A 144179-nucleotide genomic window follows, 5' to 3' on the forward strand; every position below is an offset into this window, starting at 1 on the left:
TTGAATTCCTATTTTTAAATATATTGGTTAATCTCAGTTTCAGGTAAGTCTACAAATTCAAATTCAGCCCCCCTCCCCAAAAAAATATATATAGTACAGGTTAAAAACACAAAATGCTGGCAGAACTCAGCAGGCCAGACAGCATCTATGGGAGGAGGTAGTGACGATGTTTCAGGCCGAAACCCTTCATCAGGAGTGATTGATTTATTTATTTCCAGCATCATAAAGTCATTGCAAAAATGATCAGTTCTTTCAGAAAATCAAATTCAGATCCTTTGAATGGGCAGTAAAATTATACATCCGACTGTATTAAATGCTTTCCATCTTGAAGCATTTTGTTCCCGTGCTGATTATTCGATCTTGGGTGGCTCACCATCTTGTTTCTTGGCTTGTTGGATGAAACAGTTGGATATCCACGGAAAGTCAATTCACGCTGCTTACCCCAAAAAGATGACCTGTATACAATAGGAGTACAATCCATAACTTTCTATACACATTCTATTTTCTATTTCAAAATAACTCAATATCACACTGTCATTTCCAAATATTTCTCAGCTACAACACTACTGAACATATTTCACACACAAATTTATACACTCATATCAGTAAAAGTTTTAACTCACCAAATCCCTTGGTATGAGTTAACAGAACTAATTCCCGGTTATGCCGTAGAGACCTTGGACACTCGTCTCTGCCGATATCATCTTGCTAAAGCAAGTGATCATTATAGCAACAACACACACAAAATGCTGGTGGAACACAGCAGGCCAGGCAGCATCTATAGGGAGAACCGCTGTCGACGTTTCGGGCCGAGACCCTTCATTAGGACTAACCGAAAGGAAAGATAGTAAGAGATTTGAAAGTAGTGGGGGGAGGGGGAAATGCGAAATGATAGGAGAAGACCGGAGGGGGTGGGATGAAGCTAAGAGCTGGAAAGGTGATTGGAAAAAGGGATACAGAGCTAGAGAAAGGAAAGGATCATGGGGCGGGAGGCCTTGGGAGAAAGAAAGGGGGAGGGGAGCACCAGAGGGAGATGGAGAACAGGCAGAGTGATGGGCAGAGAGAGAAAGAAAAAAAAGGAGGGGGGAATAAAACAAAGCCTGTCAAATTAGGTCTCCAGAATGCATAAAATAATTGAAACACAGCCTCCCCACTGTTAGTTCAATTCTGCTCACAATGAGCCATTGCATTCTATTCTGTCAGTACAATCACAGTAAAACTCCTGTAATCTGAAACTTTGATTGTGTCAGATCAGTAGACTTTCAAGACAATTAATTGTTCTATTAATGCTTCAACATATATTTGATTTAATTTTTCCAGTGAAGCTGTTAGGTTTATAGGAAACAAAGTAAACAAGGTGCCACGGAGTTTAACGGAAACATGGAGAACAGAGCAACTTGTTTCAAGGGAGCACAGTCCACTGATCCAACTGAGTGGAAAGAGAAAGGGAATATGGGAGTTATGACCCAAACAAGTGGGGAGGGAATATGCTACCCAAAATTGCTCAGGGTTCAGATCAGTTTTGTTGGATAGAGAAGGGTGATGGTGGAGGAGAACTGGTTGGTTCTTTTATTGAGAAAGGAGGCAAAGCATCGTGGAAACTTCTCCACTTGCTGAATGCTTCTTTCTGACTGACCTTTGCTCTGTGGGTGATAGGCAGAGGATAAACTCATTGAGGTGAATTGTTAGCCCCGGTCTGACCCAGTGTCCTGAGGAAAACCATGGAGGTGTGTTACATGTTGGAGAAACAGGTCCACCATTTCATGATTGGAAATTTGGGGAGGGTAATGTGGTGGGGTTCCTTGGAGAACTGATCCACTACTATCATGATCACTATTGCCCCATTGAAAGGTAGCAAACTCATAATAAAATCCATCATAATGTGGGACCATGGGCATTGAGGGACTGGCAGTGGCTGCAGGAGCCCAGAGGCCTGCTGTTTTAAGGAATTGGATTGGGCACATTCAGAGTAGGCAGAAATGAATTGACGTACATACATTCACAATCATGGTGGGCCACCAGAAAAGCTTTTGCAGAAAATGCAGTTTCTTGTGCGTCTAGATGTCCGAAGAGGGGTAGGAGTGGGCCCACTGGAGTGCCTCGAAGACCATGGCCACCATCACGTACAAGCAGTTGTAAGATGTGTCACCCAGTGCAGGCTCACACTGTGGGCATATGGAACTGGTTCTCAAGATCCCAAGCGATCGGAGTGAGGATCTGCGAGGATGGAATGAAGGCTGAGGGTCGATCTCCATTTCCGCTGGGTCATAGTGTTGTGACAGGGTATCTGCCTTGGTGTTCCTGGGAATGGTGCAGTAGGAGATGGTGAAGTTGAGTTGCTCAAAGAAGAGGGACCAGCAGGCCTTACATGGGTTGAGTTAGTGGGTCTGTTGTCTGGATATGAGGTTCTGGCGATCAGTCCTGATCACGAAGGGCTCGGTGTTTCCCATCAGCCAATGTCTCCATTCCTCAAAGGCCAATTTAATGATAAGTAACTACCTGTTTTTCCCACTTCAAATCGACATTGTGTAGAGTTGAACTCTCGCAAGAAGGCGGCACAAGTGTGTACCTTCCTGTCTGGTCCTCACTTGGAGACAATGGCTCTGGCAACCCAGTCAGATGCATCCACTCCACCATAAAATGTCTGTTGGTGGAGAACGAGAGTGGCAGTGATGCGTCGCTTGAGCTCCTCAAAAGTGTGATCTGTAGCAGCAGACCAGGTTGGTGACTGGTGAGAGGGGCAGTGATGTGGCTGATGAAATGGCAGTAGAATTTGGAGAAGCCCAAGAAGTGCTGTTGCTGTTTGAGGGAGCATGGCCGGGGTCATTCAATGACGATGCACATTTTCTCTGGATCCATGGTGATGCCTTTGAGTGAAAGGATGTAACCCAGGAAGGAAACAACTGTGGGGTGGAACTGGCAATTCTCTAACTTGCAGTAGAGTTGCTTTTCAAGGAGATGCTGAAGGACTGAACAGACATAACTAAGGTGATCTTTGGGGCCTTTGGAGAAGATAAAGATGTTCTGGGGACAGACAAATGCATATCTGTGTAGCTTGTCTCAGAGGATCTTATTAAAGAAGGCTTATAAAATGGCTGGACAGTTGGAAAAATTGAAAGGCATCTTTCCCTTTTGCTGAAATTGCTGCACAAGTTGTGGCATTCCTGTGGGAGTTTGGTCAGGTCGATGTTTTCCTCCGTCTCCATGGATTTACCTGGTGAAGTCACCAAGTATTCATAGTGGCTAGTGGGTGTTATGAATGCTGTCTTCCACTCATCCCCTAGCAGATGAGTATCAGATTATATGCACTCTGTAGCTCCTGTTTGGTGAAGATCTGGCCCCACTGAGGGTAGCAGTTCTTAATGATAGTTTGGTTGAGTCCACAGGTAGTCAATGCAGGGGTGAACACCCCAATTTTTTTTTTGACAAAGAAGAATCCTGCACTGGCTGGGACTGGGATAATTGAATGAAGCCCTGCTGTAGTGCTTCAGCGAATAGTCATCCATGGTTTGTGTCAGAGTAGGGGAGAGAAAGAACAGACAGTTTGGAGAGAGGCGTGACTGATGAAGGGTCTCAGCCTGAAACATTCACTATTTATTCCTCTCCCTATGTGCTGCCTGATTTGCTGATTTCCTCCAGCGTTCGGTGTGATTTGCTCACAGTTTTAAAAAGCAGTGCTTCTTGGTCTATTGAAGGTCAAGTCCAAGACTTTTGTGTTGTAAGTTAATTAAGGATTATGTCCTCTATGTGAATCTTGGCACACTCATGGTTGAAGTACAGGTATTATACATCTCCAAGTTGGCATTGATGAACCACAAATTTTAAGAAGCTACTCAAACTAATCTTCAAGTAGAATTGTAAATGTGAATAATCATTTATTTTACACTGCAGGTCAAACAAAAACTTGAAAGACCTCTCCATGAATTTTAAACCTATTTTCCATCATAAGAGGGAGTGCAGGTTTAATCATTGATTTGATATTTCAAGGGAACCACATGCAATATATAGTAAAAAGACAGACAATGCTCCACTCAGCTGGCAAACAACTCAATTTTTGGTACAAATTTCTCATCTAATAATTGATTTGCATTGTGCTGAGTGATCAGTTTACATCTCAGCAGGAACTAAAGCTGATCTGTGATCATTTCATGCCGATCGGAAAATTGCACTAAATATTTATATTTGCAATTGATCACTGAATGGCTTTTGTTCGTTCTGAATGCTTTAGAAACGTTTATCATTGACAGGAAATAAATAACGCTGCCTGCAAGCTTCAATGATTCCAATTCAGATTTATTAATCACATGTACATCAAAACACACTGGTGCCAAATGATTACATCTGCCAAAGCAACCATACTGGTCAGTGACTGTACACATGGAGTCTGGGGAAGGTGGAAGGGGAGGATAGACTAAGCAGAACAAGACATGATGAGAGGCAGCCTCTCTTCAAGGTGAGCTAGGATTGTCTGAGCTGGAGGTAATGTGTGAAAAATGCATTGAATTCCTCCAGCAGTTTATTTTGCTCCAGATTGCCAAATCGGCAGTCCTTTTTGAAATGTATGCTTAAATAAACAAGTGACTTTGAACTGTATACAAGAATCAAAGAATGCTGCATCAGTGAAGGAGGTTTATTACGCACATAGGTGAGGTCCCATAAGTGTTGCCTCTTACCCTTTCCCTGAGGTCTTAAATATATCATTCATTAGCAATGCATTTGGTAAAGCATTGTTGAATCTGCCCCAACCAGACCTTCAGTTAGATAATAATAATCTGTGAAGCATCTTTCTTCTTGTTATATTTGTTCCCATTGCTTACTGGCCAAAATCTGTGTCCAATAGTTTGTCAACACTTCCACAGGTTTGAAACAGCCTCCTTTTTATTTTATTTCCTTAAAAAATTTAAACACTGTCAGATGTAAAGTTAACTTGTCCTATCCGAAGGTGTATATATCTGACCCCCCCCCCCCCCGAACTCTTTCATGGTATGGCCCCTTCATCCTGACTGGGATATTCTTGCTGATGTGCTGATCACTCAAAATGACACAGGGGTCCTTTTAAGGGTTAAATTGTCCAACATTATAGTCTAGAGTTTGCTAGTGCCCTGATTCTTAACTATTTTCTTGAGCAACATTCAGACAAAGCAGCAGAGAGAACAGAAAAGGAATCTTAGGCTTTTTACTTATGAAGTTTACTACAAAATTTTATGCAAACATTAGATGACCAAGAGGGAAGAATGTATAAGTAATTAACAAGTATGAACAAAAATTAATTCAGACAACAATAAAGAGGTTAGTTGGGAAAAGGTAAAGTAGAAGATCCAGCAGACAGCACTAAGGCTTGGAGCAAAAAGAAGCACACAAATTGTGGCGGTAGTGCTGCCGGTAATGCAGGGTTCGATCCTGGTGAGAGCTCAGTGGAGTTGACCCATCCTCCCTGTGATGAGGTGCCGCAGCGTCTTTTCACTGGCCATTAGCTTAATGGTCCCTGTAAATAATCCCTAGTTTGTAGGGGTAGTCAGAGAATGGGTATGGGTGAAAGAATAAATTCAGAGGAATTAGCGGGGGATAGGAGTTTTCTGACAGCCAGCATAGATTGGTGAGACAACTAGCCTCCTACAATGTTATGGAGAAATATGAAATATAACACAGATGTTTCTTGTTTAGGACAACTCCCATTGATATCACTGTAGGAATAAATAGCAGAGTACCAGGGAACATTTTAGAAATTAAATGGAAATCTACTCTGAAAATTTAAAACTGAAGGACAACTAGGATACAGGGCAACATTGTTAGCATGAACGGCCTGTTTCCATGTCATTTGGCTCTATAACCACAAGGGGTTCTGTAGATGCTGGAAATCCAGAGCAATAAACACAAAAGCTGGAGGAACTCAGCAGTTGAAGACAACATTTTATGGACAAAAGTAAAAATAAAATGTTTTGAGCTGAGATCTTTAATCAGGATTGGAAAGGAAGGGGGAAGAAACCAGAATAAGGTGGTAGGGAAAGGAGTAAAGACGATAGGTGAGACCAGGTGAGGGGCTGGAGGTAATAGCTGCAAGAGACAAAGGGCTGAAGAAGAAGGAATCATAGGAGAGGACGGTCGACCATCAGATAAAGAGGAGGAGGAGGAAGGGTACCAGAGGGAAGTGATGGTCTGGTAAGGAAAAGTGAATGGGTAAGCGGTCTCATTATGGCAGTAGAGGAGACTGTGAACCGACATGTAAGAATGGGAATGGGAAATGGAATTGAAATGGTTGGCCATTGGGAAATCGACTGAAGCGGTTCCCCAAACTAAGTCGGGTCTTACTGATGTGGAGGAGGCCACACTAGAAGCACCAGATAAAGTAGTCAACTCTGACAGAATCACTGCTGGTGTGGTCCCTCCTGGATGGTGAGGTAGGAGGTGTAGTGGCAGGTGTCTATCACTCCAGGAGCTGCAGACTGTGTGGGACGTTTGCAGAACCAGGCTTGTTCCTGTATCTTTCTCCTCTGTGTTGTTCCAAGTACGGACCCCAGTCAGGAGCCGATGTGCAAGCAGCAGAAATTTTCTGTGAAGGAGATTTAAAGATGATATCATTTTTGTTCAGTTTTTAATTTAATCTTTAACTTTCAACTAAAAGAAAAATAGCTGCAGACCTAATTAGATTGCCATTCATTCAGTGTGACCTGCTGAGCTCAGCCCAAAGCCCTGCATTTAGCAACATGTAACACAAGGAAATATAATCATTGTTTGACTGCCTGACTAACCTCCTTCGCTTTCCACCAATACTGTCTAACCTGCTGACTGCAGCATTTTTCTGTTTTCTCACTGATTGCTCTGTTTGTTCCGACAAGAAAGGTTTGGGAGTGGGTGGTGTGAGTACCTAAGAAGGGGTGAAATCTCACTTGGGGAATTAAATGCGATTTGTCAACAAAAGCGAAGTAAATGTTCCAAGGTGTTATAAAGAGTTACAGAGAGTTGGCAAGTTAATGGAGAGTCACTTTAGAAAACAGATCTCTAAGGGTTTATTTAGTAGGAGAGCTAGAGCCCTACAGGAAAATTATCCAAAGTGTGTAGTTCAACACCAACACTTCAAAGGGTCTCCGCAGAGGAGGTTGTTTCCCACTTAAAACCTGCACTCTATATTGGTCAACAACATTGATTCAAGTTCTGCTGAGCTATTCTTCAAGTTTTCTTCACTATTTATAATAGAATTAGAGTAGATCCCTGTAGGATATTATAGAATGGTGTGTGTGTGTGTGTGTGTGTGTGTGTGTGTGTGTGTGTGTGTGTGTGTGTGTGTGTGTGTGTGTGTGTGTGTGTGTGTGTGTGTGTGTGTGTGTGTGTGTGTGTGTGTGTGTGTGTGTGTGTGTGTGTGTGTGTGTGTGTATGATACAATCACTTGACGCAGAAAGCGATCCTGAAACCTACACATTGAACATCAAATACCCATTTACACTGATCTGGAGTGATCCTGTCAACTTCTATAAATCCCATCACTCACCAGCACCCCAGGGGAAATTTACACTGGCACTCAGTCTGCCTGGGAGGAACCCAGAAGACCCAGAGCAATCCCGTGCAGTCACAGAAGGACTGTGCAAACTCCACACAGACAATGTTAGATGTCTGGAATGAACCTGAGCTCCTGGAGCTCAGAGGTTTCAGGGTCTTCCAGCTGCTCTACAATGCTCTTATTGTGCGTGGGAGTATTTATCGGTTTGTGAACAGGGTTTAACCTCATGTGAGCACATACAAGTTCATGCCAGCCTACTGAGGTGTGTGCAGGTGCACACGTTCATGTTACTTAAGTATGTGCAAGTCTGTATCTTTGTGTTGGTGTTTAATTATATACATGCACTCACATATGAGTGGTACATTAAGGTCATAGGACATTCAGCCCATTGAGTTTCCTCTGCCATTCCATCATGACTTATTTATTATCCCTCTCAATCACATTGTCCCGTCTTCTTCCTGTAACATTTGACACCTGACTAATCAAGAAACTACCAAACTCTGCTTTAAATATACCCGATGACTTGGACTCCACAGCCATCTATGACAATTAATTCCATGGATTCACTACCATCTGGCTAAAGAAATTCCTCATCACTGTTCTAAATGGACATCCTTTTATTCTGGACGTAGACTCATATATTCCTATTCCTGCACTATAAAAAAACATCCTCTCCACATCCACTCTGTCTAGCCCTTTCAATATTCAACAGGTTTCAATGAGATTCCCCTGTCATTCTTCTAAACGCCAGTGAGTACAAGCCCAGAGCCATCAAATGTTCCTCATATGTTAGCTCTTTCATTTCTGGAATCATTCTCATCAGCTTCCTCTGGACCCTCTACAACACCAGAAGGGGCATTAGATAAGGGTCTCAAAACTGCTCACAATATTTCAAGTGCAGTCTGACCAATGACTTATAAAGCCTCAGCATCACATCCTTGCTCTTATCGATGAATGCTAACATTGTGTTTACCTTCCCTACATTGACTCAACGTGCATGTCAACCTTCAGGGAATCCTGCACAAGGACTCTCAAGTCCCTTTGCACTTCTGATTTTTGAATTGCTTCCCCATTTAGAAAATTATGCCTTTGTTTCTTCTATCAATGTGCATGACCATACACTTCCCTACACTATATTCCATCTGCCACTTCTTTGCCCTTTCTCCTAATCTGTATAAATCATTCTGCAGACTTGTTGCTTCTTCAACACTATTTTTCCCTCCAACTATCCTTGTATCATTTGCAAACTTGACAACAAAGCCATCGGTTTCACCATTCAACTCATTGACATATAAAGTGCAAAGAAGTAGTCACAACACCGACCCCTGTGGAACTCCATTAGTCACTGGCAGCCAACCAGAAGTGATCCCCTTTATTCCCATTCTTTGCCTCCTGCCAGTTAGATGATCTTCTAACCATGCTAGTATCTTTCCTGCATGCTATGGGCTCTTATCTTGTCAAGCAGCCCCAAGTGTACCTTTTTGTCACAGGCCATCTGAAAATTGAAGCAAATAACATCCACTGACTCTCCTTTCTCCACCCTGCATGTTTTTTCCTCGAAGAATTCCAAAATATTTGTCAGTCAAGATTTCCCTTTAATGAAACCATGCTGACTTTGACCTAATTTATCATCTGCCTCTAAGTACCGTGAAGCATTGTCCTTAATATTATTCTTAGTTTTATTCTATAAATATATGAAAACAAACTTCTGGTATATAAAACTTTCTCTTTTATATTATTAGCTAGCTTAACTTCATATTTCATCTTTTCTGTCCTTATGATTTTTTAAATTGCCTACTGTTGGCTTTTAGAAGCTTCCCACAGATTTTTACTATATTATGTGCCCTCCATTTTGCTTTTATGGTTGACTTCTCTTGTCAGCCACAGTCACCTCATCTTCCCTTTAAAATACTTCTTCATCTTTGGAATGTATATATCCTCGGCCTTCCGAATTGCTCTTGGAAAATCTAGCCAGTGCTGTTCTGCCATCATCTCAGTTAGTCCTCTTTCCAATCAACTTTAGCCAGCTCCTCTCTCATGCCTCTGTCTGTAATTCCATTTACTCCACTGTAATACTGATACATCTGTCAGTAGCTTCTCCCTCTCAAACTGCAGGGTGAATCCTATTATATTATGATCGCCTTCCTAGGGGTTCCTTTACCTTAAGCTCCCTAATCAAATCTGGTTCATTGCACAACACCCAATCCAGAATTGCCTTTCTCCTAGTGGGTTCAACTACAATCTGCTCTAAATAGCCATCTCATAGGCAATTTACAAATTTCCTGTCTTCGGATCTAGCACCAACCTGATTTTCTCAACTTATTGAAAATAAGTACCTACTTATTGAAATCACCCATTACTATCACAATATTGCCCTTCTGCATGCCTTTTCTGTCTCCTGTTGTAATTTGTATCCCACATCCTGGCTAATATTCAAAAGCCTGTATGTAATTCTCTTCAGGGTCTTTGCAGTTTCTTAACTCTACCCACATGGATTCAACATCTTCTGATCTAACGTTACCTCGTTCTAAGGATTTCAATTCATTTTTTTTAACCTACAGTGCCATCTCATCCCCTCTGCCTACCTGCCTGCCCTTTGATACAATGTGTATCCTTGGATATTAAGCTCCCAATTATGATCTTCTTTCAGCCAACATTCAGTGATGTCCATAATGTCATACCTGCCAATCTCTAACTGTGCTACAAGGTCATCTACCTTATTCCATAAACTGTGTGCATTCAAATGTAACAAGTTCTATCCTGTATTCATCAGCCACTTTGATTTGTGTCCCTCATGTTACACTTCAGCTCATCCTATTGGCTGCAATTTTGCCCAATCATCCTCTTATCCTTCTTCACAGTCTACTACACACTGCAACTCCTTGTATACCAGCTGCCCCATCCTCACCCCTATCACTCCATTTCCCATCCCCCTGCTGAATTAGCTTAAGCACTTGCAGCAGCTCTAGCAAACCTGCCCACTGGGATATTGGCCCTCCTCAGGTTCAAATGTAGCCTTCCCTTTTCTAACAGGTCATACCTTCCCCAATGAGCCAGAAATCTGAAACACTGCCACCTGCACCAATTCTGCAGCACACCCTTGTAACCTTGGTTAATTAAACCCTAAGATGTAATGTTAGAAAGCTTCACCTGTGGAGGGATGAAAACAAGATGAAAAAGAGAACTTGGAAAATAAAGCAATGCAAAACTGAAGCGTGGCTGACTTGGGCACAGGAGAACGAGAGAAACGCAGCAAACTATTAGAAACTAAAGATATAAATTGCTGAAAGTGGAATTAGTAGTTAGTATCTCTACCCTGTATCGGCAGAGACAAGGGTCCAAGATCTATACCATGTAACCAGGAATTAGTTCTGTTAAATCATAACAAGGGATTTGATGAGTTAAAGTTTTTACCGTTCCGAGTGTATGACTTTTGTGTGAAATATGTTCAGTAGTGTTGTAGCTGCGAAATGTTTGGACATGACAATGTGATACTGAGTTATTTTGAAATAGAAAATAGAATGTATATAAAAGCTTGTGGATTGTAATCCTGTTGTATGTAGGTCAGGTTTTTTTTGTATAAGTGTGTGAATCGACTTTTCGTGGATGACTGACTATTTCATCCAACGAACCAAGAAACAAAATGGTGAGCCACCCAAGATCGAACAACCAGCACAGGAACAAAATGTTTCAAGATGTAGAGGATTTTAATACGATTGAATATATCAGTTTAATTTCATTCAAATGATCTGAGCTTGATTTTCAGAAAGAGCTGATTATTTTTGTAAAGACTTTGATAAGTTATTGAACGAGATTTACTTTGTTTAAAAGTTGTGATGTTGGAGAATTGTGAAAGGAGTTAAGCTGTGGTTGAAATTGAACTTGTAGGCATACTGACAGAAACTGAAGTTAAACATAATATTTAAGAATAGGAATTCAATTAGCTTTCTAACTAACTAAGGATAAATAAAAGGAAAGGTTAGTTTGTAAACCTTTCAATAGGGAATAATACTAGATCTAATTAGAGAAATTGGAGTAACTAAGGTTATTCTAATGAATATCACTGATTCTAACTAAACAGGAATTTGTTTTTTGTTTGATATATGAGATTTGGAACTTAAACAGAATGTTGGAATCTTGAATTGTTCTAACTCATGTAAATATTTTATATATATTGTTTTTTATAAACAAAACTTACCTCCGGAAGTGTGTGTTTTCTATTCACTGCCTCCTTCCAATACCTAGAGCTTTTGGTAGCCCCTAGCACCTAAAGTAGTACTATGTCATTTGATTTTCTCATAAAGGGTGTGATGACCAGTCACACGAGGTAAAACACAGGTGTTACACATTCATCTGCCAAATCATCCTATTCTCACCCACACTGGTGCGTGGTACAGGAAGCAGTCCAGAGATTACTACCCTAGACGTTGTGTTTTTCAGCTTTCTGCCTAGCTTCCTATTTTTTTCTTATCAGGACCTCCTACTATGTTCTTGATACCAATATGTACCATGACTTCTGGCTGTTCACTCACCCCAGTCTGCAAAATCCCAGACTCTGGTACCTGGGAGGCAAAATACCATCTGAGTTTCTTTTTCCCATCCAGAGAATCTCCTCTAACACTGGGATCTGCTATCAGTACTGCACTCCTCTTCTACCCCCTTCCCTTATGAACTACAGGAGCAGACTCAATGCCAGAGACCCAGTTGGTGCAACTTCCCGCTGGTAGGTCATTCCCCCCCATGTATGTGTATGTCTTTGTGAAGATGCCTGATGAACAGAGAAAATCATGAGTCCTGCCCCTTCCTCTATCAAAGACATCAAGGTGTTTTCTTACCTTCCACAAAGTACTGCCTTCTGTTTGGGCAATCCTCTTGATGGCAATGATGGGGATCCACATAATACAGAAGATTATCATGCACCAGCCGAGTGTCACTGCCCAGGCAGGATACTCAACTGCACCATATTTTGGTGGGGTAAATGTTGCCAGAGACCAGAATACGATTGCCTGTACAAAAACAGATTAGAAATAGGAGACAGAGCAACCATAACCTGATTATTCTCTGTTGCAGTCATATAAGACTTACCATCATCATGCATGGCGAGACTAAAGACCAGGATATTCTCCACCACAGCCAGAAAAGTCCATGCTTCTCCCCAATCATCATCTCAATGTCTTTGATGAATCTGTTTACCCCTGTGGACAACAGAAAAGCCCAGACACTCAGTCGCTTATTTTGTCTGTTATCAGGTTCATCTTAAACTACCCGTACATAGCACTGACAATTTGAGCAAATCACACTCTGACTCCAATGTGACTTTCAGGAAAGAATTTGCTAAAAGATTAAGAGCTGCAGATATTATAAATCTGAAGTATAAAAAGTAATACTGGGAAGGCTCAGCAGGTCAAACTGTACTTGTGAATGGCAGAATAGTGTTCATATTCAGCTCAAAGACCCTTCATGAGAATTGCTTTAAAGGCTCCTAAAGACCAGGAACTCTATTAGGATAAGCTTACATATCAGATCATTTTGAGATGTATATTTTTCATATTAAGCCAGGTAGACTATGGAAGTGTTTCAATCATTCTGAGCTGAAGAATTGACCCCAGAAACATCTTGGAAAGACAAGCAGAAGTAACCTTGTTTTTCTATCAATCTCTAGCTGAGAGAAATCAAATCAAGTTGTAAGCCACAGTTCATATTGGGGTCAGGTTCTGCAGCGAGTGGTAGAGACAGCTGAACAACCACTGAACTCAGTAACCAAACAAAATGAAGGGGATTTCAAAGGTGAAGAACTTAGGTTGCTCCATGGAATCAAAATGGTAGACTGTACTTACCATATATGCTGTTAACACTGATAAAATTCTGAATATCAGTGTACAGCCAACCTTTTTGATGCCACAGGGCACTCTCCATTCTTCACTCATGAAATCCCCTTAATATTCAAATGAAGGAAATCTCATGGGTGAAGACTGTATATTGCCCTGAGGAATGGAAAGGGTAGATGCTTCTTACCGTATATCCAGCTTAAACTGATAAGTTCCAGACTGGCAACGAGAAGAACTCCCCATCCAGCACAAAAATGATCAATTAAGTTCATCCAGTAAATTCCAGCCTGAAACAAAATGAAATATTTGAGAGGTTGCTGCATTTACACCTGAGATAATGAACCGCAAATTTTATCCATCATTAAACAGATAAACATGAACTGGACTGCCTTAAATTATAAAATAAACTATAGAATAGGATGAGTGTAAAATAATGGCTGATCGTTGGTGTAGATTCAATGGGCCAAAGGGTTTGTTTTGCAGATTGAATGATTTTATGACTCTATTGTGTAGCTAGGTTTCTAGTCTGCCATAACTACAGTAAAACTCCCTCATTGTGTACAAAACCTGATAGTTTTGTATCTTCTTACTTGAGTGCCATTTTTTATGTTCCCTTTAAACTTCCCCATCCTGGGGAAAATCTATCACTTTCCACCTTATCTATGCCTCTCATAATTTTTAAACATTTCTGTAAGGTAGCTCCTCATTATCCCATGCTACAGGAAATAAAGGCCTAACCCGGCCAGCCTCTCCCTATAACTCATACTTTTTATCCTGGCAATTTCCCAGGACTACTGAAACTGTTGTTGAACAACTGTATACAATGATTCTTTATTATACTATGATATAGGTTCTGAAGAAATGGGACTGAAAGTTTGGAGACACAAGAGCGCAGATGCTGGAAACCTGGAGCAACACACAAAGGTTCCTCAGGAAGTCGGCCGGTCAGGCAGCACCTATGGAGAGGAATGGACAGCTGCCACCCCTCAAGAGGCCCATCACCTGGACTGGAATGCAAGAAGGGCAATAGCCACTATTAAAGGGTGGAAGAGGGGGGAAGAGCACAAACTGGTGCGTGATACATGGATCTGAGTGAGGTAGAGGTGACAGGCAGTTGAGGGACGAGTGGAATGGGAACATTGTCAAAACTGGGAGGTGCTAGGTGGAAGCAACAAAGGGCAGAAGATGTTGGAACCTGGTAGGAGAGGGTAGTGGAGCATGGAGCAAAGGGAGGGAGACACGGAGGAGAACCACTTGGGGGTTGGGGCATTTGGAGAGAGTGGAAGAGGGGAAGGAGGGAGGGTAAAGCTGAGAGAGAAAATTTAGCTGAAATCTTAATCACTTACTTAAGTGTGCATATAGACTTGATACCGTTGGTAAAGAAATATGGAAGAAATGTGCTATTGATACTAAGTTTAGTGAGGACTAGCTTATAAGCTATGTTGAAGCGATATGTCCGAAGATCAGAAAAATGTGGTTGGGAACTAAAAAGACAGCTTGGACACTAGCAAACTGTAATGGAGGTGTGAAGGCACGAGCGTGTTGAGTTGCAAGTCCACATCAATACATTGAAATGTGAATTTAGAAAAAAATTAGAAAAAATGCATAACTTGCTAAAAGATAATAAAACAGCAGAAAAACAGATCACTGCATTAACGACAAAGTTTGTCCGTAGTCAAGAGCTCTGTTCAGAGTTGCAAAGTGAAATGAGATGAATCTGTGTGGCATCGGGAAGACCTTTGGTGAGTGGTGTTAATGGTGATGTCAAGCATGTTGAAAGGCAGCCAATGCTGACTAGTCTCCAGAAACAGCGCCACCTTGGGAACTCCAAGGAACTTCAGTGATGATGACAGTCATGAGGTAATTGGTCTGGCAGCCATGGCAAGACTTGCCCCAGTAAAAACTGAGCAAAAACATGCAAGACTGATGGCAGAGGGTATGAAATGAAAAGGGAGATTTGTCATCAACCACCATATCCGGAAAACATTGATAAATGGTTCAGATGAGTTCCCATATCCTAAAATGGGAAGCTTAAGGACTTAGGCTGAACTTTAACAAATTAAGAATATATACAAATTGCATCTATGTAATGACATTCAAATGTTAGCTACCATGCTAACAACTCAGCAAATAAACCAATTAACACAGTGAGATGAAGATAGTATAGAAGAAGATAAACAGGATTTACCAGCTGATTAGGAGCAATTAAGGCATGATTGGGAGGACAAGCCCCAAAGCAGATTGATTGGAAGAAAGTGGTTGATAGCAAACACAAGCCTTCAGAGGATGTCTCTGAATATGAAGACCACTATAAGACAGTTTGGCTCAGTCACTCGGGAGTCCCAGGAATAAACGAAGATAATATCGAAGATACTATATATGGCCCTCTCAAGTTGACTTTCATGGATGGTTTGAAATCAGATGTTACCAAAATTGTGAAGCTAACAAAAGCAAATGGGAGTGAAAGTACTGTTCCCTCCAGTGAACTGGTGCAAGATGCCAAACAAGTGGAATGGGATATTGACATCCAAATAAGGTTGGGTCAACGGTCTCCACCTGCTAGCCAACAGAACAAGCAGAACTGGATATGCAGATTATGTGGTAGAAGAGGACATTGGGCTAGATGTTGTTGGCATAAGAAATCAGTTTCACCACAAGGTCAACAACATGTTTGACAGCAAGCTCTAACTCCACTCACAAGGGAAAGACAACGTTGATTGAATGGCACAACTTCAGGCGACTGTTGAAGATGAAATGGAGATGTGGTCAAAGTTGCTAAAGTGTTTAGGCCCAGTCTTGTAGCCTTCATCTGCAGTGGTAGAGGAAACATCTGATAGTATATATATATATATATATATATATATAATATATATATATATACTGTTGTCAGTGGACATGGAAGACTATTGTTAATCATACCTGTGCAAGGACAGTAACATGCAAAGATGAGGCAAATTATTGTAAAAAATTGCCTTTGTTGAACACTGATCCAGTTCTGTACACTGATGGCTTCTCAACCAATTTTGAATTTGAATGGCTGATTGGGCCATTGTTGCAGAAAATAAAGTGATAGACTCAGATGGCTCCTGATGACTCTGCACTACAGATAGAGCTGAAAGCTTTAAATGAAGCCTGTAAGCTCGCAGAAGGAAAACCACTTAATATCTACACGGATTCTCAATAAGTGTATGGGACATTGGAAAAAAAGTTGAATTTCCCCATGGGGATGAATAAAGTATCTATCTATCTATCTATCTATACATCTGGAGTCATTCACAACTTTGGAAATTTATGCAAATAAAAAGAATTTCTGACAGCTGTGGGAATGCCAATCAAAAATGGCGAACTAGTACAAGAACTTATGAAGTCATGCAACTACCATCAGAAGTTGTAGTACTAAAATACAAAGGTCACTCTAAACTTACCACAATGGAAAGTCATAGAAATGCATTTGCAGACAAAACTGTAAAAAGGGCAGTAAAAGAAGGAATAAATAACATGGAAGAAATGGAGGAAAACCTAATAACTGCAACCAAGTTAAACACTACGTCACAGATGAACGTACAAAATAGTCAAGAAGTGCAAGTTCAGTGCTCAAATGAAGAAAAGTGATACTGGATGGAAAATGGAGGGGTATTAAACAATAATCGAGTGTGGAGTTATGGCTCCCTTTATTTTCACTCTTTGCCTCCTGCCAATCAATCACTACTTTATCCAAGCTAGAATCTTTCCTGTAATATCCTGGGCTCATACCTTGTTATCAGCCTCATGTGAGGCAACTTGTCAAAGAAAATCCAAGTAAACATCAGCTGATTCTGCTTTGTCTATCCTGCTTGTTATTACTTTAAAGAATTCCAACAGATTTGTCAGGCAAAATTTTCCCTTGAGGACACCATACTGACCATGGTATATTTCATTATGTGCCTCCAAGTACCCTGAGACCTCATCCTTTATGAATCACTACAAACACTAAATGCTGGAATGGTTCCTGAAGACTGAAAAATTGCAAATGTCACTCCACTCTTCAAGAAGGGAGAGAGGCAGAAGAAAGGAAACCGTAGGCCAGTTAGTCTGACCTCACTGGTTGGGAAGAAATTGGAGTAGAATATTAAAGATGAGGCCTCAGGGTACTTGGAGGCACATGACAACAATAGGCCATAGTCAGCATGGTTTCCTCAAGGGAAAGTCTTTCCTGACAAGTTGGTGTTGGGACAGATTCTTTTTTTATTATATGTCAATGATTTTGACGATGGAATTGATGGCTTTGTTGCAAAGCTTGCAGACGCTATGAAGATAGGTGGAGTGGCAGGTAGTTTTGCGGAAGTAGAATGGCTAAACAAGAAATTAGACAGATTACGAGAAGGCGCAAAGAAATGGCAGAAGGAATAGAGTGTCGGAAAGTATATGGCCATGCACTTTGGTAGAAGACATGAAAGGGTTGACTTTTTTCAAAATGGAGAGAAAACACAAAAAAGCTGAGATGCAGAAGGCCTTGGGAATCCTTGTGCAGGATTCCTTAAAGTTTAATTTGCAGGCTGAGTCTGTGGTAAGGAAGGCAAATGCAATGTTAGTATTCCTTTCACGAGGACTAGTATATAAAAACAAGAACGTAATGTTGAGACTTTATAAAGCACTGGTGAGGCCTCACTTTGAGTATTGTGAGGAGTTTTTAGCCCCTTATCTTAGAAATGATATGTTGAAACTGGACAGGGTTCAAAGGAGGTTCATAAAATATGATTCCAGGATTGAATGACTTGTCATGTAAAGAACGTTTGATGGTTCTGGGCCTGTATTTGCTGGAATTTAGAAGAATGAGGGGTGACCTCATTGAATCTTTTTGAATGGTGAAAGGCCTTGATAGAATGAATGTACAGAAGGTGTTTCCTATGATGGGAAAATCTAAGACTAGAAGACACAGAGTCAGAATGGAAGGACATTCTTTTAGAACATAATGAGGAGGAATTTCTTTAGTGGTGTATCTGTGGAATTCTTTGCCACAGGCAGCTGTGGAGGCCAAATATTTATGAATATAAATATGAATCTGAATATTTAAGGCAGAGGGTGATAGATTCTTGATTGGTCAGGGCATGAAGGGATACAGGGAAAAGGGAGGAGATTGGAGCTGAGAGGAAAATTGGATCAGCCATGATGAAATGGCAGAGCAGACTTGATGCTCCTATATCTTTTAGTCTTAATAATCGAATCAACATCTTCTCAACCACTGAAGTCACACTAACTGCTAATACAGGAGTTTCCTTTCTCCTGCCTCTCCCTTCTTGAAGAGTGGAGTGACATTTGTAATTTTCCTGTCTTCTGGAACCATTCCAGAATCTAGTGATTCTTGAAAGATCATTACTAATGTCTCCAAAACCTCTACAGTCACCTCTTTCAGATCCCTGGGGTTTACACCTTCTGGTCCAGGTGATTTGTCTCCAAACCTTTCAGTTTCCCAAGAACCTTCTCTAACTTCACACACTTGATGACCTCTGACACCAGGAACTTCCACCAAACTGCTAGTGTCTTCCACAATGAAGACTGATGCAAAATACTTATTCAGTTGGTCTGACATTTCCTTGTCCCCCATTACTTGCTCTCCAGCATTATTTTCCAATGGCTTCAACATGAGCTGCTCTAAAAAGCCATCTCGCAGACCCTTTAGAAATTCCCCCTTCTGGAATTCCCTCTTCTGATTTTCCTAATCTACCTGCATATTGAATGAAATCCCTCATGACTATTCACACGACTACCATAGACTGTTAGCCCTAGCAAGCTGCTTCCTTACCTGGCACAGCAGATACACTGGAGTGCAAAAGATGGTCAACAGATTCTCCCAATGTTGGTGGAATCCAAAGTTCAGGATGCAAGCTTGACAAACATTTGTGAGATGTATGATATGCCAGTAAACAAACATTGGATTGATGGAGAAGCTACCTCAACTAAGTACTTCTGCCCCACCTGGTTCAGTTTTACATCTACATTACTTTACTAAAGTGCCAACAATATTCAGATGTGTTTGTAATAGTGGGCAAATTTTCAAGATGGCTGGAAGCTGTCCTGTAAGAAAGGCCACTGCCACACACAGGCAAAACTCTGATGAAGGTCTATATTCCCAGATGGAGATTGTCATGTCAAATTCACTTTGACCAAGGGACACATTTCACTAGAAATGTTTGTCAAGAATTATGCTGGTTGATGAACATTGTATGGTCTTTTCATTGCCCACATCATCCAGAGTCATCAGGACAAGTTGAAAGAATGAAAGGCATTATCAAACAACGACTGTCTAAGTATCATAAGGAAGGTGTACTATGGCCTGCTGTTCTCTATTTGGCAACCCCAAACAAGAAAACAAAATTGAGCCCATTTGAAGTGGTGATGGGGTGACTGATATCATTACCAGGATCTGAGAGAGGCTGATATACATGTTCTGTCAGATAGTTTAGTTCATTATTGTACAAAACTAACACAAGCTGCTCAGTTTGCTTCTCAATAGGTTTCAGTCCATCAAAAAGAGGATGCACATTGATTCCTGGCAAGTGGATCCTGGTGAAGAAACCGCATAAGGAACCCCTTGGAGCTCATGGGAAGGTCCATACCAAGTACTGTTAATTATCAATTCAGGGTGAAGCTAAAAGTAAGTGGATTCACAGCAGCCACTGCCGGTGAGCTAAAGTGAACCAAATTAAGGCAAGTACCGTGGGAAGACTTCAAGTATGAATATAATTATTGGACATTTTTATTAGACATTATTATCATAATCTACAAATTTTGTACTTGCTTAAAAGTGGTTACTCAGAATTTTCAGATGTAATTCTGCCAGGGTCCCTTGTAGAATCAAAAGGGGAGACTGTTGGAAAACACTGCTGCTTTCAAATGATACTTTATACAAGATTGGTACTTTTTAAACAAAGTCATGTATTTTACACACTGGCAAAAAGTGGTATAGTAACTAAGCTCAAACACGAGGAAATCTGCAGATGCTGGAAATTCAAACAACACACACAAAATGCTGGTGGAACACAGCACGCCAGGCAGCATCTATAAGGAGAAGCACCGGCGACGTTTCGGGCCGAGACCCTTCGTCAGTAACTAAGCTAATGGCTTATCTCATTCCCCATTTTTCATAGCTACGTATTCCCCATTTTTCAATGCACTGTACTGGACTTCCTGCTTTGGCATTCTAATGTAAAGTATTTCCAAATCAGAATGGGATGTAATTTAGAGAAAAATGTGAACTAGGATAAAACAACTGTCCATTCTTTATTTTTTAATCATTTGAAATACATGACACATTTATTTATTGAGTGGAGTAGTCCCTTCTGGCCCTTTGAGCCAAGCTGCCCCAGCAAACCCTAACTTAATCACGGTACAATTTGCAATGACCTATTAACCTTCCCAGGGAAAACACATACATTCCACGGGGTGGACGTATAGATGCCTAACAGATGGTACTGGAATTGAACTCTGAACTCTGATGCCCCGAGCTGTAATAATGTCACAGTACCGGCTACACTACCGTGGCGTCCAAACAGTGAAATGCATTGTTTTGCTTCAATGACTAACACAGTCCAAATCTGTGTTGGATGCAACCTGCAAGTGTCTGGTGCAACATAGCATGTCCACAACTTACTAACCCTTATCAATCCTTACACTTTTTTCCAATGTGTGAGGAGACCTATGTGGTCATAGGGTTAACACAACAACTTCTCATGAACAGTGGTAGGAATAGAACCCCGATCTTACAGCTGGCACTGTAATGCATTAAGCTAATCACTACAATACTGTGTCACCCTATATGAATTGATAGGTTTAACTATAGCACATGAAAACACTAAAGTGCACCATACCTGTGTTACGCAAGTCAGGCTGAGGAAATAAAATGACAGGCAAACAGTAGCTGTGAGAAGTAGACGCCTTGGTCGCAGAAGCTGAGGGAACTGGTCCAGGAGAGTTGTTACTACTGCTTCTAATAAAATAAGTGTTAAACAAGATGAGTATTTAATTAATAACATATAGAATTCCTCAGAGAAATACAGCACTGGGTGATCTAACTCCCTGCAGAGCAGAAGAGATGTGGGCAGTTCCTTCCATCCAAATTCTTCTTTGAAACATTGCAGAGACTTGCAACATTTTGCAAGCTAATAATTGAAGCATGCACTCATGGTAGAAGCATGGCATGTCTCTAATGAAGCTGGTTGATCATGTTGATGCTTCTTTTCTCACTCTTTTCCCTGAGTAACCATTGGCAATAAGCTCCCTGACAGGTTAATGCTGTTGGAAAGGGGAGGTGAACAAAACAAGAGTCTGTTCAGTCCCAGACACCAGGGTCAATGACGTAGCGAGATCTTCTCTCCTTGAGGGCTTTAACAGGAAGGTGGAGAGAGGAATAAGGGCAGGGGATACAGTTGCCTTTGCATCCAGTGGAAGATTCCAGCAGGGAGGTATGTTACAATGAGTAACCTCACTGCAGGAGGTGGGAGACAAAGCCTGCCTTCAGTTTGGTGGATTGGAGCCATTAAAAGGCTGGCTGGATGGTGTTCCTGCACAGAAGACATTGAAGGTGTGAAGATGCTTCATTAGCCTTGGAGTGGACTGGTACAGAATGGACAACATTTGTGACATTTTAAATTTCTTGAGTCACTGAACAAAAGAAATCCATCAGACCAAATTTATGACCAATTCTAGAATTAATGCATTGCTTCTGGCCATTCAGTATTCTCTACAGCATGGATTTCCTGTATTGGAAGTCACATTCCACCCTTCCTTTGCCTTCAGACTGGGAACACAGCTAAAATATAGCTTCAGAATGAGAGAGGCAAAATGAGCCTGTCCCAAATACTGTTTAAACTTAACTTTGTGAAATTCTTAAAAATGTGAGAGAATAATACTACTGTAGGGTAATGTAATTGGTTTAAGAGGCTGGTCTGATATGATGGCCATAGTTACATGTAACACTGTCACTGGGGCTTGTACACCAATTTGGCTTGTTAGCTAACTCTGCTAACAGCCACGTGACTCAGCAGTGAAAAGGCTGTCTTTCATAAGCAATACACGTCTAGGGTCAGTATAATTTGGGGTTCAACCAAATAGGAATTTTGGGATGCTCCAATTAAAGGAATCAATTTGAGTGAATGTTGTGTAAATACTGCCCATACACTGTTATTGGTAGCCAAGAAATGATAGATTGTACACCCAGATAAAATTATAAAGAAAGTATATTTACCAATTTTCAACTTTATCAAACAGTTAACAGGAAATGAAAAAGAAGTTGAGATCCAGCAAGGTGTGCAGCAGGATGCTGGGGATCTTTTACCTGTCCGTCATAACAATTGCAGTCTCCTTTGCTACTTCATTTAGGGGCAGCAGTATCCGTGCTGGTGATACAAAAAGACTAAACAAACTCATAAAAAATGCTGGATCTGTCCTCAGCTACAATCTGGTCTCTTGAGTTAGTGGTGGAGAGGAGGCCGCTAAACAAACTGTTATCTATTATGGAAAATCTGGCACATCCTCTCTATGACCTACTGAATAAGCAGTGGAGCACCCCTTCGAAGAGACTCACTCAGCACCCTTATCGCAAGGATTGTTACAGAATATCTTTCCTATCGAATGCAAAAGTGTATACAACAGTTCATCTCTGTGAGACAGGAGAACCCAGACCATAGTACAATAATCTCTGTTTTATTATTTTGTACATTATTATTGCACATTGGTAAATTATTATTGTGTATATTATTATTCTGTACTTGACTATTAAGTCTGCACACTGCTAAGTGAGCTTTTAAATGTTGCTGAGTAACGGGAGAATTTCCCACTTGGGATCAATAAAGTACTTAGTATTATTATTATTATTATTAAAAGAAAGATAAAAGGGACCATTAAGTTAAACTAAATGTGCACATAAACATCGGAGCTCATTTCTGTGGTAGCTGGCAGCAGCTTTACTGATGGCACAGAATTCTCTTCACCAATCACAGGTAGAACTTTCCTTCTTGGAATCCTCTAACTTGCGAAACACTCCTTGCATTAGGGTCTCCCCTTCAGATGGGGTCCTCCAGGCATCTTCCCTGGAGCTCTTCTCTCCACACCTCCCACTAAAAGACCCCAAACCAGATTACTGTCCTTCAGAAAACACTTCCTGCCCAGCTCTGCAGAATATTCCATGCCATCCCACTCTTGATTGGCTGACACAACATTCCTAATTTGGACAGCATGGTTCTTTATCTTTAGCTGAAGCCAAAATACTCTTACCAGCAGGACACACTGCTTTTACAGAAAACTGCTAAAATAAAATGACTTTGGAACTTATTAGACCATTATTTGTAACAGTATTCAAATGAAGTTTGTAATTTCAGGACCTCCAATTGCCTTAACATCAGAGACAGGAATGCCCTCCCACCCTCTGTCCTTTTTTGGCACCTCATGCAAATGCTGGGACGAGACATCTCCATCAGTCTTACAGCTCCATGGCCGATATTTCAGGCTGAAATCATAAGCAGATAATGCAGCCAACCAGTGATGACCTGTGGCATCCATCTTCACTGAGATCAGGATATAAGTTAGTGGATTGTTGTCAGTCCTCACCTCGAACTTGGCACTATATAGATAGTCACGTAATGTATTCACTACAGTCCATTTCAACACCAGAAACTCCAAATTGTGAGTAGGATGCTTTTGTTTGGATGGTGACAGACTCCAGCTGACAAAAGCAACATGTCTAAACCTATTAGCTTGGTCCTGATATACAGCAATACCTAAACTCTCACAGATGGCATCTATATGCTGTACATATGGCATCTGGGGGTTTGAAAAGATGCTTTAGTCAGCAATTGAAAGGCCTCTTCACATTTTGCATTTAATCTTTTCCTGAAAGGTTTCTAAGGGCTAAGGTAAACTTTGCCTTCTCCTTTTGTTCTCTTCCCTTTCTTCCCCAAGGGAGGGTATCCACACAGAAACTGATCAAAGGAAGGCACACTCTGATATGGTCCTTCCCAAATCTCCGGTCGTACCCACAGAATCTAGGGAATGAATGTAGGGCACTCACATCCTTTGCCTTGACCATGTGGTCACCTTCACTATTTTGGATGGATCCATAACTATTTCCTATGTGCCCGATGTAGCTGACTGACATCTTACAGAACTGGCACTTGTCCAGTGACAGTTTTAACCCTTCAGCTTTCAGGTGGTCTAACACCGTCAGTAGCCTCATCTCATGCTCCTCCAGTGTGGACCCGAACACTATGAGGTCATCCAAGCACACCAGTACCTCAAGCAGGTTCATGTCCCCAACAGTCTTCTCCATGACATGTTGGAAAGTGGCCAGTGTTCCTGATTTGCCCTGGGGCATTCTTTCAAACTGAAGGAACCCAAGTGGACATATGAATGCCATCTTCTCTTTATCAGCTTCCATCCTGTATCTGATAATACCCACTCCTTAGATTCAACACACTGAACCATTTTGATCCACTCAGAGAGGCTACAGCTTGCTTGATCCATGGAGCAGTATATTGGTCCGGAACTGGACGTCTGTTCAGTGTCCAATAGTCAACACACATTTGTACCTTCCCATTCTTCTTCCTCACCACCTCAGTGGGACTATGGGACACCTCAACTCTAATCAAGCTTCCTTCAGATTCAGCAGATACTTCTGGCATCTTCTACCTCAGCTGGTGCTAACCGTCGAGACCTTTCTCTGAAAGGTGTTTCCTCTGTTACTTGGTTGGTGTGGTGAGTACTCTTGGAGCAACCCACATCAAACTTGTCAGTAGAAAAAACATTTTTGAACTTCAACATCTCCTTTAGTCTCCTTTTCCATCTCTCAGGTACTGGGGAGTCACTAAAGCTGAATGACTTTGCTGTTAACTTTCCCAATCCGGGAGACTGTCTCTCTCCCAGTTTTCTCACCAGAAAACTAGACATTAGCCTCACAGGAAAAAGATGTGCCATCGGCAACCCACATTTGAGCCTGACCTCTCTCTCTCTGAAGCGTTCCTGACAATCACTGTCATCCTGCTTACGTGTACAGCTGAAAGTGTCTGCCGTTCAGTTCTCACTAACACTCCAGCAGCTGATTTGCTGACATCATGCCTAATTTGGATAATGTGGCTCTTTGTCTTTAGCCAAAGCCAAAACACTCTTACCAACAGGAAACACTGCTTTTACAGAAAACTGCTAAAATAAATACCTCATAGCATAGCAATAGAAATGTTAACCTGGGTACTACATACATAAAGGGTTTTTAGCACACTTTGTGTTCAGTTTCTGGTGATCAACATATGAGTTGCTATGGCTTTTCTGAAACATAAAATGCCTCCGCCTCCGCCGTTGTATTTGTGAAAACCTACACTACCTCTGCTTATGATTCCTTGCTTTAACTCTGGGGTCTTAGCACATATGCAGGAAAAGACTACAATTTGTACAGGACTTCAGTTAAAATATTGCCTGTATCATCTCTGAAAGGAACTTGGATACAATGACAGGGTCCGGATAAGTTCATAAAAATTATGGCAACAGTCATAGGTTATAATTGCAAGAAAGCCATAAGAAATTCAAGGATGAAATAGAGGGAACAGATTTTGAAAACTCAAATTTGTACTTTAAAGATGGTCACTTCACGTGGTATTTGATGGAAGTGCGGGCAAATGATCTCCCACAGAATACCATAGATCTCAGTGATGGTAGTCCTAGTTATTTTGAGACGGTAAGTGTACAGTTCAGTATGAGTAAATGCTGAAGTTCAGAAACCCTAATGGCAGTGGGAGAGATTGAAGGAAAGACAGTGACTCTTACCTACTGCAACACATTGACTGCTGAGTCCCAGAGTAATCAACATGAAGAAAAACAAACTGGACCATAGCGGAGCCACTGGCAGCTGAGCAAGAGCCTCTGGGTACACGATAAAAGCCAAACCAAAACCTAAATACAATGAGTAAAAGAATAATGTAATTTATTTAAAGCAAATTAATTATTTTCCAGATTGCAAAAAAAAAATCCATTTTTCTCAGTTTGGAGATTTTCTGATTCTTGTTCATTGGGATGCTAGAGGAATGAGGATATTTTTATTAAAGGGTCCTGTTTTGATCACAATTAAATCTGCAGTGACGTCGCCAAGTAAGTGCCCCCTACTTTGTGCCAATTGTTGTCACTGGGACCAGGATGTAGACCGAACAAACTCTTTCCACATACACTCTACAGTCAGTGGAGACAGCAGTGTGAGAAATGGGACTATTGTTCGTCTGTCTGCATTACAATAACTAATTAATTGAAAAAAACCCAGGAAATTACTAATCACTCCACTGACAGTGCAATGAGACGAGTTTGCTACTTTCACAACTTTACCTTTCAGACACTTTCAGCGATAATTTCAATTTATTATTCTTCAAAGGAGAAAATGGAAGGTAGGTGTTTCTCTGTAAATTTTGAAGTGTTGCATATGCCTCACCTACTGATGAAGCAAATGAAACACGTCAGATCCATAGTGACCTTCATCAATGACAATCAATGGGTCCAACATAACATTGAACCACAGAAAAGAAATAAAAAGTAAACGATCGGGGCTCCCTTAATGATTGCAGAATCAACCCTTTCTTCTTCCAGTTCCATTCACCATTCCCTGTACAAGGCAACAAATGTTCCTTTGAAAAAGTTGCACAGTCTTTAATTTTGTCTTCCTATTATTATCTTTTACACCACCAATCCATTCCATTTTTCCATTTCTTCCCAGATCTCCCTTCCCATCATCTCTCTTCACTCCCATAGCCATCAATATTCTCCTGATTTCATTCTCGATCAACATTGTACTTCTCCTTTCTACATCCTTGACTATTTTGGCCTCACCCTTTTAACTCTTTACTGCATTTCCTGATACCTTGCCCTCAACTCTAGCCCCTCTCAAAATCCTTTCCCTTCTAACTGTCCGTCAATCATCCCCCAGACCTTTAGTCCACCACTGGGTCTAAATAACTAGACCCAGCTGTTCCATGAAAGCTGAGAATGCAGATCTAGAGATCTTAGCACATAATTTAAAAACACTGTAATGTTAGATAATAACTCATAGCACAGGTACCTGATTGAGAAACTTCTGAAACAGGCTTGTCTTCTATGTGAGCCATGTGTCCAAGGATGGAGAAAATGACAAATCCAGCAAACACACTTGTGGCACAGTTAATGAGGCAGACTGTGACAGTGTCTCTGTAACAGTTGTTGTGGAATTTGTTGTAGGATGACAAGGTTATTAAACTGCCCCAGCCAATTGCAAGAGAATAGAATATTTGTGTTGCAGCATCTTTCCAGACCTGGTGATTGTAAAGAGCAATTATTTAGCTCAGGGTTAAATTGGAGGTATAAATGACATTGAAGAGTTTGTCTAAGGTTACAATAGGATATTGATTTGGAAAGTGGGCAAAGGAATAGCAGATGGAATTTAACTCATTCAAGTGTGAAGTGATGACTTTTGGGAAGTTAAACCAGAACAGGATAGCACAGTAAATATCAAAACTCTGGGAAGTCATTTTCAAAATGGAGCCTGTCATGTGCAGGTACATATTTCACTGAAAGTAGCAACAGAGGTAGAAAGGGTGGAGAAGAAGACTTATTAATGTTTAACTTCATTAGTTGGTCCACGGAGTATAAGAATTGAGGCATCATATTACCATATAAAGACATTGGTGAGGATATCATATGCAGGTGTGTTCGCCACTCAATAGGAAAGATGTGATTCAGCTAGAGAGAGGGTGGAATTGATTCACAAACATGTTGTATGATTTGGGTACTTGAGTTATAAGGAGGTTCTGTAACATTATTATATCCGAGAGATGGGAATAGGGATGAGCTCCCTCTGCTTATTAAATGCTCCCAATGGTGTGCACTTCAAGTAACCTCTGACAACCAAGGCCAGCTCCTGGTCGTCACATCTGGCTTACCTGCGAAGCCCGGTCGAACTGGGCTTCGGTCATGGGGAAGGCTTCAGGAGTAAACTCCAAGAGTTCACTGTGGATGTACGTGCTGCTGGGGGATAGTCATTGAAACAGACTACCACACTCTTCTGGTATGATTGAAGCAGGTGGGTACCACACACTGCTGGAGTGAGAGGTTGAGGATATCTGTAAATAAACCAGCCAGGTGGTCAGCACAGGACTTTAGTACTCGGCCAGGTACTCCGTCCTGATCAGATGGTCTCCTTGGATTCACTCTCTTGAAGGTAGCCGCATGTCATCTTCAGATACTGAGACCAAAGGATCATTGGTTCCTTGTTTCCTCTCTGTTCTAGTGATCAAAGAGAGCACAGAAGGCATTGAGCTCATCTGGATGTGAAGCTTTGCTGTCTACCTGTCACAAGATTTAATTTTGTAGGAGGTTATGGCATTCAGACCCTGCCACAGCTGTCGAGCATCTCTTGTTGATTCCAATCTAGTTAGGAACCTCCACTTGGCCCATGAGTGATTGCACAAATCACTCTCTCACCTAGATGGGGTCAGTTGTGCTGTGAGGATTACATTCCTTGACTTCTCTAGTGCCTTTAACACCATCCAGCCCAAGATCTTAAAGCACAAACTAACGGAGATGGGAGTAGACTCTCACATGGTGGATTGGATAGTGGACTACTTGACAGATAGACCTCAGTATGTGCGGTTGGGAGACTGTAGGTCTGACACAGTGGTCAGCAGCACAGGAGCGCCACAGGGAACCGTACTCTCTCCGGTCCTGTTCACCCTGTACACATCTGACTTCCAATATAACTCGGAGTCCTGCCATGTGCAGAAGTTCGCTGATGACACGGCCATAGTGGGGTGTGTCAGGAATGGACAGGAGGAGGAGTATAGGAAACTGATACAGGACTTTGTGATATGGTGCAACTCAAACTACCTGCGTCTCAATGTCACCAAGACCAAGGAGATGGTGGTGGACTTTAGGAGATCTAGGCCTCATATGGAGCCAGTGATCATTAATGGAGAATGTGTGGAGCAGGTTAAGACCTACAAGTATCTGGGAGTACAGTTGGACGAGAAGCTAGACTGGACTGCCAACACAGATGCCTTGTGCAGGAAGGCACAGAGTCGACTGTACTTCCTTAGAAGGTTGGCGTCATTCAATGTCTGCAGTGAGATGCTGATGATGTTCTATAGGTCAGTTGTTGAGAGCGCCCTCTTCTTTGTGGTGGCGTGTTGGGGAGGAAGCATTAAGAAGAAGGACGCCTCACGTCTTAATAAGCTGATAAGGAAGGCGGGCTCTGTCGTGGGCAAAGTACTGGAGAGTTTAACATCGGTAGCTGAGCGAAGGGCGCTGAGTAGGCTACGGTCAATTATGGAAAACCCTGAACATCCTCTACATAGCACCATCCAGAGACAGAGAAGCAGTTTCAGCGACAGGTTACTGTCGATGCAATGCTCCTCAGACAGGATGAAGAGGTCAATACTCCCCAATGCCATTAGGCTTTACAATTCAACTGCCAGGACTTAAGAACTTTTTTTTAAAGCTATTATTAATGCTTTTTGAGTTAGTGATTTAGATGCATATCATATTATTACTGAGTTAAGTATTGTATGTAATGAGTTTTTGCTACAACAAGTGTATGGGACATTGGAAAAAATGTTGAATTTCCCCATGGGGATGAATAAAGTATCTATCTATCTATCTATCTATCTTCTGGAGATCATACCTGCATCTCTTGTACGATTCTTGATCTCCAGACTTAAGTGGCTCTGATCTGGCTCTCAGCAAACTCCAGATTTCATTGTTCATCCGGGGCTTTTGTTTGGGGAAAACCTTGAATGATTTTGTGGGACAAACTCATCCACAACTGTTTTAAATAGTCTGTTACAACCCTGGTGTAGTCATTCAGATCCTCAGCTGAGTTCTTGAACGTGGCCCAGTCCACTGACTCAAGGCAATCTTGTAACCGTTCTTCAGCCTCCCACATCCATCTCTTAGTTATCTTCATTTCTGAAGCCTTGTTCTTCAGGCTTTGTCTGAATCCAGGTAGTAGGAGTACAGCCAAATGATCCAATTTGCCACAATGCAGCTTGGGAAGGAACGATAGGCATTCCTTATTATGGTGTATCAGTGGCCTAGTGTGTTGTGACCTCTGGTGGACCAGGTAACATGCTGGTGATAATTCGGCAGGGCTTTCTTCAAACAAGCCTGGCTAAAGTTGCTGACTAAAATTTGAAATGTGTCAGGATGTGCCATTTCTCACCTGCAGACAACAACATGCAGTTTCGCGAGTGCTTGCTTATAATTGGCTACTGCTGGTATATAAACTGTGGTCAGGGTCATGGATGTGAACTCCCAAGGCAAGTAGAATGGTCCATGTTTGTTGTCATGACAATATTCAGCCTGCAATATGCTAATTTATCAGCACCATTGACTCAGTCAATGACAATGGTGGTGTCAGCAAACTTGAATATGACATTAGAGCTGCGCTTAGCCACATAATAATAGGTATAAAGCAAGTAGAGCCGAGGGCGACATACACAGCCTTGTGGTGCACCTGTGCTGATGGAGATCATGGAGGAAATGTTGTTTCCAATCTGAACTGACTGGGGTCTGCAAGTGAGGAAATCAAGGATCTAATTGCATAAGGAAGTATTGAGGCCAAGGTCTAGAAGCGTCCAGATGTCCCAGGGTTGAGTAAAGAAGCAATAAGTTGGCATATTGTATTACCTCGAAGATGCATTGAGGACATGTTTGAATCATGTCTTTCATCTACCTAGTATCTTCTTCACACAACATAGTTTGAATCAGAGTGACTGTTTCATGAGTCTGATATCCAGTATGTGAACAGGGTGGTCTGCTGGTGTAGCTAAGTGCAGCCTGGGTTTCAGGACTTGGGATGTTGTTCTGGGAGAAGATAGTAATACTGGCTTGCTGATCCTTCCAGTGAATGTTGAAGATTTTTCAGAGTCAATTGAGTTGCCTGCTGTAGGAAGTTCATTTGGAAAGAAAACCTGGAAGACTCTCAATTGTGAGCACAGTGGACTGCATCCATGCCTCCGCACTTGATCAGCTAAAACTGAGAAGGCCATATCACAAACCAGCTAAGCCTTGAGTGTTGATAGTATCCTTGCTAAGACTCCAAAACTCAGTTACAAATCCATAGTAGAAGAGAAAGATATTCCAGAGGACCACAAAGACGTTGTAATCGTGACAACTCAGAGAGCCAGGGTATCGTCTGTGCTCAAGGTGCATTTGAGTTGTGATCTGGCCTTCTCACCTTTAGTTAGTCAAGACTGGTGGCCAGGATATGCATTGGATCCTCCTCCAAGTTGGCAAGGACCTGTTCCCTAAATCTTATCTAGAGACATAGTGGGCTTGATTTTCACCATGAGAACTCAAAGAAAATGCAGGGAGCAGCACCAGCTACTTGGCCTTCTCCGACTTCAATTCAGCCTTTTTGACTTCATCAATCAGGAAATTAATCTTCAGCAACATGCTATACTACTCATGACCATACTCTTCTTCTCATCGTTATCAATATAGGGCCTCAGGAGGTACTATGTATCCAGTCTTCCCCCTCAGCCCTTCATGTTGAAACCCTACTCCACAGAAACAAATGAAGAGGGGGAGGAGAAGGAAGAAAACAATGAATTACAATGACATATATCAGGTGTTGGTGACCTGGGCAGGCAGAGCTGTCAAGGCATTATGCATGACCATAGCTCTGTTACAGAAATACTAGACCTATATCCAGGCACTTTGCTGGGAGAAGAGCTTGAAATGTGAACACTTCCTGAAAACATCTGAAGGGCCTAAACCCCTCCATTATAAACAACTCACTCAGTAGGGTCAGAGCAGAAGCACCGTTGTCAGAGGGGTGATGTTAAGGACAGGCAGTGAACTCACAACTGATTGCTTTTGTAGCTACCTCTTGTTCTGCAGACACTCTCCCAATTGTAATGCGGCAGACAGCTAGAGTGCCAGGTTGAATGAATAGTTCTTTATAACAGTACTGCTGCAGTGAATGGAGCTCAGCAAAAACACGAGTGGCCAGTGATGTGTCTTTAAGTCAGTTTCAGCTTGCATCACGGCAAGTGAATAGTGCATGATGGGTGTTATCACTCAGTGCAAAATCTATATGCCAAATGCCTGCTTTGTGTGTCAACGTGCTTGACAAGCAACCAGATGAGCTTTCTTAATCTACACAATTCTCAAAGAGGGACCTGATATACAAAATCATCAGTACAAGTACACAGTGTGTAAACCACAAAAACTAACTTCAAGATGAATGTGTTCAAATTCTGTTTGGCAGAGGTTAAGTGTACTCTGCCTAAGTTGATTAAATTCTCAAAGGCAAGAACAATTTACTCTACTGAATGAATGCGAAACAAAGGGGCAACATCTTAAAACAGGTTTATCTTTCAGAAGCAAGGGTTCTAGGAGCATTTTTACACAGTCTAAATCATTTCTTTTGCAGACTGTGGATGCTAAAGGTGATTGGACAAGCATGTGAGAAGGGAATAGAGGGAGGACCACCTTAATCAACATAGATGAGAGAAGTTGGAAGTATTCTTCAGTGACCATGAATATTAGCATAGTCTGGTAGGTTAAGTGACCTGTCACTGGGCCCTGTATTTAATATTGTACTCATAGATCATACAGACAGAAGGAGGTCCTCCAGCTCACCATATCTGCTGTTACCATCGAGTACCTATCAACTTATCCCATTCCTAGCACTTAGCCTAGAACTTTCTATGCCATGGTGTTTCAAATGCTCATCTAAATGATTCCTAAATAGTGTGTGAAAGTACCTATCTCCAGCACCCAGTCATACAGCAAGTTCCAGATTCCAACCATCCTTCAGCTGCAAAAATCTTCCTCATATTCCTTCTAAAACTTCATTCGCTTAGCTCAACCTTTGCCCCTAGTTACAGGGATTTTAGCTAAGAGGAAATGTTTTTCACCATTAGCCCTATCTATGCTCCTCATGATTTTATATGTCTCAGTCAAGACTTCTCGGCCTTCTTTGAAACAACAACAACATCTATTCAGTTTCTCGTCATAGTTGAAACATGTCATTCCAGGCAACATACCGGTGGATCTCCTCCAGTCTTCAGTGCAATCACATTTTCCCTATAGTTTAGTGGCCAAATCAACATATTGTACTTGAGCCATGGCCTTACTGAGTGGGAGACAGGATGGAATGTGATGGAAATGTACTCAAAATTCAATGCAATGATAATTCTCTCTTTTATACAATTGTGTCACGGTCACTCACTCTGTCCTATGACCCAGTTCATGAAGCTATTCTGTGTGCATTCTTAACCACTTTATCTACCTATGCTTCTGCCTTTGGGGTTAGTTTGATATGCACGTCAGGATCCCTCTGAACTTTGGTTCTTGCTTGGACCCACCGCTCACCGTGAATATTGTTAGTCTTCCCAAACCTCAAACTTTTCTGGATTAGATTCCATCTGTCATAACTTTTCTCAGCATTTAAAGGACAATGTAACACTGATGAAATTTTCAATGCTTAATTTGTTGTAGGATATTTTGAAGAAACTGGTAAAACATGTGAACAGTGAATTATCATTGTATTGAATTTTGAGAACATTTCCATCACATTCCATCCTGTCTCCCACTCAGCATGCTGCCTTATTCAATTCTACTGTTCCCTACCAAAAGACACAAAATGCTGGAGGAACTCAGCAGGCCAGGCAGCATCTATGGAAAAGAGTACAGTTGATGTTTTGAGCCAAAGTTCTTTGGCAGGACTACTACTGTTCCCTATCCCATTTGATTGTATGTCATATCATCAATCCCATCCTCTCCAATTTAATCCATTTTTATTGGTTAACTTATAGATAGCAAAAACTATACAATATGATAAAGAGCTTGTGATAGAGACAGTTATATACAACAGCTGATTCCATTTGCCTGCATTTGTTCCATATCTCCCTGAGACTTCCCTGTCCATATATGGTCCAAATGTCTTCTAAACTTTGTGATTATACCCATCTTCACCAATTCCACTGGCAATTCATTCTATATGCCCAGCACCTTTTGTGTGGAAAACATGCCCTTCAGGAAATGGACAAAATGGATCAGGCACATTGACCTCCAATTCCTACCCATACAAAAAAAACAAACAAAACAGATCAGGTGTATTGACCCCCAACTCCCTCCTCCCGCACAAAAAAACACACAAAAATGGGTAAGGGACATCGACCCCCAGATCCCTCCTTCTGCACAAAAAAAAACTCAATAAAATAGATCAGACACATTGAGTCCCAAATCCCAGATCCTGTACAAAAAAAATGAACAAAAAGGGTCAGGTACCTTGATCCCAAATCCCTCCTCCTGCACAAAAAACAACATAACAAAATGGATCAGGTACATCAACCCCCAAATCTCTCCTTCCACACAAAAACAAAGGAAAAAAACGGATCAGGAACATTGACCCCCAAATCCCTTCTCCCGCACAAAAAAATTGAGAAGATTGAGCAAAAAAACACAAAATATATAACTATAGGACTGAAAAATAAAGCCTATAATAGTGCAGTGTGCATCCAAAACACAGACAAAACCTGGGCAACACTGTCTGGGCTCAGCGGCAAGCTCTCCCCTCCGTTCAGAGCAACTATCATCCGGCGCTCACCCTCCGTACTCACTTTGATGCTTCAATCTCACCTGCTAAACTCCCCTAACCTGGTTGAATCTTGTACTTTGAAAAAGACTGTGACTACCCAGATCTTTCACTAATCATTCAGTTGCATTTTTTCAGGCTCTGAACAAAATTTGCAAGGATTAAAAATCATTCATGTAATAATTCTCACCCAAAATGAGCAAACTAACTTAATAATGCCAGATAGAGGAAAAAAAACATGGAACAGTGTGTCTAAAGTATTCAGCCAAAAGAAAGTCGGTTTACCTCAGCATCTGCCAGCTTTGAGAAGTCTGATTGGCTTCCAATGTAGAATTCAATCCCTTTCTGGGCTCCCTCCAGGGTCAGTCCTCGGATCAGGAGTACGGTCAGAACCACGTATGGGAATGTTGCAGTGAAATAAACTACCTGAGTGTGCAGAGGGGAGGTTAGCTTTTCCTGATTAAACATCTGCAATGTTTAATTCAGTAACATAACAAATACAAAAATATTGCAATCATCTGAGAAACAAATTATATCAAATGTAATTAGCATAATTCTAAAATATTCAGAGCAGCAAAACATCTAAACAAGAGAAGAGTGTTTTGAATGAATAACACATCATAGATTTCTCATTATGTTGCCATTTCAGGGGTGGATACTGAAACACATAGTTAGTCCCTTTGCAATTGTTCCAATGTGACCTTTCACTAATTCCATACACACACTTTTGTTTCCTGTACTCAATAACTTTAGTTCATAAAAATATATCAATTTAAATCTAAAATTAACAATTAATGTAATATTAATATTTGCCTGTTGAGAGCTCCAAATTCCAATCAGCTTTTATAGGGAGCATTTTCCATCTTCACTCTAAATGACCTGACTCTAATTTTTTGACAAAGGTATATTTTAGTTTCGAAAGTTTAGGATTATCACTCTGTGATGATAAGGGAACAGTGATATATTTGAGGTCAGACTTGTGTGCACAAGGGATCTGTTCTTGTGTACCTGGTAAATGACACAGATTGGGACATGCTGACAAGAAAGTCTTGATAAAATGTTTTCCACTGGAGTGTATTGCACCTGGATACATCTATATTGAGTATGTGAAACTCAAACAATGGTGTGTAAAGCAATGCAATGCTTTTCCCCAGGTAGTGATGAGCTTTTACACTATTTCGGATCTGCATTCATTACAGCAGATGGAGAATTTTGACCTCATACCAAGGTTATCCTTGTAGAATATGAAAAATCTTTGGAGCTTCAATCATTAGCTGCAGAAAACCCAACCTCTGATCTGTTTTCATTTTCTAAATCTTAATGCTCTGCCTACTGACTATCTTCAGTACGTGTTCAGAAGACGTTAATGCTCAACATCCATGGAGTCTCTACATTATCTTAAAAATTCAACTTTTTCTCTGCAGTACTCAGTCCACCATTTCCCTTCTTCCTCAACTTTCAATCCCATCTACAGTCTCTTTCAATTTATAATTACGATCCTTTGGTGTCAATTTCCTTTGCTTTGTTTGTATTATCCCTCCTTGCACTTTCAACTTTTTTTGTCATTTTCCTCTCTCATAATCATCTTGATTGGTGTTTTTTAATACTTTTACTTTCACTTTGTCCTTTACTCCCCAAGTCACTCAAGATCTTTTTCAAGGCACACACAGACTCCCTTCCTTGAAGATATGGACATTAAAATATTCTCTTTGAAAATGCCTCTAATGTATTCTGTTGAGTGGGGTCAGTCTCCATCATGATAGTTGTAGCTGATTAAGATTTTAATCACTATTTTGCACATCTGCCTATCAGACACAACAAACTAGATCACATTATGATCACTATTCACACAATAGGCAACAAGCTGAATCTGAAGCAGATAGTTTAATTCTTTATGGTCATAGCACACACTATTGCATGAAACTCTCCAGAACACACTCCAGGACATTCACTATCTTGTCTGAGCTGTTTATCCCAAAATGGATTTGTGCTTCTAAATTTCCTCCCTGCTCCTTCTACCAAGTCCTCTCTTATCATTACACTGACCACTGGTGATCCCAACGGCTGTGTGCTCAGCCTGCTGCTCTTCACACTGTGACGCATGATGAGTCACAGAATTTAGCTCGGACTGTATTACCGAGTTTGAGGATGTCACTACAGTAGTTGGGCTCATCAACAACTGTGATGAGTCAGAGTACAGAGAAACTAGTGGACTGGTGTGAGAACGACAACCTAAGTCTGAATGAGGAGAAGACCAAGGAAATGACTGGACTTTTGAAAGGTGCAGATGAACTGCCTTCCCCTGCACATACATGACTCCTCTGTAGGGAGTTAAGTGCGCCAAGTTCCTGGGAGTTCACATCACGGATGACCTCACCTGGTTCCTCAATGTCACCTCACTGAATAAGAAGAATCAGCAGTGCCTCCATTTCCTGAGGAGATTGAGGCAAGTGAGTGCCCTGGTCCCCCTCACCATATTAACTGAATTTTACAGGAGCACCATTGAGAGCATCCTGACACGTCGCATCTCCATCTGGTGTGGGAGCAGTAGAGCATCAGACTGGAAATCCCTACAAAGGTCTATAAGAGTGGCCGAGAGGATCACAGGGATCTCCCCACCATCCATCAAGGACATTTATCAGGAGTGCTGCATACACGGGACCCTTGGTATTATTACGGATCCAACCCATCCATCCAGCATCCTCTTTGACTTTCTACCATCAGGCAGGAGAATCCAATGCATAAAGACGAGAACTGTCAGGATGGGAAACAGCTTCTTCCCTCAAGCCACTAGGCTTCTGAACTCCCTGCCACATTGCACTTGAAGTATCATTGGATAATTTGTACTGCATCTTAACAATATTTAATTTGTACACATTACATTGTTCATCTATCATTTGTAGATTTAATTCTTACTTACCTTGGTTATTGTGTGTTATATGTGTGTTACATGTATTACTGTGCTTTACACCCTGATCCGGAGAAATGTCTCGTTTGGTGGCATACACATATATAGTTAAATGACAATAAACTTTACTTGACTTGACCTCAACATTTATGTATTCTGCCTGGTTGTAACAGCTACATACATAACACACGCCACAGTTTTAAATTCTTCTTTGTAATTCTAATTCCTGCTTAACACTTGGTCAGGTTAATATATGACCTTAGACCCACCAAGGTGGTTAACTCTAACTGCTTCCACATTTCACAAGGCAGTTGGAGATGCTCAATAAATGTCAGCTTTGCCACTGGAATCCATATTCTATCAATGCATATGGGTTGAACGAGCTAGGGCTTTTCTCTTTGGAGTAAAGGAGGCTGCACTGGTGAGGATCCAGAGGAAGTTCATAAAAATGATCCCAGGAATAAATTGCTTAACATATGAGAGTATTTGATGTCTGTAGGACTGCAGTCAGTGGAGTTCAGAAGGGAACCATTCAATAGCTTTGTAGTAGTGGGGTGGATGCTATCCTTGAACCTGTTGGTAGGTGCTTTCAAGATTTTGTATTTTCTGCCCAATAGGAAAGGGCAGATAAACATGTACAAACAAGCTGGATGAACACAACAGGTCGGGCAGCAGTCAACATTTCAGGCCAAGATCATTATGATGGCTGAATTCCCAAGGCAGGAAGAAATATACACTCTAAGGTGAATCTATGCATTCTGTTGAGGCCATTTCACTGGGTGGATTTAAGGCAGAGTTTTCTAGGTTCCTGATTGGTAAGGACGTTAAAGGTTAAGGAGACAAGGTGAGAGAATAGGTTTAAAAATTGAATGGTGGAGCAGACTCAATGGACTAAATGACATAATTCTGTTCCTGAATCTTATGGCTACTGCATGATGACTGTTTGAGTGACGAAAGGTGCCAATATATTGCTTGGGAAGCAGTGCAATAAAACATTGTTTTATTTGCAGGAATGCAAACATAATCCACAAAATAGAAAACAAGTGAGTGATGGATCAAAGTTGGTGGTTTGCTTTTCAAGAATAGAAACATGAAACATTGGGATTTTAAACTATTACCAAGGGATGAGTTCTTTAAATCAAAAGCCTGGAAAAGAAGCAGCTCTTGATCAAAAGAGACAGTAAAACACAAAAGCTGTAAATGCACTGTAGAAAGTTTAACTAAATCCACAAGAAATTAAATGTGAAAAGAATTGATAAGAATTAGGAGTTGAACCAAATATGAATATTTTAATTTAAGACAAGGTTCACGACACGTGCTGGTGATATTAAACCTGATTCTCAATCGAGACAGATTACATGATCGTTGAATGGAAATAATAGGAATAGTTTGTTTAAATTTTCTCAGACATTTTATGAATCTGCAGCAGTTGTTTGATTTTAGGGATTGAATTAATGCAAAGAATGCAGATGTTAAGATCAGGGCTATTGAAAACAATTTGTTATTCAGCTTGGCTTGAGCTTCTGAGCATTGGCTGGCCAGGTGGTCTATCCACAAATAACAGGCAAGAAATGCAGTTTAAAAGAGAAAGCAAATACAATGTACTGAACCCAAAATGTTAATCCTCTCATTCCCTCCAGAGGTGATACCTGATCTGCGGATTATTTTCAACATATTCTGGTTTATTTCTGATTTCTATCAGAGAATAATAAGTCTAATATTTGTCAGGTTATTACACTAATTGCTTATTTACTCTTCCTCACCAATGTTCTGTTGAATTAGACTGAGATATTTCTTTGTTCTATTTATTAAATTTTGTACTTATGGACTCCAGATTCTCCATGCTCGAAATGTGATGGGCAGCATTCCCTCTCCTGTTCCAGATACTGAAAGCTTTACTTGTTGGGTTACATCAGTTGCTGCATATCCTTATTCTCCAAAAAAGCCACAATACAGGTCGATAAGGTTATGAGAGGTGCAGATAGGGTGACCAGAGAGTATCTGTTTCCCAGGGTTGAAATGTCTAATACCAGAGGGCATGCATTGAAGGTGAGAAGGGGTAGGTTCAAAGGGGATGTGAGGGGTAAGTATTTTTCTCAGAGTGGTGATGCCTGGAATGTGCTGCCTGGTATGGTGGTAGAGGCAAATACATTGGTGGCTTTTAAGAGATGTTTAGATAGGCACATGAATGTGAGGAAGATGGGAGGATATGGACTTTGTGTAGGTAGGAGGGATTAGTATTTTGGTGTTTACTTTTTAGCTGTTTGGTACAGCATCGTGGGCCAAAGTGTGTGTTCCTGTGCTGTACTGTTTTATGTCCCATGTTGCAAACAACCACTTTGGGAACCCTGATCAGTTATTCTACCAGTGCCTTGCAGTGAGTGGCTCTAATCCTAAAGATTTAGAAGCCTGGGGAATTAATGCTACTCTTTCACTTACGGAAAGGATCATCAGAGTACTCATACATTGCACAGTCCTGAGCAAACAACTGTTGACACACAGATACAGGACATCAATCCATTTAAAAGCATGCTTGCAAATTCCAGTTTAATGCTTGGGGAAATCTACAGAAGTTGTGAGTTGTTTAGCTCCATTTGTCAGCAACCATTTCACCTTTCCTGAAGATTTGATTCCTTTAGAAAGTGCTCCACAAACGATAAGCCAGGCCAGAAGGAGACAAAGGGCTAAGAACCAGACTATCTGCCCCGTCTCATCCACTGAACTTGATCGCCGTAAAACAAATTTTCTAAATAAAATGACAACAAGGTACATCCTGTGTCAGGATAGTTTCCACAATACACAGTTAGCATTAGATACAATGCACAGAAGTATTTACTTATGTATATAAATTTGAACAACACTTCAGCTGAACACAATGGTACTCAGCCCTATGGTCATGAAATTCAGTTATACAGTTCTACTTACTTTAAATAAAATTTTAAACTTAACTGCCATATTTCTGTTTCATAGAGGGTATAAACTTCTCAAAAATATTTAAAAATTGTTGTTGGACTTTGGATCATCATGGTCTGAATCAGAGGAGAATGTTTTCTCAATTCTGCCACCCTCCTTCCATTACCTGACTCAAATCCAAATTTCTGATACCTATGTTGGGGTTAATTAGTGCTTCTCTCCAAACACATACAGGACCATATATTGGTGTAAGTTTCAAGCAGGCTAATCTTTGGCTCAGTTTCAAGCTGCCCTCTCTAACATATCCTGCTGACTGCACCTGCCTTCAAAGTTGAGGCTCTTGTTCCTGAATGTCTCCGGGGAAGCAATTCAGCATGTTCTGTGAAGAACATTCCATTAAATCATCAGACTATTAGTGAAATAACTGCTTAGACTTATTTTCATTGTCTTGATGATTGGAGCAATATGATGATCGTGAGCCAGCCCACTGCCCATCAGCAAAGTCGATCCCTCTTTCTGCCCCTGGGAACTGTAAGCTGCTGCCCTCTATATAGGAAGACAGGCACCAGCCATCAGTGATCCCACCACACGGGGATTCTACCGGCACAATGGGGTGCCTGAATGGCAAAGGACATCACATTGCATAAGACTCCAAGCCTTCCCAGGGCTTCTGGGAAATAAATCAGTTTTGTTATCTAAAATGCTGGGCAAATCAGCAAATTTTCAGATGACACCAACATTGTTGTCATGTAGTAGACAGCAGGGAAGACTATCATGGCTTGCAGCAGAATCTGGACCAGCTAGAAAATTGGCAGATGGAATTTAATGCAGACAAGTGTGACGTATTGCACTTTGGGAGGACAAACCAAGGAAGGACTTGCACAGTGAGCAGTAGGGTACTGAAGAGTGCTGTAGAACAGAAGGATTTGGGAATAAAGATCTGTAATCCCTTGAAAGTGGAATTAGAAAGTAGATAAGTTTGCGAAGAGAGCTTTGGCATATTGGCCTTCTGAATTCAAATTACTGTACAGGAGTTGGATCTATGAGTGTTGACATTCAATGAATGAAGACGTTGTTGAGGCCTTATTTGGAGTATTGTGTGCATTTCTAGTTATCTATCTAGAGGAAGAATATCAATAAAGTGTTCAGAAAGAATTTACAAGAATGTTGCCGGGTCTTAAAGACCTGAGATATAGGGAAAGAGGGAATAGGTTAGGACGTTTTTCCCTGGAGTGCAGGAGAATGAGGGGAGATATGATAGAGGCTTACACAATCACGAGAGCACTCATACATTAGCTATAGAGTAAATGCAATCAGGGCTTTTGCCACTGATGTTGGGTGAGACTGGAACTAGAAGTCACAGGCAAAGGGTGAAAGGTGAAATGTTTAAGGGGATCATGAGGGGTAACTTCTACACAGAGGGCATGGACAGTGTGGAATGAGCTGCCAGTGGATTGATGGATGCGGGTGTGATTTTAACATTTAAGAGGAATTTCAGTAAGTACACGGATAGGAGGGGTATGAAGAACGATTGTCTGGGTGCAGGTCGATGGGACTAGGCAGAATAGTAGTTCGCCATAGACTACGTGGGCCAAAAGCTTGTTTGTGTGCCATAGAGATCCGTGGCCATGACTCTGTGTTATTAAACATGGTAACTATCACCTGAGAGTTTCAGACTATTCATGGTCCAACCCACAGATTCAGAAATGAACTGTATTCAGTTCACAGCTGCCTCATAGTTCTGCTGTCCCAGATCTAATTGTGACCTCTGGTGATGTCCATGTCGAGTTTCCTCTTTCTCCCTATAAACACGTGGATTCTCCAGGTTCGTCCCACATTCTGCAACGTGCAGTTTGCTGGGTAACAGGCCTCTATAAATTGCCACTGATGTGTAGGTGAGAGGAATATCTACTTTTGGGGGGAGTTGTTGTGAATCTGGGGACACTAGAACAGGACATGTATAAATGGGTACCGAATGATCAGGCTGTGACTGAACAAAGGAACTGTTGCACATACCAATAATTATCAAGATATACAGTATGTTTCAAATTTTCAGTGATGGATTTCTCTCCTGAAGATATAAAGATGTGAAACAATACACAAAAATTTGAGTTAACTATAGTGCTGGAAACCAGGAGACCCAGGAGAAACTGAGATGCTGGAAATCTGAAGCAACACTCAGAAATTTCTGGAGGAATTCAGCAGGTCGGGTAGCATCTATGGAAGGAAATGAACAGCACACATTTTGGGCCAAAATCTTTCATCAGGACTCTGTTATTATTATAAGAATCCTGCTGTTCTGTTATTCAACCACAGATATATGATGCAACAGAGTCTAAATCAAACAGCCATTCTTTAAACAGGAAATCCCTTAACACATCTTTGCAAGAAAAAGCTACAGGTATAAATGTGAAAGGTCTTGGCAGCGAGTTACTTACTCCCAGTACTGTTCACTTGGGCCCTGGTGAGGAACGTTGATTTCGGATCCATTGGAGCAAGTTTTGTTGTTTCTCTGCAGCCACGTTGTGTTAACGATTTCAGAATATCCATTGTCCAGAGTGAGATTGCAGAGCGGATCTAGACAATGTAGAGTGCGACATTTTGTTGAGAACCATTTATATGATTTGCAGACAGGTAATCAGGAATACTCGGAGTCCCTTACATGGGTTAGGTTGCTGACTGGTCGGAACATTAATGTACAGTCTGCAAAGACTGCTCATACATCATACCACACTGGGGGTTGCTATGCCAGTAATGACAGATCTTCCTAAACTAATGCATTAACCAAAAATCATAAAATGACTCACTAAACCCAAGAGGAGCAATTGGTGCATTCTTGTGATGCTCTGAACATTGCTCATCTTCCTTCATAGAATCTCTTTATTACTTGGCAACAAAGACAGGCAGATTTTTTTTACACACGTTGTGTGTTCTGCATACAATTGTTTCCGAATAATTGCTCTTCTTTGTGGTGAAACAACTCTGGATCTGCAAAGATCCACACCATTCTCGGTGTTAAACATGTTCCTTTTTCCTGTATTAAGAACATAAGAAATAGGTGCAGGAGTGGACCATCTGGCTTGGTGAGCCTGCTCTGCCATTCAATAAGAACATGGCTGATCTAAGGATATTCACTTTCTCTTTATAATAAGTGCTTACATGCTCGGGAGAGGGTAAAATCACATCTCATCATGGCAATGAGACTGGAGCACGTTCCATGTACCTCACGGTGTGCTCATTCTCTCAGGTCTTGCTGTCCCACATAGAGGTACCCATGAGCATCCACATTGTGTCCCTTGTAGTTCAAAGCTTGAAAGGTTCATTTATTATTAAAGTATACAACTCTGAAATCCTTCTTCTCCAGATAGCCACGAAACCAAATCAGAAAAGAATGGCAGCACAATCATCAACCCCCAAATCCCCCTTCTCCGCACACAAAAAGTGAGAAAGATCGGGCGAAAAACACAGAATATGAAAAAACTATAAGACTGGAAAAAAAGTCTATAGTCTGAGACTAAATGCAAAATTCTGAAAATCTGAGCAACATTCTCTGAGCACAGCTACAGCCTCTTCCCTCTCCATAGCACAGTGATCCCCCAATGACCAAAAGGCAGTCTCCTCTCTCCGATAGCAAAGTGATCCCCCATAGATTAAAAGGCAGTTTCTGCGGTCCGATTGCAGAGTGATCCCCCAATGACCAAAAGACATTCTCCTCTCTCCGATTGCAGAGTGATCACCCAGTGATCAAAAGGCAGTCTCCCTTCTCTGATAGCAGACTGATCCCACCAGTGATCCAAAGGCAGTCTCCCTTCTCTGATAGCAGACTGATCCCACCAGTGATCCAAAGGCAGTCTCCCTTCTCTGATAGCAGACTGATCCCCCAGTGATCAAAAGGCAGTGTCCCTTCTCTGATAGCAGACTGATCCCCCAGTGATCAAAAGGCAGTCTCCCTTCTCTGATAGCAGACTGATCCCACCAGTGATCAAAAGGCAGTCTCCCTTCTCTGATCGCAGAGTGATCCCCCAGTGATCAAAAGGCAGTCTCCCCTCTCCGGCAGCAGAGTGATCCCCCAGTGATCAAAAGGCAGTCTCCCCTCTCTGGCAGCAGAGTGATCCCCCAGTGATCAAAAGGCAGTCTCCCTTCTCTGATCGCAGAGTGATCCCCCAGTGATCAAAAGGCAGTGTCCCTTCTCTGATAGCAGACTGATCCCACCAGTGATCCAAAGGCAGTCTCCCTTCTCTGATAGCAGACTGATCCCACCAGTGATCCAAAGGCAGTCTCCCTTCTCTGATCGCAGAGTGATCCCCCAGTGATCAAAAGGCAGTGTCCCTTCTCTGATAGCAGAGTGATCCCCCAGTGATCCAAAGGCAGTCTCCCTTCTCTGATCGCAGAGTGATCCCCCAGTGATCCAAAGGCAGTCTCCCTTCTCTGATAGCAGAGTGATCCCCCAGTGATCAAAAGGCAGTGTCCCTTCTCTGATAGCAGAGTGATCCCCCAGTGATCCAAAGGCAGTGTCTCTTCTCTGATAGCAGAGTGATCCCCCAGTGATCAAAAGGCAGTGTCCCTTCTCTGATAGCAGAGTGATCCCCCAGTGATCAAAAGGCAGTGTCTCTTCTCTGATAGCAGAGTGATCCCCCAGTGATCAAAAGGCAGTGTCCCTTCTCTGATCGCAGAGTGATCCCCCAGTGATCAAAAGGCAGTGTCCCTTCTCTGATAGCAGACTGATCCCCCAGTGATCCAAAGGCAGTCTCCTCTCCGGCAGCAGGTTGGTCGCACCAGCGATTAAAAGGCAGGCAGCCTGCGCTCACTTTCTGCATTCACCTCAATGTTGCAATCTCCCTTGTCACTTTAATCAGCGAACAATGGAAGCTTTAATCATCGAAATGAAGCTGAACATCAGCTCACGCCCTGCCCTGCAGCCTTCTTGCCACAAGGTTCACACATGCTGCCTCTGCCTCGCGCAATCTCTTGGAGACCGCAGAGTGCTGAAACACGCAAGTGATCACCGAACTGTAAATCACAGGCTCCAACAGTTCCATGATCGCACTCAAGATGAAAAACAAGTGTAAAAGACATGAAAGGAGTGAAATACGCAGTTTACTGATCTATCCAGAAGATGTCAACCGAAGGAGCATTGTACACAGGCGCTAGCCTGTACAGAAGTCAAGATCATTGTTGTCTGTGCCAATGTTAATGCCCATTACTGTACTCAAAGAGTATTTGGATTCAGCAAAACTTTAGCAGTCTATGGTCCTGACAACTGTAGTTTCAGTGATGCCTGTCTTTATGGAATGTCCTCACTCATACACAAAAATTAAGCTCTCTGCCCTGTCTGGTCTTTACTTTGGAAACAGGCAGTAGTGTAAGATCAGTCACATATCTCTATTCTCCATACAGTCACAAAAATATGCCCAAGACGAAACATCTCAGGACAGAAGCAACGGCTTCTCTGGATCACTGAGAGTACATCTCTGCTAACTCAGCAGAAACTGCTGAAAGCACACTCTTGTTTTATGTTTATTCCATGTCTTGTGATTCAGCAACTTGTGTAGTGCTGCTTAAAGCTAACAGGAAGCATCCATGATCCTCAACAGGGTAAGTTCATTATATCCTTATAACCTATTTATGGATATGTCATCAACTGTAGTCCTGCTTCTCAGACACTTCCTATTATTCACAAGTAATTTACTTCGCCTCGACCCATTGTCGCCAAAGCTCTGTTGAGCCAAAGCCTTCCTACTCTGTCTCCCTCCACTCCAGTGCCTGCTCTATAAAGCTGTCTTCTTTTTAAACTCTTCCTGCCTGTCTAACTCGCTGATGTCCAGGCACTTGCGCAGTTGTATGGAGACAGATTCTGGAATGGTGCAATAATAACAGGGTTGTCGCGGTGGGAGTTGCAGTAGGTTTGTAAGAGGAGAGGCTGTACTTGATCTGTTATTGCAAAATGAACCTGGTCAGGTGTCTGGTCTCTTAGTGGGACAACACTTTGAAGATAGTGATCACAATTGTTAGGGATGAGATTACGGAGTACCTGGAGGCACATGACAAGATAGGCCAAATCCAGCATGATTTCCTGAAAGGAAAATCCTACCTGACAAACCTACTGCAACTCTTTGAGGAAATTACAAGCAAGGTATTCTGATTCAGATTCAGATTCAGTTTATTGTCATTTATAAACCACAAATACAATGCAGTTAAAAAATGAGACAACGTTCTCCGGAATGATATCACGGAAAAGCACAAAACAGACCACACAAGAAAAACCACATTGCATTTGGTAATCCCCAATCCAGAGTCCGGAGAGGCTGCTGCGTATCGATATCGCGCTACCGTCTTAGCACGTTCCCCAGAAAGGAACTACAAACCCATCAGACAAACCTAAAGCTACAAGACATACACAAAACCGCATAGTTACATATAGTTATAGTTAGCATATAGTTTCAACAGTGCAGACAATACCATAATTGATAAAAGACTAACTGACAAAGACCACATAATTATAACACATAGTTTCAACAGTGCAAAGCAATACCGTAATCTGATAAAGAGCAGTCCATGGCACGGTTTAAAAGAAAGTCTCAAAGTCCCGACAGCCCATCATCTCACGCAGACGGTAGAAGGAAGAAAAACTCTTCCTGCCATGAACGTCCAGTGCTGCAGCTTGTCGATACAGCACTCTGGGAGCTCCGACCACAGCCAACTCCGAGTCTGTCCGAAAACTTCGAGCCTCCAACCAGCCCTGCGACACTGAGCACCGAGCACCATCTCTGCCGAGCGCTTCGACCCCGGCACCGGCCACTAAGCAACAGGCAAAGCCGAGGATTCGGGGCCTTCCTCCCGGAGATTTTTCCGATTGCACAGTAGCAGCGGCAGCGAAACAGGCATTTCAAAAGTTTCACCAGATGTTCCTTCATGCTTCACATGTCCATATCCATCAAATCTGGATTGTACACGGCATCCTACTTGACAGATTACAGATATTCATTCCAAAGTGGCCACTGCACGCTGCGTCGTGCCGCCATCTTGCAACAGATGATGTTACATCAAAGGTAGACAAAGGAGATACAGTAGACATGGCGTATTTGGATTTTCAGAAGGCCTTTGACAAGGTGCTGCACATGAGGCTGCTTAGCAAGATAAGAACCCATGGAATTACAGAGAAATTACTAGCATGGGTGGAGCATTGGCTGGTTGGCAAAAAACAGAGAGTGGGAATAAAGGGAACCTATTCTTGCTGTCTGCCGGTTACCAGTGGAGTTCCACAGGGGTCATTGTTGAGACCACTGCTTTTTATGATGTATGTCAATGATTTGGTCTATTGTATTAATGGATTTGTGGCTAAATTTGCCAATGATGCAAAGATAGGTGGAGTAGAGGGTAGTGTTGTTGAAACAGAGAGCCTGCAGAGAGACTTGGATAGCTTAGGAGAATGGGCAAGGAAGTGGTAAATGAAATACAATGTTGGAAAGTGTATGGTCATGCACTTTGGTGGAATAAATAAATGGGCAGACTATTATTTAGATGGGGAGAGAATTCAAAATGCAGAGATGCAAATGGACTTGGGAGTCCTTGTGCAAAATAACCTAAAGGTTAACCTCTTGCTATACTTGTCCCTTCACCTCATCTCTTACCATCATTCAGGGCCCCAAACAGTCCTTCCAGGTGAGGCAACACTTCACTTGTGAGTCTGTTGGGGTCATCTATTGCATCCGGTGCTCCTGGTGCAGCCTCCTCTACATCGGCGAGACCCGACGCAGATTGGGGGACCGCTTCGTCGAGCACCTCCGCTCCGTCCGCCACAACAGACAGGATCTCTCGGTTGCCACCCACTTCAACTCTGTTCACATTCCCATTCAGATATGTCCATACATGGCCTCCTCTACTGCCATAGTGAGGTCAAACTCAGGCTGGAGGAGCAACACCTCATATACTGTCTGGGTAGTCTCCAGCCTTTTGGTATGAACATCAAATTCTCCAACTTCCGGTAATTCCCTCCCTCTCCCTTCCTCCATCCCACTTTTACTTTGCCTCCTCTTCCAGCTACCTATCACCTCTCTCATGATTCTGCCTTCTTCTACTACCCATAGTGCTTTCCCCTTACGTTCCTTCTTCACCTCTCCTGCCTATCCCCTCCCTGCTTCCCCTCCCCCATCCCTATAAAGAAGGTGGGGAGAGGGTGGAAGGTGCCAGGTGAAAAACCAATCAGAGGAAAGATCTTTTATAATTGACTCCAGCATCTTCCCCACCACTGATGTCAGGCTAAGTGGTCTATAATTCCCTGTTTCCTTTCTCCTTTCTTAAAAAGTGGGATAACATTAGCTACCCTCCAATCCTCAGGAACTGATCCTGAATCTATAGAACATTGGAAAATGATTACCAATGATTTCTAGAGCCACCTCCATAAGTACTCTGGGATGCAGACCATCAGGCCCTGGGGATTTATCAGCCTTCAGTCCCATCAGTCTACCCAACACCATTTTCTGCCTAATGTGAATTTCCTTCAGTTCTTCAGTTACCCTAGGCCCTCTGGCCACTATTACATCTGGGAGACTGTCTGTGTCCTCCCTAGTGAAGACAGATCCAAAGTACCTGTTCAACTCGTCTGCCATTTCGTTGTTCCCCATAATAAATTTTGCCTTTTTAGTTATCTTCTGCTGCTCTTTAAAAGTTTCCCAATCCTCTGGCTTCCTGCTCATCTTTGCTATGTTATACTTCTTCTCTTTTATTTTTATACTGTCCTTGACTTCCCTTGTTAGCCATGGATGCCCCCTACTCCCCTTAGAATATTTCTTCCTCTTTGAAATGAACTGATCCTGCACCTTCTGAATTATTCCTAGAAATACCCACCATTGTTGTTCCACTGTCATCCCCGCTAGGGTATCCTTCCAGTCAACTTTGGCTAGTTCCTCCCTCATGGCTCCATAGTCCCCTTTGTTCAACAGTAATACTGACATTTCCGATTTTCCCTTCTCCATCTCAAATTGTAGATTAAAACTCATCATGTTATGGTCACTACTCCCTAATGGTTCCTTTACCCCGAGTTCCCCTATCAAATCCAGTTCATTACACAACACGAGATCCAGAATTGCCTTCTCCCTGGTAGGCTCCAGTACAAGCTGTTCTAAGAATCCATCTCGGAGGCACTTCACAAATTCCTTTTCTTGGGGTCCAGTACCAACCTGATTTTGCCAGTCTACCTGCATGTTGAAATTCCCCATGACAACTGTAGCATTACCTTTGCGACATGCTAATTTTAGCTCTTGATTCAACTTGCACCCTATATCCAGGCTACTGTTTGGGGGCCTGTAGATAACTCTCATTAGGGTCTTTTTAGGGAGGAGATTGCTGGTTCTTTAGCAATGACCTTTGCATCATCAATAGGAATGGGAGAGGTTCCAGAGGATTTGAGGGATGCAGATGTTGTTCCTATATTCAAGAAAGGGAGTAAAGCTAGCCCAGGAAATTATAGACCAGTGAGTCTTACTTTAGTGGTTGGTAAATTGATAGAGAAGATCCTGAGAGGCAGGATTTATGAACATTTGGAGAGGCATAATATGATTAGGAATAGTCAGCATGGCTTTGTCAAAGTCAGGTCATGCCTTATGTGCCTGATTGAATTTTTTGAGGATGTGTCTAAACACATTGTTGAAGGTAGAGCAGTAGATGCAGTGTATATGGATTTCAGCAAGGCATTTGATACGGTACTCCATGCAAGGCTTATTGAGAAAGTAACAATCCAAGGGGACATTGCTTTGTGGATCCAGAACTGTCTTTCCCACAAGAGGCAAAGTGTAGTTGTAGACGGGTCATATTCTACATGGAGGTCGGTGATCAGTGGTGTGCCTTAGGGATCTGTTCTGGGGCCCCTTTTCTTCGTGATTTTTATAAGTGACCTGGACGAGGAAGTGGAGGGATGGGTTAGTAAACTTGCTGATGACACAAAGGTTGGGGGTGTTGTGGATAGTGTAGAGGACTGTCAGAGATTGCAGTGGAACATCAATAGGATGCAAAACTGGACTGAGAAGTGGCATATAGAGTTCAACCCAGATAAGTGTGAGGTGATTCATTTTGGTAGGTCAAATATGATGGCAGAATATAGTAATAATGGTAAGATTATTGGCAGTGTGGAGGATCAGAGGGATCTTGGGGTCCAAGTCCATAGGACACTCAAAGCTGAGGCACAGGTTGACTCTGTACATGGAGCTTAGAAAAATAGAGGACTATGGGTAACCCAAGATAATTTCTGAAGTAAGCACATGTTTGGCACAGCATTGTGGGCTGAAGGGCCGGTGTTGTGCTGTAGATTTTTCTATGTTGCTATGTTTCTAAAGTGAGTTCAGGGTGTTTGGTGCTAAGTGAAAGGGCGGAACCTCAATGGTAGGGATGTCAGGATTGCAACCCATGACAATACTGTGAGACGAGATATTGGAAGATAATACAGATTAACAGATGGCTAAGGTGATGGTGCAGGAGAGGGGGCTTCAGATTTCAGATTCACTGGGCTCTCTTCCAAGGAGGGTGGGCCTTGTGCCAACAGTCCCGTTTGCACCTGTACCGAAGGCATACCAATATCCTGCAGGAGGGTTTACTAGTGCTGTCCTGGGGGTTTAAACTAGATATGAAGGTGGATGGGATTCAGAGAGTCAGGGCAGCCAGTAGAGAGGTTGTGGGGAAAGTAGATGTTAAGCCTACATGCAAAGACAAGAACTGAAAGGTTGAGCATGGTGGGACTAATGTCTTGAGTCCATTTCAATGCAAGGAGTATTGTTGGGTAATGTGGATGGGTTTAAAGCATAGGTCAGCATGTGGAACTATGATGTTGTACAGCAAGCAGTAATGAAACTTGGTTGCATGAGAAGCAGGATGCTTGCTCAATATTGTGGGTTCTGTATGTACTGGTTATAATAGAGGGGGCTGTATGAAAAGGGATGAAGTCAGAGAAACTATCTTGCAGTGCTTGGATAGGACAGACTGAAGGGCTTTGTCTAATAAGGCTATATGGGTGGAACTGAGGGATAAGAAAGGGATAACCCCGTTAATGGCAGTATATTATAGACCTACCAGTAGCAGGGTTTAGAACAGCAAATTTGCAGAAAGATAGCAAACAGTTGCAGGAACAATTAGACTGGGATAATAGCCAATTTTAAATTTCCTCTTAGTGAATGGGACCACACTGTAAAATGATTGGATGAGATACAATTCATCAGATATGTTCAGGAAAGCTTCTTTAATCAATATGTAGAGGTCCCAACTAGAGAAATTGGCATTACAGGTAGACACGGTTGTAACGAGAGGCTTTGACACATTAGCCTCATAAATCATAGCCCTGAGTACAGGAGATGGGATATTATGTTGAAGTTGTATAAGAAATTGGTGCAATCAGATTTGGAGTATTGTGTGCAGTTTTGGTCACCTACATACAGGAAAGATATTAATAAGATTGAAAGAATACAGAGAAAATTTACAAGGACTGGAATTATAGGGAAAGGATGAATAGGTTAGGATTTTATTCCCTGGAGCATAGGAGAATGAGGAGAGATTTGATAGAGGTATATAAAATTATGAGGGGTATAGATAGGGTAAATGCAAGCAGGCTTTTTCACTGAGGTTGGGTGGGACTACAACTAGAAGTCATGGGTTAAAGGTGAAAGATGAAATATTTAAGGGGATCCTGAGGGGGATCTTCTTTACTCAGAGGGTTGCAAATGTGGAATGAGCTGTAGGGGAAGTGGTGGATGTAGGTTTGCATGCAACATTTAAGAGAGTTTTGGATAAGAGGATGGACAGGAGAGGTAAGGAAGTTGAAGTCCAGGTGGGACTAGATGGGCCAGTGCAGCTGTTTTTGTGCTGTAGTGCTCTATGACTGTATGGCATCAGGAAGAGATTCCGAGTCGACATTTCAGGTTGAAGACCGTTCACCCGGAAGCATTAACTTTGTATCTTTTCCCACAGCTACAACCTTATGTACTATTTTCAGCATTTTCTCTTTTCATTTCAGCTTCTTCACCTTCTTCATTGATGCATTTTCCTCTTTGACCTTGTGGTGAACGACATATACCTGTCTGGACACCCCCCCCCCCACCCCCTGCTGACTGCTCCTGTGGCTCCTCCCACTGACCCCGGTATAAAGGCGATTGGAGCCACAGACCCTTCCTCAGTCTCCAGGATGTTGTGTGGTGGTCACTTGCTGCTTGTGCTTTCTTCCAGCCAATAAAAGCCTACCTTAACCCACGTCTCAGAGTTATTGATGGTGCATCAGACCTGACGGTGATTCATTAAGTTTGCAGTGATCTATTGATAGGTGACACTTCTCACTACAATCACGGCAAATCAATTCCTTGTGTCTGTCCTTTTGAGATCACTGTCACTGCTATCACAATAATAACACTTCTGCTTTAGTTAGTTTTCCACAGAGAACGCCACAGAGGTCCTCTGCTTGCTTGACCTGTATTCCCATTGCTTGAGCAATATCAAATGTTTGCTGGAAATCGAACTTCTTCTCATTGACCAGTCTCTATGGGGTAGGCATACTTTGGATTCCACAGACCATGTGATATTGCAAAATCTCCCCAGTCTTGTACAGTGGTCCCAATGTTTCGTAGTCCATCTCCAACCTCCTACAAAGTCTGCAACGGTTTCATCTGGATGCTCGTACAAGCTGCTACACAATAGGACCAGGGATGCAGGCAGGAGTCGGTGGGGTGGGGGGGGGGGGGGAGTGTTGGGTGACTCATGCTATTGAAACAGTTCTTACATCTCCTCTTGTGGCTTGGTCACAGACAGCAAAGTTTTAATTAACTTGAACACTTAGCATCACAGACATAGCTAAAATGGATGTCTCCTTTGCTTTGAGGCATGGTGAGTGTCTGTTCACTAAAGTGTCAAGAAGCATTTGACAGATCATTAGTATCATGTGCTTTCGAATTAGTACATTATAAAGTTTAGGTGTAGAGCACAGGATGAGTGCAAACAGCTACAGAATTACAAGTCTACCCTGAGAGCAATTGATGGATGCCTGTGACATTAAGGACACACCTTCATGATCCACTCAACTGCATCAGGAATTGCTTTCTCAATATAGACATAATGTGAACTGCTCTTCTTCTGGAATGCCTTAATTGTGAATAATTCAGGGACTGTTCATGTGCTCACCAAACTACATCTTTTTAAAAAACAAGTGATGAATGATGCTGATCCCACTGGAAGAAGACACCCTTTCTCAGCTCACAGATCGCAGGATACGCCAGGGACAGAAGGCCAACAGACATATTACTAAGAATCCATTACTCCATCCAATGGATGTTAACATAGTACCTCTCGGTGTCCTGCTGCAGGTTTCATCTGCTCCCCACCAGCTGAAGCAGTCTGCCCACGGCAGAGGGGATTGGAGGGAGGCAAACAGGTAATACAGGCTGTAGGCAATGATGCAGTTGTAGCTAATATCAATAATTGTACTGAAGAGGACCATCGTAATCCCCAGACCTTCAAATGCAACAGAGAAGAGTTTCAAAACAGTTTAATTGGAAAGAGAAAACTTTCACATAGATTCAGCTGATCAGAAAAACACATTGTGTTCAAATATACTCTCAGCCATAATTATATTATAGTTTATATTTTAGATTCTAGAATTATTTCACAGATTAGGAAAGCAGCATTCCTATTGGCAAGGCTGAGCTTAAGGTATTGTGCATAACTTGAATGAGAATGTCACACATCTCAGCAAAATGATCTATTTCTTCTGGTTTTACAGACATCCTGGATCAGTTAGATCTGCAACTACTACTGCATCCTATAGACCATCTGCTCTAGATATAGGTGTAGGCTGTAGGTATATTTTTTTCACCCAACTTATTTATTGTTTTCCTTCTTCATATTTGCACAGTTAGATCCGTAGGGATGCTGGGCAGGATAGTGAATGCTCCTCTTGCAGGATGTGGGAAGGCAAGGAGACCTCCAGTGACCTGGTCTGGAGGTAGAGGCAAATACATTGGAGGCTTTTAAAAGACTTTTAGATAAACACATGAATATGAGGAAGATTAGTGGAATATGGACATTGTGTAGGTAGGAGGGAGTAGTTTTGTTTTGTTGTTTATTACTTTTTAGCTGGATTGTCACAACACTGTGGACCAAAGACTCTGTTCTTGTTCTATGTTCTAACTCCAGATAATTCAGGAGGATGAGGGGTTGATAGACAGGAAATTCAGAGAGGTAGTTACACCCAAGGTAACTGAGTGACCATCGGGATGGGGAAAGACGACGGGCAGTCAGTGCAGAGTACACCTGTGGCCATTCCTATGAACAACAAGTATACTGCTTGGGATACTGTTGGAGGGGGAGGGTGGAGGTGACCGAGCAGAGGAAAGCCACAGCAGTCAGGACTCTGGCACTGAGTCTGTCTCTGAGGCTCAGTAGAGAAAGGGGGCAGAAGAGGCAAGGTATAGTGATAGGGGATTTAATGGTTAGAGGAATAGAAAGGAGCATCTTTGGATGTGAATGAAATTCCTGGATAATAAGTTGCCTCTCGGGTACCGGGGTCAATAACATTTCGAATCGAGTCCACAGTATTCTTAAGTGGGAGGGAGAGCAGCCAGAGGTTGTGGTACACATTGGTTCCAGTGACATTGGTAGGAGGGTGACAAGGTCCTACAAAGTGATTTCAGGGAGTTAGGTGCTAAGTTAAAGGACAGGACCTCCAGGGCTAAGGCCTCAGGATTGCTACTCCAACCACTTGCTAGTGAGGTCAGAATTAAGAAGACCAGACAGTTTAAACACATAGTGCAGGAAGGAGAAATTCAAATTTTTAGATCATTGGGCTCTCTGCCAGGGAAGGTGGAACTTAGAAACATAGAAAACCTACAGCACAATACAGGCCCTTCAGTCCACAAAGTTGTGCTGGACATGTCCCTACCTTAGAAATTACTAGGCTTACCCATAGCCCTCAATCTTTCTAAGCTCCATGTACCTATCCAAAAGTCTCCTAAAAGACCCTATTGTATCAGCCTCCACCACCGTTGCTGGCAGCCCATTCCACGCACTCACCACTCTCTGAGCAAAATACTTACCCCTGACATCTCCTCTGTACCTACTCCCCAGCACCTTAAACCTGTGTCTTCCTCGGGCAACCATTTCAGCCCTGGAAAAAAGCTTCTGCTTATCCACACAATCAATGCCTCTCATCATCAGCTTGTATGGAAGGGGTGGGTTGTACCTGAACTGAAGGGGGTCTAATATCCTAGTAGGAAGATTTACTAGTGGTACATTGGGAGGGTTTAAACTAGAGTTGCAGGGGATGGGAACCAGAGTAACAGACAGATGGTGAAGAGATTGGGGAGAAAGGTGTTGCTAAGCCTACATACAAAGTCAGGATCAAAATGTTGAGCATGCTGAGACTAATGTTCTGAGCTGCCTACATTTCATTACAAGGATTATTGTAGGAAAAGCGAATGAGCTTAGGGCATGGATTAGCATGTGCAATTATAACATTGTGGCCATTACTGCGACTTGGTTGCAGGACGAGCGGGACTGGCAGCTCAATATTCCAGGGATGGGCGGCGAGGTTGGTGTGAACAGGGAAAATGTCACGGCAGTGCTCAGTTAGAACAGACTGGAGAGATTTCTCGTGAGGCTTCCTGGGTAGAACCAAGGAATAAGAAAGGTATGACCATGTTAATGGATTAAGTTATAGACCACCCAACAGTGCAAGGGATTTAGAGAAGCAAATTAGTAGGGAGATCACGGACTGTTGCAAGAAACATAAGGTTGTGATAGTAGGTGATTTTAACTTTCAACATTTTGACTGGGACTCCCATTCTCTAAAAGGGCTGGATGTGAAAGTGTCGGTCGAATGTGTTCAGTAAAGTTTCCTTAATCAGTACATAGAAGCCCCAACTAGAGAGAGTGGATACCAGATCTCCTATTGGGGAATGAGACAGGCTATGTGACTGAAGTTTATATAAGGGAACACTTTGCACCTGATGATCATGATGCCATTAGTTTTAAAGTGATTATAGAGAAGGATAGGTCTGGTTCTCGGGCTGACATGCAAAATTGGAGAAAGACCAGTTTTGATGATATCAGAGAGGATCTTGCAAGTCTGGATTAGGTCAGGCTGTTTTCTGGCAAGGGTGTACTTGGTAAGTGAAATTTTGAGACTACAGAGTCTGTTTGTTTCTGACAGAGCAAAAGGCAAAGGTAACAGGTTTAGGAAACCTTAGTTTTTGAGAGATATTGTGGCCCTGGTTAAGAAAAAGGAGGTGCATAGCAGGGAGAAACAAATGTAATGCTTAATGAATATATAAGAAATGCAAGAGAACACTTATGAAGGAAATCAGGAGGACTTAAAGTATGAGGTTGCTCTAGCAGACAAGGTAAAAGAGAATTTTAAGGACTTCTAAGAGACAAAAGCATAACGGGGACAAAATTGGTCCTCTGGAAGACCAGAATGGCAATCTATACATGGAGATGAAGGAGATGGGGAAAATCTTAAATGGATTTTTTTGCATCTGTATTACTCAGGAAATGGACACAGAGTCTTTCAAAGTGAGACAAAGTAGCACTAACGTCATGGACCCTATACAGATTATAACAGAGGAGGTGTTTGTTGTCTTGAGGTTAAATTAGGGTGGGTAAATCCCCAGGGCCTGACTAAATATTCCTTCAGATAATTTGGAAGACAAATGCAGAAATTGCAGGGTCCCTAGTAGAGATATTTAAAACATTGTTAACCATGGGTGAGGTGTGGAAGATTGGAGGATAGCTAATATTGTTCCACTGTTTAAGGAAGGCTCTAAATATAAGGCAGGAAATTATATTGATTGATGTTAACATTAGTAGTGGGAAAGATATTGGCAGATATTCTAAGGGACCAGATATATAAGAATTTGGATAGACAGATTAGGGATAGTCATCACGGCTTTGTGTATGGTAGGTCATGTCTAACCATTCTTATAGTTTTTTGAGAAAATTACCAGGAAAGTGGCTGAAGGCAAGGCAGTGGATGTTGTCTACATGGACTTTAGCAAGGCCTCCAAACCAAGTCCCTATGGAAGGATGTTCAAGAAAGTTTGGTTCCCTAGCATTAGTAGTAAATTGGATTACAACTAGCTTGGTGAAGCCAGAAAGTGGTTGTGTAGGTTTATCTCTCTGACTGGAGGCTTGTGACTAGTGGAGTCTCACAGAGATCAGTGCTGTCCATTGTTGTCTGTCATTTATATCAACTACTTGGATGATGATGTGACAAACAGGATCAGCAAATTTGCACATGAGACCAAGATTGGGGTGTAGTGAACAGTGAAGGGGCCTATCAAAGCTTGCAGCAGGATCTGGGCCAGCTGAAAGAATGGGCTATAAAATTGCAGATGGAATTTAATGCAGACATGTGTGAGGTGTTGCATTTTGGGAGGACCAACCAGGGTAGGTTTTACAAGGTGAGTGGCAGGGCACTGAGGAGTGCAGCAGAACAGAGGGACTGGGACTACACATCTATAATTCCTTGAAAGTGGCATCACAGGTAGCTGGGGTCATATAGCAAGTTTTTGGAACATTGTCTATGAAGGTTCTTAGTCATCCATGTCATTGTATATCAAGCCGTAGTAAATCAAGGCAACTGGACTTGCTGTGTTGTCTAGAAGATGTTATGGCATTCATCAGAGAGGCTTCTTTAGTTCCGATCCACAGTAGGTAGTTTTCCGAATTATAAACTCTGTGAGTTGTTTAAAGGTACAGCAATCAATTGAGAATCGCTAAGAGTTGTAGAGGTAATGAGAGGGTCATTAGTCCGATCGTTGCATTAATGGAGGTGTGAACTGTTGTGGAGATGCTCCACAACTCTTAATGACCCTCATGTGATTGCTATACTTTTAACAACTCATAGGGTTTATAAGTCAGAAAACTTACTACTACTTGATATTTTTTGGAACATTGGCTTTCATAACTCAATATTTTAAGTACAGGAGTTGGGATCTTGAAAATGTCTAAGATGTTAGTGAGGCCTAATCTGGAATATTATGTGCAGTTTTTGTCACCTACCTACGGAAGCTGGTAAATAAGATTGAAAGAGTGCAGAGTAAATGTACAAAGATGTTACTAGGACTTGAGGATCTATGTTATAGGGAAAGCTTGAATAGGTTAGGACCTTATTCCCTCGAACAGGGAATATTGAGGGGAGATTTGATAGAAGTATACAAAATTATGAGGGATATAGATAGGGTAAATGCAAGCAGGCTTTTTCACTGAGGTTGGGTGAGACTATGAGTAAAGGTTATGGGTTAAGGGTGAAAGCTTAAATGTTTAAGTGGAACATGAGGGGGAGCTTCCTCAGTCGGGGGAGGTGAGAGTGTGAACGTGCTGCCAGTGCAAATGGTGGACTCGGGTTTAATTTCAACATTTAGGAGATATTTGGATATGTGTATGATAGGAGGGTATGGAGGGGTATGGTTCAGGTGCAGGTTGATGGGACTAGGGAGATTAATGGTTCAGCATGGACTAGATGGACCAAAGAGGCTATTCTGCACTGTAGTGTTCTATGACTCTACAACTCTATTCTAGGTTGTTAGGAATCCACTACCAAATGACTAGAGACATAGAGCTGTATAACATGGAAACAGGTAATTTGACCAAACTTGTCTATGCTATCCAAGATTTCTTTCTGAGCTAGTTTCACTTGCCTGTGTTCGCTCATAGACCATTTCTATCCATGTATCTATCCAAATGTCTTGTAGTTGTACAAACCTCTACTGCTTCATCTGGCACCCCATTCCATATACCCTCCTCCATCTGTGTCAAAAATCTGCCCTCACATTACTTTTTCATCTTTCTCTCTCTCCTTAAATCTAGCCCTCTAGTTTTAGACTCCACTATACTGAAAAAAACCATTCTGACCGATCACCTCATCTGCAACCCACCACTTTATATACCTGTATAAAGTTACCTCACAGCCGACCTTGCATTAGGGATAAAGTCCCAGCACTCAACACGAGCCTTCCAAAGCCTGCAACATCCTCTGCACCCTCTCCAGCTTAATGACATCTGAGCTTTCTGTAGCTGGACATCCAGAATGCACACAATGCTCCAGATGTGGCCTCACCAACAACTTGAATATCGTACCATGACATCCCAGCCTTGGTACTCAGCACCCTGACCAAAATCAAGCAATCAAATCAAGTTTAACCATACACGATACAGCTGAACAGGACAGTGTTCCTCTGGGGCCAAAGGTGCAAAACATTCAAATTAGCAAGCAAGTATTCAAAATAGTGAACAGACATGCTTACTTGAAATAAAACCGTAATAAAACCCAAGATCCTGAGTGACAATGTCCAGCAATCGATGATACAGTCTCCCGGCAGCACACAGACACACGCAAAACAGCCTGTAATTCCACCACTCAAACATGGGAGGGCAGCACTGAAGGGTGAGGCCAGGCTCCAGCCGAGTTCAACCACGCCATAGCACTTCCGCATCTCTCACCTGGTCTGCAGCAGTAGGCAAGCCCGAGGCTGAGGCCTATTTCTCACTACAACTGAGGCTCCCCTGTTGTCTGCCCCTTCCACTGGACTTGGGTAACAGGCCCTCTGCAACTTACATTATCACTGTGCAGCAGAGTCTTGTGATTGCCAGTGAAATGTCCAAGACAATCTCCCATGGTTATACTGAACCAACTTTGATGCTTCCGAGTAACGGGCAGCAACACAGTCTGCAGCCAGGTCAGCTCCTCTGAACCCAAACTAGCTCCTCTGACACATTGGCGGGCTCCTCCAGTACCCTGACAGACTCCGCTGATATCCCGGCAGGCTCCTTTAACATCTCAGCCGGCTCTGCAGCCGACACCAGTCCAGCCACTCCAGTCAACGAGCAGCTCACCGATGGAGTAGCCCTGCAGTACCCGAAGTTCTTGGAGCAGAATTGTTTTTTAATCATAAAAAACAAATTTTACAAAGAAAGAAACACCTTTGGTTGGCCCCCAAGAGGCCACCGCATTCACAGACACTGCCATCTTAACGGAAGGATAAAGTGTGAATTAAATGAATTAAGCATTTGTCAGCAATATTTAAATTTAAATTTTTAAGTTGTATAACATTAATAAATCTGACTTTTGCATATCATTCACCCTTCCCCCACCCCACTTTCACATAGTACCAACATCACCCACTATTTTTCATTTACTTTACTGCTGAACTTATGTAAATGGAATAAACATCAACCTTGTAGCATTGGCACAACTTTCCACACTGCAACAGGTCCAAGGCTGGCAAATTGCCCTAAGGACGTTTCCAGGAAAAACATCGGCATTGCAATAAGTAGCAGCATGAGTATATAGGGAATAAGAAAAGCTCCTGAAAAAAAAGGTAGAAGAAAAATGAAATAAACTGTATGATGTGAGTTTGAAATTGATGTCATATAATAAAACAATTCTTAAGCACAGAATTAAGCACTGAGACTATATCGAGAGAATGGGGAAAGTGAATTGACTCCAGATTTGAGTGAAGGAGTTGTGATGGCCAGGCAGGTTGTTATTACGCTGCATCATTTCCTGTATCCCACTTCCTTGAATAAGTGACTTTCAAATAGGTCTGGGCATATCATCATGGTCATGTTGTTTACCAGGGACCAGTTTTGAGTTTGGTACTCGAGGTGAAAATACAATTACAATCTCAAGTGAAGCTCCTCCTTATTTGGATCCTGGAAGTGGAAGAAACCAAAAGCATTAAGATGTTATGATAGCATCAAATCTATGACATCCTTGCGTTATGTTTATCATACCAAATTAAATTGATTCTGCACTGGGTGTTGAGCTCGTGCTCCAGAACCATCAAAACCATCTCAGTCCAGGTCCTTCCCAGGAGTAAGACAGTAGAGGTCTACCGTCTGATGAGACTGGCCCTAGAACTCTCAATATTAAATTAGCAGTGCATCAGCTAATTCTCTCCAACTGCTTCTCCCAGTTGTTAAATCCATGCGTGTTTTATTTCACACAAAGATGGACACAATGATAAAGATAGAGATAATATGTTACTGTCCACATCAATACTACTGGTTTATCCTAGGCTCTCCCCTGATTGTAATCTACATATCACCTTAGACATAAGTCATCCAAAAACTCAAGTATTAGTACATGGAGGAACAGAAGGATCTTGGGGTCCACATCCGTAGGTCACTCAAAGTTGCTACACAAGTTGATAGATGGTTAAAAAGGTGTATGGTGTGTTGACAAACACCTTCTTTAATTGAGTGATTGAGTTCAAGAGCCGCAAGGTAATATTACAGCTCTATAAAACTCTGGTTAGACCACACTTGGAGTATTGTGTTCAATTCTGGTCACCTCATGATAAGAAGGATGTGGAAGTATTAGAGAGGGTGCAAAGAAGATTTACCAGTATATGCTGCCTGGATTAGAGAACTTTTCTTATGAGGAAAGGTTGAGTGAACTACGGCTTTTCTCTTTGAGCAAAGGAAGATGAGAGTTGACTTAACAAAGGTACATAAGATTGTAAGAGACATAGACACTGGGGAGCCACGGCCTTTTTCCAATGTGGCAATGCTACCTTTTCAGCAATACCTCGAATGGACTTCTTTTAATAGCAGGCATCAGAAAGAGGTCTGTTTTTGCCAGAGTTTACTGCATCCTTTTTCAAGGGTCAATAATGGGAACCATTGCTTTGTAGATTCTACATCTGTGAAACTTGGATGTGCTTGAATGCTGGAAATTTGATCCAAAAGGACAAGAGCAGGCTTTCTAAGAGGTGATGCCTGCCTGCTGCCAGAATTAAGGAGAGCTGAACATCTCCATGTGCTGGAAAGGCATTTGGGCTGGGGAAAAAGAAGATCTGAATACCATAGTTCATGTACAAGCCAAGGAAGAGGTTTAAATTAACAACAAGAACCATCAAGGTAGTATTCTTATGATGACTACACAATCCACCTGTATGTTGACATGGTGGTCAAACTTGTTGAATGGGTTAAAATGTACTTGGGAGAAAGGGACCTTAGATTCATGGAGTGTGCACACAGGATTGAGGAAACTATTCCTCTGGGAAAGGCTTCATTACTACCATGCAGGGTCAAGTGTTCTGACAAATTGAATATTTGTTCTATGGGTAAGATTTTATACTAAAGTATTTGAGCAAGGATTCAATTGAAGGAAATTTAAAGAGAAGTTACAGGATAACAAAGTAATGAAATGGTTAATGACCAATAAAGAGAGTAAGGAGTTTCAAAATACACATGGTTCTAGTGCAGCAACAAACTGGGGCAACATATAGTGCAGGGCAAAATGTAAGGTCCTTTATGTGAATGCACTTTTTACTGGATAGATGAACTGGTGGTAGAAAAGGACAAGAGTTGATGTAAAGCTGTTAGAACAATATGGCCACACGTTGATGAAAGAGGAGAGCTAGATATTGCAGGGGACTCAACGCTTTGGAAAATTAGGTTGAATGGGAGAGGATTAAGAATGGTGGTGAGGAAAGGAGAACTGATGTAATTCTGGTAATAAATTTTATTTATTTATTTATTTATTTATTAGCTTTTTAGAAAATCACAAAGAACAAATGTAATGATAAAATAGTAAGAGAGAGAAAAATAGTATTAACCCTCCCCCCTCCCCTTAACACTCCCCCCCCCTTAACCCTTGTCTAAAGAAAAAAAAGAAAGAAAGAAGAGAAAGATTGCCTGGATATCGGAGGATCCCCACATGCTCCATGGAGTTCAAAATAATTTTAATTTTTATTTTTACTTTCCCCAATTACTATAATTTTATCTTCAAAGGACCTATGTATTTAATCCTATCTTTTGTAGGTATGGGAGCCAAATTTTCAAAAATATATCATATTCATTTCTTAGATTGTATGTAATTTTTTCAAGTGGAATACAACTATATATTTCATTATTCCAACAATCCATAGTTAAATATAAATCAGATTTCCAAGTAACTGCGATATCTTTTTTGGCTACTGCCAATGCAATTTTTATAAATTTTTTCTGATACTTAATCAATTTAAGTTTCAGTATTGTCCCTTCAATGTCTCCTAATAAAAATAATATTGGACTATGTGGGAGTTGTACTCCAGTAATTTGTTCCAATAAAAGTCTTAGATTTATCCAAAATGATTGAATTTTAAAACAAGACCAGGTAGAATGTAAAAATGTACCAATTTCTTGATTACATCGAAAACATTGGTCAGACACATTTGAATTTAATCTATTTATTTTCTGTGGTGTTATATATAATTGATGTAAAAAATTATATTGTACTAATCTAAGTCGAACATTTATTGTATTTATCATACTATCAGAACATAATCTTGACCAGCTTTTTCCATTAATTTTAATATTCAAATCAGATTCCCATTTTTGTCTTGATTTATGAATTCCTGATTTAATTGTCTGTTTTTGAATCAAATTGTACATACAGGATGTAAATTTTTTAATTTTTCCTTTTTGAATTAATATTTCTATTTCACTAGGTTTTGGCATCAACATTGTTTGACCCAGCTTTTCTCGTAAATAAGCCTTTAATTGAAAATAACAGAAAAGAGTGTTGTTTGATATTTTATATTTATTTTTAATTGATCAAACGACATCAATATACCTCCTTCAAAACAATCACCTATATATTTAATCCCCTTTTGGAACCAATTATGTAAAAGTTTATTATCCATTGTAAAAGGAATAAGCCTATTTTGAATTTAAGTTCTTTTTGCTAATAAAGATTTCTTTATCTCATCGTCCATATTTACCTTATTCCATAAATCAATCAAGTGTCTTAATATAGGAGATTCTTTTTTTTTCCCGTATCCATTTGGATTCCCATTTATATATAAAATCTTCTGGTATATTTTCTCCTATCTTATCTAATTCTATTCTAATCCATGCCGGTTTTTCTTCATCAAAAAAAGACGCAATAAATCTAAGTTGATTTGCTTTATAATAATTCTTAAAATTTGGAAGTTGTAACCCTCCTAAATCAAATTTACATGTCAATTTTTCCAATGATATTCTTGACATATTTCCTTACATATTTATTCAGTTCTTGAAAAACTTCTGAGGCAATTGTATTGGTAAAGTTTGGAATAAATATTGCAATCTAGGAAATATATTCATTTTTACAGCATTAACTCTACCTATTAATGTTATTGGTAATATCATCCATTTATCAAGATCCTCTTTTTTTAATAATGGCAAATAATTTTGTTTATATAAATTTTTTACATCATTATCAACTCTAATACCTAAATAATTTATCCCATTTATTGACCATCGAAATTGAGTTACTAATCAACATTGATTATAATTTCCTTTGGTAAGGGGTAAAATTTCACTTTTATCCCAATTTACTTTATACCCTGATACTTTCCCATATTCTTCCAATCTAAAAGATAGTCTTTGCAAAGATTGCAATGGGTTTGTTAAATAAATCAAAACATCATCAGCAAATAAATTAATCTTATATTCTTCTTGATATAACTCTAAAGCCCCCAATATCTGGATCTGTTCTAATTAATTCAGCTAATGGTTCTATTGCCAATACAAATAAAGCAGGTGATAATGGGCAGCCTTGTCTAGTTGACCTCGTTAAGCAAAATGGTGTTGAAATCTGACCATTTGTAACTACTTTAGCTTGAGGATTAGTATTTAAGGTTTTAATCCATTGTATAAAAATTTTTCCTAACTCATATTTTTCCAATACCTTAAATAAAAAATCCCATTCCAATCTATCAAGTGCTTTTTCTGCATCCAAAGCAACTGCCACACTCATTTCCTCTCTTTTTTGTGCCAAATGAATTATACTAAGTAACCGGGTTATATTATCCATTGATTGTCTGTTTTTAATAAAACCTGTTTGATCCATATGTATTAATTTCGGTAAATATTTAGATATTCTATTAGATAAAATTTTTGCTATTATTTTATAATCTGTATTCAACAAAGAAATAGGCCTATATGATGTTGGTTTTAAAGGATCTCTATCTTTTTTTGGCAATACAGTTATGATCGCTGTTAGAAAAGATTGTAGGAGTTTATGCATTCTTTCCACTTGATATATTAATTCCATAAAAGGAGGAATTAATAAATCTTTAAATTTTTTATAAAATTCAGGAGGAAAACCATCTTCTCCTGGGGATTTATTACTCTGAAGTGATCCTAAAGCTTCTTCAACCTCTTTTAATGTAAAGGGCATATCTAATCCTTTCTGTTCTTCCAAATTTAATTTTGGAAGGGTTATTTGTGATAAAAATTTATCTATCTCAGCTATCTTATTTTGTGATTCTGATTGATATAGTTCAGTATAAAAAATTTTTAAAGTTTCATTAATTTCTAAAGGTTTATAAGTAACCTTATTTGCACTTGTTCTAATTGCATTTATTGTTTTAGAAGCCTGTTCTGTTTTCAGCTGCCAAGCAAGAATCTTATGTGATCTTTCACCTAATTCATAATATTTCTGTTTAGTTCTCATAATTACTTTTTCTGTACGATATGTCTGGAGTGTATTATATTGTAATTTTTTATTAACAAGTTGTCTTCGTTTTTCTTCTGTCATATATCTTTGAGATTCTTTTTCTAACTTTATGATATCTTTTTCCAATTGATCTATTTCTGCTGCGTATTCCTTTTTAATTTTAGATGTATAACTTATAATCTGACCCCTTAAATATGCTTTCATCGCTTCCCATAATACAATTTTATCCTCAACTGAATTTAAATTTGTATCCAAAAAAAATTGAATCTGTTTTTTCATAAAATCACAAAAATCTTGACGTTTTAATAAAATTGAATTAAATCTCCATCTATAGATCGATTCCTCCTTATCTATCATTATCATTGTCATTATCAAGGGGGAATGATCTGATAGTATTCTTGCTTTATATTCCACACTTTTCACTCTATCTTGAATATTTTTTGATAATAAAAAAAATCAATCCTTGAGTAAGTTTTATGTCTGAGTAAAATGAATAATCTCTTTCTCTTGGATTAATTCTTCTCCATATATCAATCAAATTTAAATCTTTCATTAATGATAAAGTTAGTTTTGTTATTTTTGATTTTATAGCACCTTTAGTTGATCTATCCAGAACTGGATCTAAACAAAAATTAAAATCTCCACCTATTTATATTTTATCATGTGCGTCAGCCAAGTTCAAAAAAACCTTGTATGAATTTTGCATCATTTTCATTTGGTGCATAAATGTTCATAAATGTCCATAATTCTGAAAAAAATTGACAATGTATAATCACATATCTCCCCCCAGAATCAATTATTACATTTTGTATTTTAATTGGTAAAAATTTATTAACCAAAATTGCAACTCCTCTTGATTTTGAATTAAATGAAGCTGCAATGACATTTCCAACCCAATCTCTCTTTAATTTCTTGTGTTCTGTTTCTGTTAATGTGTTTCTTGTAAAAAAGCTATATCTCCTTTCATTTTCTTAATATATGTTAAAACTCTTTTTCTTTTCACAGATCCATTAAGTCCATTAACATTAAAATTTAAAAAATTAAGTAAATTAATCATTCATAATACCTTGGGAACTCTTTAAAATTCTCCATGTTGCTATGTGTCTCTCCCCAACCATCCAGGCAAAAAAGAAGAAAAATAGAAGAAAGGTAACTAATATATAAGAAAAAAAACAAAATACCCCCCCAATGTTGCGAATAAAAAGAAACACAACATTACCCCCCCCCCCATTTTACGGGTCATGGCAATTGCCATGATTGTACACGTGAAACTCACAGCCATCGATCAGGAGCTCCTCCAGCTCCCCCGCAAAAAAAAAGAAAAAAATATATATTAGTGAAGAAAAAAGAAAAGAAAATAATTAATGTCTCTACTCCCAATTAATAGTCCTCAACTATTTTTTTTTCTTCTTATTCCTTATAAATGTCCGTCAAGTCCAACCTTATTTCAGTCTTCATCATTAGTCCACTTCATTTCTATAATTCTTTACACCTCCTCGTGGATATCAGGTAGTTCTTGTCCAAATTTCTCTGCTTTCCGGTAATCAATGAAAAATCTTCTTTCTTCGTTATCCAGGAAAATTATCAATTTTGCTGGGTAGCTCAATAAAAATTTATAGCCCTTTTCCCATAAAGACTTTTTCACTGGATTAAATTCCTTCCGCCTCTTCAGAAGATCATAACTTATGTCTGGATAAAAAAAAACTCTTTTCCCTTCTATCATCAATGGCCCATTTCTCTTTTTAGCACCTTGAGTAGCTGCCTCCAAGATCATTTCTTTATCTTGGTACCTTAAGCACTTTATCAAAATTGATCTTGGATTTTGATCTTGTTGAGGTTTTGGTCTTAAAGCTCTGTGTGCTCTTTCAATTTCAATTACTTGACTTCCTTCTTTCATTTCCAAAATTTTCGGAATCCATTCTTGGAAGAATTTTATTGGATTTTCTCCCTCTGTACCTTCTATAAGACCAACAATTTTAATATTATTTCGTCTACTAGAATTTTCAAGCGCATCTATTTTTTCCAACTTCTGTTTTCTTTCTGTTGTCCAGGCAAGATTATTGTCTTCTATCTTATCTATTCTTTCAGTGTTTTCTTCCATTTTTACTTCCATCTCTTTAACTTTATTATCCTTCTTCTTTTGTTTTTCCACCACATTATCGAGTGTAATCTGCATCCTTCTTATATCTGTTCTTATAGCTTTTAATTCATTCATCATATATATCAGGATATCTCTTATGTCTCCTTTAATCTCCTCCTTTTCCTCTTCTTCTTCATCCGTGTTTCCCAAAGAATCTGATTCCACTTCTGATTCACTTCCAGCCGTAGTTGGGATTTGTAGTTTTGTTAATATCTGTTCATGCATACTTGTTTCTTCACGCATGCATTGTTCTTGCCGTTTCTTCTTAGAGACCACCGACATTGCCGCAACTTCCTGTCCCGAACCATCAGAAGTGCCATGCACTTCTCCGGGAGGAGATTCAACTTGAGTATGAGGCTTCGCCGAAACGGTTAGGTCTTTTTCCCCGCCGACTTGCGCAGTCTTCGAAGTAATAGCTTTCTTCTGTTTCAGTTTAGGAGCCATATCTAAAAATCATTCTGAGTTGCTTATAAATAGTTACTAGTAGGTATTTGTTAACTCTTCTTCACTTAAACCCTATTTCATTACTTCTTACGAGGGAGCTGAATTCCCAACATCTCGATCCTACGTCATCACGTGATGCCCCCGGTAATAAATTTCTGTTGCCAGAAATCCACTTGGCTCAGAACTCTAGGGATTAGAATTAGTTTGTGTGGAGATGTGATCCACATTCTCTGATATCAAAAAATAACTTGTTTTCTCTCTTTCCCATTCCTAATGCAAGGTTTCAGATCTGAAAAGTTAAGCGTTTTTTCTTTCTCAGATGCTGTCCAAACTGTTGAGTACTTTCAACATTTTCTAGTTTTGCTCCGGTTTGTTCCATGTTGAAGTCAGCAAAATGCTAGAATTCTTTATTGGGGCAGAGATTAAAAAAATCAGAAAATCAATGCATGATTAGGAAAGGGGAAATTTGTTTCAATGAAAGGGAAATTACAGTGTCTTTTCAAATCTTTTTATTAATTTTAAGAAAAACATAAGTAAAATATGAGTACAAAACATTTGAGAGTACACAATTAATAGTTTAAATAAACAATCAGATATGTATTAATCAATATATAAAGTCTCCCAAACTCATAGTATTAATGTAAAGGAATTAAGAAAAAGAGAAAAAAGAGAAAAAAAAAACCCCATAAAACTAAGAGAATTAAAAAAAAACTAATAAAAAAAACTAACCAACATGGGCAATTGCATAATGTTAGATACATACAGTAGTGCCGATAACTCCGAACCTCCATCCACACAATTCAGGATAGTAACAATAAGGTTCAGGATCAGACCATTTAATTCATATGAAATTGTTGAATAAATGGTCTCCAAGTTTCTTCAAATTTAACTGAAGAATCAAAAACCACACTTCTAATTTTTTCTAAACTCAAACAGGAAATAGTTTGAGAAAACCACTGAAATACAGTTGGAGGGTTAATTTCTTTCCAATTCAGTAAAATAGATCTTCTAGCCATTAATGTAACAAATGCAATCATTCGTTGGGATGAAGCGGATAAACGCTTATTATCTATCATTGGTAGACCAAAAATTGCGGTAAAAGGATGTGGTTGGAAATTAATATTTAAAACTCTTGAAATAATATTAAAAATATCTTTCCAATAGTTTTGTGAACAAGGACAAGACCAAAACATATGGGTCAATGAAGCAACATCAGAATGACATCTATCACAGGTTGAATTAACATAAGAATAAAATCGAGCAAGTTTATCTTTAGACGTGAGCTCTATGTACAACCTTAAATTGTATTAGAGCATGTTTAGCACAAATAGAGGATGAGTTTACCAATGATAAAATTTTTTCCCATTGCTCAGTAGATATAGGACAATGCAATTCTTCCTGCCATTCCTTCTTAATTTTTTCTGATATATCTGGCTGTACATTCATAATCATATTATGAATGATAGCTACTAAACCCTTTTGACAAGGATTGAGAGCTAAAATTCTTTCTGTAATGTCCAATGGACATTCTTTCGAAAAAGACTTTAATTCATTATATAGAAAATTTCTAACTTGCAAATATCTAAAAAAATGGGTTTTAGATAAATTATATTTATTAGATAACAGTTCAAAGGACATAATGTTATCATCCAAAAACAGATCACGAAAACATGTTATACCTTTTGTTTTCCATAAAAGAAAAGCTTGATCTATAGATGATGGTCGGAAGAAGTAGTTAGATATTATAGGACTTGACAGCATAAACTTATTCAAGCCAAAAAATTTACGAAATTGAAACCAGATTCGTAATGTATACTTGACTATGGGATTAGTTATCTGTTTATTCATTTTGAGTAACGAAAAAGGAAGTGAAGATCCTAAGATTGAGATCAATGAGAAATCTTGCACAGATTTACATTCCAAATTTACCCATTGTGGGCCAGCAACTGTAGTCGATTCTTGTGTCCAAAATATCAAATACCGTATATTAACTGCCCAATAGTAAAATCTTAAGTTTGGTAGAGCCAAGCCGCCCTCCTTCTTAGGCTTCTGTAAATATTTTTTACCTAGTCTAGGATTTTTGTTCTGCCACAAATACGAAGATATTTTAGAGTCAACCATATCAAAAAAAGATTTAGGAATAAAAATTGGTAATGCTTGAAATAAATATAGAAATTTAGGTAGTATCATCATCTTAATGGCATTAACTCTGCCTACCAAAGACAAAGATAGTGGGGACCACCTATTAGCAAGTTGCTTAATTTGATCTATTAAAGGTAAAAAATTAGTTTTAAATAAATCTTTATGTTTTTAGTAATTTTAATACCTAAATAAGTAAAATAATCTGTAACAATTCTATATGGTACATGATTATAAATTGAAACATGCATATTTAATGGAAATAGTTCACTCTTATTAAAATTCAATTTATAACCAGAAAAATTACTAAATTGAGCAAGCAAAGAAGAAATAGCAGGAATAGATCTTTCAGGGTCAGATATATATAATAACAAGTCATCCGCATATAATGATACCTTATACATCGTCTCCCCATGGGTAATACCTAAAATATTGGGTGATTCACGAATGGCTATAGCCAAGGGTTCTAAAGCAATGTCAAATAATAAAGGACTTAAAGGACAACCTTGCCTTGTACCCCGAAATAATTGAAAAAAAGGGGATCTTTGATTATTAGTGAAGACCGAAGCTAAAGGTTTATGATATATTAATTTAATCCATGATATAAATTTTGAACTAAAATTAAAATGTTGCAATGTATTAAATAAATATGACCATTCGACTCTATCAAATGCTTTTTCAGCATCTAAAGAGATGACACATTCTGGTATTTTAAATGAAGAGGTATAAATAATATTAATTAATTTTCTAATGTTAAAAGATGAATAGCGATTTTTAATAAATCCAGTCTGATCCTCAGAAATAATCCGAGGCAATATATTTTCTAATCTAATAGCCAAAATTTTACTAAAAATCTTAAAATCCGTATTCAGCAAAGATATAGGCTGATAGGATGCACATTCAGTAGGGTCTTTATCTTTTTTAAGAATTAAAGAAATAGAAGCTTCATAAAAAGATTGTGGTAGTTTGCCTATACTTAATGCATCTTTAAAAATTTTACAAAGCCAAGGAGAAAGTATGGAAGAAAAGGATTTAAAAAATTCTGCAGAAAAACCATCTGGACCCGAAGCTTTACCTGAGTTCATTGAAAAAATAGCCTTTTCTATTTCAGACTCCGTAATAGGTGTATCCAAAAATACACTATCCTCAACAGTTACTTTTGGAATATTCAATTTCCTTAAAAATTCATTCATTATAGAAGAGTCCTTAGTACATTCTGATTGATATAAGGAATTATAAAAATCTTGAAAGGCTTTATTTATCTCTTTATGATCAATCGTCAGAGTACCATCTTGTTTGCGAATCCTAGTAATCTGTCGCTTATCCGAAGCAATTTTCAATTGGTTAGCTAGTAATTTACCAGACTTATCTCCATATGTATAGAATTGAGCTTTCGATTTAATTAACTGACTTTCAATCGAGGAGGATAATAGTAAACTATGCTCCATTTGAAGTTCCACTCTTTCTTTATAAAGTTCTTTACTAGGGGTCAATGAGTAGATCTTGTCAATTGCCTTAATTTTATCAACTAATGTTAATATTTTAGAATTAGTTCGTTTCCTAACTCGAGCAGAATATGAAATAATCTGTCCACGAATATATGCCTTAAAAGTATCCCACAAAATTCCACTAGAGATCTCTGCTGTAGAATTTGTTGAGAAAAACAAATCAATTTGCTGTTTAATAAAGTTGACAAAGTCAGAGTCCTGCAGTAAAACAGGATTAAACCTCCAACCTTTAGTACTAATATATGAATCCGTCATCTTAATAGATAACTTCAAAGGTGCAAGATCAGATATGGTAATAGAGTCATATTTACAATCCATAACATCTGTAAGTAAATGCTGATCAATGAAAAAGTAATCAATTCTTGAGTAATTATGATACACATGGGAAAAGTATGAGAACTCTTTGTCATTAGGGTGTAAAAAACACCAAATTTCACAAATAGCTGAATCAATCATAAAAGAATTAATAAGAGAAGCCGATTTATTCGGAAGAGTTTGAGTGGGCTTGGATCTATCCATCAAAGGGTTTAGACAATAATTAAAATCTCCACCCATTATCAATCTATATTGATTCAGATTGGGAAAGGATGTAAATAAGCATTTAAAAAATTCAGGACAATCAGTATTTGGAGCATAAACATTAACTAAAACAACTTTTTGATTAAAAAGTAAACCAGTAATAAGCAAAAATCTACCTTGCGGATCTGAAATTGTTTCATGATGTATAAAAGCAGTTGATGAGTCTATAAAAATAGAAACACCTCTCACTTTGGCTTGCAAATTTGAGTGATACTGTTGGCTCTTCCAAAACCTAAACAACCGCTGACTATCCACCTTCCTTACATGAGTCTCTTGTACAAAAATAACATTAGCATTCATTCTATGGAATACTTTGAATGTTTTTTTTCCATTTGATCGGATGATTTAAACCATTAGTATTCCAAGAAACAAAGTTAAAAGTCTTATCCATATTGACAATATATATTACAGTTAACACATAAGTTTGAAAGAAAAGTGAACTCATGAACCCGGAAGAAGGAAGTAAGTTCAAGGGGAAACCGGAAGTCACGGCACTGCGACCATTTTTGTAGTTTCATATAAGCCCATGAAATAAAACTAAGCAAAAAGCAAGCAAAAAAAAGAGAAAAAAGAAAAATCCCCCTCCCACCACCCTCAAAACCCCAGGAAAAAAACCAAAAAGAGGCAAGCAAGCAATCTAATACTAAAATTACCCCCTTGTCTCAAGACGGCAACTCAAACGTAACAAAGTTAAAAAAATACAAACAACCCACATTATAAAAAAGGGTTGATATAACAAAAGTTAAAATATAAAATTAGTGTTATAAATGTATATAAACAAAAGGGTTAAAAAAAGAATTAAAACAATAAATGAAAGTTTAAAACTTTCAAACACATCAAAACAGTTATGACGCTCCAAACACTGAAGTCTGTCGGGAAGAAGAAACGCCATTTTATTTTTTTTCCAATCTTAATATTCAAATGTTAAAAGTATAAAAGAGAGCGTATATCGATTTAAAAAAAAAGCAAAAAGGAAGAAGAAACCCTAATAAGTTATTTTCAACGCTAATAGATTAATAATATGAAAAAATATAAAGTCAAAATAAACCCAGCAAAAAAAAGCTTTAACCGTATGTAAGAAATACATGTAAACCATACCCAAAAAAAAAACCAAACATCAATCTATAACAGATCCAGATCTATAGGCTAGATTACATTGGTCAGCCCGATAGAATGTCATTGTTCCAGGAAACCTTGAGCATCCGCTGGCGATTTAAACAGCCGAAAAGTTCCATCCTGAAGAGTAACTCTCAAGTGTGCTGGAAATAACAGCGCTTGCTTGTAGCCTTTCTGGTGAAATATCGACATAACCGATCTAAAAGCCAGCCTAGCCCGTAAAACCTCAGGGCTATAATCTTCCAAAATGCGAAACTTGAAATCTTGATGGGTTATCATACCTTTTTTCCGAGCTGCCCGAATCAAACGTTCTTTGATATGGGGGTAATGGATCCGAAGAATTACGTGTCGTGGTTTCAAACTTGAATCAGCCTGAAACCGGGAAACCCAATGTGCCCGATCGATTACCGGGGGAATATCCAGTACCTCTGAACCCAGGACCTCCATTAGAAATTTAGAGAAGAAAACGGTAAGATCACCACTTTCAAATTTTTCCAGAATCCCAATTAGCCGAAGATTTTGTCTTCGAGAGCGATTTTCCAAATCAGTAATTTTAACTTTATAGCGATCCATCTGTTGAGACGTCGAAGTTTGCTCTTCTTGTATTTTTTCGATTATACGATCTTTCTTAAGAGCGGCTTCTTCAAGAGCCAAAATACTTGCTTGTTGTTTTTGTGATTCCAATGAAAGGGTCTGGAGCTTTTCTTCAACTAATTTCAAACGTTCGTCATGCTGTAAAAACTTTACGGATATTTTTCTCTCCAGTTCTTCAAATTTGACTTCTATAAGCTTCACAATTGTTTCTAAAGTTATCGGTTCTTTCGTCTGTTTCGATTCTTTTGCTTTAGACATTTCAGCAAGTTGAGAATAATTCAAATAGTTAAAAAGAAAAATTCTGTATGTTTAGACCCCTTTAGAATAAGTATAAGAATATCCCTTAAGGGGTGTTTTGTAGGTTAAAAAGACGTAAAAGGTTTGGAGCAAAGCCTAGAAGCGGTTTACTCCATGAGCGCCATCTTGAGACTCGGAAATTATAGTGTCATAGAATCATAAAGCCCTTCAGCCCAGCTAATTCAGCCCTACCAAGATTCCCATCTAAGATAGTCCCATTTGCTGGATTTTCCCCATATCCTTCTCAACACTTCCTATCCATGTACCTGTCTAACTAGCTTTCAAATGTTGTTAATGTCGCTGCCTCAATCCCTTCCTCTGGCAACTCATTCCATGTACTGACCAATGTGGTAGACAGAGTGGTGAAGAAGGCCAGCATTCTGAAAAATCTTCTTTATTACCCTGTCTACCTGCGACACAACTTTCAGGGAATCGTGCACTCCTAGGTCCCACTATTCTGCAACACTTCCTAGTGTCATACCATTCACCGTGAAAGTCTACTATCATCTGTCTTCCCTACATACAACACCCTTGCACTTATCTGAATTAAACTCTGTTTTCTATTTCTTGGACCATGTACGTAAATGATTAAGATCCCTCTGTAAATCCTGATAACCATCTTCACTCTCAATGACACCACCTATTTTAGTGTACTCTCCAAACTTGTATATTCTGTGATATATATTCACTTTCCAGGGCCCAAGATAACTTCAGCTCTCTAGCACAGTAGCGTGACCTTTACAAAGGGTCAGAGCCATTTGTGGCAAAGTTCAATTTGTAACCAACTTGCTCAGCTTCCTGTTATGAATAAGTGAACAATGAGGTCTTGTAGGCCCATATCTAATCAACAAGAGACAATGGGGTTATGTTAATTGGCCGGCAACAAACCAGACAACACTTGCTCAGTTATTTGCACCATTGTAACTGAGTTCAAAGAAGCATTCATATTAGACGGATTTTGTCACAGCACAACAAACACAGATGCAGGTATAAATGATCAATCAATAGTTGGGAAATTTGTGTACTCAGAGAATCAATGCTCACAGCATTAATTTTGGGTGTCTGAGATCTCAGTCTCCAGATATTTTTAGACCACCTATGTGAATTACTTTGTTCCAACAAAGGGATCTGAAAAAGATCACATGCAGATGAGGTCAACTAGTGGCAAAACGGTATAAACATTAGAAAGCATTGAGGATTGTTAGGAATGACAGAAAGATGGGGTGATAGAAAGAAGAACTAGAATTCATTCCTCAACCTTCAGTTTCTGCAACTTATTTATCTGCAACACATTGGTATGATCTTTTAGTTCGTAAAAATTGCACTTGTGTTTGGCAATCCTTTGTAGTTGATAAATCTTTTGTAATTCACACTTTTTATAAATCAGAAATCTGCTGTGAGCTTTAAATGTGTGTTAAGAATTTCTAGTCTGAATTTAATTGCATGTCCATAAAAATAAAATAATCTATGTTTAAACTTCTTTGTTAGCTGGTAGTAAGTATCTCCTCCTTGGTAGGAAGAGGGAACCCACCATTCAAATAGTGGGTATTGGTAATGACACCTCAGAGCAGAATTAGACAGGGAAGTAAACTAGTCTTCAAAGAGCAGGTTAATACAGTATAATCTTCTTGTAGTGAGGGTGTCCATAGATACTGTACTTAAATCAGGCATGTCTTAAAATCCCCTTTTGAGTTTAGGGCTTTGTGGATGGTGAAGCCAGTATCATCCAAGTCATTGGCATAGATGACAAAAAAGCAATGAGCCTAACATGGAGCCATGGGGAATATCAGTGGTCACGGGCCTCCAGTCAGAGAAACAGTCACCCTCTGCTTTCACCCATCAAGCCCATTCTGCATCTAATTAGCTGCATTGCTCTTTATGGACCTATGTAGTCTAACTTTCTATAGCAACTTACCATGCCTATTAAAGTCCATATACACCACATCTAATGTCCTACCTTCATAACAGCTTTGTTCAAAAAACTGAAACAGATTCATTTCTGTTTTATAAATTTACTTGGAAGGCACAGGAGACTGCAGATGCTGGAATCTAGATCAAAATGAAATGCTGTAGGAACTCTTTGGGTCAGATGGCATAGTTGATCTTTCTGATTGAGGCACTACATCTGGTATATTAGGGTTGCATTTAGTTGATAGTAAGGGAGGAGCCAATGGACAAAATGCATTTTAAATTCTGGAATAATAGTAGTCAATTGATTTTTTTTCTCAAGGGGAATGAAGCACAAGAGTAATAAAACTATGCTACAATGTGCAGGGTTTTAATGGCATCACTCCTGGAGGAATGTAGGGAGATTTGGTCCCCTGATTTAAGAAGGAATGTATTTGACTAACAGCAGTGTAGGGAGAGTTTAGTATTTTTTATTCCTGTTAGGACTATTGTCTTCTGAGGAAAGACAGAAGAGAATGAGCATGCTTTCTGGAAATCAGAAAAATGAGAGGTAATCTTGAAAAACATTGAGATTCTGACTGTTTGTAGTAAAGTTGTTTCTCCTTTCTGATGAGTAAGGAACTGGAGGACATTGTCTCAAGATAGCAGGATAAGAGTGAGATGAGGAAGAATTTCTTCTTTTAGATGGTTTTGAAATTTTGGACTTCTCAGCATCAAGGATCTGTTAGCATTGTGTCTCTGAACGTACTGCTGGCTAAGGCAGATTTCTTTCAATTACAAGTGAGCCAAAGATCATGAGAATTGGCAGAAAAGGGGAATCAGTGCAATTTCTAAATTATCTAAGCCAGAACAGGGTTAAGGGGCCTTTGGCAATACACACAAAACACTGGAGCAACTCAGCAGGTCAAGCAGCATCTATGGAAAGGAATAAGCAGCCGGTGTTTTGGGTTGAGATCCTTCACCAGGACCTTTGCCTTTGTATTCTTAGATCGTTCACAGCAATTCCTGAGATTTGTCTGTCTCCCTCCACCAGCTCCAGCAAAGATTCACCAGGATATGGCCTTGATTAGAAGACCTTGGATATGGGGAGTATTGGACTTGTTTTCCCTGCAGCTAAATAGGCTAATGGATGACCTAATAGTAGTATATAAAATATGTAAATGCATTATTAGAGTAGGCAAAATCCTTCTCACATCATAGGGGTATCAAAAACAAGAGGGTATAGTTTTAAGGAGAAAGGTGGAGTTTTAAACAGAACATGAGGGATGAGTTTTTCTTTGTATAGGTTGTAGTTGATATCTGGAACTGAAGAGTTGGAGGGATCAGATTATTAGTTTAAGAGGTTTTTAGACAGAAACAGATAAACCATAGAATTATACAGTCCTAATGCAAGCAATTGCTATTAAAGTAGGTGGATAAATGTGTTGGCATGTATATGGTAGGCCAAAGGACCCATTTCCATGCTGTATGACTGCAACATTGATAAGCCTCTGTCTCCATCCCTCTTCCTGGCAACTAAGCAGGATTGCTTACAAATCTATTATCCCATAGAAGCTTGAAATACAATTTGATCCACAAATCTGGGTCATTACCAGACCTTCATTTCATTATCCATTTATAATCTGGCTTTATCACATCTGCTGCTGATGTGACATCCAATCCCTTGTTAATTTCTGACCTGACAACTTGACAGCTCTCCTGATAGGCTTTATTTTATTATTTGTAAACTTTTGGCAATCTAATTCTTCTTTTGCACTCTAACTTTCACCCATTTGCCCTGTTCATACCAGCATATATTGGACTACTTTGATTTCTGAAGATGCTATTAATTCCACTAAAGGCTCATTTTCTCCACTTGACTACAATCTTTCACAACTCTCTAGAGTCATAGAGAAATATAGCATTGAAAGAGGTTTTTTAGCCCATCACCACCGACATTGTGCCTATCTGTACTACTGCCATATCTTTCTACTCTTTGCTCATTAAAATACTTGTTCAGTTACCTCATAAATGTTGTGACTGTTCCTGCCTGCATGGCCATCTCTGGCAGCTCATTCCAGATACAAACTACTTTCTGTGTGAATGTTTCACCCCATAGATCCCCTTTAATTCTCCTGTCTTTCACCTTAAACCATTCTCTCTAGCCTTAGAATCCTCAACATGGAAAAGAGACACCAGCTATGTATACTGATCTCAAAATTTCCATGGTAGATTAGGAACAAAGTGATCTTAAAGCCTTATGTTGATGCAGTTCCCATGTTCCCTCACAACATATTTAGAACCATAAGTGAAAGAAGAAAACAGATTAAAATACAAACCTCCTTTGAAACCTCTCCAAGGCCAGCACATCCTTTATGGGGCCCAAAACTGTTCACATTACTCCAAAAATGGTGTGATTAATGCCTTATAAATCCTCAGTATTACATCTATGCTTTGATATTCCTTGCTACCAACTCAACCTGCAAGTTAGCCATTAGAGAATCCTGCACTGATTCCCATAACCGTTTGCCCCTTCACTTTCTGAAATCACTTCTCATTTATAAAATAGTCAATGGTTTTATTCCATCTACCAAAGTGCAAGACCATACACTTCCCTACACTGTATTCCATCAGCCTCTTCTTTGCCCATTCTTCTAATCTGCCAAGTCCTTCTGGAGGCTCCCAGCTTCATCAGCAGTACTCACCCCTCATCTTTCTTCATATTATCCACAAACTTGGCCATAAAGCCATTGATTCCATCATCCAGATCATTAACATACAATATGAAGAATAGCAGACCCAAACCCATTTCCTGTGGATCACTACTCTACACTGGCAGCCAACTCGATAAAAGCCCTTTATTTGCACTCTGCCAATCAGCCAATCTTATGTCCATGCTAAAACCTTTCCTGTAATACCATGGGCTCTTAACTTGTTTAGCACTCCTGTGAGGCACTTTGTCAAAAGCCTTCTGAAAATCCAAGTAAACAACATCCATTGACTCTCCTTTGTCTTTCATTCCTGTTATTTCCTCAAATAATTCCAACAGATTTGTCAGGCAAGACTCTGTTTAAGTAAACCATGCTGATTTTGGCCTATTTTATCATGTGCCTCCAAATACTCTGAAAATTCATCCTTAATAAGGGACTTTAACAACTTGCCAAGCACTGAAGTCAGGTGAACTAGCCTATAATTTCCTGTCCTTTGCCTCCCTCTTTTCTTAAAGAGTGGAGTAACATTTGTGATTTTCCAGTCCTCTGGAACTATTCTATAATCTAATGCATCTTGAAATATCACTACTACTACCTCAGCAATCTCTTCAGCTACCTCGTTCAGAACCCTGAACTGTCATCCATCTGATCCAAGTGACTTATCTACCATCAGACCTTTCAGTTTCTCAACCACCTGCTCCTTAGTAACAGTGATTACACTGACTTCTGACCTCTGACACTATCTATCTATTCTTTTCTTCCTCTTATCATTGCTTACTTTTTTCTGCTGTGTATTATGCATTTTATACAGTACCTCCTCCATTTCTGTAAGCCAGGTAAGGGAATCTCCAAACATTGCCCAGTCCCACAGCACAGCCAATCATTGAGAGCAGGTAATCTGCCTTTGAAGACCAGTTGCCTCGCTCCACATTCTCATCACTTTCACCCATGTGTTCAGCAGCGGGGAGAGCCTGGGGAAAGAGAGGGAATAGCTGACCTCCAGGTTATACAACAACTTGAACAGAACTCAGCCAAAATATAGTTTCAGTGACGAAGGAATATGGTGCTTTCCTTCAATTAGTAGTTGGTAGCTTGGTCCCGAATCGCAGAGTGAGTTTCTGCAAACTGTAACAATCCAAAATCCCAAATCAACAGCTTCAATTTATACAGGTAGTTCTGCTGTAATGTGTGCTTCTATAAAATAAATTGAACAGAACATATAACATGGAATATTGCAGCACAATGATAGACCTTTACCCCATGATGTTGTACTGAACTCATTAAATTAATAATACATATTTAAACCAATGCCCTCTGCTTACACAGGTTCTATATCCATCTCTTTGCTGGATTGTAGGTATCTTAAATTCCTCTATTGTACCTGCTTCCACACCTTCCCTGGTAGTGTGTTCCAGGTGGCCACAACTGTGTAATATATATGTTCTTCACATCTCCTTTCAGGACACTGGAGCAGGGACCCAATCGCAGGCCAAGTACTGAGCACACTGTGATATTTATTGAGTAACAAATCCAGAGGGGCCACAAAGTCGGCATCAAAGTTCAGGTGGAGATCAAAAAATCCAGAGAAATCCAAAAATCAGAATCAGGCAGAGTCAAAAACCAAAACAATCAAGATAAATAGGCAGGGTCGATACTCAGAAGGACAGAGTTTAGATATGAATCTAGAAAGGCTCAGGAAAATTCACTGGCACAATCTGGCAACAAACAGATGAAAACACAAGACTAAAGTACACTGAGCAATAAACAAAGAGACAGATAATAGGTGGATAGGTGGGTCCTGCCATCGATAGTGTACTGTCCATTTACATTTGATCTCCCAAAGTGCAAAAGCTGACACTTGGCCAGATCAAATTCCATCTGCCATGTTTCTGACCATGTTTACAACTGATCTATATCCCACTGTATTCTGGGATACATTGTGAAATTTCTACAAATTCCACAATGCCAGCAATTTTTGAGTCACCTGCGGAGTTTCTAACCCACCGATCCATGCTTTCATCCAACTTATTTATAGATATCACAAAGAGCAGAGGTCTAAGTGCAGATCCCGATGAAATAATACTAGTCATAGATGTCCAAGCAGAATAAGACCCATTGACCAATACATAGTCATACCACTATAGGCAAACAATTACTAATCCAAATGGGCAAGTCACTGTGGATCCCGTGTATTTTACTTTACTGGATGAGTCTATCACAAGGTACATTGTGGACCCTGTGAACCTTGTGTAAAATCGATGTAGACAATATCCACTGCCCAAGCTTCATCAATCACCTTGGCTGATGAAGACTGAGGAGACGTGCTCGATGTTTTGGAACAGCTTCTTCCTCTCTGCCATTAGATTTCTGAATGATCCATGAATCCATGAACAATACCTCACTACATTGTTCTCGTTTTGCACTATATATTTATGTTTCTATATTTCTTATTATAACTTATAGTATTATTTTGTATTGCACAGTATTACTGCTGCAAAACAACAAATTCCATTACATACTGTGTATCAGTGATAATAAACCCGATTCTGATTTTGATTTCTCTTCTTGAAAAACTCAGTCAAGTTGGTGAGATATGTCTTGCCATGATGTCATGTTAGAGACATGCTGATGCCTCTAACTGGGCTATGCTGTCACAACCAGGGGTTACTTCTAAAAAAGAGAAGTTTCTTTTTTGGTTAGTACGAGGATTGTATCTTCTCAGTGTAACCTTCTGAGAATACAGTGTCCCAAACAATATCTAATTGTTTGTCTTTGGACTGGCTCTGGCTTTTCACTTTGTGTTGCAGGTGTCTCATTGGGGATCATGGGAATTGTTAAACTCGCTTTGTATTTATCACTTTTATTCAATTTGCAGAAATTTAATTAGCATGGTATTTTTGATGCCTGGCATTGTAGTTGTTGTCTTTGAGTGTTATTGCTTCGTCTGGACATCGGGGTTGGCTGATTGGTTTTGAACTCTTATGGGCTCCAGGTGTATTTCAGGGGGACTTGCTGACCCCTCTTTGCTCAATTGTTATGGATCCTTGTCTGGTGAAACTCTGACCGAGTTTTTCTGTTGTATCGTGAGTGATTTCAGTTCTTCGAGATTCCGTACAGTTTGCCTGAGCTCCTGGTTAATTTCTGTAATAAATGTTTTGTTTGAATTGCCAAAGTTTCTGTGATTCCTGCACTTGAGATTACTAGTGACCCTGACAGTATGACTGAGCCAAAAAAATGAACTCAGAAGGATATGACATCGGATCGCATCTGGCAAAGCAGAGTGCCACGGTCAGTGGGCATAAGCAGAAGCTGCAGAAAATGGTCACGTCTCTCTCTCTGCCATCTAGGAAAATCTAAAACTCCAGGAACCAGGTATGGCACGATCTTGACCGAGTACCAATAGCTCTCTAAATCTGCCTGCTCTGGGTTTCTGAGTCAAGCCAGTGCTCGCTGGTGTTTGAACTGATGCTGCACATGCTTCTTACCGAATGATGTAAAGTGGCTGCGTAATTTCCCTCCTCTCTGGTAAAGCTCCGGAATGGTAACTATTCAGTCGGAGAGAGAGGACCCCGAATACTTCTTCATCGGGCCTTTTATCGACGCCCTAAAGAGAGTGTTTAATCACCCCATCGGTGGGCAGCAGGTGGCTAAGAGACTTCTTGGCATAAGACAGAGGACTATTCAATTGAATTCAGACCTTTGGCTCTGGAGAGTGGATGGAACGACGAAGCTCTTGTGTTCATGTTCTACAGAGGGCTCAACAACAATCTTAAAGATGAATTAGCAGCTCGTGATCCTGTACCAGGCTTTAATTTATCCATTTGTCTGGACATCTGTCTGTCAGGATGGCACGAATGTGGTGCCAGGAATTCCTCAGATTCTATCCTACCTGCCTTCACCCTCTCCCAACCTTACCCTTTCCTCCTACAGACCCTCTGCTGACCTACTTGCTGGATGCTGTGGACCCATGCATTTGGCAGGACACAGCTCTCCGTTGCTGAACACAGATGAATATTTAAAGAGAGACATTGTGTGTACTGTGGGGAATTGGAGCATTATCCTGCCATGAGTCCCAAGAGGTCAGGAAACTCCAGGGGCCGTCCAGTGGTTGGATATCTGTGACGCTCCCAGGGGCTTCTCCCATAAGTACTTCTTTGGGGTTACATTTACCCCCTTGTTTGATATGGAATCAAAAGGTGTTTTCTATTCGGATTCTTGTTGACTTGGGTTTAGCGGGTAGCTTCTTAAGATTTAGGGATTGCACAACAAATAGGGGTTCCTGTCTCTAAGCACGATCATCTCTTTACTGCCAGTGCCCTGGACAGTAGGCCTCATGAGCTGGGTAAGGTTTGTTACATTTCTGAACAGTTGGGCTTTTGGACTGGGAATCACTATGAAACATTAAAGTTCCATTCGATTCATTCTATAGAATAACCTCTTATTCACAGGCATCCCTGGTTGTCTCAGCATGTCCCTGTGATTGACTGCTCCGGGGGAGTTATTGCTGGTTGGTCACCTAACTGCCAGAATATTTGTTTTTATCGTTTTCCCAGAATCACAAGTCTGTGTCCCAAGCGCCCAAGATCAACACAAAGATCCCCGACCTTCCTGAATTGGAAAATATTAATGAAATAAAGAGAGACCCTTCAGAATTCTCAGATCTCCTAGCAAATCTTAGCAAGAAAAAGGCTACCTTGCTGCCACCACCCCATCACAATTATGATTGTGCAATTGAGTTATTGCCTGGTTCCTGCCCTTCCCGAGGGAAGCTGTTCTCCCCATCTGGTCCTGAGAGATGGGCTATGGACAACTACATCAAAAAGACTTGACAAGGGGTTTATCAGACCCTCAACATCCCTTGCAGGGGCAGGGTTCATCTTTGTCATAAAAAAGGACAGAAGCCTGAGACCGTGCATTGAGTATCAGGATCATAACAAGATTACCATTAAAAATCATTACCCCTTACTCATAATGAACTCAGCCATAGATTGACTGCAAGGGGCCAACTTTTTTACTAAATTAGATCTCAGGAATGCCTACAATTTAATTCGGATTCATCAGAGTAATGAATGGAAAACGGCATTCAATACCCCAACCTGGCATTATGAATACCTAGTTCTGCCCTTTGGGCTTGTTAATGCCCCAGAACTTTATCAGGTATTCATTAATGATGTCTTGAGGGAGATATTAAACAGGTTTGTCTTTATGTACCTAGACAATAATTTTGATTTTTTTTCAAATTCTTGTCAGGAACATGTATTCCTCATTTGTCAGGTTCTTCAGTGTCTGTTAAATAACCATAAATTTGTCTGGCTGGGGAAGAGTCACTGTCATGTTCCTAAAGTCTCCTTTTTAGGATTTGTTATTTCCCAGAGAAACTTACCAATGGATCTGGATTAGACTTGGACCATTCAGAAATGGCCCACTCCCACTTCTTGCAAGCGGATTCAGAGATTCTTGGGATTTGCTAACTTTTATCGGAGATTTATTAAGAACCTTAACTCCATGGCTGTTCCCCTGATTAACCCTAGCAGGGTTGGAAGGCAGAAGCGGAGTCCGCTTTTAACGACCTTAAGAATCGTTTTGTCACTGTGCCACCTCCAACTCAGATCTATTCTTTTTTGTGGAGGGAGATGCTTTTGACATCAGAGTAGGGACAGACTTGTCCCAATGTCCCACCACCAAGACAAAGTTTGCATCCCTGTGCTTACTTTTAGAAGCAGTTGTCACCGGCTGAGTCCAATTCTGATATGGGTAACCAGGAGCTGTTAACTGTTAATCTGGCTTTAGAAGAATGGAAGGAACTGAGCATCCACTTATTTTCTGGACGGATCGTAAAAATTTAGCTTACATCTAGAATGTCAAAAAGACAACTCATGACAAGCCTGTTGGGTTTTAATTTTGTCATCTGTGTTCCAAGAACCTAAAACCTGATGCCCTATCAAGGCACTTTGATTCCCCCTAATTTGATAGATAGGTTGGAGTTGATACTTTAGGAGAATAAAATGTTGGGTCCTGTCACTTAGGATATTGATTTCCAAGTCAGACAATCACTCAAGGGGAGTAATCTAATTCCCAGTAATGTTCCCTTGCGTCATTGCTTTATACCACCTGAACAGAGGTTGGAGATTCTCAAGTGCTGGCATGCATCTAAGTTAACAGCACCCCCCCCCCCCCAGGATTTCATGCACCCTAGAATTCATAAAAAGCTATTATAGGGATGTCAAGCCATTTGTCCAATCCTATGGTATTTGTGCCCATTCCAAAGATTCCAATTCTCCTTCCCAGGGTCTTTTCCATCCTCTTCCCATTCCCTCCCACCCTGGTCCCATTAATTGTTTTCTTCTCACTATATTGCCCATAACCCGTGAAACTGCAGAACTTTTATGCAGCTGGTGTTTAGGGTACATGGAATTCTTTCCGATGTTGTCTCTGACAGGGATCCACAATTTACTTTCAAGTTTTAATCAGCATTTTGTAAACTTATTGGAGCTACTTCTAACTTTTCTTCCGGTTTTCACCCACAGATGGATGGTCAGATCGAGGGGACCAACCAAGACTTGGAACACAGTCTTTGTTGCTGTGTTTCTGGTATTCAAACCTCTTGGAGAAACCACTTAATTTGGGCAGACACAGCTCATAACACCACCATGCTTAGCTTAACATGTCTCCTTTCAAATGTCACCTCGGGTTTAAAACTCCTCCCTTTCCTGAGCAGGAAGGTGTTACATCTGCTAAACAGTAAGCAGTGATGGCTTAAAGCTAAGAGGACTTTGGAACTTACTTTGGTGAAGCAGCAGTTCCATGCCCACAAGAGGAGACAAATGGGTCCTTCTTCTTGAGTGGTTTAGACGGTTTGGCTCTCTCCCCCTTAAAATAGAATCCAGAAGCTAGCTCCTCACATCATTGGGCCCTTTAGGATTGCTAAAAGGATTAATCCTGTAACCTATAGAATACAGCTTCCCAAGTCTCACTGAATCCTTCTCAGCTTTCCTGTCTCTATTCTGGAGTCCTTTAGCCCCTATTCCTAAAGCACCTGCTCCTCCTAGAATCACAGACGGAACAGCTACTCACACAGTCTGCAGACTTCTTGACTCCCGGCACGTTAAGGGGTAGTTCCAGTATTTCATCGATTGGGAGGGGTATGGCCTGGAGCAGAGAGGTTGGGTTCTGGTCCGGGATATTTTGGATCCTGACCTGCTTGCTGATTTTCATCGGCTTCACCCCAATTACCCTAAGCTGTCAGCAGTAGGTTTTAGGAAGGGGAGTTCTGTCACAACCAGGGGTCATTTAAAAAAAAAAGATTTTTTTTTCAGTTAGTACCTCAACAGTGGGGCTGTCTGATTGGTCCTAAACTCCTACATGCTCCAGGGTGTATTTGCTGGTTAATTTCTGCAATAAATCTTTTTTTGTTTTTTGAACAGCCAAAGTCTCCGTGATTCCTGCACTTGAGTTTGCTCGTCCTAACTCGAAGAATCCTTTCAAACAGTTCCCCTATTTCCCTTCTTAACAAAGGGATAGCATTAGCTACTTGACAGTCCTCCAGGACTTACCCTGTAGCTAGCAAAATAAAGGCTCCAACAATCATATTTCTTCCCTCTCTCAATAACCTGGGTCATATCCAATCAAGATGTGAGGACTTTGTTAAGGATCCAGCCTGAACACTGGGTCAAAGGGGCTCTGCTGATAGCTCTGGACCACGACAGCCCTTAAATTCTACCTTCTTTCACCTGGCCATGTGGGCTTTGAACCAAGCCCTTCCCTAATTGGACTCTCACCAATTACCCACTTATCTCCTCAATAGCACCCACATGTTTCTGTTCTCGCTCATTACCCAGTCCACTTCAACCCTGCCTTGACTCACACTCTCTGCCTGTTTGTCCCAGTCCTGAACTGAGTTATTCCAGCCTGCTATAGTGACTACTGCCAATGGAAATTGTTGAATTCTATGTTTCCGGATTCTGCCTGTTTGGAACCTGATTCTTGCCTGAAGCACCCGTAATCGTCTGCCCTCGCCAGACAGCCTTTCCCGGGTAAGACCTCTGCCTCCCTTTCCGGCTTTGTGCCTGCCTCCTGGTGTTGAGAGACTGTTGCCCCTGTGGCCGCTAATAAAATCCTGGTAAAAGAACATTCATTGGTCTGCACTTGAGTCCTACCGCAACTGGCCCCTCCTGACAGAACGACCAGGCCATATGGACTCAGCAGACCCCAACCAGGTACGTGAGGCCCTTTCCCGACAGGGAGTGTTATTAGGGAGACACGAAGCGCAGTTCGCCTCTGTCACCCAGTCGATGGAAGCCTTCTCCGCCTCTCTGACCAGTATGGCCTCCCAGCTACAGCAGATTCAGCTAGCGCTGAGACCTAACCCTCCTGTTGCGGCAACATCAGCCCCACAGGCTCCAACCTGATGCACCATCAATAACTCTCGGAGACGGGAGGCAAGAGATAGGCTTTTATTAGCTGCAAATGTGACAACAACATCTTGGAGACTGAGGGAGGAGCAGTGCCTCCAGTCGTCTTTATACAGGCAGAGGGGCGTGTCCAGACAGGTATACACATAGTTTACCACACAACCCTACCAGCCCGAGAGCCCCGTTTACCTCCACCCGAAACTTACAATGGCGACCCAGGCACCTGCAGATCCTTCCTGTCCCAATGCTCATTGATTTTTCAGCTGCAGCCCACTACCTTTCCCACTGATCGATCCCGTATCGCTTATGTGATCACGTTGCTGTCGGGAAGAGCAAGAGAGTGGGGGACGGCCGTGTGGGACAGCAAAGCCCCTTTTTGCCACACGTTTGAAGACTTTTGTGAGGAGATGAGAAGAGTCTTTGACCGCTCCCAGCAGGGGCGAGAGGCAGCGGGGGAGATGTTGCGGATTCGTCAGGGTACCCGCTCTGTTTCGGACTACGCCATTGAGTTCTGCACGCTAGCCGCCACTACCCACTGGGATCCGGCAGCCTAATCTGACATGTTCCTCTATGGATTGAGCGAGGAGGTTAAGGATGAACTAGCCGCCCGCGACTTGCCTACCGACTTCCAAGAGCTGGTCGATTTGGCCATTAAAATTGATAGCCGCATAAAACAGCGTCAGTTCCCGAAGAACCACCAGGGGACGTCTGACATTCTTCCAGCCCGCACCCAGGTCTCCTTCTCCGAATCCTCAGTCACCCCCATCCAGCCCAACGGAACCCATGCAGATCGATTGTGCCTGTCTGTCTCCTTTGGAGTGAAGGAGGAGACTCCGGATCAACTCTTGTCTGTATTGTGGTCAGGCTGATCACTATGTATCCAGTTGTCCTGTAAAAGACAAACGCTCGTTCGTAAAGAGGGGACTATGGACGAGCAATGTTTCCTTTTCCCGATCCCCCATCACTCGGACCCTGCTACCCGCTTTTATACTGGCTGAAGGGAGGAGACATACTGTCTCAGTCTTCATTGACTCCAGGGCTGAGGGAAGCTTTATCAGTTCCAGTTTGGTGGCCAAACTCGGGATGCCACTCTCCCGTCTAAAGCAACCCCTGGAGGCCAGCAGCCTAACCGGGGTGAAAATGGCCTTGATTACCCACTCTACAGCTCCGGTGAGTCTCCTCATTTCTGGCAATCACCAGGAGAGTATTATTTTTCATGTAATCGATTTCCCCAAAGCTGAAGTTGTGTTGGATCACCCATGGCTAGCTCTGCACGGTCCACACATCGATTGGTCGAATAACAGGGTGTTAAGCTGGAGTCCCTTCTGCCTAAATCATTGTCTAGGTGTTGCTCATTCTACTCCTAGTCCGGCTCCTCTGCCTGCAGAAGAGTTTCCCGACCTGTCCTCCGTACCTCCAGAGTATCGAGAACTAAAGCTGGTATTCAGCAAGACTCGGGCCACCACCTTACCCCCACATCGGCCCTATGATTGCTCTATAGATCTCTTTCTGGGAACCTCACCACCTGTATTCCCTGTCTCCACCTGAAAGGGCGGCGATGGACAAGTATATCCAGGAGTCCCTGGCTGCAGGAATTATCCGTCCCTCTTCCTCCCCAGCAGGCGCAGCATTCTTCTTTGTAGCCAAGAAGGACGGGTCCCTGCACCCTTGCGTGGACTATAAAGGTCTCAATGAGGTCACCGTTAAAAACCGCTATCCTCTTCCGCTTATGTCATCCGCATTTGAACTGCTCCAGGGTGCATCTATCTTTTCCAAGCTCGACCACCGTAATGCTTACCATTTGGTCCGCATAAGGGAGGGGGATGAGTGGAAGACCGCGTTCAATACGCCCTCTGGGCACTATGAATATTTGGTGATCCCTTTCGGACTTTCCAATGGCCCTGCTGTGTTCCAGTCTCTGGTAAATGACGTCCTCCGAGACATGCTGAACCAATTTGTATTTGTGTACCTGGATGACATTCTGATATTTTCTAGGTCCCTCTCTGAACACATCCAGCACGTCCGCCGGGTACTCCAACGACTCCTGGAGAACCAGTTATTTGTGAAGGCAGAGAAGTGTGAATTTCACCAGAGTTCAACTTCGTTCCTGGGATATGTGATCAGCGCTGGAAGAATCCAGATAGACCCTCAGAAGATCAAGGCGGTAGAGGAGTGGCCACAACCCGCCTCTCGACGGGGGGTCCAACGCTTTCTTGGGTTTGCCAACTTCTATCGTTGATTCATTTGAAACTTCAGCATCCTGGCCGGCCCGCTGACTGCCCTGACCTCCTCCAAGTCGAAGTTCGCCTGGAATCCAGCGGCTGAGAAAGCCTTTTCGGATCTGAAGACTCGTTTCACCAGGGCCCCTATCCTCCGTCAGGCCGATCCAACCAGGCAGTTTATAGTAGGGACTGATACCTCTGACGTAGGAGTTGGGGCTATCCTGTCACAGCGTTCAGCAGAGGACAACAAAGTACCCCCGTGCGCCTTTTTCTCCCACAAATTTTCGCCCGCAGAACGCAACTATGACATCGGCGATCGAGAGTTGTTGGCGGTTAAACTTGCTCTTGAGGAATGGCGGTACTGGCTTGAGGGAACGACTACCCCTTTTCTAGTCTGGATGGATCACAAGAACCTGGAATATATCCGTTCCGCCAAACGCCTCAATTCCCGCCAGGCTCGGTCGTCCCTGTTTTTTGCCCATTTCAGGTTCAGCCTGACCTACCACCCTGGCTCTAAGAACGGCAAGCCTGACGCGCTTTCCAGGCAGTTTCCCACAACCGACGAGGCACCCGAGGTTACGACCGTTCTCCCCAAGCAATGCCTGGTCGCCGCAGCACAGCGGGAGATTGAATCTGTGGTCCGGTCGGCCCAACTGGGTGAGTCGGTTCCTGATGCGTGTCCCGCTAATCTATTGTATGTCCCCCAGTCTGTCCGCTCCCAGGTTCTCCAGTGGGGACGCACCTCCAGACTGGCATGTCACCCTGGCATCAGACGCACGACGGCTTTCATCAGACAAAGATTTTGGTGGCCATCCCTGAGGAAGGATGTCGAGAGCTTCATTTCTGCCTGCCCAGTCTGTGCACAGAACAAGACCTCCAGCCAAACACCCACTGGTCTCCTGCAACCCCTACCTGTTCCTAGAAGACCTTGGTCACACATTGCACTGGACTTTGTCACCGGTCTCCCCCCGTCTGACGGTAACACCACCATTCTTGCCATAGTGGATCGTTTTTCCAAATCGGTCCACTTAGTGCCCCTTCCCAGGCTGCCCTCAGCCAAGGAGACTGCCGACCTGGTGAGTCAGCATGTTTTCCGTATTCATGGTCTTCCCGTTGAAGTGGAGTCTGACAGAGGTTCACAATTTACCTCCCACTTCTGGAGAGCTTTTTGCAAACTGCTCGGGATCCAGGTTAACCTCTCATCTGGGTTTCATCCACAGAGTAATGGCCAGACCAAGCGGGCTAATCAGCAGATGGAGGTGATGCTCCGTTGTGTGACGTCTCGGGAGTCTTCCTCTTGGAGTCGGCAACTTCCCTAGGTCGAGTACGCCATCAATTCCTTGCCTTCTGCTTCATCAGGTCTGTCACCGTTCCAGTGCTGTCTTGGCCCTTATTCGCACCTCAGGAGGAGGAAGTGGGCGTTCCCTCAGCCGAAGCGTTTGTCCAGCGGTGTTCACGGACCTGGAAGCGAGCCCAAGAGGTGCTGCTTCAGTCTACAGCCAGAATGAAGCAGCAAGCAGACCGTCACCACATCGAGGCCCCCCGTTACCGCCAGGGTCAGAAAGTGTGGTTATCCTCGCGGGATATCCCCTTAAAGGTGGACTCCCGCAAGCTGGCGCCACGATACATTGGACCTTTCCCCATCACCAAGGTGATCAGCCCTTCGGCGGTGCGTCTGGATCTACCCCCTACCCTTCGCAGGATTCACCCTACCTTCCATGTGTCAAGGATTAAGCCCTTTATCTGCCACCCCCTCTGTCCCGCCCCTAATCCCCCTCCCCCTCCCCGTCTCATCGTTGGCTCGGAGGCCTTCACTGTGCGCCGATTACTGGACATTCGACGCAGGGGCCGTGGACTGCAATACCTCGTGGATTGGGAGGGCTATGGCCCCGAGGAAAGGTGCTGGGTTCCTGCTCGGGATATCCTGGATCCCCCTCTCATCAGGGACTTTAATAGAAGCCATCCCGTACAGGCAAGAAGGGCGTCTGGAGACGCCCGTGGGGAGGGGGGTACTGTTAAGGATCCGGCCTGAACACTGGGTCAAAGGGGCTCTGCTGATGGCTCTGGACCATGACAGCCTTTAAATTCTACCTTCTTTCACTTGGCCATGTGGGCTTTGAACCAGCCCCTTCCCGAATTGGACTCTTGCCAATTACCCACTTATCTCCTCAATAGCACCCACCTGTTTCCAATTATTCTCCCTTGCTCCTGCCTAATACCCTCATAATATGCCCTGTTTCACTTTAGCATTTCCCTGGAAAGTCCCTGCCTTATTAATAGCTATCTGATAATTATGAATTTGTCTGTAAGGAGCTTGTGCATTCTCCCTGTGACCATGTGAGTTTCCTCCAGGTGCTCTGGTTTCCTCCCACAATACCGGTTGGTAGGTTAATTGGTCATCATTAATTGTCCCATGATTAGGCTAGGGTTAAATCAGGGGTTGCTGCGCAGTGCAGTTTGTAGGACCACAAGGGATTATTCTGCATTTTACCCCAATATAATAATTATTTGTAGAAAGAGTATGAGGAGATTTACTGGAATGTTACCTGGGTTTCAGCACCTAAATTACAGAGAAAGGTTGAACAAGTTAGGGCTTTAATCTTTGAAGCGTAGAAGGTTGATGGGGGACTTGATAGAGGTACTTAAAATTATGAGGGGGATAGATAGATTTAATGTGGATAGGCTTTTTCCATTGAGAGTAGGGGAGATTCAAACAAGAGGACATGAGTTGAGAGTTAAGGGGCAAAAGTTTAGGGGTAACATGAGGGGGAACTTCTTTACTCAGAGTGGTAGCTGTGTGGAACGAGCTTCCCGTAGAAGTGGTAGAGGCAGGTTTGATTTTGTCATTTAAAAAATAAATAAATAAATTGGATAGGTAGATGGACAGGAAAGGAATGGTGGGTTATGGGCTGAGTGCAGGTTGGTGGGACTAGGTGAGAGTAAGCATTCGGCACGGACTAGAAGGGCTGAGATGGCCTGTTTCCGTGCTGTAATTGTTATGTGGTTATAATATGTAGGTAAAATTGGTTATAATGTAGTTTGATTGGATGCTAGAGAATCACTTAATGACATTGACAAGCAAATTAAAGGCTGTATTGTAAAAGACTTGGAGGAGAAAAACTGTTAACCCATAATCTCCTTGCATTCGTTATTACCATTGTCTCTTAAGAGCAAAGGGCTTCTAGTTTCACTGCAAGGAGGCCATTGGAAATTAGCAAGAAGTTGCTTATGTTGACACTTGTGCAAGGATACTTTATTCAACAATGGATCATACAGCCTTTAATATGTTTAGTTACAGAAACAAAATAAACTTATGGCTATTAAAATCATCTTTAGTTTTTGAAAATCTTGTAGAAAAGCAGTTTAGCCATTGTAAGCAGAAAATTCTCTAGCCCCTAACCCTGTTTATGTCACTGACAATATTGTTTTTATAACCCAGTTTTCTATAATGTGAGGTTTCTTATGAAAGTAACTATTGGATTTTAGCAAAACTACTGATAATGTGTTTTGTAAAAAATACTCACGTTGTCCTCTGAAGGTTGTGCTTGATGGCGATTCTGTGACAAATCAAATAAAGACAATTCCTGTTGCTCCATTTTTGGATATTAGTCAATAGTAACTTCTGTTTATTTTGTGATTCTGTGTCCAGTTTAAGGGGATACTTTTGTTACAAGCCCTTTGAAGTCCACTGCTCTTGGGATCTGATGAACTATTCCAGAAAAGTGCGAAGGACAATTAACTCTTCCACAGGAAGGGTCCACTAAATTATGTGTAACTTAAAATAAGTTCAGCTCTGTTTACACTGATTATAGTTAACTCCAAAGTCCCAAGGTATTGCGGCAATAAAATATTCAGAATTGCCATCAGCAGCTCCCTGTTTCAGGATATTTACATTAGCCCCAGAACTGAGGGCCAAAGTACGGTTACTCTACACCTACTGGTTTAATGGCAAAAGAACAGATGGACACAGGCACACCAATGGGATCAGGAAACATAGCATTTATTTAAACACTGAGCACTCTTTCTCTAACAGAAACAACTTATCGCACTGGCTCAGAAGTAACTCCACTGTTCAGTTGGGTTTTAAAGGTTCCTTCAGCTCCATTTAAACAGACTTTCACTGGAGCTATTTGATTCAGTTACACTGACACTTCCTGCCCAAGTTACACTGAAATGTCCTGCACTAATAGTGTCCATTCCATTTATGTCAACACTGCCTGAACCAGCCACAATGAGATTGTTAGCTCCAGTTATATTCTGACTCTTCAGTTCCACAGCCTAGTTGAACTGGGACTGTCTGCATGAATCACACTGAAAATGTATGTTCCAGTTCCAATGGCACTGTCTACATCAGTTTAACTGTGGACATCTTGCCTGCCTCTAATATACTGGGTGTTAGTTGTCATGATGTGGTAGTTATGGTGATAGAATGAGTATGTATCGGGGAATAGAATCATGCTAGGTATGCTCTCATGAGGTCCCCACAATGTGCTTGAAGTGCCAGAACTATCAAGTGTTACGTATCCCGTAACTGGATCACTTACCAGCAAAGATAGAGAGGTCCGTTGAAGTCTGATGGCACTATTTTGTAGAAATTTTTATTTATAAAGGGGCACAAAAATAAGGTTAATACAAACATTCAGATAACATACGTCGTCAATACTCAATCTAAAGCGCAGGTATAGTAATAATCAATAAGAAATAAGCTCTATCGTTGTCTAGGGGTAATATATATTGTCCGATGTATATCTAAAAGTCTCTCGTGGTCACTGCAGTTCCACCAGTTGCCGTCTTTTGGGTGTCGCGGTGGTGCACTTTGTTGGAGAGAGAGAGAGATAGGTATAGAATGGAACAGTTACCCGGCGGGTTTTTCCAACCTTTATGAGTTCGATCCGTCGGAGTCTCGTTGGGGGAGTGGCCGTTCACTTGTGGCCTCTCCTGTAGCTAAAGCCGTTCTTTTGTGGTGAGGTCGCCAATCCCAGGCAAGGAAAAGACGCACACGAACCCCCCCACCGGCTGTCGCTATTAAACGCTGTCACAGGATTTCTAGCGTGTCTTCTGGTGCGTCTGGGAGGCCGTCTTTACAACCCCTCTTTTATCTGAACTCACGGGGTCTCAGATGTCAATCAGGTTGGGATGATGCAATCTCTCTCCATCTCTCCACCCACGTTGCCCTGAGGGTATACACGTAGTACAGTTCCCAATTCACAAAGGTGTCTCCACGAGACAATGACCACAGTCGCCAGCTTTTGCCTCGCCGTGAAACGAGGGACACCGCACGTATCTCTCTCTTCTCTTGGGTCATTGACCCCCCCTTCACTAGGGCTCTTGCGATTCTCACAAAGGCGGGGGCTGGGATCATAACACCTCCCCACTTAAAAACTTTTTTACCAGCAGTTAAAACGGAGTGGTACAGAGTCTTACAGGGTTTTAGGATCTAACATAGTACAAAAGATTTTCTTTTAACTACAGAGCTGTACCGTCATACATTTTTCAGCGTCTAAACAGTTAACGATTACAGTGGCACTTCCTTTAATATGGTAACATCTTGTCCCTGACTAAAGGCTGGGTAGCATCAGATTTCAACAGGCAGGGTTCCAAGGGGGTTGTCTTTGTTATTCACATGCTTTGTCAAAATCTCATACAGCCGGTTTTTCTATTTAAAAATGGCACCCCCATTAGCCGTCACCTCTTTTCCGGTGAGTTCCTACGTGGGGGACCTGGGTAATTTGGCGAGGTACTCTCCCGTCTTTCCATTCCATAAGGGTTATTCTCTCAACCCCGTGTCCCAAACTTAAATCATCATGTGAATGTGAACATCAGACTTCCAATATAACTCGGAGTCCTGCCATGTGCAGAAGTTCGCTGATGACACGGCCATAGTGGGGTGTGTCAGGAATGGACAGGAGGAGGAGTATAGGAAACTGATACAGGACTTTGTGATATGGTGCAACTCAAACTACCTGCGTCTCAATATCACCAAGACCAAGGAGATGGTGGTGGACTTTAGGAGATCTAGGCCTCATATGGAGCCAGTGATCATTAATGGAGAATGTGTGGAGCAGGTTAAGACCTACAAGTATCTGGGAGTACAGTTAGACAAGAAGCTAGACTGGACTGCCAACACAGATGCCTTGTGCAGGAAGGCACAGAGTCGACTGTACTTCCTAAGAAGGTTGGCGTCATTCAATGTCTGTAGTGAGATGCTGAAGATGTTCTATAGGTCAGTTGTGGAGAGCGCCCTCTTCTTTGTGGTGGCGTGTTGGGGAGGAAGCATTAAGAAGAGGGACGCCTCACGTCTTAATAAGCTGGTAAGGAAGGCGGGCTCTGTCGTGGGCAAAGTACTGGAGAGTTTAACATCGGTAGCTGAGCGAAGGGCGCTGAGTAGGCTACGGTCAATTATGGATAACTCTGAACATCCTCTACATAGCACCATCCAGAGACAGAGAAGCAGTTTCAGCGACAGGTTACTATCGATGCAATGCTCCTCAGACAGGATGAAGAGGTCAATACTCCCCAATGCCATTAGGCTTTACAATTCTACCGCCAGGACTTAAGAACTTTTTAAAAGCTATTATTAATGCTTTTTGAGATAGTGATTTAGATGCATATCATATTTTTTACTGAGTTAAGTATTGTATGTAATTAGTTTTGCTACAACAAGTGTATGGGACATTGGAAAAAAAAGTTGAATTTCCCCATGGGGATGAATAAAGTATCAATCTATCTATCTATCTATCTAATTTCCACCCAATTCTTTAATGTTACACAGGTAGCTAACCCTTTTGTCAAGACCATGCAGGCTGATGGGTTTCAGTTCGAACCTTTCCCTCAGGCCGCATTTAAAATTCGGCTTTTTCACAGCACTCTCTTGAATAACAACAGCGTGTGGGGCACCTTTACATTCCAAATCAACCTGTAATCGATGCGCAGGCACCGCGTTACCAAGCCATCATTTCTGTAGCCTGGTTGCTTCTTCTGACACCAATCTAAACTTTAAATTTTCTTCATTCGATTTGGGAACTACAAACTTTCCGTTCCCTTCAATAATAATGTTTATCCCCCCATGGTCGAGTTCCACTTTAAGGTTCACCACCCTTTCGTGTACAAACACCTGGGAACCCTCCCTTCCCCCAATTACCAGGGTTAACCCTGTCTTCACTGAACTCAGTCCATCTGACCACAGGGACTGCATTCCTTTTCAACTGAATCAAATACCTCAGACTTGTTCTGAGCTCCATTACTAGGTTCAGTACCACGTGCATCCACAACTTGGACACACTCAAACGGGACATCTGCCTCTTCCAGGCTTTCAATACCCGTACCCTTTTCAAATTCTAAATTCCCCTGATCCTCCCAGTTCCTCTCTGGGCAACTCCCTTCCGGAGTAAACTCAACCCCGCGGGCTGAAACAACCTCGTCTGCCAACCCAGCAGACCTCTCCAAGGTAATGGCATCCTTTTCATCTAGGACTACCTTCATCTCATTATCGGGAACACCTTGATAACTCTCAACTTCTTCAAACAGGGCTGCCACCCCCGACAGATCATCCATGTCCAACTCTGGACATTTTAACAGCTTTTTCCGTTTCTCATCTTTATTTCCTACCTCTAGGACCTTTCTCTTCGCTAAGGGCAGATCTAGCTCCTCTCCCTTAACCCCTTTCACTTTACTACTCTTTGGTTTACCACCTTCAGAACCCTCGTGGTACAGGGTCGGTAGAACCGTCTCAGCCAAATCAATACTGGCCAAATTTAAACTGCTCGCTTTCTCAGCTGCCTTTCTCGACAGGCTGCGAATGCTCGCGCCTGTGGTACAGACTGGAGATGTGAGGGGCGGGGCTGCAATCCTCACAGGCTGTTTGAGCCATGTCACCCTTGTCCAAACCTGCCCCCCGGCTAAATCATTTCCGAGGAGGACGTCCGCGTCAGTTCTCGGGAATTCTGATGGCACCCCTATTTCGACTGGTCCAGATACCAGCTCACAATCCATAATTACCTGATGTAGGGGCACCATTTCTATTCTTGTACTTATCCCCTTCACGGAGACCATTCCCCTTCTCCAACCGAAATCTAGTATCTCACGGCGGATCAACGACAGCTCCGCCCCGGTGTCTCGCCAGATTCGGACGGGAATGGGTGGGTCTCCCCCCTTCACGGACACGGTTCCGGGTGACAGCCAAGTCTCTGACCCCTCTCGTACTCTGTCTACCCGGGGCTCTCTCGTCGATTTACTGATTACCACGGCACACCCGATAGGGACCGCTGCTTTCCCTTTTTCTGGCTCCTTTCTCGGAGCAAAGCACCTAGAGGCAATATGTCCTCCCTTCCCACAATTAAAACAGGTCAAGCCCGGAAATCTCGGGCTGCCTGGCCTTTCCCCTTCAACCTTACCACTAGCTCCCGGCGGGACCTCTGCCTCAGCCGGCGGACTTTCTCGGTCGTTCCCACTGTCTCTCGGGTAACCTTTTGGCGAGGAAAACTTTGTCCTGTGGGTTAGGGCATATTCATCTGCGAACCTAGTCCATTTCCGAGATGGACTTATTTGGCTTCTCATTCAAATACATCCGGATCTCCTCCGGAACACACCCTTTTAATTCCTCAATCAGAAATAACTCCCTGATACGCCCATAATCCCTGTCCACCTGTTCCGCAGTGCACCAACGGTCCAAGAGCACACCCTTTTCATAGGCTAGCTCGGTATACGTTTGATTCCACCCTTTCCGTAAATTTCTGAACCTTTGTCTATAAGCTTCAGGTACTAGCTCGTAACTCCGGAGAATGGCCTCCTTTACTTTGGCATAATTCTCCGCTTCCCCTTCCTCGACGGCCAATGCTGCATATGCTCATTGTGCCTTCCCTTTTAACACACTTTGTAACAACGCCACCCACTGCTCTTTGGGCCACTTCTGATTTACTGCCACCTTTTCAAAAAGCAAGAAATAACTATCAACATCCGACTCTTCGAATGGAGGTACTATCCTCAACTCCCGACTAACATTAAACCTCTCCTCTCGATCTAACCCTAGATCTCTTCACTCTTTCTTTAACTTCTCCATCTCCAAGTCATGTTCCCTCTGTTTCTGTTTCTCCTCATACTCTCTTTGCTTTTCAGCTCGGTCCTGCTCTCTTTCTCGGCTCGTTCCTTCTCTTTCTCGGCTCGTTCCTTCTCTTTCTCAGCTACTTCTAGCTCTTTTAGCTGAATTTCATGCTGTCTTTGCTTTTCAGCTTGGTCCTGCTCTTTTTTCACCTCTAACCCCTTTAGTTGGAGCTCCTGGTCCTGTTTCACCTCTAACTCCTTTATGTGGAACGCCTGCTCCCTTTGTTTGTCGGCACTTTCTTTCTCCTTCTCAGCTGCTTCCAGCTGCTTTATTTTAAATTCATGTTCCAACCTTAATTTCTCCAACTCTAGCTGATCCATCCCACTAGCTGGTACTTTTTCAGGGATATTTTCCAATACCTCAGCTTCGAACACATTCTTCCCAATGTAATACTGAGTTATGGCCCCTCGCACCTCCCGCTTTTTCATGGACGACCTCACTTCTGTGAGGTCCAATCCCTTCACCAAATTTAACAAGTCTGATTTGGTGGCCGCCTCTAGCGCCTCCACAGTTGGGTTTTTTATAAATTCACCCACGTCCATCTTTGCTGGTTTCCCGTCTGGCTACCTGCGCAACCAGATCCAAGTTTGGACTTACAAGCCCGATTCACTGGCCTCCCAATTTAGTGTCAAATCCCGAGATGAGAATCCCAAGTTGTTACGTATCCCGTAACTGGATCACTTACCAGCAAAGATAGAGAGGTCCGTTGAAGTCTGATGGCACTATTTTGTAGAAGTTTTTATTTATAAAGGGGCACAAAAATAAGGTTAATACAAACATTCAGATAACATACGTCATCAATACTCAATCTAAAGCGCAGGTATAGTAATAATCAATAAGAAATAAGCTCTATCGTTGTCTAGGGGTAATATATATTGTCCGATGTATATCTAAAAGTCTCTCGCGGTCACTGCAGTTCCACCAGCTGCCGTCTTTTGGGTGTCGCGGTGAGGCACTTTGTTGGAGAGAGAGAGAGATAGGTATAGAATGGAACAGTTACCTGGCGGGTTTTTCCAACCTTTATGAGTTCGATCCGTCGGAGTCTCGTTGGGAGGTGGCTGTTCACTTGTGGCCTCTCCTGTAGCTAAAGCCGTTCTTTTGTGGTGAGGTCGCCAATCCCAGGCAAGGAAAAGACGCGCACGAACCCCCCCACCGGCTGTCGCTATTAAACGCTGTCGCAGGATTTCCAGTGTGTCTTCTGGTGCGTCTGGGGGGGCCGTCTTTACAACCCCTCTTTTATCTGAACTCACGGGGTCTCAGATGTCAATCAGGTTGGGATGATGCAATCTCTCTCCGTCTCTCCACCCACGTTGCCCTGAGGGTATACACGTAGTACAGTTCCCAATTCACAAAGGTGTCTCCACGAGACAATGACCACAGTCGCCAGCTTTTGCCTCGCCGTGAAACGAGGGACACCGCACGTATCTCTCTCTTCTCTTGGGTCATTGACCCCCCCTTCACTAGGGCTCTTGTGATTCTCACAAAGGAGGGGGCTGGGATCATAACACAAGAAGCTTACAATCATGATGAAATGATTGGCATGAAACTCTAATGAAAGTTACTAACTTGAAACATGGGCTATGTTCTCTCTCTGTTGATGTTGTCCAACATACATATAGAAATTTTGGTCTTAAGTATTTCCAGCAACTGCAGAATTTAGCCCTTGGACGGCGAGGCATTTTTGTTCTCACTCTGTCACTGCCATTGCATTTTCTTACTGAGGCTCTGATTCAGATCTAAGAGTCACCACCAGGATTACTCTTTGCTTAGGTAGATGCAGCAGGATTCTCTCTGAAGCTTGTATAACTGCGTATCTCAGCAGTCCTGACCCAGCCTGGAGCGAAAGGCGTACTAACACCCTTGAAGAATACGGCTTTTCCCAAGGCTTATCCTTCCTCTACTTGATTAATTTCTGTGCTCCTGAAAATTACTCAGATGTGTGAGGACTCCATCCAAGGTCTAAATAGAACTGGCTAGCAATATAATTCATGCGTGGTTTTAATTTTCTGAAATTCCCAAATTCATCGAAGGTGACATCACTTCATAAAACAGCAAATATATAACTTCTTTATTCAAAATTGTGAGGTTACAGAGAAAAGAATGTGATGGCCTGTTATAAGATTAGCTTTATTTGTCAGATCTATATCGAAACGTGCAATGAAATGTGTAGTTTGCATCAAATCGAATCAGTAAGGATTGTGCTGCTCTGCCTGTAAGTGTCGCCATTCTTCCTGTGACCACAGAACAGACCCACAACTTAGTAAATCTAGCCATATAAATACACGAGTATATGGAAGTCCACACGGTCATGGGGAGAATGTACAAACTCCTTACAGACAGTGGCAGGGACCCCAATCTTATATAACATTGTAAAGCATTGTGCTAACTGCCACACTACAGTGTAGCTTAACATCTGTTACAAGGAAAGGGGCAAAGGTATTTTTAAAAGATTTACTAGCAGGATAAATAGGAGAATGCAAGATAGGTCAGAGTCTACAATGCAGACACAGCAAATAACTAGTTTGAACAGTGTTTATTATAAATCGCTAAATAAAAAAGTAGGGAGGTTATACCACTGATTTAAAGAATTGTTAAGAACACATCAAAATTACACTGTGAAACATTTGTCTCTAGATTTAAGGAATGATGTTAAGGTATTGGAAGCAGTTCAGAAAAAAATTACTGTGGTGATACATCAAATATATGGGTTATCTCGTGAGGAATTACTAAACATGCAAGGTTGTCTCATGGAGTTTACAAGAGTGAAAGTGACTAGGTTGAAATATTTAAGATCATGATGGGTCTCAACAGAGTGAATGTGGAAACAGTATTTCCTATGAAAGAATATTTTCGAAAGTAAGTCACCCACATAATGCAGAGATGAAGTGAAATGTATTTCCCCGAAAGGTCGTGGCTGAAAGGCGATGCCTTACAAAAGGCAGTATACATCATTAAGGACACCTCACACAAGACAAGCCCTCTTCTCATTGCTACCATCAGAGAGGAGATGAAGAGATATAAATATATATATATATATATATATCTATAAATATGTTTATATATATATATATATATCTATATATATGAATAGATATTGGCCAAGTGGTTAAGGCATTGGTCTAGTGATCTGAAGGTCACTAGTTCAAGCCTTAGCTAAGGCAGCGTGTTGGTCCTTGAGCAAGGCACCTAACAACACATTGCTCTGCGATGACACCACTGCCAAGCTGTATCAGACAACATCAGTGGCATGCAGAGGGGAGACTTGCAACATGGGTAACTGCCAGTCTCCCGTACCACCCTGCCCAGGCCTGCGCCCTGGAGACTTTCCAAGGTGCAAATCCATGGTCTCTCGAGACTAATGGGTGCCTATTATATATAAATATGTACGTAGGTAAATAGGTATATATTTAAATATACACTCAGTGGCCACTTTATTAAGTAATACTTGCTAATGCAAATCTCTAATCAGCCAATCATATGGCAGCAACTCAATATGTAAAAGCATGCGGACATGGTCTAAAGGTTCAGTTGTTGTTCAGACCAAACATCAGAATGGGGAAGAAATGTGTTCAAAGTGACTTTGATATTAGAATGATTGCTGGTGCAGGCAGAGTGGATTGAGTATCTCAGAAACTGCTGATCTTCAGGGACTTTCATGTTCAGGTCTCTAGAGTTTACAGTCTGGTGCAAAAACATAAAACTGCAATGAGCGGTGAGTAAAAACTCCTTATTAATGAGGGAGATCAGAGGAGAAAGGCCAGGCGTGTTCAAGCAGATGGGAAGAATACAGTAATACAGATAGCCACGCTTTCCAATATGACATGTAGAAGAGCTTCTCTGAAAGATGTGGATGGGTGACAGCAGCAGTAGACCATGAACACACGCTCAGTGCCCACTTTATTAGCTGCAGGAGTTACCGTATGAAATAACCACTGTGTGTATATAAAAAAACAAAGATTGCAAAACAACATATTTTGTGAGCTGTGTTACAGATTGGCAGGTATGATGTTGTTGCCAGCACTGAATCATGGCTGAAGAATGGTTGCAGTTGGGAGCTGAATGTCCAAGGTTACACATTGTATCAGAGGGGTAAGAAGGTAGGCAGAGGGGGTGGTGTGGCTTTACTGGTAAAGGGTGTTATCAAATCAGTAGAAAGATGTGACATGTGATCAGAAGATGTTGAATCCTTGTGGGTTGAGTTAAGAAACTGCAAGGGTAAAAGGATGTTGATAACAGTTATATACAGACCTCCCAACAGTGGACCACAGGTTACAACAAGAAATAGCAAAGGCAAGTCAAAAGGGCAATGTTATGGTGTAGTCATGGGAGATTTTAACATGCAGGTCGATTGGCAAAACCAGGTTGGCAAAGGATCTCAAGACAGTGAGTTTGTTGAATGCCTGAGAGATGGTTTTTTAGAGCAGTTTGTCATTGAGCCTACTAGGGGATCAGCTGCACTGGATTGGGTGTTATGCAATGAACTGGAAGCGATTAGTGAGCTTAAGGTAAAAGAACCCTTGGGAACCAGTAATCACAATATGATTGAGTTCAACTTGAAATGTGATAAGGAGAAAGTAAAGTCTGATGTAGCAGTATTTCAGTGGAGTAAGGGAAATTACAATGGTATGAGAGAGGAGTTGGCCAAAGTAGATTGGAAGGAGCTGCTGGCAGGGATAACAGCAGAGCAGCAGTGACGTGTGTTTCTGGGAAAAATGAGAAAGGTGCAGGACATATATATTCCAAAATCAAGAAATACTCAAATGGTAAAATAGTACAGCCATGGCTGACAAGCAACTGTAAAAGCAAAAAAAAGGACATACAACAAACCAAAAACTAGTGGGAAGATAGAGGATTAAGAAGTTTTTAAAAACCTACAGAGAGCAAATAAAAAAATCATTAGAAGGGAAAAGATGAAATATGAAAGCAAGCTAGCAAATAATATCAAAGTGGATAGTAAAACATTTTTCAAGTATGTTAAAAATAAAAGAGAAATAAGAGTGGATGTAGAACCACTAGAAAATGAGGCAGGCAGGAGAAATAATAATGGGGGACAAGGAGATGGCCTATGAACTAAATGAGTATTTTGTATCAGTCTTCACTGAAGACACTAGCAGTATGCCTGATGGTGTAATGTGTGAAGGAAGAGAAGTGGGTGCAGCTACTGTTACAAGAGAGAAGGTGCTCAAAAAGCTGAAAGACCTAAAGGTACATAACTCACCCAGACCAGATGAACTTCACCCTAGGGGTCTGAAAGAGGTAGTGTTAGAGATTTTGGTGGCATTAGAAATGATCTTTTAAAAATCATTGGACTCTGGCATGGTGTCAGAGAAAGGGAAAATTGCAAATGTCACTCCACTCTTTAAGAAAGGCCACAGAAAGGAAATTATAGACCAGTTAGCCTGACCTCAGTGGTTGGGAAGATGTTAGTTTCAATTGTTAAGGATGAGGTGATGGAGTACTTGGTGATAAAAGATAAGGTAGTACAAATTCAGCATGGTTTCCTTCAGGGAAAATCCTGCCTGATGAACCTGTTGGAATTCTTTGAGGAGAGTACTAATAGGATCAATAAAGGGGATGTAGTGGATGTGATATATTTGGATTTTGAGAGGGTGTTCGACAAGGTGCCACACATGAGGTTGCTTACCAAGTTAAGAGCCCATGGTATTACAGGAAAGTTACTAACATGGTTTGCACATTGGCTGATTGGTAGGAGGCAGTGAGTGGGAATAAAAGGATACTTTTTGGTTGGCTGCCAGTGACTATTGGTGTTCCGCAGGGGTCGGTGCTGGGACCACTGCTTTTTATGCTGTATATAAATGATTTAGATGATGGAATAGATGGCTTTGTTGCCAAGTTTGCAGATGATACCAAGATTGGTGGAGGGGCAGGTAATGTTGAGGAAACAGGTAGGATGCAGAAGGACTTAGATTAGGAGAATGGGCAAAAAATTGGAAATGAAATACAATGTTGAACAATGCACTTTGGTAATAGAAATAAATGTGCAGACTATTTTCTAAAGGAGGAGAAAATCCAAAAATCTGAGATGTAAAGGGACTTGGGAGTCATAGTGCAGAACACCCTAAAGGTTAACCTGCAAGTAGAGCCGGTGGTGGGAAAGGCAAATGTAATGTTAGCATTCATTTCAAGAAGTCTGGAATACAAAAGCAAGGATGTGATGCTGAGGCCTTATAAGATACTGGTGAGGCCTCACCTTGAGTATTGTGAACAATTTTTGGCCCCTCATCTTAGAAAAGATGTGCTGGCATTGGAGAGAGTCCAGAGGAGGGTCACAAGGATGATTCCAGGAATGAAATGGTTATTATATGAGAAACGTTTGATGGCTCTGGGTCTGTACTCACTGGAATTCAGAAGGATGGGGGGGGGGGGGAATCTCATTGAAACCTTTCGAATGTTGAAAGGTGTAGACAGAGTAGATGTTGAAAGGATGTTTCCCATGGTGGGAGAGTCTAGGACAAGAGAGCACAGTGTCAGGATAGAGGGACCCCCCATTAAAACAGAGAGGTGGAGAAATTTCTTTAGCCAAAAGGTGGTGAACTTGTGGATTTGTTTCCACATTCAGCTGTGGAGGCCAGGTCATTGGGTGTATTTAAAGCAGATATTGATAAGTTTTTGATTGGACATGGCATCAAAGGTTACATAGCAGCAAAGTGTGGTTGTAGACTGGTCATGTTCTGCATGGAGGTCAGTGATCAGTGGTGTGCCTCAGGGATCTGTTCTGGGACCCCTTCTCTTCATAATTTTTATAAATGACCCGGGTGATGAAGTGGAGTGATGGGTTAATAAATTTGCTGATGACACAAAGATTACGGAGTTGTGGAAAGTGTGGAGGGCTGTCAGAGGTTACAGTGGGATATCGATAGGATGCAAAATTGGGCTAATAAGTGGCAGATGGAGTTCAATCCAGATAAATGTGAGGTGGTTCATTTTGGTAGGTCCAATATGATGGCAGAATATAGTATTAATGGTAAGACTCTTGGCAGTGTGGAGGATCAAAGGGATGTTGGCGTCCGAGTCCATAGGACACTCAAAGCTGCCTGTGCAGGTGTGTTAAGAAGGCATATGGAGCATTGGCCTTCATCAACTGTGGGATTGAGTTTAAGAGCCAAGAGGTAATGTTACAGCTGTATAGGTCCCCGGTCAGACCCCACTTGGAATACTACGTTAAGTTCTGGTCACTTCATTACAGGAAGTATGTGGAAACTATAGAAAGGATGCAGAGGAGATCTATAAGGCTGTTGCTTGGATTGGGGAGCATGTCTTATGAGAATAGGTTGAGTGAACTCAACCTTTTCTCCTTGGAGTGACGTAAGATGAGAGGTGACCTGATAGAGGTGTACAAGATGATGAGAGGCATTGATCATGTGGATAGTCAGAGTCTTTTTCCCATGGCTGAAATGGTTAACATGCGAGGGCACAGTTTTAAGGTGCTTGGAAGTAGGTACAGAGGAGATGTCAGGGGTAAGTTTTTTATGTAGAGTGGTGAGTGCGTGGAATGAGCTGCCGGCATCACTGCTGGAGGCAGATATGATGGGGTCTTTTAAGAGATTCACGGACTCCTCCAATACATGGGGAACAATGATGAAAAGGCCATTTTCGATAAATAAATAGGTCTAGGGTAAATATGATTCTGGTCAACCCAGTAGTTTGAATGTTCCTCTAAGAGCTTGGAAAAATAGAGTGCTATGGTAACCCTACGTAATTTCTAAAGTACATACATGTTTGGCACAGCATTGTGGGCTGAAGGGCATGTATTGGGCTGTAGGTTTTTCTTCTATTTCTATGTTAAGGGTAGAAGGCTGGGAACTGGGATTGAGGAAAAGGAAAAAGAAGGATCTGCCATGATTGAATGGTGGTGCAAACTCAATGGGCCAGATGGCCTAATTCTGCTCCTATGTCTTATGTTCTTATGATCTATTGGTAAATTATAAAAAGGTGTGGAAGCATCAAATAGTGACCAAAATTCCTTTTAAATCAACCAACAACTCTTTACCAAATTATGTATAATCAATTACAAGGAACCTGACTACCAGATTTCCCACTGTATGAGCAATTATGATGTTGAAATTGACAGCCTACCTCAACAGAGTCAGCCTCATGTGCTCCATTTAAATATGAAGTTGCCATCTTATACTCTCAGGTTTAACATATCTGTTCTCCTGCTCATTCTCGAACCTTCCCACGAAGGGGAGTTATATTCCCATGATGATGACCTGGGAAATGAGGCATCTCCTAAATGTTTGCGTAGTCATGAGAAAAATTATTATGACAACATTCTGGAGACTTTAGCAGATTGCACTTCAGTCCAATATGCTTGCTAGATGATGACTATTTTAAAATGTATGGAAAGTTTTTGGGCATGTTATGAATTAGTAGATGTAACCCTCTCATAATAGGCTCATAATGAGTTAGCTATTACTGTAAATACAAACTAACAATAACCTAACTTGACAATACATGGGGAACAATGATGAAAAGGCCAGTTTCAATAAATAAATAGGTCTAGAGTAAATATGATTCTGGTCAACCCAACAGTTTGAATATTCCTTTAAGGGAAAATAAGGCTATGACTTGTACGAATGCTGACACACCCGTGCAAATTTATTGTTCCCCAGGAAGAAATAATTAAAGTCACACCTGTATAAACTTCAATTAAAATTGTATTGACTATATATTTTAAAGTACAACAAACAAATTAAAGAAAAGAGTCCATTACATATATATTTGTCCAAAGTGCGCACATAATCATTGGAGCTCATTGTTACATAATCAATCCCGTTTGCTTCACTTCGTTTACTCACAATACCAAACAATTCTGTCTACAACCACATTCCAAGTGAAACAAAAATAAATATCCATGCAACATCTAAAGACAAGGCATCAAACTTTCTCCAAGGTCGTGTGATAACTAGCTAATTATAAGTTACCTGCATGCTCTCTGTGAGACTAAAGACTGCGTGAGGATTTTCCACCAGCAGTATCTGCTCTTCTGCCCTGTTTTTTGTTTGTTCGAATATTCCTTTTTTCTCCTTCTTTCCCCAAAACTCCTGCACTCACTCCAGCAAAAAGTCTATCCCCAAATCACTCTAGAATCTTATTGACCAAATGTTACCAAAACAAATGTTGTTGGTTAATTCAACAAGCCTAACTTACAATCAACTGAATTACTCAATTGTAGAATGTAATTACAGGAACACATTGCACTTTGAGAAAATCTGCAGAAAATAAAACATCCAACAGCATAGCTGTAATAAAATAAAGGATGGTCTTTGACCAGGTGTATTACATAGTGTATACATTAGAGCAGGTAACATGATTTAACTAAGTGGACAGATTTAAAAACAAACAAAGGAAACCAAGCTCAATCATCATCTGTCTACAGGAAAGTGTCATCTTTTTCTAACCACAATAACCCTTTGCTCTCAGGATGTTGAATCTTACAGCACTGGCAACAGTTTACTTTCTGTCTGAATTATTTTGAAAGCTCTGATCCCATCTCCTTACTCCCTAATAACCAATCTAAGCTTCCCTACCTTTCCATGAAGTAGAAGTCCAATGTTCCTGGATCCATTCTGGCAAATCCAAGGCCTGGAAATGGTCTTGAATTGCAGTTAACAGAATTCTTCTTGCTATGAAGCCCTTTATTTGCCTTCCTAAACTCCTGCTGAACAAGCATTCTTACTTTTAGAGGCTAATCTTCCAGGAAATCTCAATCTTGCTACAGCTTCCCTTTCCTAATCTCTGGTTATTCAGACAATTTACCTTCTAGTTTTGGCACTTCTAAAGTGTACAAAGCCCACTTTTATCTTCATTATACTGTATCTCCATATATTTTGTCACTCAATCAAGTGGTCTAAGTTGTTTTGGCACCCCTCTACACTCTCCTCACAGTTAGCACACCTACCCAGTTTAGTTTGCTGCTCATTTGGAAGAACTTGTATGTGTTCTCCTTGGATCTGGTATTAGTCTTAATTTCTCTCATTAGCCTTGATTGAGTCTCACTTCCTGTTTCATTTTTGTTCTCGACAAGAATGAGCAATTGCACTGGTGCTCCTCAAATATTTGCTCTTGCCGATCCACTGTCAACCCTTGAGGAACATTTCTCATGAAATGTTGCCATTTGAGTCTCATTCCACCTTGGTTTCTTGGTGTGAAGGGAGTGTGAAGAACACCTAGCTGAAGCTAAGAAGAAAGAAGAGACCCAGAAGCTGAAATTGCCCTATATTGAAAGTAAGTGTTAACTGATCCAAAACAAAATAGTTCAGCAGGTTCTTGGCCCAGAGGACTTTATTTGCATCTCTGTTATGAGGTGATCTCAGCCCTAGATATAAACATCTTAAGCTCTTTTTAAAAAAGTATTTATTTTTTATTGAGATATAGTGCGGAATAGGCCCTTCTGATCCTTTAAGCTGCACCAGCCAGCAACCCCTGATTTAACCTTAGACTAATCACAGGACAATGTACAGTGGCCAATTAACTGATCAATTGGTAAGTCTTTGGACTGTGGAAGGAAACCAGAGCACCAGGAGGAAACCCACGCGGTCAAGCGGAGAACCTACAAACTCATTACAAGCAGCAGCAGGAATTGAACCCGGGTCACCTGTACTCTAAGATGTTGTGCTAACCACTAAGCCTCCATGCTGCTCTTGCTTGAAGGCTTTAAATTGAAAGATTCTCAGAGAGCAGCAAAACCCAGAGTACAAGTAAATGCATTTCCCAATAATTAACCAAGATCTGGGCTTGTGTAAATGGTTGCTCCTGGTTGTGAACAGCCTCTGGGGGGGGAGGGGGGGGAACAGACTATCAGAAGAGCCCTTGGGACATGGCTCTTTCATGGCGTAAATCCCCGGCTCATGTAACCCACAAAGTGCTTCGTCTCAAAGCCTCGGTATGCAAGAAGATTCAATTTGCATGCGGTCTTGAAATTGAGCATGGGAAGGTTCATTGTAGTAGATAGCAGAAGCAGTACAGAAATGTGATCATCTGAAATGTTAACTTTTGATAACTTTTGAAATGTTTTCTGTTTCAATGTGACATTCTATTTTTTATGTGTAAGATCAGATTGTTGTTATCATGCCTCTGACTTCAAAGGGACTTTGAGAGAGCCATGGCACTCCAGTAACCAATCAGCCAGTAGTTCACATCATCCACAGTCTGGGGATTAGGCAAGACTCCAAGAAAAATTTGGCTGCAGATCTCGTCACAGCCTTCATCGCTGTAGTTCCACCAGTACACTTGATATTACCTGCCACTCAGCTCCCAGTCAGCCTGTACATTCAATAGCAGCTTCTTCTGTTGCAGAGCTGCAGCCTTCCACCAACTCTGGTACAGTCCCAGGGAAAGCACTGCTTCGGATCAAAGGCACTTGGAGAACTGGTCCTAAAGTGATTCCCAAGAGTGAGATTGGGTTTAAATGCATGTTTTGATTGCTAGTGGATGCATCAATATTGTTTGGAATACTGACTGCTTTATGTCTTGCCTTGAGTACCACGGTTACGTAATGGTTAACACAACGCTATTGCAGCTCAGGGCGTTGGAGTTCACAGTTCAGTACTGGTGCCATCTGTAAGGAGTCTGTGTACGTCCTCCCCGTGGAATGCATGGGTTTTCCCCAGTTGTCTGGTTTCCTTACACATTCCAAACATGTACCGGGTAGGTTCATTGGTCTTGTAAATTGTCCCGTGATTAGGTTAGAGTTAATCAGGGTCATGAGGTTGCTGGGGCTGTGCAGCTTGAAATGGTAGAAAGCTCTATCAGATCTGTATTACTAAACATAATAAACATAACTAGAGCAAATGTGGTTATGCAGAGACAGGGCTACAACAGGGACAACAGGGGTACAACAGCATCAGGACAAAGATTACATGACATCTGTGATGGAATGAGCAAAATTTAGATAGATAGATAGATAGATAGATAGATAGATAGATACTTTATTCATCCCCATGGGGAAATTCAACTTTTTTTTCCAATGTCCCATACACTTGTTGTAGCAGAACAAATTACATACAATACTTAACTCAGTAAAAAAAAAATATGATATGCATCTAAATCACCATCTCAAAAAGCATTAATAATAGCTTTTAAAAAGTTCTTAAGTCCTGGCGGTAGAATTGTAAAGCCTAATGGCATTGGGGAGTATTGACCTCTTCATCCTGTCTGAGGAGCATTGCATCGATAGTAACCTGTCGCTGAAACTGCTTCTCTGTCTCTGGATGGTGCTATGTAGAGGATGTTCAGAGTTATCCATAATTGACCGTAGCCTACTCAGCGCCCTTCGCTCAGCTACCGATGTTAAACTCTCCAGTACTTTGCCCATGACAGAGCCCGCTTTCCTTACCAGCTTATTAAGACATGAGGCGTCCCTCTTCTTAATGCTTCCTCCCCAACATGCCACCACAAAGAAGAGGGCGCTCTCCACAACTGACCTATAGAACATCTTCAGCATCTCACTACAGACATTGAATGACGCCAACCTTCTTAGGAAGTACAGTCGACTCTGTGCCTTCCTGCACAAGGCATCTGTGTTGGCAGTCCAGTCTAGCTTCTTGTCTAACTGTACTCCCAGATACTTGTAGGTCTTAACCTGCTCCACACATTCTCCATTAATGATCACTGGCTCCATATGAGGCCTAGATCTCCTAAAGTCCACCACCATCTCCTTGGTCTTGGTGATATTGAGACGCAGGTAGTTTGAGTTGCACCATATCACAAAGTCCTGTATCAGTTTCCTATACTCCTCCTCCTGTCCATTCCTGACACACCCCACTATGGCCGTGTCATCAGCGAACTTCTGCACATGGCAGGACTCCGAGTTATATTGGAAGTCTGATGTTCACATTCACATGATGATTTAAGTTTGGGACACGGGGTTGAGAGAATAACCCTTATGGAATGGAAAGACGGGAGAGTACCTCGCCAAATTACCCAGGTCCCCCACGTAGGAACTCACCGGAAAAGAGGTGACGGCTAATGGGGGCGCCATTTTTAAATAGAAAAACCGGCTGTATGAGATTTTGACAAAGCATGTGAATAACAAAGACAACCCCCTTGGAACCCTGCCTGTTGAAATCTGATGCTACCCAGCCTTTAGTCAGGGACAAGATGTTACCATATTAAAGGAAGTGCCACTGTAATCGTTAACTGTTTAGACGCTGAAAAATGTATGACGGTACAGCTCTGTAGTTAAAAGAAAATCTTTTGTACTATGTTAGATCCTAAAACCCTGTAAGACTCTGTACCACTCCGTTTTAACTGCTGGTAAAAAAGTTTTTAAGTGGGGAGGTGTTATGATCCCAGCCCCCACCTTTGTGAGAATCGCAAGAGCCCTAGTGAAGGGGGGGTCAATGACCCAAGAGAAGAGAAAGATACGTGCGGTGTCCCTCGTTTCACGGCGAGGCAAAAGCTGGCGACTGTGGTCATTGTCTCGTGGAGACACCTTTGTGAATTGGGAACTGTACTACGTGTATACCCTCAGGGCAACGTGGGTGGAGAGATGGAGAGAGATTGCATCATCCCAACCTGATTGACATCTGAGACCCCGTGAGTTCAGATAAAAGAGGGGTTGTAAAGACGGCCTCCCAGACGCACCAGAAGACACGCTAGAAATCCTGTGACAGAGTTTAATAGCGACAGCCGGTGGGGGGGGGGGGTTCGTGTGCGTCTTTTCCTTGCCTGGGATTGGCGACCTCACCACAAAAGAACGGCTTTAGCTACAGGAGAGGCCACAAGTGAACGGCCACTCCCCCAACGAGACTCCGACGGATCGAACTCATAAAGGTTGGAAAAACCCGCCGGGTAACTGTTCCATTCTATACCTATCTCTCTCTCTCTCCAACAAAGTGCCTCACCGCGACACCCAAAAGACGGCAACTGGTGGAACTGCAGTGACCACGAGAGACTTTTAGATATACATCGAACAATATATATTACCCCTAGACAACGATAGAGCTTATTTCTTATTGATTATTACTATACCTGCGCTTTAGATTGAGTATTGACGACGTATGTTATCTGAATGTTTGTATTAACCTTATTTTTGTGCCCCTTTATAAATAAAAATTTCTACAAAATAGTGCCATCAGACTTCAACGGACCTCTCTATCTTTGCTGGTAAGTGATCCAGTTACGGGATACGTAACACTTGATAGTGCTGGCACTTCAAGCACATTGTGGGGACCTCATGAGAGCATACCTAGCATGATTCTATTCCCCGATACATACTCATTCTATCACCATAACTACCACATCATGACAACTAACACCCAGTATATTAGAGGCAGGCAAGATGTCCACAGTTAAACTGATGTAGACAGTGCCATTGGAACTGGAACATACATTTTCAGTGTGATTCATGCAGACAGTCCCAGTTCAACTAGGCTGTGGAACTGAAGAGTCAGAATATAACTGGAGCTAACAATCTCATTGTGGCTGGTTCAGGCAGTGTTGACATAAATGGAATGGACACTATTAGTGCAGGACATTTCAGTGTAACTTGGGCAGGAAGTGTCAGTGTAACTGAATCAAATAGCTCCAGTGAAAGTCTGTTTAAATGGAGCTGAAGGAACCTTTAAAACCCAACTGAACAGTGGAGTTACTTCTGAGCCAGTGCGATAAGTTGTTTCTGTTAGAGAAAGAGTGCTCAGTGTTTAAATAAATGCTATGTTTCCTGATCCCATTGGTGTGCCTGTGTCCATCTGTTCTTTTGCCATTAAACCAGTAGGTGTAGAGTAACCGTACTTTGGCCCTCAGTTCTGGGGCTAATGTAAATATCCTGAAACAGGGAGCTGCTGATGGCAATTCTGAATATTTTATTGCCGCAATACCTTGGGACTTTGGAGTTAACTATAATCAGTGTAAACAGAGCTGAACTTATTTTAAGTTACACATAATTTAGTGGACCCTTCCTGTGGAAGAGTTAATTGTCCTTCGCACTTTTCTGGAATAGTTCATCAGATCCCAAGAGCAGTGGACTTCAAAGGGCTTGTAACAAAAGTATCCCCTTAAACTGGACACAGAATCACAAAATAAACAGAAGTTACTATTGACTAATATCCAAAAATGGAGCAACAGGAATTGTCTTTATTTGATTTGTCACAGAATCGCCATCAAGCACAACCTTCAGAGGACAACGTGAGTATTTTTTACAAAACACATTATCAGTAGTTTTGCTAAAATCCAATAGTTACTTTCATAAGAAACCTCACATTATAGAAAACTGGGTTATAAAAACAATATTGTCAGTGACATAAACAGGGTTAGGGGCTAGAGAATTTTCTGCTTACAATGGCTAAACTGCTTTTCTACAAGATTTTCAAAAACTAAAGATGATTTTAATAGCCATAAGTTTATTTTGTTTCTGTAACTAAACATATTAAAGGCTGTATGATCCATTGTTGAATAAAGTATCCTTGCACAAGTGTCAACATAAGCAACTTCTTGCTAATTTCCAATGGCCTCCTTGCAGTGAAACTAGAAGCCCTTTGCTCTTAAGAGACAATGGTAATAACGAATGCAAGGAGATTATGGGTTAACCGTTTTTCTCCTCCAAGTCTTTTACAATACAGCCTTTAATTTGCTTGTCAATGTCATTAAGTGATTCTCTAGCATCCAATCAAACTACATTATAACCAATTTTACCTACATATTATAACCATATAACAATTACAGCACGGAAACAGGCCATCTCAGCCCTTCTAGTCCATGCCGAATGCTTACTCTCACCTAGTCCCACCAACCTGCACTCAGCCCATAACCCACCATTCCTTTCCTGTCCATCTACCTATCCAATTTATTTATTTATTTTTTAAATGACAAAATCAAACCTGCCTCTACCACTTCTACGGGAAGCTCGTTCCACACAGCTACCACTCTGAGTAAAGAAGTTCCCCCTCATGTTACCCCTAAACTTTTGCCCCTTAACTCTCAACTCATGTCCTCTTGTTTGAATCTCCCCTACTCTCAATGGAAAAAGCCTATCCACATTAAATCTATCTATCCCCCTCATAATTTTAAGTACCTCTATCAAGTCCCCCATCAACCTTCTACGCTTCAAAGATTAAAGCCCTAACTTGTTCAGCCTTTCTCTGTAATTTAGGTGCTGAAACCCAGGTAACATTCCAGTAAATCTCCTCATACTCTTTCTACAAATAATTATTATATTGGGGTAAAATGCAGAATAATCCCTTGTGGTCCTACAAACTGCACTGCGCAGCAACCCCTGATTTAACCCTAGCCTAATCATGGGACAATTAATGATGACCAATTAACCTACCAACCGGTATTGTGGGAGGAAACCAGAGCACCTGGAGGAAACTCACATGGTCACAGGGAGAATGCACAAGCTCCTTACAGACAAATTCATAATTATCAGATAGCTATTAATAAGGCAGGGACTTTCCAGGGAAATGCTAAAGTGAAACAGGGCATATTATGAGGGTATTAGGCAGGAGCAAGGGAGAATAATTGGAAACAGGTGGGTGCTATTGAGGAGATAAGTGGGTAATTGGCAAGAGTCCAATTCGGGAAGGGGCTGGTTCAAAGCCCACATGGCCAAGTGAAAGAAGGTAGAATTTAAGGGCTGTCATGGTCCAGAGCCATCAGCAGAGCCCCTTTGACCCAGTGTTCAGGCCGGATCCTTAACAGTACCCCCCTCCCCACGGGCGTCTCCAGACGCCCTTCTTGCCGGTACGGGATGGCTTCTATTAAAGTCCCTGATGAGAGAGGGATCCAGGATATCCCGAGCAGGAACCCAGCATCTTTCCTCGGGGCCATAGCCCTCCCAATCCACGAGGTATTGCAGTCCACGGCCCCTGCGTCGAATGTCCAGTAATCGGCGCACAGTGAAGGCCTCCGAGCCAGCGATGAGACGGGGAGGGGGAGGGGGATTAGGGGCGGGACAGAGGGGGTGGCAGATGAAGGGCTTAATCCTTGACACATGGAAGGTAGCGTGAATCCTGCGAAGGGTAGGGGGTAGATCCAGACGCACCGCCGAAGGGCTGATCACCTTGGTGATGGGGAAAGGTCCAATGTATCGTGGCGCCAGCTTGCGGGAGTCCACCTTTAAGGGGATATCCCGCGAGGATAACCACACTTTCTGACCCTGGCGGTAACGGGGGGCCTCGATGTGGTGACGGTCTGCTTGCTGCTTCATTCTGGCTGTAGACTGAAGCAGCGCCTCTTGGGCTCGCTTCCAGGTCCGTGAACACCGCTGGACAAACGCTTCGGCTGAGGGAACGCCCACTTCCTCCTCCTGAGGTGCGAATAAGGGCCAAGACAGCACTGGAACGGTGACAGACCTGATGAAGCAGAAGGCAAGGAATTGATGGCGTACTCGACCTAGGGAAGTTGCCGACTCCAAGAGGAAGACTCCCGAGACGTCACACAACGGAGCATCACCTCCATCTGCTGATTAGCCCGCTTGGTCTGGCCATTACTCTGTGGATGAAACCCAGATGAGAGGTTAACCTGGATCCCGAGCAGTTTGCAAAAAGCTCTCCAGAAGTGGGAGGTAAATTGTGAACCTCTGTCAGACTCCACTTCAACGGGAAGACCATGAATACGGAAAACATGCTGACTCACCAGGTCGGCAGTCTCCTTGGCTGAGGGCAGCCTGGGAAGGGGCACTAAGTGGACCGATTTGGAAAAACGATCCACTATGGCAAGAATGGTGGTGTTACCGTCAGACGGGGGGAGACCGGTGACAAAGTCCAGTGCAATGTGTGACCAAGGTCTTCTAGGAACAGGTAGGGGTTGCAGGAGACCAGTGGGTGTTTGGCTGGAGGTCTTGTTCTGTGCACAGACTGGGCAGGCAGAAATGAAGCTCTCGACATCCTTCCTCAGGGATGGCCACCAAAATCTTTGTCTGATGAAAGCCGTCGTGCGTCTGATGCCAGGGTGACATGCCAGTCTGGAGGTGTGTCCCCACTGGAGAACCTGGGAGCGGACAGACTGGGGGACATACAATAGATTAGCGGGACACGCATCAGGAACCGATTCACCCAGTTGGGCCGACCGGACCACAGATTCAATCTCCCGCTGTGCTGCGGCGACCAGGCATTGCTTGGGGAGAACGGTCGTAACCTCGGGTGCCTCGTCGGTTGTGGGAAACTGCCTGGAAAGCGCGTCAGGCTTGCCGTTCTTAGAGCCAGGGTGGTAGGTCAGGCTGAACCTGAAACGGGCAAAAAACAGGGACGACCGAGCCTGGCGGGAATTGAGGCGTTTGGCGGAACGGATATATTCCAGGTTCTTGTGATCCATCCAGACTAGAAAAGGGGTAGTCGTTCCCTCAAGCCAGTACCGCCATTCCTCAAGAGCAAGTTTAACCGCCAACAACTCTCGATCGCCGATGTTATAGTTGCGTTCTGCGGGCGAAAATTTGTGGGAGAAAAAGGCGCACGGGGGTACTTTGTTGTCCTCTGCTGAACGCTGTGACAGGATAGCCCCAACTCCTACGTCAGAGGTATCAGTCCCTACTATAAACTGCCTGGTTGGATCGGCCTGACGGAGGATAGGGGCCCTGGTGAAACGAGTCTTCAGATCCGAAAAGGCTTTCTCAGCCGCTGGATTCCAGGCGAACTTCAACTTGGAGGAGGTCAGGGCAGTCAGCGGGCCGGCCAGGATGCTGAAGTTTCAAATGAATCAACGATAGAAGTTGGCAAACCCAAGAAAGCGTTGGACCCCCCGTCGAGAGGCGGGTTGTGGCCACTCCTCTACCGCCTTGATCTTCTGAGGGTCTATCTGGATTCTTCCAGCGCTGATCACATATCCCAGGAACGAAGTTGAACTCTGGTGAAATTCACACTTCTCTGCCTTCACAAATAACTGGTTCTCCAGGAGTCGTTGGAGTACCCGGCGGACGTGCTGGATGTGTTCAGAGAGGGACCTAGAAAATATCAGAATGTCATCCAGGTACACAAATACAAATTGGTTCAGCATGTCTCGGAGGACGTCATTTACCAGAGACTGGAACACAGCAGGGCCATTGGAAAGTCCGAAAGGGATCACCAAATATTCATAGTGCCCAGAGGGCGTATTGAACGCGGTCTTCCACTCATCCCCCTCCCTTATGCGGACCAAATGGTAAGCATTACGGAGGTCGAGCTTGGAAAAGATAGATGCACCCTGAAGCAGTTCAAATGCGGATGACATAAGCGGAAGAGGATAGCGGTTTTTAACGGTGACCTCATTGAGACCTTTATAGTCCACGCAAGGGTGCAGGGACCCGTCCTTCTTGGCTACAAAGAAGAATGCTGCGCCTGCTGGGGAGGAAGAGGGACGGATAATTCCTGCAGCCAGGGACTCCTGGATATACTTGTCCATCGCCGCCCTTTCAGGTGGTGAGGTTCCCAGAAAGAGATCTATAGAGCAATCATAGGGCCGATGTGGGGGTAAGGTGGTGGCCCGAGTCTTGCTGAATACCAGCTTTAGGTCCCGATACTCTGGATGTACGGAGGACAGGTCGGGAAACTCTTCTGCAGGCAGAGGAGCCGGACTAGGAGTAGAATGAACAACACCTAGACAATGATTTAGGCAGAAGGGACTCCAGCTTAACACCCTGTTATTCGACCAATCGATGTGTGGACCGTGCAGAGCTAGCCATGGGTGATCCAACACAACTTCAGCTTTGGGGAAATCGATTACATGAAAAATAATACTCTCCTGGTGATTGCCAGAAATGAGGAGACTCACCGGAGCTGTAGAGTGGGTAATCAAGGCCATTTTCACCCCGGTTAGGCTGCTGGCCTCCAGGGGTTGCTTTAGATGGGAGAGTGGCATCCCGAGTTTGGCCACCAAACTGGAACTGATAAAGCTTCCCTCAGCCCTGGAGTCAATGAAGACTGAGACAGTATGTCTCCTCCCTTCAGCCAGTATAAAAGCGGGTAGCAGGGTCCGAGTGATGGGGGATCGGGAAAAGGAAACATTGCTCGTCCGTAGTCCCCTCTTTACGAACGAGCGTTTGTCTTTTACAGGACAACTGGATACATAGTGATCAGCCTGACCACAATACAGACAAGAGTTGATCCGGAGTCTCCACCTTCACTCCGAAGGAGACAGACAGGCACAATCGATCTGCATGGGTTCCGTTGGGCTGGATGGGGGTGACTGAGGATTCGGAGAAGGAGACCTGGGTGCGGGCTGGAAGAATGTCAGACGTCCCCTGGTGGTTCTTCGGGAACTGACGCTGTTTTATGCGGCTATCAATTTTAATGGCCAAATCGACCAGCTCTTGGAAGTCGGTAGGCAAGTCGCGGGCGGCTAGTTCATCCTTAACCTCCTCGCTCAATCCATAGAGGAACACGTCAGATTAGGCTGCCGGATCCCGGTGGGTAGTGGCGGCTAGCGTGCAGAACTCAATGGCGTAGTCCGAAACAGAGCGGGTACCCTGACGAATCCGCAACATCTCCCCCGCTGCCTCTCGCCCCTGCTGGGAGCGGTCAAAGACTCTTCTCATCTCCTCACAAAAGTCTTCAAACGTGTGGCAAAAAGGGGCTTTGCTGTCCCACACGGCCGTCCCCCACTCTCTTGCTCTTCCCGACAGCAATGTGATCACATAAGCGATACGGGATCGATCAGTGGGAAAGGTAGTGGGCTGCAGCTGAAAAATCAATGAGCATTGGGACAGGAAGGATCTGCAGGTGCCTGGGTCGCCATTGTAAGTTTCGGGTGGAGGTAAACGGGGCTCTCGGGCTGGTAGGGTTGTGTGGTAAACTATGTGTATACCTGTCTGGACACGCCCCTCTGCCTGTATAAAGGCGACTGGAGGCACTGCTCCTCCCTCAGTCTCCAAGATGTTGTTGTCACGTTTGCAGCTAATAAAAGTCTCCGAGAGTTATTGATGGTGCATCAGGTTGGAGCCTGTGGGGCTGATGTTGCCGCAACAGGAGGGTTAGGTCTCAGCGCTAGCTGAATCTGCTGCAGCTGGGAGGCCATACTGGTCAGAGAGGCGGAGAAGGCTTCCATCGACTGGGTGACAGAGGCGAACTGCGCTTCGTGTCTCCCTAATAACACTCCCTGTTGGGAAAGGGCCTCACGTACCTGGTTGGGGTCTGCTGAGTCCATATGGCCTGGTCGTTCTGTCAGGAGGGGCCAGTTGCGGTAGGACTCAAGTGCAGACCAATGAATGTTCTTTTACCAGGATTTTATTAGCGGCCACAGGGGCAACAGTCTCTCAACACCAGGAGGCAGGCACGAAGCCGGAAAGGGAGGCAGAGGTCTTACCCGGGAAAGGCTGTCTGGCGAGGGCAGACGATTACGGGTGCTTCAGGCAAGAATCAGGTTCCAAACAGGCAGAATCCGGAAACATAGAATTCAACAATTTCCATTGGCAGTAGTCACTATAGCAGGCTGGAATAACTCAGTTCAGGACTGGGACAAACAGGCAGAGAGTGTGAGTCAAGGCAGGGTTGAAGTGGACTGGGTAATGAGCGAGAACAGAAACAGGTGGGTGCTATTGAGGAGATAAGTGGGTAATTGGTGAGAGTCCAATTAGGGGAGGGCTTGGTTCAAAGCCCACATGGCCAGGTGAAAGAAGGTAGAATTTAAGGGCTGTCGTGGTCCAGAGCTATCAGCAGAGCCCCTTTGACCCAGTGTTCAGGCTGGATCCTTAACAAAGTCCTCACATCTTGATTGGATATGACCCAGGTTATTGAGAGAGGGAAGAAATATGATTGTTGGAGCCTTTATTTTGCTAGCTACAGGGTAAGTCCTGGAGGACTGTCAAGTAGCTAATGCTATCCCTTTGTTAAGAAGGGAAATAGGGGAACTGTTTGAAAGGATTCTTCGAGTTAGGACGAGCAAACTCAAGTGCAGGAATCACGGAGACTTTGGCTGTTCAAAAAACAAAAAAAGATTTATTGCAGAAATTAACCAGCAAATACACCCTGGAGCATGTAGGAGTTTAGGACCAATCAGACAGCCCCACTGTTGAGGTACTAACTGAAAAAAAAAATCTTTTTTTTTTAAATGACCCCTGGTTGTGACAGAACTCCCCTTCCTAAAACCTACTGCTGACAGCTTAGGGTAATTGGAGTGAAGCCGATGAAAATCAGCAAGCAGGTCAGGATCCAAAATATCCCGGACCAGAACCCAACCTCTCTGCTCCAGGCCATACCCCTCCCAATCGATGAAATACTGGAACTACCCCTTAACGTGCCGGGAGTCAAGAAGTCTGCAGACTGTGTGAGTAGCTGTTCCGTCTGTGATTCTAGGAGGAGCAGGTGCTTTAGGAATAGGGGCTAAAGGACTCCAGAATAGAGACAGGAAAGCTGAGAAGGATTCAGTGAGACTTGGGAAGCTGTATTCTATAGGTTACAGGATTAATCCTTTTAGCAATCCTAAAGGGCCCAATGATGTGAGGAGCTAGCTTCTGGATTCTATTTTAAGGGGGAGAGAGCCAAACCGTCTAAACCACTCAAGAAGAAGGACCCATTTGTCTCCTCTTGTGGGCATGGAACTGCTGCTTCACCAAAGTAAGTTCCAAAGTCCTCTTAGCTTTAAGCCATCACTGCTTACTGTTTAGCAGATGTAACACCTTCCTGCTCAGGAAAGGGAGGAGTTTTAAACCCGAGGTGACATTTGAAAGGAGACATGTTAAGCTAAGCATGGTGGTGTTATGAGCTGTGTCTGCCCAAATTAAGTGGTTTCTCCAAGAGGTTTGAATACCAGAAACACAGCAACAAAGACTGTGTTCCAAGTCTTGGTTGGTCCCCTCGATCTGACCATCCATCTGTGGGTGAAAACCGGAAGAAAAGTTAGAAGTAGCTCCAATAAGTTTACAAAATGCTGATTAAAACTTGAAAGTAAATTGTGGATCCCTGTCAGAGACAATATCGGAAAGAATTCCATGTACCCTAAACACCAGCTGCATAAAAGTTCTGCAGTTTCACGGGTTATGGGCAATATAGTGAGAAGAAAACAATTTACAAGCTTTAGAAAATCAAACAACAATGACTAAAATAAGAGTCAAGGGGTGTGAAGAGGGAAAACCAGAGAAAAATGGGACCAGGGTGGGAGGGAATGGGAAGAGGATGGAAAAGACCCTGGGAAGGAGAATTGAAATCTTTGGAATGGGCACAAATACCATAGGATTGGACAAATGGCTTGACATCCCTATAATAGCTTTTTATGAATTCTAGGGTGCATGAAATCCTGGGGGGGGGGGGGGTGCTGTTAACTTAGATGCATGCCAGCACTTGAGAATCTCCAACCTCTGTTCAGGTGGTATAAAGCGATGACCCAAGGGAACATTACTGGGAATTAGATTACTCCCCTTGAGTGATTGTCTGACTTGGAAATCAATATCCTAAGTGACAGGACCCAACATTTTATTCTCCTAAAGTATCAACTCCAACCTATCTATCAAATTAGGGGGAATCAAAATGCCTTGATAGGGCATCAGGTTTTAGGTTCTTGGAACACAGATGACAAAATTAAAACCCAACAGGCTTGTCATGAGTTGTCTTTTTGACATTCTAGATGTAAGCTAAATTTTTACGATCCGTCCAGAAAATAAGTGGATGCTCAGTTCCTTCCATTCTTCTAAAGCCAGATTAACAGTTAACAGCTCCTGGTTACCCATATCAGAATTGGACTCAGCCGGTGACAACTGCTTCGAAAAGTAAGCACAGGGATGCAAACTTTGTCTTGGTGGTGGGACATTGGGACAAGGCTGTCCTCATACGCTCGATATTTATGTTCTGCATAATTCATGGTGGACTCATCAGCTTTCTGAACCATCACTCCCTGCTTACTCTTGCCTCCTGGCAGTCTCTGTATCACTTCTCCATTAAAGTAGTGATATCGCTCCTCACTACTGGCACCATGAGTTGCCCATGTACCATCCTACACTCCCTCAAGTATTTCCACACTAACTCCCATATTAAGCAATGACAAAGGATAACAATGTAACAGTACAAACTGAAGAGTATATAGTCTGAAATCTCCTGTTTTCTTTGCCACAGAACTCATGGTGGCTTGTGTATTCCCTTTCATTTAAGTTTTAAAGTTTTCTTAGAACATAAACATACACACACAAACAAATGCACTGCTATAGTTTCCCAAACAAGTATGTATACAGAAGACAGTATTGGGTAGTTTAGTGAGACATAGCCACCAGTTGCCAAAGGTCTCACCAAACTATACAATACTGTCTTTTAGCTGGTCTCTTTTACAAACACACACACACTTTTATATCTACCGGTCCAACTCTCCTCTGTGTTTTAAGCTTGATGTGCTACTTTTAAAACGAATGCCCTTCCCTTGGACAACATAGGTGGTGTGGAGAGGGGAGACTTGCAGTTTGGGCAACTGCCAGTCTTCCATTTAAAAAAAACCTTGCCCAGGCTTGCGCCCTGGAAACTTTACAAGCTGCAAATCCATGGTCTATCGAGACTAACTGAGGCCTATAGATAGATAGATAGATAGATACTTTATTCATCCCCATGGGGAAATTCAACATTTTTTCCAATGTCCCATACACTTATTGTAGCAAAACTAATTACATACAATACTTAAATCAGTAAAAATATGATATGCATCTAAAATCACCCTCTCAAAAAGCATTAATAATAGCTTTTTAAAAGTTCTTAAGTAGTTTACTTAAATACATTGAGTCCTAACCCCGGCACTTTAACATATCTTACTCCTGGCGGTTGAATTGTAAAGCGGAATGGCATTGGGGAGTATTGATCTCTTCATCCTGTCTGAGGAGCATTGCATCGATAGCAACCTGTCGCTGAAACTGCTTCTCTGTCTCTGGATGGTGCTATGTAGAGGATGTTCAGGATTTTCCATAATTGACCGTAGCCTACTCAGCGCCCTTCGCTCTGCTACCGATGTTATACTCTCCAGTACTTTGCTCACGACAGAGCCCGCCTTCCTTACCAGCTTATTAAGACGTGAGGCGTCCCTCTTCTTAATGCTGCCTCCCCAACACGCCACCACAAAGAAGAGGGCGCTCTCCACAACTGACCTATAGAACATCTTCAGCATCTCACTACAAACCTTCTAAGGAAGTACAGTCGACTCTGTGCCTTCCTGCACAAGGCATCTGTGTTGGCAGTCCAGTCTAGCTTCTCGTCTAACTGTACTCCCAGATACTTGTAGGTCTTAACCTGCTCCACACATTCTCCATTAATGATCACTGGCTCCATATGAGGCCTAGATTTGTTTCCTATCTTTATGTTATCTTGAGTCATGGACACTGTGGGGAAGTTAAGATTAGGTGTACCTCCTCCATGCCCTTGAAAGGAAGCTGTGATGCCATCACCTTCCCCGTTCTACTGTGTATGTAGAAGGTTCACCTGATTTTGTGTCAAATTGCTTCCTCAGATTTTGCAGATGGTGTCCACCAGAGCTACAGTGTGCTGTGGTAAAGTGTGTGAATATTCAGATGGGGGTAAAGATGCCTGAATAATAGGATCTTTTTGACTTCAATGGCATTTTATTTTTTAGGATGCACATAGGGTGCTGGGTGTATGAAATGCCCTGCTAAGGGTAGTGGTAGAGACAGATGCATTAGAGATATTTAAGATGCTCTTAGATAAATACATTGAAGATAGGAAAATGGAGGGAAGGGTTAGATTGATCTCAGACTTGTTTATAAGGTCAGCACAACATCGTGGGCTGAAGGGCCTGTACTACGCTGCAGTGTTCTATGTTATTGGAGAGCTCTCATACAGGTAAATGGAGGTTATCCCATTACATTCCTGAACTGCATCTTGAAGCAGGTGAGAAGAATTTGTGGAGCAAGCCGTTAAATACCTTGGCACACAATATCCAGACCCTGATGTGCTCTTGTAGTCACTTCTGTAATTTGTAAGATTTGGGTGAATGAATTTCGTCAGGACATGGAGGTTGGTTTGATTGGGGTGTCATATGTAAGGAACACAGTGTGCAATGTTGGAGTGATCAGACTACAGCTGGTCACTGGATTAGATTACTCCTTCCGTTGTGGCCAGCTTCGTCCATTCGTTAGTTGGAAGTCTCCCACAGTGGTCACTTGACCTTTCTGCACATATGGGAAATGTGCCATCCTGATAACACAGTTTGAGTTGTTCGGAGTGGATGGAACTCAGCAATGACAACAGAATCCAGCGGTGTTGGGCCACAGGTTGGTTTCTCACTACTGCTGAGATAGTTGTCTACCCTCCACACTCAAATCCCATGTCCAGATGTCCCCTCGTTGACTATCCAGTCGCTGTGTATAGGTAAAGAGGGCTCATCGCTGTCCTGCTTTGTCCTCATGCAGGCGGGCACTTCTTCAAGTGAGCCAGGTCCACTGACAGCTCTCATTGAATGGTGAACGGTTCAGAATGAGGGAGACCCTGGGCAGCTCAGTGTGGGTCTTGGATGGAGTGTATGTCAGGACAGAAAGAAATTTAAGAGAACAGTTGTGGGAGAAAAATTGAAGCTGTAGACTGCACCTTTATTCTCCAGCCAGGCTCTGCAGTCAATGCCCTGGACCTCTTCTCATCTCCCTGCCCTCCAGTTTGGTTTTTGGTTTCACATTGAGGCGGCAACTGGAAGTGTCAATGTCCACACTGTGGACCAGCCGGGATCAACTGCCCTGAACCAAACTAGGCATCACACAAAGGGTAGTGGGCTCAGAGGCCTACGAGTCTGTAAGTGCTGGAATTTGAAACAAAAACAATGCTGTTGGTGTAACTCTGGGTCAAGCAGCATGTGTGAAGGAAAAGAGTTGGCCGATTAAGACCCTGCATCAGGACTGAGAGTGTATCAGGATCAGACTCAGTTTTAATATCACTGGTATATTTCGAGAAATACATTTGCCATGCCCTGGTTCATTTTTTTACTGTTATACTGTTCTGTATTTGATTCCGTGCTGTTCTCTGTGAGCTGCTTGCTTCGGTTACTGTTGAAGATAAGAGATAGGAGAATTGTGTGCCACCCGATTAGGATGGCCCGATTGGAAACATAGAAAACCTGCAGCACAACACAGGCCCGTCGGCCCACAAAGTTGTGCTGAACATGTCCTACCTTCGAAATGACTAGGCTTACCCATATATTTTACTAAGCTCCATGTACCAATCTAAAAGCCTCTTAAAAGACCCTATCGTATCCACCTCCACCACCATTGCCGGCAGCCCATTCCACACCTCACTACTCTCTGCATAAAAAAACTTACTCCTGACATCTCCTCTGTACCTACTCCCCAGCACCTTAAACCTGTGTCCTCTTGTGGCAACCATTTCAGCCCTGGGAGAAAGCCTCTGACTATGCACATCATCTTATACTTCTCATAATCTTATACTCCTCTATCAGGTCACCTCTCATCCTCCATTGCTCCAAGAAGAAAAGGCTGCTTATTCAACCTATTCTCATAAGGCATGCTCCCCAATCCAGGCAACATCCTTGTAAATCTCCTCTGCACCCTTTCTATAGTTACCACATCCTTCTTGTGAGGTGACCAAAACTGAGCACAGTACTCCAAGTAGGGTCTGACCATGGTCCTATATAGCTGCAACATTACCTTACAGCTCCTAAGTCCATGATTGATGAAGGCTAATGCACTGTCCGCCTTCTTAACCACAGAGTCAACCTGCGCAGCTGCTTTGAGCGTCCTATGGACTTGGACCCCAAGATCCCTCTGATCCTCCACACTGCCAAGAGTCTTACCATTAATACTATATTAATGTCTGTAGTGAGATGCTGAAGATGTTCTATAGGTCAGTTGTGGAGAGCGCCCTCTTCTTTGTGGTGGCGTGTTGGGGAGGAAGCATTAAGAAGAGGGACGCCTCACGTCTTAATAAGCTGGTAAGGAAGGCAGGCTCTGTCGTGGGCAAAGTACTGGAGAGTCTAACATCGGTAGCTGAGGGAAGGGCGCTGAGTAGGCTACGGTCAATTATGGAAAACCCTGAACATCCTCTACATAGCACCATCCAGAGACAGAGAAGCAGTTTCAGCGACAGGTTACTATCGATGCAATGCTCCTCAGACAGGATGAAGAGGTCAATACTCCCCAATGCCATTAGGCTTTACAATTCAACCGCCAGGACTTAAGAACTTTTTAAAAGCTATTATTAATGCTTTTTGAGATAGTGATTTAGATGCATATCATATTTTTTACTGAGTTAAGTATTGTATGTAATTAGTTTTGCTACAACAAGTGTATGGGACATTGGAAAAAAAGTTGAATTTCCCCATGGGGATGAATAAAGTATCTATCTATCTATCTATCTATATTCTGCCATCATATTTGACCTACCAGAATGAACCACTTCACACTTATCTGGGTTGAACTCCATCTGCCACTTCTCAGCCCAGTTTTGCATCCTATCAATGTCCCACTGTATCTGTCATTAAGGGGAGGTTTCTCTGGTGTGGGACACTAAGGTGGAGCTTGGGATCTTTTGTGAAGGAGATGAAGAGAAAAGATGCTGGAGAGAAGAGGCCGTAGCATTCAACCCGGAGTGAGGCTGTGAGTCAACAAAGCCCGGGGTGAGATTGAAGGAGGATCGGTGAAGGGGAAATCATGAGCTCCAACTTGTGCATGTCAGACTGTTTCATTAAATAGGCCCTTTTCTTTTTTTATTTCTTCTTTACTAACCCTTTAGACAAATTAAGAATTATAAAGCTGAATCTTTTAATTGTATGCGGTGTACTGTCTGTTACTTCGAGGCATTTACTTGTAACAGGGTAACGAATCACAAGGCATCCACACAAACAGGGGGTTCTGATGGGCTTGCGCCTCGATCTCACACATTTGGCGGGGCCGGAGATTGTCTTCCCTAGACTTATGCAGCTGACGGAACCAGAGTGTTTTACATTGATTTGTGGCAGCAATATTTATTATCTTAAAACTATAAATTATAATAAGAAATATATAATTAAAGTAGTCCATAAACAGCAAAAACAAAATAAAAAAAATAGTGAGGTAGTGTATATAGGTTCATTGTCCATTCAGAAATCTGATGGCAGTGGTGAAGAAGCTATTCCTAACATATTGAGTATGTGTTGTCAGGCTTCTATACCTCCTCCTTGATGGTGACAATGAGAAGAGAGAAAATCATCCTGAACATCTGTAATGATGGATGCTGCATTTTGAGACATTGCCTTTTGAAGATGTCTTTAATGCTGGGAAGGCCAGTGCCCATGATGGAGCTGGCAGAATTTGTGAATTTCTGTAGCTTTTTCCAATCCTGTGCAGGGGCCTCTCCATACCAAATGGTAATGCAGCTGGTTAGAATGTCATCCACAGTATGTCTGTAGAAATTTGAGAGGCTTTGGTAACATATCAAGTCAAGACCCGGCGGTAGATTGGGAGGCTGCTTCACCGAGCACTACATTCCATCCACCAGAACAAGCAGATCTCCCATTTTAATTCCACTTCCCATTCCCATTCCGATATGTCCATTCATGGTCCCCTCCATTGTTGTGATGAGGATCAACACCTTATATTCCGTTTGTATGAACATAGATCTCTCAAACTTCCAGTAAGTCCCCCCAGCCCCATCCCACCACTTCTCAATTTCTCATCCTCTTTTCCCTCTCTCACCTTCTCTCCTTGCCCACCCATCGGCTCTCTCTGGTGCTCCTCCCCCTCTTTCTTTCTTCCATGGTCTTCTGTCTCTTTCACCAATCAACTTCCCAGCTCTTTACTTCATCCCTCTTCACCTATCACCTGATAGTTCCTTTCACCCAGTTACAACCTGGTTTACCACATTCACCCCTCCTTTTAAAAAAAGAGAGTCCTGCGGGGTGAAGTGACTGACAATAATTAAAACAAGTATATTTACAGGTCAAGTCTATCAGGTGGTCGAGTCCGTCGCTGTGATCTACGTAGCACCGGTGGTGATTGCACCGGAGACGGAGGTTGTGCTGGCTCCGGCCTGACTTGAGGTGCCAGCCCATTAGGCGTCGGTAACCCCTCGTGTGTGTGCGTCGTGCCCAGTATCCAACTTACTATCCTTGGGTGTGTCGTGGAGAACGTGTCATTGGCCCTGACCCTGACCGTATGCGCCCCCTGTTGGAACTCCCTCTTCCCAACACCCTCAGAACCCTCAAAAGGTTCCTGGGCTTCTTTTCATATTATGCCCAATGGGTCCCTAACTACGCAAACAAGGCCTGCCCCCTGATCAAGTCCACCACATTTCCCCTCTCAGCCGAGGCCCGTGCAGCCTTCAGCCGCATTAAAGGGGACATTGCCAAAGCAACGATGCATGCGATGGATGAGACCATTCCCTTCCAAGTAGAGAGTGATGCCTCCGACTTTGCGCTGGCTGCTACCCTCAATCAGGCAGGCAGGCCAGTAGCATTCTTCTCTCGTACCCTTCAAGGCCTGAAATTCGGCACTCCGCAGTGGAGAAAGAAGCCCAGGCCATAGTAGAAGCTTTTAGGCACTGGAGGCACTATCTCGCCGGCAAAAGGTTCACCTTGCTGACCGACCAACGCTCAGTTGTGTTCATGTTTAGCAACCAACAGCGGGGCAAAATCAAAAATGATAAAATTTTGAGGTGTAGAATCGAACTCTCCACCTACAACTATGACATCATGTACAGGTCTGGAAGGCTCAATGAGCCCCCTGATGCCCTATCCCGGGGAACGTGTGCCAGCACGTAGATCAACTGGCTATACGCCCTACATGCAGATCTTTGCCACCTGGGGGTCACCTGGTTTTTCCACTTCATGAAAGCCCGGAACCTGCCTTACTCCCTTGAGGAGATCAGGACGACGACCAGGGACTGCCGGGTCTGCGCTGAGTGCAAACCACACTCCTACCGACCCGAAAAGGCACAACTAATCAAGGCCACCCACCCCTATGAGCGATTGAGTGTTGACTTTAAGGGCCCCCTTCCCTCCACCGACCACAATGTGTACTTTCTTAACATAATCGAGTACTTGCGGTTCCCCTTTGCCATTCCCTGCCCCAATACCACTACCACGTCAGTCATAAAAGACCTGTGCAAGCTCTTCACTCTGTTCAGACACCCATGCTATATCCACAGTGACAGAGGTCCTCGTTTATGAGTGACAAGCTGCGCAAATACTTGCTGGCTAGGGGTATTGTAACTAGTAGGACCATGAGCTATAAACCCCGGGGATGGACAGGTGGAGAAGGAAAATGACACGGTGTGGAAGGCCACACTCTTAGCCCTTAGGTCAAGGGGACTGCTGGTCCTTCCCGAGGCACTCCACTCCATCCGCTCCCTGTTATGCACGTCCACCAATGCCACCCCTCATGATCGACTCTTTTCTTTTCCCAGGAAATCTGCCACTGGGACCACCCTACCGGCTTGGCTGACATCCCCAGGGCCAGTGCTGCTCCAGAAACATGTGAGGAGCAATAAATACTCCCCGATGGTTGAGAGTGTTCATCTACTTCATGCGAACCCCCAGTATGCCTACGTAGTTTTACCTGATGGGCGGGAGGACATGGTCTCCATCCGTGACCTGGCACCTGCAGGAGCACCGGGCCCCTACCCTGAACACTCCATGGTGACTATGAACCCCGTACCCATCGATATATATACCCACGAGACACCGTGCACTCCAAGCCCTACACAGACACCTCACAACACTCCCAAGGATAGCAAGTTGGGTGGTTCCGAACACACACTTGTCCTTGTTATAGGTAAGATTGAAAGCTTTGGCCGCTTGGAAAAATTTTCGGAGGTTGTTGTCATGATCCTGCAGGTCATGACCACAGATGGTGATGTTATCCAGATATGGGAACGTGACCTTCGGTTGGCACTGGTCCACCATCCATTCCAGTTCCCTCTGGAAGACAGAGACACCATTTGTGACACCGAAGGGGACACACAGGAAATGATAGTCTACCGTCTGCCTCGAAGGCAGTGTAGGGGCGGTCCTCCGGGTGGATGGGGAGCAGATGGTAAGCGGATTTCAGGTCTATGGTCGAGTACACCTTGTACTGAGCTATCTGGTTGACCATATCCATGATGTGGGGTAGGGGGTACGCGTCAAGCTGCGTGAATCTATTGATGGTCTGGCTATAGTCCACAACCATCCTATTTTTCTCCCCGTTCTGAACAACGACCACCTGGGCCCTCCAAGGACTCGTGCTTGCCTCAATGATCCCTTCCCCGAGCAGCCGCTGCACCTCTGACTTAATGAAGGCCCTGTCCCCCGCGCTGTACCATCTGCTTTTAGTTGCCACAGGTTTACAGTCGGGGGCCAGGTTGGCGAACAGCAGTGGGGCAAGGATTTTGAGGGTGTAGAGGCTGCAAGTGGTGTCCGTAGTGCGGCTGTTGGCATGGTGTTGGGTGAAATGTGTGGGTCGGTGTGTGGGGGTGGTCAGTAGCGGGGTATGTGACGTATTCCTACAGAACTGGGGATTTCGGACAGTGATTGGTGGGAGGGGCCCATCATACTCCATTGTCATGCTTTTCAGGTGGCTCTGGAGGTCGAGCCCCTATAGCACAGAGGCACACAGTTGAGGCACGACCAGTAATGTAACACTTCGCAGACTCGCGACTGGCAGCAGCCATGGTCGATTCACTGGCGGGTTGCGGGGTCTGCGGCGTCCCTGAGGCCGTCGGGAGATCGCATGCCTGGACAGTGTCAGAGCTGTGCAGAGTGGCCTCCAGCGTGTCGGCCAGCTCAATTGCCGAACGTAAGGTAAGAACAGCGTGTTCCAGCAACTGCTGGTGCACCTACATTGACCTGGTCCCCGTGACGAAGGCGTCTCGTACCAGGAGCTCCGCATGCTGTTTGGCCGTCAGACCCCAGCAATCATAGGCCCGCACGAGTGTCTGTAGGGCCCGGACAAACTCAGCGCTCGACTCTTCGGCCCGCTGCTGCTGTGTTGCTAAGCGATGTCGCGCATAGACGGTGTTTACCGGCCGCAGATATTGTCTTCTGAGGGCGCTCATCGCGCCATCGTAACTCGGCTGGTCTCTAATCATCGAGTAGATCTGTGGACTGACCCTGGAGAGGAAAACTCTGCACTTCGCGGCGGACTCGGTCACTTCAATCTCCTCCAGGTATGATTCGAAGCAGGCTAGCCAGAGTTCGAAAGCATTTCCGGCCTCGGGTGTTAGCGGGTCGAGGTCTAACTTGTCAGGTCTCAGGACGTGTTCCATGCCTTAAAATTATTGTTAATAAAATTGATAAACTATCAATTACTCCAAAAGACTGGAAGTAGAACAAATACTGAAAGGCTTTTATAACAGTAAAATGGATCCATGTCCATGCTGTATGTCTGTCCTGGACTGTGGGAGGAGCAGTGACACAATCGCCTTTATACCGGGGTCTGTGGGAGGAGCCACAGGAGCAGTCAGCAGAGGGCGTGTCCAGGCATTTCCAGACAGATAACCCAGTTACAACCTATATACATGGTTTGCCACACACACTAAAAAAAACTCATCTTGTATACCATCCATATAGATTATTTAATTACAATAATGTATTGAGGGAATTCAATTTAAAAGTAATAACAGAATGCAGAAGAAAATGATACAGCTACAGTGAAAACACAATGGAGTTAGACAAAAATGTGCAAGTCCATAATGAGATAGATAGTGAAATCAAGAGTCCATCTTACCATAAACATAGATGCAGTTAGAGCCAAACCTGTCCACACAGTTGTGAGTTTGGGGAATAAAATAAGGGGCTGAGGACATAGCCTCACGGGGTACCAGTGTTCCAGTGTTGCTACCTATTTTGTAAGTATATCTACCACCCTGAAGTCTTTATAAATGTACAAATTTGTAAAATATAATGTGACAAAATGAAACCTGTGTGATCTCAGAATGCTTTGCTGTTTTGTTTATTTAATTTGGATGGAAGGCTTGCAAAAGGAAATGTCATTTATAGCAGATGTATTTTATGGCAGGTAGTGTTTTGTTAACAGATTAAAACAGGACATAGCTGTTGGTGGGGGCGGGGGGTGGGGTTGGAAGCCTCAAAAGACAAATAGACAAATTAAAGCCAAATGGGGCTCATTTAAGATGGATCAGATAAGGAAGGAATGCAATTAAGGATGAATTACGGGACTCTGTAAATGTATAAATATGTTCTGTTTTGTGCTGCAAGTCTGAAACTACCTATCAACAACCTAACATATGTACTTTCCTCCACAAGTAATAAATGCACTTCTGATTTGATCCACTCTGTGTAGTCTGTTACTGTATATTAGAAGACCTGGCTGAATGGTACATGGCAGAATTTGAAGGTCCCATTGAGATTTACTTGTCTAGGCATGACAGCGACACAAGGAATTCCAAGGATATTGCTGCCTAGGGCAAACTCCTCGCGACCAGCAATTGTCAAAGAGTAAATTTATTTTTCCTCTTGGCAGTCAGACTTCAGATTCCATCATGCTTTCACCCTATGCACTATGGTCAATGCTATAGTATTAAGCAGATCAGTTTCTCTCGTCATGATGACAGAAACTTTGAGTAATAAAAAACTTATACAGGTCGACCTAGTGTCTGGGATGCACGAAAGAGGAGACCAAATGTATTAGATGGCTCAGTGTTGGGGACATTTATACAGATCAACCTAGGGCCTGGGACTTGTGACATTTTGCTGAAGAAATAGAAAAATTAGTCAAACATCCAATGATGAAAAGGTGTTAGGGAACCAGGCACTGAAACTAAATACTGAAGCATTTAGAAAAGTTGTAAGATGATAAAAGAGAGGTCAACATTAGTAGAAGAGAAAAAAGAGATGAAGTAAAAGATGGGGCAATGTGCATTTTTTCCATTAACCAGAAAGAGAACTTATTGATTTACAGTTGCAGAGAAGTTCCTACATTAGGGAACTGGAGATGCAGCTCAATGACCTTTGTCTGGTCAGGGAGATTGAGGAGGTGATAGAGAGGAGTTACAGGCAGGTGGTCACACCAGGGCCACGGGAGGCAGACAAGTGGGTCACAGTCAGGAGGGGGAAGGGGAAGAGTCAGGTACTAGAGTGTACCCCTGTGGCTGTTGCCCTTGACAATAAGTACTCCTGTTTGAGTATTGTTGGGGGGGATAGCCTACCTGGGGGAAGTGACAGTGGCCATGCCTCTGGCACGGACTCTGGCCCTGTGGCTCAGAAGGGTAGGGAAAGGAAGAGGAAGGCAGTAGTGATAGGGGACTCTATAGTCAGGGGGTCAGACAGGTGATTCTGCGAACGCAGTAAAAAAACTCGGATGGTAGTTTGCCTCCCAGGTGCCAGGGTCTGGGATGTTTCAGATCGTGTCCAAGATATCCTGCAGTGGGAGAGAGAACAGCCAGAGGTCATGGTAGATATTAGTACCAGTGACATAGGTAGGAAAAGGGAAGAGGTCCTGAAAATAAGAGTACAGGGAGTTAGGAAGGAAGTTCAGAAGCAGGACCGCAAAGGCAGTAATCTCAGGATTACTGTCTGTGCCACATGACAGTGAGTAAAGGAATAGAGTGAGGTGGAGGATAAATGCGTAGCTGAGGGATTGGAGCAGGGGGCAGGGATTCAGATTCCTGGATCATTGGGACCTCTTTTGGGGCAAGTGTGACCTGTACAAATAGGATGGGTTGCACTTGAATCGCAGGGGGATCAATATCCTGGTGGGAAGGTTTGCTAAGGCTACTGGGGAGAGTTTAAATGAGAATTGTTGGGGGAGTGCGAATTGAACTGAAGAGACTGTGGAAGAGGAGGTTGGCTCACAAATAGAGAAAGCTTGTAGGCAATGTGAGAGGGAGGATAACGCAATAGAAAGGAAGGACATTAGCCTGGAGGATAGAGCTGCATAACACTAAGGGGCAGAAAACGCTGGTGGGAGTTGTGTACAGGCCACCTAACAGTAGTAGTGAGGTTGGGGATGGCACTAAACAGGAAATTAGAAATGCATGCAATAAAGGAACAGTAGTTATAATGGGTGACTTTAATCTACATATAGATTGGGTGAAGCAAATTGGTAAGGGTGATGAGGAAGAAGATTTCTTGGAATGTATGCGGGATGGTTTTCTGAACCAACATGTTGAGGAACCAACTAGAGAGCAGGCCATTCTAGATTGGGTATTGAGCAATGAGGAAGGGTTAGTTAGCAATCTTGTCGTGCGAGGCCCCTTGGGTAAGAGTGACCATAATATGGTGGAATTCTTCATTAAGATGGAGAGTGACATAGTTAATTCAGAAACAAAGGTTCTGAACTTAAAGAAGAGTAACTTTGAAGGTATGAGACGTGAATTAGCTAAGATAGACTGGCAAATGATACTTAAAGGGTTGACGGTGGATATGCAATGGCAAGCATTTAAAGATCGCATGGATGAACTACAACAATTGTTCATCCCAGTTTGGCAAAAGAATAAACCAGGGAAGGTAGTGCACCCGTGGCTGACAAGAGAAATTAGGGATAATATCAATTCCAAAGAAGAAACATATAAATTAGCAAAAAAAAGCGGCACACCTGAGGACTGGGAGAAATTCAGAGACCAGCAGAGGAGGACAAAGGGCTTAATTAGGAAAGGGAAAAAAGATTATGAGAGATAGCTGGCAGGAAACATAAAAACTGACTGTAAAAGCTTTTATAGATACATGAAAAAGATTGGTCAAGACAAATGTAGGTCCTTTACAGTCAGAAACAGGTGAATTGATCATAGGGAACAAGGACATGGTAGACCAATTGAATAACTACTTTGGTTCTGTCTTCACTAAGGAGGACATAAATAATCTTCTGGAAATAGTAAGGGTCCGAGGGTCTAGTGAGATGGAGGAACTGAGGGAAATACATGTTAGTAGGGAAGTGGTGTTAGGTATATTGAAAGGATTAAAGGCAGATAAATCCCTAGGCCCAGATGGTCTGCATCCCAGAGTGCTTAAGGAAGTAGCCCAAGAAATAGTGGATGCATTAGTGATAATTTTTCAAAACTCCTTAGATTCTGGATTAGTTCCTGAGTATTGGAGGGTGGCTAATGTAACCCCACTTTTTAAAAAAGGATGGAGAGAGAAACCGGGGAATTATAGACCGGTTAGTCTGACATCGGTGGTGGGGAAAATGTTAGAGTCAGTTATCAAAGCTGTGATAACAGCACATTTGGAAAGAGGTGAAATCATCGGACAAAGTCAGTATAGATTTGTGAAAGGAAAATCATGTCTGACTAATCTTATAGAATTTTTTGAAGATGTAACTAGTAGAGTGGATAGGGGAGAGCCAGTGGATGTGGTATATTTAGATTTTCAAAAGGCTTTTGACAAGGTCCCACACAGGAGATTAGTGTGCAAACTTAAAGCACACGGTACTGGGGGTATGGTATTGATGTGGATAGAGAATTGGTTGGCAGACAGGAAACAAAAAGTGAGAGTAAACGGGACCTTTTCAGAACGGTGGCCGATTAGGAAAAGGAGAGATGCAACGAGACCTGGGTGTCATTGTACATCAGTCATTGAAGGTGGGCATGCAGGTACAGCAGGCGGTGAAAAAGGCAAATGGTATGTTGGCATTCATAGCAAAAGGATTTGGGTACAGGAGCAGGGAGGTTCTACTGCAGTTATACAAGGCCTTGGTGAGACCGCACCTAGAATATTGTGTGCAGTTTTGGTCCCCTAATCTGAGGAAAGACCTTCTTGCCATAGAGGGAGTACAGAGAAGGTTCACCAGATTGATTCCTGGGATGTCAGGACTTTCATATGAAGAAAGACTGGATCGACTAGGCTTATACTCACTGGAATTTAGAAGATTGAGGGAGGATCTTATTGAAACATATAAAATTCTAAAGGGATTGGACAGGCTAGATGCAGGAAGATTGTTTCTGATGTTGGGGAAGTCCAGAATGAGGGGTCACAGTTTAAGGATAAAGGGGAAGCCTTTTAGGACCGAGATGAGGAAAAACTTCTTCACACAGAGAGTGGTGAATGTGTGGAATTCTCTGCCACAGGAAACAGTTGAGGCCTGTTCATTGGCTATATTTAAGAGGAAGTTAGATATGGCCTTTGTGGCTAAAGGGATTGGGGGTATGGAGAGAAAGCAGGTACAGGGTTCTGAGTTGGATGATCAACCATGATCATACTGAATGGCAGTGTAGGCTCGAAGGGCCGAATGGCCTACTCCTGCACCTATTTTCCATGTTTCTATGTTTCTATAAGCAGATGATAGAGAAGGGATGCGCTCAGACCGAAGGTTTGAGATGCGTCTATATTAACGCAAGGAATGTTGTGAACAAAGCGGATAAGCATAGAGCGTGGATCAGTACTTGGAGATATGATGTGGTGGCCATTACAGAGAATTGGATGGCTCAGGGACAGGAATGGTTACTTCAAGTGCTGGGTTTTAGATGTTTCAGAAAGGACAGGGATGGAGGCAAAAGAGGTGGGGGCATGACACTGTTGATCAGAGATAGTGTCACGGCTGCACAAAAGGTAGACGTCATGCAGGGATTGTCTACGGAGTCTCTGTGGGTGGAGGTTAGGAACAGGAAGGGGTTTAACTTTACTGGGTGTTTTTTATAGGCTGCCCAATAGTAACAGGGATATCAGGGAGCAGATAGGGAAACAGATCCTGGAAAGGAGTAATAACAACAGAGTCGTCATGATGGGAGATTTTAATTTCCCAAATATAGATTGGCATCTCCCTAGAGCAAGAGGTTCAGGTGGGGTGGAGTTTGTTAGGTGTGTTCAGGAAGGTTTCTTGACACAGTATGTAGATAAGCCTACCAGAGGAGAGGCTGTACTTTATTTGGTATTGGGAAATTACCCTGGTCAGGTGTCAGTTCTCTCAGTGGGAGAGCGTTTTGGAGATAGTGATCATAATTCTATCTCCTTTACTATAGCATTGGAGAGAGATAGGAACAGATAAGTTAGAAAAGCATTTAATTCAAGTAAGGGGAATTATGAGGCCATCAGGAAGGAAATTGGAAGCTTAAATTAGAAACAGATGTTTTCAGGGAAAAGTACGGAAGACATGTAGCAAATGTTCAGGGGATATTTGTGTGGAGTTTTGCACAGGTACATTCCAATGAAACAGGGAAGTCATGGTAGGGTACAGGAACCATGCTGTACAGAGGATGTAATAAATCTAGTCACGAAGAAAAGAAAAGCTTACAAAAGGTTCAGACAGCTAGGTAATCTTAGAGATCTAGAAGGTTATAAGGCTAATAGAAAGGAGCTTAAGAGGGAAATTAGGAGAGCCAGAAGGGGCCATGAAAAGGCCTTGGTGGGCAAGATTAAGGAAAACACCAAAGCATTCTAAAAGTATGTGAAGAGCAAGAGGATAAGATGTGAAAGAATAGGACCTATCAAGAGAGACAGTGGGAAAGTAAGTATGGAACCCAAGGAAATAGCAGAGGTACTTAATGAATACTTTACTTCAGTACTCACTATGGAAAAGGATCTTGGTGATTGTAGTAGCAAACACGAGGAAATCTGCAGATGCTGGAAATTCAAACAACACACACAAAATGCTGGTGGAACACAGCAGGCCAGGCAGCATCTATAGGGAGAAGCACTGTCGACATTTCAGGCTGAGACCCTTTGTCAGGACTAACTGAAAGGAAAGATAGTAAGAGATTTGAAAGTAGGATGGGGAGGGGGAAATGTGAAATGATAGGGGAAGACTGGAGGGGGTGAGGTGAAGCTAAGAGCTGGAAAGATGATTAGCAAAAGGGATACAGAGCTGGAGAAGGGAAAGGATCATGGGACGGGAGGCCTAGGAAGAAAGAAAGGGGGAGGAGAGCATCAGTGGGAGATGGAGAGCAGGCAGTGTGATGGGCAGAGAAAGAAAAAAAACAACTAAATATATCAGGGATGGGGTAAGAAGGGGAGGAGGGGTGTTAATAGAAGTTAGAGAAGTCAATGTTCATGCCATCAGGTTGGAGGCTACCCAGCTGGTATACAAGGTGTTGATCCTCCAACCTGAGTGTGGCTTCATCTTAACAGTAGAGGAGGCCATGGATAGACATATCAGAATGGGAATGGGACGTGGAATTAAAATGTGTGGCCACTGGGAGATCCTGCTTTCTCTGGTGGACAGAGTGTAGGTGTTCAACGAAACGGTCTCCCAGTCTGTGTCGGGTCTCACCAATATATAAAAGGCCACACCGGGAGCACCGGACGCAGTATACCACACCAGCCGACTCACAGGTGAAGTGTCGCCTCACCTGGAAGGACTGTCTGGGGACTGTCCCCCCTGGCACTTATCCTTGTAAGCGGATCAAGTGCTACACCTGCCCTTACACTTCCTCCCTCACCACCATTCAGGGCCCCAGACAGTCCTTCCAGGTGAGGCGACACTTCACCTGTGAGTCGGCTGGTGTGGTATACTGTGTCCGGTGCTCCCGGTGTGGCCTTTTATATATTGGTGAGACCCGACGCAGACTGGGAGACCGTTTCGTTGAACACCTACACTCTGTCCACCAGAGAAAGCAGGATCTCCCAGTGGCCACACATTTTAATTCCACGTCCCATTCCCATTCTGATATGTCTATCCATGGCCTCCTCTATTGTCAAAATGAATCCAAACTCAGGTTGGAGGAAAAACACCTTATATACTGGCTGGGTAGCCTCCAACCTGATGGCATGAACATTGACTTCTCTAACTTCCATTAATGCCCCTCCTCCCCTTCTTACCCCATCCCTGACATATTTAGTTGTTTGTTTTTTTCCTCTCTCTCTGCCCATCACTCTGCCTGTTCTCCATCTCCCTCTGGTGCTCCCCCCTCCCCCTTTCTTTCTCCTGAGGCCTCCCATCCCATGATCCTTTCCCTGCTCCAGTTCTGTATCCCTTTCGCCAATCACCTTTCCGGCTCTCAGCTTCACCCCTCCCCCTCCTGTCTTCTCCTATCATTTCACATTTCCCCCTCCTCCTCCTACTTTCAAATCTCTTACTATCTTTCCTTTCAGTTAGTCCTGACGAAGGGTCTTGGCCGGAAACGTTGACAGTGCTTCTCCCTATAGATGCTGCCTGGCCTGTTGTGTTCCAGCAGCAATTTGTGTCTGTTGGTGATTGTAGTGATGATTTGCAGCATACTGAAAAGATTGAGCATGTAGATATTAAGAAAGAGGATGTGCTGGAGCTTTTGGAAAGCATCAAGTTGGTTAAGTCACTGGGACTAGATGAGATGTACCCCAGGCTACTGTGGGAGGTGAGGGGGGAGATTGCTGAGCCTCTGGTGATGATCTTTGCATCATCAATTGGGACGGGAGAGGTTCTGCAGGATTGGAGGGTTGTGGATGTTGTTTCTTTATTCAAGAAAGGGAGTAGAGATAGCCCAGGAAATTATAGACCACTAAGTCTTAGCTCAGTGGTTGGTAAGTTGATCGAGAAGATCCTGAGAGGCAGGATTTAAGAAAATTTGGAGAGGTATAATATGATTAGGAATAGTCAGCATAGCTTTGTCAAAGGCAGGTCGTGCCTAATGAGCCTGATTGAATTTTTTGAGGATGTGACTAAACACATTGATGAAGGTAGAGCAGTAGATGTAGTGTATATAGATTTCAGCAAGGCATTTGACAAGGTACCCCATGCAAGGCTTATTGAGAAAGTAAGGAAGCTTGGGATCCAAGGGAACATTGCTTTGTGGATTGAGAACTGGCTTGTCCACAGAAGGCAAAGAGTGGTTGTAGTCGGGTCATATTCTGCATGGAGTTCAGTGACCAGTGGTGTGCCTCAGGGATCTGTTCTGGGACCCTTACTCTTCGTGATTTTTATAAATGACCTGGATGAGGAAGTGGATGGATGGGTTAGTAAGTCTGCTGATGTCACAAAGGTTGGGGGTGTTGTGGATAGTGTGGAGAGGTGTCAGAGGTTACAGCAGGACATTGATAGGATGCAAAACTGGGCTGAGAAGTGGCAGATGGAGTTCAACCCAGAAAAGTGTGAGGTGGTTTATTCTGGTAGGTTAAATATGATGACAGAATATAGTATTGATGGGAAGACTCTTGGTAGTGAGGAGGATCAGAGGGATCTTGGGGTCCAAGTTCATAGGACGCTCAAAGCTGCTGCGCAGGTTGACTCTGTGGTTAAGAAGGCAGTTGGTGTATTGGCCTTCATCAATTGTGGAATTGAAGTTAGGAGCTGAAAGGTAATGTTGCAGCTATATAGGACGCTGGACAGACCCCACCTGGAGTACTGTGCTCAGTTCTGTTTGCCTCACTACAGGAAGGATGGGGAAACCACAGAAAGGGTGCAGAGGAGATTTACAAGGCTGTTGCCTGGATTGGAGATCATGCCTTATGAGAATAGATTGAGTGAACTCGGCCTTTTCTCCTTGGAGCGACGGAGGATGAGGGGTGACCTGATAGAGGCATATAAGATGATGAGAGGCATTGATCGTGTGAATAGTCAGAGGCTTTTTCCCAGAGCTGAAATGGTTGCCACAAGAGGACATAGGTTTAAGGTGCTGGGGAGTAGGTACAGAGGAGATGACAGGGGTAAGATTTTTACTCAGAGAGTGGTGAGTGCGTGGAATGGGCTGCCGGCAACGGTGGTGGAGGCGGATACGATAGGGTCTTTTAAGAGTCTTTTGGATAGGTACATGGAGCTCAGTAAAATAGAGGGCTATGGGTGAGCTTAGTAATTTCTAAGGTAGGGACATGTTCCGCACAGCTTTGTGGGCTGAAGGGCCTGTATTGTGCTGTAGGTTTTCTATGTTTCTATGTTTCTAAGTCTGGGTTTGATACATATCTACCAGTTTCAGTTCCAATGTGAACAGCTGATTAAAGAAAAGAGTAAAGAGGAGGAAGAGGCCCAAGTAGCTAATATTGAGGTGGGAGGAGTGAAGAGATAGTGCGGTGATTTAAAGGCAACTCTGAATATGAAAGAGAATTCAGTACGTAAAAAGAAATGCAGCACTGGAGATCATACAAAGATACAAAAACTGCAGGGTCAACGCTGCACAGGGAGGAATAATATGTGCTTCTGGATCTTGAAGAGGAGAGGAAGGGGAAAATGGAGATATGGATTGGAATGATAAGGTGACCAGGTATGTTTATGTTGAGGAGCTGCCTCCCGAGGATCCCAGCCAACATGCAGCCTGTGTCACCACTGACACTATCATGCCCCTCCCCCAAGTTACTACCAGAGAGGGTAGAGCCAGGGCAGGAAATCAAAACCAAAACAAAACATACACTACCCTGTTCAGTGTACAGCAGCTGAGGGATATTGCAAACCATATCGGGACACATAAGCCCAGGGATGATCTTAGGGAGCTGTTCCAGGCATCTATTCATCAGAGAGTAAATGACACCAAGAAAAAGAGATTGATTATAATGTGCTTGCATCCAAATATACACTACACTTTGCCAGAAGCACAGTAACATGCAAGGGGAACAAATGAGGAACTGCAGAATGTAATATTGATTGTGGTAGATGTTAACAGAGGGGACCCGGTAGACGTACTAGCCAAATGTTACCAGAGGAAAGGAGAACATCCCACTGTATCTGAGTCCCCTTTGTGGATGGTGTTTCAAGAGTTATATGGATTAACATTAGATCAGAGATTGGAGGTTCATAAAGGTCAGAATATATTGGAATTATTATATGCATCTGGAGTCAGGAAGCGAGCAAGCAGCATTATTTTTAGACCCATCACACCCTGGACATCACCTGTTCCAACTCCTTCCTTCTGGTAGGCGCTTTAGATCACTGTATGCCAGGACAAATAAGTACAAGAACAGTTTCTTTCCGTATGCCATCAGTCTTATGAACACTTGAATTTTAGTCTATTATAAATCAAGTCCACCTGTACATTCAATGAGGTGGACCTCATTCTATACAGTTTATGATTATTGTTTTTGTTTGCTTTTAATTCTGTAGAGAGAGAGCTCAGGGAAACCGGCATCAAATTCCCTGTATGTGTCCTCATACTTGGCAATAATAAAGGATTCTGATTCTGATTCTGAATTTTGGTTAATGTGGGGTTGTTGTGCTTTAAACTTGCTAAATGTTTACTTGTGCAAGATCAATAACTTCCAACTTTCTTTAACTCTTAAGAAAGAGAGAGAGAAAGGAAGTGTTAATGTGTCAGGGCCCCGAAGCAGCTTTTCTCCCTCTCCTTGTTCCTTTGTAAAATGTGTGACAGCTTTTCATGATGATAATTAACTGCTTAAATTTTGCAGTTACTTGTGAAGATTCAGAAGGAAGAAAAGTACAAGCATGGATTCTTGTTCTGTCTTGTCTGTGTTTTTTGGTTTGTGTTTCTTTATTTGTTTTCCATGTAATTGATTTTAGAAAGACCTGGATTCCACTCTGGCCATGTGGAGTCCAGGTAAGGAGATGGGAATTTGTGCGTCTGTACTCTGAATATGAGATGCCTACACTTCAGAGGAGAGTAAGCATTTGGCAAATTGGCTCATTGGTATACAGTTAAATTGGGAATTTGAAATTAACAATTTTGGAAGGATTGGAATATTTTGGTAAAAGATATCTGCCCCAGCTTTGGGCCTCCTAGATCATAGTAAGGAGTTTCATCTTTTCATCACCATAGTACTGGTTTTGCTCAGGCTGCTTTTCAGTGGAAATGTTACTGAGTCACTAGGCCACACACCTTATCCTCGCTAGGCAAACTAAATATGAAATCGAGATATTAACAGATCTGAATGTTAGAATCTGGCCACACTTCTCCCCACAGAGAAAGAGTGATCATACTGCTGTGAAATTGTTATACAAGATGTAATAAAACCCAATGTGGACCTTGCTGATACTCCTATTGTTAATGCTAATTTAATTTTCTTTGTTGACTTCTTGGCTTTATAGCAAAATCATGCACGAGATATACAATTGTTTCCCTCCCTCATTCTGTGGAGGCAGCGGTATTTCCCGTGTCTGCCATGGCACAAGCGAGCTAGCTCTTTGTGCTTACTAGGAGGCCAGTCTGCCAACATTTATACTGACTCACCTTATGCCTTTGGAGAAGCACATGATTATGGACAGATCTGGAAATTACAGGGATTCTTT

At 42.5% G+C, this 144179-nt stretch overlaps 1 protein-coding gene across 1 annotated transcript; it reads right to left on the reverse strand.

Annotated features, from left to right (window-relative positions):
- Positions 1 to 4953: 4953 nt before the first annotated feature.
- Positions 4954 to 94003, reverse strand: LOC140734532 (sodium- and chloride-dependent neutral and basic amino acid transporter B(0+)-like). Its single transcript, XM_073058628.1, has 14 exons — positions 93753 to 94003; positions 80410 to 80566; positions 60926 to 61057; positions 54039 to 54206; positions 43163 to 43301; positions 40425 to 40557; positions 35189 to 35329; positions 27389 to 27617; positions 26113 to 26238; positions 21171 to 21289; positions 13511 to 13610; positions 12581 to 12690; positions 12331 to 12501; positions 4954 to 6550 (listed from the first exon to the last, which is right to left on the reverse strand). Exons 1-14 carry the CDS (start codon positions 93822 to 93824, stop codon positions 6425 to 6427), a joined length of 1923 nt encoding a protein of 640 aa, XP_072914729.1. The 5' UTR covers positions 93825 to 94003; the 3' UTR covers positions 4954 to 6424.
- Positions 94004 to 144179: the final 50176 nt, after the last annotated feature.

The sequence above is a fragment of the Hemitrygon akajei genome, chromosome 10, assembly GCF_048418815.1.
Source record: "Hemitrygon akajei chromosome 10, sHemAka1.3, whole genome shotgun sequence".
Lineage (NCBI taxonomy): Eukaryota > Metazoa > Chordata > Chondrichthyes > Myliobatiformes > Dasyatidae > Hemitrygon > Hemitrygon akajei.

Bases quoted from the DNA above. Each gene is read 5' to 3' on its own strand.
- LOC140734532 (XM_073058628.1), bottom strand. From the start codon at position 93,824: ATGGAGCAACAGGAATTGTCTTTATTTGATTTGTCACAGAATCGCCAT. The intron at 61,058-80,409 runs GTACTGTATAAA...CTTTTTTTTCAG, and splicing joins GGCTTACAGAAATGGAGGAG to GAGCTTTTCTTATTCCCTAT. The intron at 27,618-35,188 runs GTAAACCGACTT...TACAATCACCAG, and splicing joins CAAAGCTGGCAGATGCTGAG to GTCTGGAAAGATGCTGCAAC.